Genomic DNA, 140,964 nt, shown 5'->3' on the forward strand with positions numbered 1-140,964 from the left:
CAAGGTTCGTGCACCCATCCAAAATGAGAGGAAATGCTATTTAAGAAACAGAATTTTAATATGTCAAGAAAAATTATTAGCCAGGATTAGTGGCTCATGCCTGTAATCCCAGCACCTTGAAAGCACAAGGCAGGAGGGTCATTTGAGTCCAGGAGTTTGAAGCTGCAGTGAGCTACGACTGTGCCACTGCATTCCAGCCTAGGCGACAGAGTGAGACCCTTTCTCAAAATATAAAAAGTAAAAAATCTTCTAGTTACTTTTTGGAACCTCATGTCTAATTTCATAATAAATTCTAAGGCCGGGCACGGTGGCTCACACCTGTAATCCCAGCACTTTGGGAGGCCGAGGTGGGCGGATTATGAGGGCAAGAGATCGAGACCATCCTGGCCAACATGGTGAAACCCTGTCTCTGCTAAAAATGCAAAAATTAGCTGGACATGGTGGCGCTTGCCTGTAGTCCCAGCTACTCAGGAGGCTGAGGCAGGAGAATCGCTTGAACCAGGGAGGTGGAGGTTGCAATGAGCCGAGATTGCGCCATTGCACTCCAGCCTGGCAACAGAGTGAGACTCCGTCTCAAATAAATAAATAAATAAATAAATAAAATAATAAATAAATAAATTCTAAATTCTACTGGTGGCTGGAAAAAAAAAAGAAGAGAGTTTGTTTACATTTCTGCAAAGATCCTGTAGCATGTGCTGTAACTTGCCCAGGATGTGGGAGGCTCTGTGAGACCCCAACTAATCCCAAAGGAGGGACCAAGTCCAGGACTTAGGGGACGAAGTTCTGGCCAGGTCCTACCATGACTCTCACAGTGCCTGTTTCTCACTCGTCATTCTAGGACCATGAGTCACCCAAGCCCAGCTCGGCCACATGCCTTCCTGGGAGAAGGAACCGGAGGCGCCCAGGAGAGTCAGAAGCCTCTTAGAGATAAACATTCGGCTAAGGCTTGCCCTGCCCTTCCTTTCTTGCACTAAGAAAGCCTCCTGACATCAGGTCAGGCAAGCCAGAGTTTGGCTGTGAGACCTGGGGTGAGTTTAACTTCTCTGAGCTTCCAGATGTCTTGTTTTTAAATCTGCAAAGTGGGGCCGGGCACGGTGGCTCACGCCTGTAATCCCAGCACTTTGGGAGACCAAGGCGGCCAGGTCATTTGAGGTCAGGAGTGCAAAACCAGCCTGGCCAACATAGTGAAACTTCATCTCTACTGGGAAAAAAAAAAGGGTCTGCAGAGCGGAACTGGGAAATGATCACCTGCTCAGGTGGCCGAGCTGTGTCTAAGAGTGCTGCAGTGTCTAGCAGCAGTGGGTCCCGCCTCCCCAGTCCTGCTGCGTCCCAGCCCTACCACCAGGGCAAGGACACTCTCTGAACCTCAGCATCCCCCTGGTGTTGTAGTTCTTTGGGACAGCACATTGGGTTACAGGTTGTTATGGGTTGCATTGTGTCTCTCCCAAAAGATGTGGAAATCCTATAACCACCAGGACCTGTGAATGTGACCTTATTTGGAAATAGGGTCTTTGCAGATGATAAAGTCGTAAGATGAGGTCATTAGGGTGGACGTTAATCCAGTATAACTGATATCCTTGTAAAAAGGGAAAATTTCAGCTGGGCATGGTGGCTCACACCTGTAATCCCAGCTCTCTGGGAGGCTGAAGAGGGAGGATGGCTTGAGCCCCAGAGTTTCAGGTTGCAGTGAGCTATGATTGTGCCACTGCATGCCAGCCTGGGTGCAGAGTGAGACCCTGTCTCTAAAATAAATAAATGAATAAATAAATACACATATATAAATTAATTTTAAAAAATTTTGAGATGGAGTTTCACTCTTGTTGCCCAGGCTAGAATGCAATGGTGCCATCTTGGCTCACCGCAACCTCAGTGTCCCAGGTTCAAGAGATTCTCCTGCCTCAGCCTCCCGAATAGGTGGGATTACAGGCATGTGCCACCATGCCCAGCTAATTTTGTATTTTTAGTAGAGATGGGTTTCTCCATGTTGGCCAGGCTGGTCTCGAATTCCCGATCTCAGGTGATCCGCCCGCCTCCGCCTCCCAAAGTGCTGGGATTACAGGCGTGAGCCACCATGCCCAGCCAATTAATTAAAATGTTTAAGTGGAGGAAATTTGGACAGTGACAAGCAGGGAGGGTGCCATGTTAAGATAAAGGCAGAAACTGGGGCGATGCTTCACAAGCCAAAGGGCACCAAACATTGTCAGCAAATCACCAGAAGTCAGGGGACAGCCTGGGACAGATTCTCCCTCACAGCCCCAGAAGGAGCCCACCCTGCTGATGCCCTGACCTGAGACTTCCAGCCTCCAGAACTGTGAGACAATAAATCCTTGTTGAAGCCCCCAAGCCTGGCAGCCCCAGTAAACTGATAATGAGGATTTCACAAGAGCACGTAGGGTAAGGACATCACACAGAACCCTGCCTACTAAATGTTCCGCAAGTGCAGACCCATCCTGAAGCTTCACTGGCCTGTTCTGGATGGCTGAGGGGCTGATGCCTTGGTCTGGCCCTGGGCCATGGGCAGCGGGTGAGTGAACAGCACCTTCCCCCGGGCAGCTGGACTTTCCTCGGCCACCAGTGGCCACCGTGCAGGGCTCTCCCTTGAGTCTCCTAAGGGCCAAGGCCAAGTTCTCCAAGAACGCTGCTCTTTCCATGCCAGAGGATGGACAGTCCCCCTCAGTGTCCATGGGCAGCAGGGTGTCGCTGGGCCCACTGCTTTGAGGTGACTAAAGCAGAGTGATTTCTTTGCTGGCACAGCCAGCAGCTCAGGCCCTACCCAAACCACTTTTAGGGAAAGAAATGTCACATGGCCTGCAAGCCAGGGTAGCGCAGGGTTAGAGACAAATACACTCAGGTGAGCTCCCAGCTCTGCTGCCAACTCCCGGGGGGGTCCCAAGACAAGCCTGTTGTGGGTTCAGCTGTGGTCCCCCCAAAATGATTATGCCCATGTTCTAACCCCTGGTACCTGCGACTGTGACTTGATTTTTATTCATTTATTTTATTTTATTTTTTTAAAGCAGGGTCTCGCTCTGTCACCCTGGCTGGAGTGCAGTGGTGCAATCACAGCTCACTGCTGCCTCAACCTCGTGGGCTCAAGTGATCCTCCCACCTCAGCCTCCTGAGTAGCTGGGACCACAGATGTGCACCACCATACGTGGCTAATTTTTTATATTTTTTGTAGAGATGGGGTTTCATTATGTTGCCCAGGCTGGTCTTGAACTCCAGGGCTCAAGCGATCCTCCCGCCCTGGCCTCCCAAAGTGAGAGGATTACAGGCGTGAGCCACTGGACCTGGCTGGCTTTATTTGAAAAAGGCGTCCTTGCAGATATAATCAAGTTAAAATGAGGTCATCCTGGATTAGAATGGGTCCTAATCCAACGCCTGGTGTCTTTATGAGAGAGAGATTCAGAGATACAGAGATAGGTGTGAAGGGGGAAGCAATTGGAGTGATGTAACAAGCCAAGGATGGCCGGTGGCCACCAGAAGCCAGGAGAGAGGCAAGGAAGGACCTCCTGGAGAGCCTCTGAAGGAACCCACCCTGCGGACGCCTTGATTTGGAACTTCTGGCCTCTGGAGCTGTGAAAGAATCAATCCCTATTGTTTCTGTTTTTGTTTTTAATGTTTAATTGTTGTGGGTATATGGTAGGCATGTAAATTCCTATTTGTTTTTAAAAATTATTATTATTATTTTTGAGACAGAGTCTCGCTCCCTCACCCAGGCTGGAGTGCAGTGGTGCAATCTCAGCTCACTGCGACCTCTGCCTCCTGGGTATAAGTGATCCTCCTGCCTCAGCCTCCCGAGTAGCTGGGACTACAGACGTGCACCACCACACCCAGCCACGTAATAATTTTTATATTTGTAGTAGAGACGGGGTTTCACCATGTTGGCCAGGCTGGTCTCGAACTCCTCGCATCAGGTGATCTGCCTGCCTCAGCCTCCCAAAGTGCTGGGATTGGAGGCGTGAGCCACCGCGCCCGGCCTGCTTTTATTTTTAATGTTTAATTGTTGTGGGCGCTTGGGCTTGGTGGGTGTGTAAATCCCGATTGTTTCTGTTTTTAGTTTTAGTGTTTAATTGTGTGGGAATCTACATGGTAGATGTGTGAATTTGTATTGTTTCTGTTTTTAATGTTTAATTGTGTGGGTGCATGGTGGGTGTGTAAATCCCGATTGTTTGAACACCCCAGTTTGTTGTCATTTGTTACTGCAGCTCGGGGACGCTTGTGTGAAGTCCTTTTCCTCTCTGTGCCTCAGTTTCCACTCAGCCGTTTAAACAACCAGAATTTCAGTCTTCCAGCACAGACACCTGGGGCTGCAATAAGGTGAATGCAAACACCATGACGCAGGCTAAAACTGGGAGTGCAGGCAGGAAGGCCTGGGGCTGGCCCACACCCACTCCTGGAAGTTTTGGGGACTTTGCTGCCGCTCATGCAAAGGTCTAAATGCCCAGCTCTGTGCCAGGGCCCTGAGACACCGTCAGGCATTTCCAGGAGGATGTGCCCAAACACCAGCATGGTCCTGACAGGGCTGCCAGGCTCATTTGCCTCTTCTGAAAGCAAAAAGAAGAGACATGAAATGAATTTCTATTAACTGGGACCATGACTTCTGCGAAGGAATGAAAATGCTTTTAATTCATAACCAAGAAATCCTACTTACATTTGAAAAACTTGTCAACCCATTGCTGAACATCTGGGAGAACACGGGGCAGGGGTGGGCTTCCTTAGTGCCCAGCCTGGAACCCCCCAATTGCCCCGAGGACCTCCCTGGCTCAAGTAGCTCCAGTCTCTCCCGGCTTGATACCAGGAACATCATGGCGCACAGCTCGCGTCCCAGGTCAGCCTTCGTCTTCTGTCTATAATTACACCACCCTCTTGAACGTCCCTGGACCAGACGTGTATAACAGCACATGCCCATGAGCCGACATCAAGAGGACCATGCTCTGCATACCATCCTGTGGCATGCCCTCCCCTCTGTGGGACCCCTCATGTTGTGCAGGGACCCCCAGTCCTCTCTCACAGCTGTGCAGTGTGCTGCTGTGGGAACTCACAGCTGTTTACAGCCCTTTCTCTGTCGTGGACATCTGCTTGGGAGGCTGAGGCAGGAGGATCGCTTAAGCCCAGCGGTCAAGGCTGCAGTGAGTGGAGACACTCAACGCCAGCTGCTGTGAAAGCAGCCAGGAGGGAGGTTGTACCCTGAAAAGCCACAGTGTCAGAGCTGCCCAAGACCATGGGAACCCATCTCTTGCATCTGCGTGGCCTGGATGTGAGAACTGGAGTCAAAAGAGATCGTTTTGGAACTTTAAAATTTGACTCCCCCTCTGGATTTTGGACTTGCATGGGCCCTGTAACCCCTTTGTTTTGGCCAGTCTCTCCCATTTGAAACAGCTGTATTTACCCAATACCTGTACCCCCATTGTATCTAGGAAGTAACGAGCTTGCTTTTGATTTTACAGCCTCATAGGCGGAAGGGACTTGCCTTGTCTCAGATGAGACTTTGGACTGTGGACTTTTGGGTTAATGCTGAAATGAGCTAAGACTTCGGGAGACTCCAGGGAAGGCATGATTGGTTTTGAAATGTGAGGACTTGAGATTTGGAGGTGTCAGGAGTGGAATGATATGGTTTGGCTGTGTCCCCACCCAAATCTCATCTTGAATTGTCCTCCTATAACTCCCACGTGTTGTGGGGGAGACCCGGTGGGAGATAATTTGAATCATGGGGGTGTTTTCCCCCATACTGTTCTCGTGGTAGTGAATAAGTCTCATGAGATCTGATGGTTTTATCAGGGGTTTCTGCTTTGGATCTTCCTTATTTTCTCTTGCTGCCACCATGTAAGAAGTGCCCCTTTCAGCCGCGACTGGAGCAGCTGGGACGAAGGGCACCAAGTCCCTAGGCTGCAAACAGCAGGGGGACCCTGGGACCAGCCCATAAAACCATTTTCTCCTAGGCCTCCAGGCCTGTGAAGACCTCTGACATGCCCTGGAGACATACCCCATTGTCTTGGGGATTAACATTCCGCTCTCCTTACTCATGCAAATTTCTGAAGCTGGCTTGAATTTCTCCTCAGAAAATGGGTTTTTCTTTTCTATCATATTGTCAGACTGCAAATTTTCCAAACTTTTACGCTCTGCTTCCCTTATAAAACTGAATGCCTTTAACAGTACCCAAGTCACCTCTCGAATGTTTTGCTGCTTAGAAATTTCTTCTGCCAGATACCCTAAGTCATCTCTGTCAAATTCAAAGTTCCACAAATCTCTAGGACAGGGGCAAAATGCTGCCGGTCTCTGCTAAAATATAACAAGAATCACCTTTGCTCCAGTTCCCAGCAAGTTCCTCATCTTCATCTGAGACCACCTCAGCCTGGACCTTATTGTCCATATTGCTCTTGGGCTTTTGGTCAAAGCCATTCAACAAGTCTCTAGGAGGTTCCAAATTTTCCCACATTTTCCTGTCTCCTTCTAAGCCCTCCAAACTGTTTCCGTCTCTGCCTGTTACCCAGTTCCAAAGTCACTTCCACATTTTTGGGTATCTTTTCAGCAATGCCCCACTCTACTGGTACCGATTTCTGTATTAGTCCATTTTCATGCTGCTGATAAAGACATACCCAAGACTGGGAAGAAAACGAGGTTTAATTGAACTCACAGTTCCACATGGCTGGGGAGGTCTCAGAATCATGGCGGGAAGCAAAAGGCTTTTTTTTTTTTTTTTTTTTTTTGAGATGGAGTTTCACTCTTGTTGCCCAGGCTGGAGTGCAGTGGCTCGATCTCCACTCACTGCAACCTCCCAAAAGGCACTTCTTACATGGCGGCGGCAAGAGAAAATGATGAGGTGTTAAAGCAGAAACCCCTGATAAAACTGTCAGATCTTGTGAGACTTATTCCTACCACAAGAACAGTACGGGGGAAACTGCCTCCATGATTCAAATTATCTCCCACTGGGTCCCTCTTACAACATGTGGGAATTATGAGAGTACAATTCAAGATGAGATTTGGGTAGGGACACAGCCAAATCATATCAGATGTTGAGCATTTTTTCATGTTTGTTGGCTGCTTGTATGTCCTCTTTTGAGAAATGTTTGTTCATGTATTTCGCCCACTTTTTTTTTTTTTGAGCTGGAGTCTTGCTCTGTCGCCAGGCTGGAGTGCAGTGGCGTGATCTCGGCTCACTGCAACCTCCGCCTCTGGGGTTCAAGCAATTCTCCCGCCTCAGCCTCCTGAGTAGCTGGGACTACAGGCACACACCACCATGCTTGGTTAATTTTACATTTTTAGTAGAGCTGGGGTTTCACCATGTTGGTCAGGATGGTCTCAACCTCTTGACCTCGTGATCCACCCACCTCAGCCTCTCAAAGTGCTAGGATTACAGGTGTGAACCACCACACCCGGCCTTTTGCCCACTTTTTAATGGGATTATTTGTGTGTTGCTTGTTGAATTGTTTAAGTTCCCTATGGAGTCTGGATATTAGACCTTGGTCGGACAGATAGTTTGCAAATACTTTTTCCCATTCTGTAGATTTTTTGTTTACTCTGCTGCTAGTTTCTTTTTCTGTGCAGAAGCTCTTTAGTCTAATTAGGTCCCACTTGTCAATTTTTGTTTTTGTTGCAATTGCCTTTGAGGACTTAGTCATAAATTCCTTCCCAAGACTAATGTCCAAAATGATGTTTCCTAGGTTTTCTTCTATCATTCTTATAGTTTGAGGTCTTACATTTAACTCTTTAATCCATCTTGAGTTAATTTTTGTATATAGTGAAAGACAAGGGTCCAATTTCATTCTTCTGCATATGGCTAGCCAGCTATCCCAGTACCGTTTATTGACTAGGGAATACTTTTCTCATTGCTTATTTTTGTTGACTTTGTAAAGATCAGATGGCTGTAGGTGTGTGGCTTTATTTCTGTTTGTTGGTCTATGTGTCTATTTTTGTACCAGTACCGTGCTGTTTTGATTACTGTAGCCATATAGTATAGTTTGAAGTCAGGTAATGTGATGCCTCTGGCTTTGTTCTTTTTGCTTAGGATTACTTTGGCAATTTGGGCTCCTTTTTGGTTACATATGAATTTTAGAAGTTTTTCTAGTTCTGTGAAAAATGATGTTGGTAATTTATTTTTTATTTTTTAATTTTTTTTATTTTTTTGAGACAGGGTCTCACTCTGTCACCTAGGCTTGAGTACAGTGGCATGATCACAGCTCACTGCAGCCTTGATCTCCCAGGCTCCAGTGATCCTCCCACCTCAGCCTCTTGAGTAGCTGGGATTACAGGTGCATGCCACCATACTGCGCTAATTTTTGTCTTTTTGGGAGAGATGGGGGTTTTTGCCATATTACCCAGGCTGGTCTCAAACTCCTAGGCTCAAGCAATCCATAGGCCTTGGCCTCCCAAAGTGCTGGGATTACAGTGTGAGTCATCACGCCCAACCAATGTTAGCAATTTGAGAGGAATAGTGTTGAATCTATAAATTGCTTTGGGCAGTATGGTCATTTTAATGATATTGAGGCTAGGGGCAGTGGCTCATGCCCGTAATCCCAGCACTTTGGGAGGCTGAGGCGGGTGGATCACCTGAGGTTGGGAGTTCAAGACCAGGCTGACAAACATGGAGAAACCCTGTCTCTACTAAAAATACAAAAATTAGCCGGGTGTGGTGGTGCATGCCTGTAATCCCAGCTACTCAGGAAGCTGAGGCAGGAGAATCACTTGAGCCTGGGAAGCGGAGGTTGCAGTAAGCAGAGATTGCACCATTGCACTCCAGCCTGGGCAACAAGAGTGAAACTCTGTCTCAAAACAAAACAAAACAAAATATATTGATTCTTCCTATCCATGAGCATGGAATGTTTTTCCATTTGTTTGTGTCATCCATGATTTCTTTCAGCAGTGTTTTGTAATTCTTCTTATAGAGATCTTTGACCTCATTGGTTAGATGTATTAGTAGGTTTTCTTTTTCTTTTCTTTTCTTTTTTTTTTTTCTGTGTGGCTATTTTAAATGGGACTGTTGGGACTGTGTTATTTCTTTCCTCCTTTCTTTCTTTTTCGAGATGGAATCTTGCTCTGTCACCCAGGCTGGAGTGCAGTGGCTCAATCTCAGCTCACTGCAATCTCCACCTCTCGGGTTCAAGTGATTCTCCTGCCTTAGCCTCCTGAGCAGCTGGAGGCACCCACCATCACGCCCAGCTGATTTTTGTTCAAGCGATTCTCCTGCCTCAGCCTCCTAAGTAGCTGGGATTACAGGCACCCGCCACCACGCCTGGGTAATTTTTGTATTTTTAGTAGAGACAGGGTTTCACCATGTTGGCCAGGCTGGTCTCAAACTCCTGAGCTCAGGTGATCTGCCCACCTCGGCCTCCCAAAGTGCTGGGATTACAGGTGTGAGCCACCATGCCCAGCCATGAGTCTTTAAGCCCGTAGGCATACACCATCATGATCAAAACAAAAACCCTGTCCAAACCAAACACAAGGATGGCTGGCAGTACAGTCCCCAGGTCAGGCCTGTGCAGGAGCAGGAGTTCGAGACCAGCCTGACCAACATAGAGAAACCCCGTCTCTACTAAAAATACAAAATTACCCGGACGTGGTGGCGGGTGCCTGTAATCCCAGCTACTGGGGAGGCTGAGGCAGGAGAATTGCTTGAACCCGGGAGGCGGAGCTTGCAGTGAGCCAAGATCATGCCACTGCACTCCAGCCTGGGGAACAAGAGCAAAACTCTATAAAGAAATTACCTATGCCGGGAGGGGTGGCTTTGCTTGTACTCCCAGCACTTTGGGAGGCTAAGGTGGACAGATCACTTGAGGCCAAGAGTTCAAGATCAGCTTGGCCAACATGGTGAAACTCCATCTCTATTAAAATATAAAAATCAGCTGGTGCTCACCTGTAACCCCAGCTACTCGGGAGGCTGAGGCACAAAAATCGCTTGAACTGGGGAGGCAGAGGTTGCAGTGAGCCGAGACTGCACCACTGCACTCCAGCCTGGGTGAGAGAGTGAGACAAAGAAAGAAAGAAGAGAGAGGGAGAGAGGGAGAGAGGGAGAGAGGGAGAGAGGGAGAGAGGGAGAGAGGGAGAGAGGGAGAGAGGGAGAGAGGGAGAGAGGGAGAGAGGGAGAGAGGGAGACCTGAGACTGGGTAGTTTATAAAGGAAAGAGGTTTAATTGACTCACAGTTCCACGTGGCTGGGGAGGCCTCAGGAAACTTACAATCATGGTGGAAGTGGAAGCAGGCACCTTCCTCACAAAGCACAGGAGAGAAAGCAGAGAGTGAAGGCGGAAGAGCCCCTTATAAAACCATCGGATCTCGTGAGAACTCACTCACTATCAGGAGAACAGCCTGAGGAAACTGCCCCCATGATCCAATCACCTCGCTCCCTCCACACTTGGAGATTACAGGTCCCTCCCTCAACATGTGGGGATTGCAATTTGAGATGAGATTTGGATGGGGACACAGAGTCAAACCATATCAAACGTAAACCATTAAATAAAAATAGAATTTGTTCAGTTCTTTTTTTTTTTTCTTTTGAGACGGCGTCTCACTCTATCTTCCAGGCTGGAGAGCAGGGGTGCGATCATGGCTTATCGCAACCTCAACCTCCCTGAGCTCAAGCCATCCTCCCAGGTCAGCCTCCCAAGTACCTGAAACTACAGACACATGCCACCATGCCCAGCTAATTTTTTCTGTATTTTGTAGAGACGGCATTTTGCCATGTTGTCCAGGCTGGTCATGAACTCCTGGAGTCCAGTGATCAGCCTGCAATGGCCTCCCAAAGCGCTGGGATTACAGGCCTGAGCCACCGCACCCAGCCAGAATCTATTCAGTTCTTCAGTGAAGGAGAATAAAAGTTGGAGAGGGAAATGAGAATACAGGAGGAAGGAAGAAAGCAAAAGTCAGGGAAGAAGCAAAAAATGAAAACATACAAACAAAAACCCCAAAGAGAAAATACATTATCAAAAGCACAAAATAAGATGTTAAAAATAAGTCTAAATATAATAGTAATCCAACACATATTAATAGGTTAAACTCATTTATTAATTATCAGGTCGAATTAGAAAGAAAAATGTAGTAATGTGGCATTTTTAAGAGCTACACCTAAAAAGGAAATAATACAGGAGGGTGGAAAATGAAAGGTTAGAAAACTAGACCCCAGATATATTATGCTAATGATAGCAGGAGTGGGTTATCAAAACAAGGTAACAGAATCCGACCTGGCGTGGTGGGTCATGCCTGTAATCTCAGCACTTTGGGAGGCCGAGGCTGGTGGATCATGAGGTCAGGAGTTCAAGACCAGCCTGGCCAACATGGTGAAACCCCGTCTCTACTAAAAATACAAAAATTAGCTGGGCATGGTGGCGCGTGCCTGTAATCCCAGCTACTCGGGAGGCTGAGGCATGAGAACCGCTTGAATCTGGGAGGTGGAGGGTGCAGGGAGCTGAGATTGTGCCACTGCACTCTAGCCTGGGCAACAGAGTGACTCTGTCTCAAAAAAAAAAAAAAAAGAAAAAGAAAAAATATGGTGGCACCTGTCATCACAGCCAGCAACAAGCACCATAAGTTCTCCAGCCAGCCTGTTATGCTGGTTTCTGTCTTGCTCCCAATTAGAGATACAACAGGACACAGAGGAAGAGTGTCAAACACACATCTGGAATCAAACGCTCCTGGCGCATGAAATCCATCACAGTCCGGCATCTGCAGTAAGCCCTGCAGCTGAGATACCAACACAGTTGGAGGCATGGAGGATTTTCTTCTGATGAGCTGGAAGCTCTCACTGCGCCCTCTTCAATATAATCAGTGCAGCCTGGGCTTTCAATTTCAGATGAGTTGATTTCCCCTGAACCTTGACAGCCTCTATGGCATATTCATTTGATGAATCCTGCCCCAGGAGCTCCAAAGAGTGACATCTGGAGCTCTCCAAATAGTGACACTGGCTACAGTGAATCTTGTTGAACATTTGAAATGCTGGTCAGGTGCTCTCCCTTCCACCTCCTGCAAAGTTGCAAACGGAGGCCAGGTGATGACTGTTGTAAAGTGCCCCCTGAACACCTGTGTAGGCACCTTTTTGGGCATCAGCTCAATTATTCCCTCAGGATTATGCTCACCCTGGACACACTGGGGTCTGGACTCTGTTTTTTTTCCCTCTGGGATAGTTGCTTTCTCTTCCTTGTTGATTTAAAATAGTTCTTAGCAAGAGGCTGGGAGCCATGGCTCACACCTGTAATCCCAGCACTTTGGGAGGCCAAGGCAGGAGGACCGCTTGAGGCCAGGAGTTTATGAGCCTGGGCAACATAGTCAGACTCCTGTCTCTAAAAAAAATGAGCTAGACATGGTGGTGTGTGTCTGTAGTCCCAGCTATTCTGGAGGCTGAGGCAGGAGGATTGCTTGAGCCTGGGAGGTTGAGGTTGCAGTGAGCTTTGATCAGACTATAGCACTCCAGCCCGGGTGGCAGAGTGAGACCTTGTCTCAAAAATAAATTAAAAAATAAACAGTTCTTAGTAAGATAGAGGGAGAATTCTGGAGGGGATTCCATTCTTGCCCCTGTGTGTGTGAAGGTGCTGGGGTGCAGGTGGAGGGCCTGCCCTGTGGTGAGCTGGAGCTGGTGGGAGGCAGACCCCTGGGTAGGCTGTCTCTGGGCAGGGCACCTGGCTGAGCACGTTTGCTTCGCGTGGGCCTGGGGTGCAGGAGGCAAGATAGGGGTCCCGGGCGGGGTGTCTGGAACAGCCTGCCCCGCCATCAAGATGCAGAAGGCTGTCACCCCCAGGGCTCACAATCTGAGCTCATGTTTGCCCCATGGTGTGTGGCCTCCACAGAGGGGCACTGGAGCCAGGCAGGGCCCCCCGCCCCATCCTCCAGGTGGTTCGGGGGGGTCTGGGGAGTCCTGGCTGTCTGAGGCGGACATGAGGCTCCTCAGAGGAGCTGGGGGGCAGGACCCCCTGCCTCTCCCTCCACCCCAGCCACAGCCCCTCCTCTCCTGGGGCCTTGGGGGTCGAGGTGGGGAGGTGCAGAGGGAGGTGGTGACCCGAGGCCCCTCGTGTCCCCCTCTCCTGGGTGCTGCCTGGCTGCCCTCCCTTTCATCACCCTTGTCTTCTGGTTGCTGTGAGGGGTGGGCTGCAGTCTCCCTCTGCTGTCACTTGAGGCCTGTGGTCAGGTGCCCCCACCCCTCCTTCAGGGGCACCCTGAGCAGGCCCACTCACTGGCCTTGGTGTCTGAGTACCAGGGGTGGTGGCCACAGTGGAACCGAAGCAAGGGGCAGCGGGCCAGGTGGTCCAGCCGGGGGGGGGTCCCCTTCAGTAACTGGCAGCATTGGCTTCAGGGGCTGTGCCAATGCCCCCCAGCAGCCTCTGAGGTGCCTGGAGTGCCTGTGGGCAGTGTCACTCTGTGTCCCCCACTGGCTCATTGGGTGATGGGACCCCAGCCTCCCAGCATTTGCTCCACAGGGCGGGCAGGCTGCCCATGGCTCCCTGTGAACTCTGCACCCTCCTCCCTCCCGGGCCCCTCCACCCAGCCCCACCCAGCTCCACGCTGGCCTTGAGTCTTCCTGGGAAGCCCTCCTCTTGTTTCCAGAAGTCCCGCAAGAAGAGAACACATATGTGTCTGTTTATTTCAAGGTGTGGAACACAGACACATCCCCAGATGGGGGAGGAGGGGAGACAAGGACATGGGTACAAAAACTGGAAACAAAACCATCCGCTACAGCTCAGACGGCACCGCCACAATGTAGTTTAAGGCTCTGTACATATATATATGTGTAGAGGCTCACACACACACACACGCACACGCAGAGCGGCACTGACACGGGGACTGAGGCCAGACGTGAAGGCTGACTGCAGCTCGCAGCCCACCTAAAATATTGCAATTATGTTTATTAAAAAAGTGTAAAATGGGAAGACTGTGCATCGGTCTGAGTAAAGTGGCGAACTAGAGCCTCCTCGGCCTGGGTGCGGGGCCAGCTAAGCCACACCCCTGCGCCCCCCACACCCCTGCACACACCTGCACCCACAACCACCTCCACCTGCGTGTGCCCCCACCAGAGCGAGCGTCCAGGTGTGGGGGTGGGGTGGTTCCAGGACCTGCCTCTGTGGGGCTCCCATCCAAACAGCACATCGTGGAATAAAAAACCAAAATGCCTTCCCCAGAGCGGCCCTAACCTGTCCCTGGCACCCACCAGTGGCCCCACCAGGGTGGTCCCGGCAATGTGGACAGGGTCTCCGGAAGGCAGGCCTATGCATCCGTGTGTGGGGGGACTCCTGGGCCACTCGGGGCTCCCTGGCTGCTCCTCCAAACCTGCCCACTCACTGCTGCTGGGGTGTGACTGTCCAGGGCCCCCGCAGGCCCTCCCACCCTAAATCCATCCATCCCCCATGGCAAGTGGAGGCTGGACAGGGGGTGACACGGCAAGATGGCCAGGAGTGCGTCGCACAGCAGAAGCTGCATTTGGCTTTAGCATTAAGGCCGGTGCTGGGCGGAAGGCCCTGCAGAGAGGCCAGTGCCCCCGAGAGGGGCCCAGCACACCTGGGCCCACAGCGCCCTTGTGGCCCCGGGTCCCTCCTGCACCTGGACTCCCCGTCACAGTGGCTGTGCTTGCCGGGCCTCTCTGCCTCCATGGAGCAGGCTTAAAGTGCTGGGTGCCTGGGAGGGAGGGCTCGGGGCTGGCCAGGAGCTCTGCCCCCAGGGCTCCTATTTGAGGATGTGGTTAATGAACAGCTGACACGCCAGGAACACGCAGAGCAGGAACCAGGATCGGGGGCTCTGCAGGAGGCCTGGGGTCGGTGCCTGTGCTGCCCGTGCCGTGGAGCTCAGCATGGCCGAGAGGTGCCTGCAAGGACAGGCGACAGATCGTGGGGGCTGTGCCAATGCCAGCAAGTCCCCCTCCCACAAGCCAGGACGGTGCCCTGGGTGCTTGACCAGGTGCTGGACACAGGGCCGAGGTGGAGACGGGATGGCCCTCCAGGGGCAACAGAGCGGGTGGGGGTGGAAAGCTTGTTAGTGGGAGGGCCCCACAGCACCATGGCTATACTGGGATTCCCTGGGCACATTCAGGGCAGAGGAGGGTCAGGGATTGGGGAGTCAGCCTTTTACATCCTCCCTCCCACCCCTGTGGTTATGGCTGAGTCATGCCTCTGCCACCTTCATATGTTGGAGTCCTAACCCCTTGCACCTTAGATAAGACTGTATTTGGAGATGGGGTCCTTAAAGAGGTATTTATTTAAATGGAGACCATTAGGGTGGGCCCTGGTCCCATGGGACAGGTGTCCTTATATGAAGAAGAGATGAAGACACAGACACAGCGAGAAGCTGGCGTCTGCCAGGCAGGAGAGAGGTCTCAGGATAAACCAGCCCTGTGGCACCGAGATCTTGGACTCCAGCCTCCGGGACCGCGAGGGAGTAGACGCTGCTGTCCGAGCCCCTTGCCGGCAGTACTCTGCTGTGGAGGCCCTGGCCCTGAGCTGGAGTACTTTGCCGTGGAGGACCTGGCCTCTGAGGCGGTATCCAGTTTGCTGCAGAAGCTTCTGGCTGAGTCCTGGCCACTTGCCTGACAGCTGACCTGCTTCTGGGGAGCCAGGCCTCCCTGCTTCTCTGCCCACACAGCCTCACCAGGGAGCACCTTCTGGAAATGCTTACACAGGGACAATGACAGTTCCCCAAGGCTCTTGAGCCTCACAGAGCCCGGGCCTGTGCCCTGGCTGCATTTCACCCTGGGGTACTGCTATCAAGCCCACTTTACAGAGTGAGCACCCTGGGGTACTGCTATCAAGCCCACTTTACAGAGTGAGCACCCTGGGGTACTGCTATCAAGCCCACTTTACAGAGTGAGCACCCTGGGGTACTGCTATCAAGCCCACTTTACAGAGTGAGCACCCTGGGGTACTGCTATCAAGCCCACTTTACAGAGGGGAGGCTGAGGTGTGACAGCCAAGGTCCCACAGCCAGTGAGACCCTCAGCCTGGCTCAGAGTCAGGAGCTTTGGACCCGAGAGGGACCCTGTGCTCTGCTCCTCATTGGTGGGATCTGCTGACAGGAAGGGGCCATGTGGCCCGGTGGCCTGCACCCGCCAGCTCTCGGCCACTCCCATTTGCTCCTTCCCCAGCCATTCCTGAGAAGCCACTGTGCGCAGGTACGGGGCCACCACAGTGAGCCCAGGCTGCCACCTCGCTCTGCACACCTCAAGGTCTCTCCTGGGGCTACCCCAGGCCATGCTGGGCTGGCACCTTCCTCTAGGCTTCAGGACATCTCCAGCTCAGTATCTGCCAGGCATGGCCAACTTGGCTGGTTGATCATCCCGCACCACCTGCCGCTCGCACACCCTCTCTCCTGCCCTCGGCGGTTGTCTTCCTTTCATCACCCTGCAGGTCTTGTGGGTTCCAGCTCCGATGACAACCCCGGCCGCGGCCTCCTGGCCTCCCCACCTCCCGCCCTAGCTCTACCAGGTCTCTCGCACTCTCTGACCCGGAGTCCGGATGGACACCCTGAGTGTGGCCCACCTGTGCAGCTCCTGCTGGGCCTCTTGGATGGAGAGGATGGCCTCGTGCAGGACCTGCAGCCGCCACGCCTCCTTCCTGCACCGAGGGCATGGGCTCTCACCGCCTGGGACGGCCCCGAGGGAGACACAGGAGGGGAGGGGAGAAGTGAGGATGAGCTGGAGGTCCGGTGGGGCTGGCACGTGGGTCACAGGGTCATATCCAGCTTGGGCCTCCGCCCCACCTCATGGGAAACCTGCAGGGCCAAGCTGAAGACACGGAGATGAGGGAGGGGCGCTGAGGATGTTTCTGGAGGGAACCCCCAGGCTGGACCAGCCACTAACAGGCCTGGGAGGCAGAAGTGGCCAAGGCAAGGCCCATCCATTACAGAGGCAGGGACAAAGTTGGGGAGACACAGCTCCTGGTGACAGGAAAGGAGCAGAGGGCTGGGGCAGGATGCCACTGGACCTGCCCCTCCCGCCGCTGGGGAGCCCCTGGCCTGGGCCCACTCCCTTTCTTCCCCACCCCCACCATTCCCCCCGTCGGCCCTTGGGCTGCCTCCCAGACTCTGAGAGGGCAGAGCCTGCTGGGGGGCCCCTCAGGGCAGCAGAGGAGCTTTTGCTGGGAGGTTGCCCTACATCTGGGCAGGTGCTTCTCTGGCCTCCCCTCCAGCCAGGTCAGCATCTGAGGCACCCCACCAGACACAGGCCTTGGGGCTGGGCCCAAGGGGGCTCACCAGGGACAAAGTCACCATCCTGCTCCTCGTCTGAGAGCTCTGGGCAGGACTCAGGCGTGGATCCGCTGCTCTCCGTGGCCTGGCTGTGGCCGGAGGGCTGGTCGCTGGCCTTGCGAAGCCGCTGGTCTGGGCCAGACCTCTGCAGAGAAATGGAGCTGCTGCAGCTGAAAGCCACCCACGCCCCCTGCCCAGGCCCCAGGGACATGGTGGCATGCTCATGCCAGGACAGTGCTAGAGGTGGCAGCCAGCAGGGAGGGCAGCTGCTGGGCTGTGGAGCTGGCTGGAGGGGTCTGTCTCAGCCCCGGCATGGCCTGGAGTAGCCATGGTCCCTTTGAGCCTGTTTCCTCGTGGGTGAGACAGAGCTACTGACCCCTCACAGTGAGCAAGGGCCTGCAAGGTGGTGCAGACACGCCTGCCCTGTGCTCACCATGGCGTTGCATCCAATAAATGCAGAGATGATGGCATGGGGGGCCGAGGGTGGTTCTGACCCCTGAGCCATGAGGACAGATGAAAGCCGAGGCCACTGTGGGAGCTGGCAGGTTCATAGGAACCCCAGATGGCTAGGGTTCCCCATGTCAAGGGGCATCTCCAGGGGGGAACCCCCACACTCAGCCGGCTGCTCACAACCCCAGGAGTGCAGGCAGGGCTCATCCATTCAGCCCTTACTTGAGCTCACAAGGAACCCAGGACAGGAACTGATGCTCAGGGGTGGGGAAAAAGCAGAACCTGGCTGTGGGACCACCATGTAACAACAGGCGTTTGGGGCCAGAGAGGTGCCAGGGACGCTCTGCATTGGGTGTGGTCAGCGACGGGGCAGGTGGGGTCAGAGCCAGGACAGGTGGGGTCAGAGGTGGGGCAGGTGGGTTTGGCCACAAGGTACTCCATGGGATGGTTTTTGAGGCATGGCAGGGCCCAGGCTGACTGAGCTCAGCAGGGGCTGCAGGGTGGGAGGCTGCAGAGGGCATTGGGGGTGGACATCTGCTGGAGATTGGTGGGGAGAGGCTGAGGAGTGGGACTGCGAGGGTCTGGGGCCAAGGGAAGGCAGGAGCTAGCAGTCTGGCCTGAGCCCGGGGGGATGGAAACTGTGCTGCAGACATAGGGGGTGCATCTGTCTGCCTTCCTGAGGCTTCTTCCCTAGTCCCTTGGCAGGCAGAGCATGGGACATGCAGCCAAGGAGATACCGCGGCCCCCAGCTTGCTGGAGAAGTTAGGGCCATCAGGCAAGCAAGGCCTCTCATCTGAGTCTGGCCCAGACGGCATCAGCTGGGGAACACGCCCCCATCCTGTCCGCTGCGGGTGAGCACCGGCCGCGCTCTGCACCCTCTGCACGCAGTAGGTGCACGGCTGGGGTGATGAAGCTCAGCACACCTGGAACGGGGGCGTGTGGGTTTGGCGCCACCTGGCAGCCGCCTGAGGCATGGCACCAAGACACACCCAAGGCAGCTTCCTCAGGTTACTCCCTGGAGCCTCCTGCTGTCCCGCTTCCCCTTTCCAGACACAAGATCTGTGCAAGTGCTGGCTCCTCCTCCTCCTACCTGGGAAGGGCCCCGGGCTGCCCTGACCTTCTGTTTCCTGATCAGTGGAATGGGATAATGTGGCTGCTAACTTGGCAGAGGGAGACTTTGGGGGCAGTGGACAGAGACAGTAGACACAGGGTCCCACACGCCAAGGTGCCCCTAGAACTGAGCATCCTGCAAATCCCGGTTTCCTGAGTCCCATGCTCGGCAGAGAAGGAAAGGGGACGAGGGGGCTGGGGGATGAGGGCGTGAGGGCCTGAGCTTGTGTCCCAGGTCCACTGGGAGAAAAGGGCTAAGACTTAACGGAGCGAGGGGAAGGGAGGAGTGAGGTGAGGAGCGAGGGGAAGGGAGGAGTGAGGTGAGGAGCGAGGGGAAGGGAGGAGTGAGGTGAGGAGCGAGGGGAAGGGAGGAGTGAGGTGAGGAGCGAGGGGAAGGGAGGAGTGAGGTGAGGAGCGAGGGGAAGGGAGGAGTGAGGTGAGGAGCGAGGGGTGGTGGTGGCCACACGTGCAGCTAAGACCAGCCCTGGGTGGGGCCTGTGGGGTGCTGACCTCGTGCCTGGGCCCTGGGCTGCCCAGGAAGGTGGTCTGGCGGGCCACGGCCTCCTGCTGCAAGGTCCGCAGGATCCCGTCTTGCTCAAACTGGGCGATGTCCTTCAGGGGGTCCCAGGGGCTGTGGCTGGAGGGTCCAGAGGGCGTTCATCAGCACAGGCAGTGGCCCTCAGGTGAGGGGGCTGTCCTGGCCCAGTCTTCCGCCCCCCAACAGTGGCCAGAGACCTCCAGGAGAATGACCACTGCCCACACCCCATGGGCAGGGCCTGCAGTAAGGACTGATGGTGGGGGGTGTCACTATCTGACCCTCCCCCACCGACTCCTCCAGGGGACAGGCTGAAGGTGAGAGGGAAGCCAGGAGGCCCTGGGCCCTTCTCAGCCCGTCTGCTAGGCCCAGCCCCACCCTGCGGCCCCCAGGGCTTTGCCGGCACTCACTCCTCGTATCGGTAGTGCCACTCCTGGGTGATGGGGTCCAGGTGGAACAGCTGCGGCTTCCAGGGCATGAGGCTCTCCTGCCGCTCACGGGCCCGCCGCCGCTGTGCCTCCTCCAGTGCAAACTTCTCCTGTGTGGCCCTGTGCTGGTCGCCCTTGCTGATGGCCCTGGTGACGTGCTGCCAGAGCCTGCGGGCCAGTGACCCATCCTGAGCCGGTGGCCCGGGCAGCCCGACCCCTAGGCAGCTAGGAATCAGGGCCCCTTGGCACCAGAAGGAAGGCACAGAGCAACCTCCGCGTGATTGCCTACAGTGACAGGGAGCTCACTACTTTGAAGGGAGCTTTTCTTTTGTCCGTGAGATGGGTTTTTCCAACACTGAGCTCCCATCTCCCGCCTGCAGGGACCTCCCTGTGCACCTGTTGGTCACTCGCCGGCAGTGATGCAGTGAGAGGTCACGGCAGCCGGCTCCTCTCCAGGCCACACCCCCTCCCTCCATCTGTCCTTTCCAGGACACGTGATCTGCCACCAGGGGTGCACCAGGCCTGCCCTCCCTGCCAGGGACATCCTGGGGCCATGCTCACAGCACTGCAGCCCTGCTGACCTGCCTGCTTGGCCATGTCAGGCTGTGGTCAGCAGGGTCCCTGGGCGCTGACAGGCCTCACCTCTCGGACTCCAGCTCCATCTGCTCCTCCAGCGGCACCGTGTGCTGCCTCAGCCTCTGTCTGCGGACCTCCCCGCTCGGGGTCCAGAAAAGCGCACTGCTTCCGCTCCCTTCCTCCTTGATAAACACGTCCCTGTCCTGCCCCAGATGGCCAGCGGGGTCAGAGGCTGGCCTGGCGATGACCGCCCGGCCGTGCCTGCCCTGAGGGACGGCCCCTTACCCAGTGGCCACTGAGGCTTGCCAGGACTTCCTCTCCCGACGTGATCTTTCCCGAGATCTGGTTGATGCTGGTGCTACCCCCGAAGAAGGGCTGTGGGGCCACACCCAGAACAGAGCCCAGTGAGCGGGGGCTGGGGCCTCCAGAATCACATCCTCATGGGGGCACGGAACAGTTATTCTCTTGGGGTGCCTGGGAGCCCAGGAGGGATGGACCCAACCCTCGCCAACGAGGCCTTCGGGACCCCCACGCCTCCACTCAAGGATGTAGTGTCCCTGCCACAGAGATAGGGCCTAGGCTGGCTCTGCTGTGTGGCTGCAGGCAGCAGCCTCCCTTCTCTGGGCCCTGTCTGTGTTCTGGGATGTCAACAGCTGCTCCCCTCATGTGCACTGCCTTGGGGAACCTTCCTTGGGGCCTGGGGAGAGTGTGAGGGGGATCCCCAAGGCTTCGTTCCTTCCCTGGCCTCGTCTCCCCCAGGCTGCAGCCAGCGCTACCTTGAGTTTGAATTCCAGCTGGGCCTGGAAGTTGTTCTTCGCACACTCGATGGTGACCTTCCCACCCAGCTCCAGGGTCATCGTGCCATACAGGATTCCTGAAATGCAGCCAGTGTCAGGGGCCAGGCGGCCCCAGCCCTGCTGAGCCCCAGGCCCTGCTGAGTACCGACCCAGCAGCACCGATCCCTGAGTGCCGACCCAGCAGCACCGATCCCTGGGAGGCCTGTGTCAGTCCCTGGGAGGGTGAGAAGGACAGGAGGCGCTGGGAGCAGAACCCCACAGGGAGAGGCTGGTGGGGGTGCGGAGCCTGGGAGGCGCGGAGCCTGGGAGGCACGCCTGGTCCCTCAGGGGCCGTCTCCCCCACTATGGGGGCTCTGTCCTCGCCAGGGCCTTTGCTCATGTCAGGTGTCGCCTCCTGTTCCAGCCTCCTGGGAGGCCACCAGCCCTGTGAGACATGCATCGTGCTTCACTTGACTCTGCAGTTCCCGCTCTGGCATCGGGCTCCTGAGGGCAGGCATCTTCTCGCTCACTGCTGCGTCCCAGGATGGCACCCAGAACACAGCGGGCACCAGCACCCGTGATGGCATCCCGTATGTTTAAAAAAATTAATACATCTTTTTTTGTTTTGTTTTTTTTCAATTAATGAAGGAAAGAACAACGCTTCCATGTCTGGCATACGGAGGAGGTAATCTAATTAAAGAAGCACCACCACCTCCACCATCAAAACCCAAACACTTGCACTCTAAAAACCACTTAGAAATGTGTGGCAGAATATGTCTCTTAAAAATGAAGAAAAGAAACAACAAGCTACTTGTTGCAACAAAGCCTTGAAACACCCCCAAATCCCTCCAGAGGGGGCTGTGTGAGTGCACCCTGGCCCATGAGCACGATGGAAAGCTATGCAGCCTAGAAAGACAAAGCGGCATCCCTGTGCAGCTCTGAGGGGGGAGGTCTCCAGGCTCCACGCAGAGGAAGAAGGCCCAGGAGGCGGAGGTTGTAGTGAGCCACGATCACACCACTGCACTCTAGCCTGGGCAACAGAGTGAGACTCTGTCTCAAAAAAAAAAAAAAAAAAAAAAAAAACAAAAGAAAGAAAAGCAAAGCAGGTCTGACCTCCAGATTGTGATCACTAAATATTATTTCCTAGTGAAAGGAACCTGGAGCTCCCGGGAGAAATGGTCGATTTGAGGTCTAGTGTAGGAAACGTCCAAGGTGCACACATGGTCAGGGCAGAAGGAAGAATGCCAGCAGAGGTACTGGGGTGTGCAGGGGGCCCCTGAGCCAACTATGGCCCCCATTGGCCAAAGATGGGGCAATTTCAATATCAATAAAGTTAATAACTGAAAGGTTCTGAAATCACCAAATACGTTCCTATCAAATAATACGTGGCAATAACGACCTTCGCCAGTCAACTTTGGAAGACAGCAGGGGGAAAAAAATCATTATTTTGAAAATATAAAAAACCTGGGATTTATCCTAAAACAAACCAATCCTGTTGAGTAACCACATAGTAGACAAGGGGAAGTTTCTCTTTTGAGAAGCCTTCCGGTGATTAAGTGAAAGAGGATGGAACGTCACCATCTAGCAATGCCTGATACATGAATGGATCCAGGAATTGAGAATCAATGTCCACTAATGTCACAAAGAACAACAGGCCCTGTGCACCCTGCTGTGGAAAGACACAAAACCCCCATTAAGCGTCGTGTTGAAAAAAACTGTGCTGAACGTGATCAGGCATCTCGAGATCAAATCAATTCGTGGTTTATAGGAAATCCCCAGGGCAGAGGAATGCAGCCAGGAAAATCCATGCTGGAGGGGACTAGGAGGAAATGACTAATACGCTGCAAGGGAAAAACAGGAGGGAGGGACATCAAGGAGATGTAAACATAGGGCATCCATGCACGGAGCATGGCCTGATGCAGAGACCCAGCCAAATGGCCAGCTGTCACGTGTGTGGGGGATCAAGACACAGGCACGTGGCAGCTGGGGATATGAACCAGATTGTAGACTCGATGACAACAAAGAGTTTGTTTGTTTGTTTTTCATCTGATGATAGTATTGTGGCTATGGTTAAGAAGGGAAATCCCGGCCTGGCGTGGGGGCTCACGCCTGTAATCCCAGCACTTTGGGAGGCCGAGGTAGGCTGATCACCTGAGGTCAGGAGTTTGTGACCAGCCTGGCCAACATGGTGAAACCCTATCTCTACTAAAAATACAAAAATTAGCTAGGTGTGGTGGCGCACGCATGTAATGCTAGCTACTCGGGAGGCTGAGGCAGGAGAATTGTTTGAACTCAGGAGGCGGAGGTTGCAGTGAGCTGAGATTGCACCATTGCACTCTAGCCTGGGCAACACAGCAAGACTCTGTGAAAAAAAAAAAAAAGACAGACAGAAAGAAAGAAAGAAAGAAGGGAAATCCTTAACTTTAGTGATATAAAATAAAATAAAATACACAAATGACATGACATGATATTTGGGATTTACTTCCAATTAATTCAGGGGAGAGCATGAAGGTGGGTGCCTTGCTGTGCTGTGGGTATATGGGGTGTACTGTACTTTGATATATGTTTGAACTTTGCCATAATAAAAAGTTGAAAAAATATATGAAGCATGGATGAGTCAATGAGCATGCAAGAAAAGATGGGAATTCCCCCACAAGAAAAAATAAAGGGGAGAAGACGGGAGGAGGAGAGGAAAGAGGGAGCAGATGGGAGGAGGAGAAGAGGAAAGAGGGGGAAGGTGGGAGGAGGAGAAGAGGAAAGAGGGGGAAGACGGGAGGGGGAGGAGAGGAAAGAGGGAAGATGGGAGAAGGAGAGGAAAGAAGGGGAAGATGGGAGGGGGAGGAGAGGAAGGAGGGGGAAGACTGGAGAAGGAGAGGAAAGAGGAGGAAGATGGGAGGAGGAGAAGAGGAAAGAGGGGGAAGGTGGGAGGAAGAGAAGAGGAAAGGGGGAAGACGGGAGGAGGAGAAGAGGAAAGAGGGAAGACGGGAGGAGGAGAAGAGGAAAGAGGGGGAAGACGGGAGGAGGAGGAGAGGAAAGAGGGGGAAGACGGGAGGAGGAGGAGAGGAAAGAGGGGGAAGATGGGAGGAGGAGAGGAAAGAGGGGGAAGGTGGGAGGAGGAGAAGAGGAAAGAGGGGGAAGACGGGAGGAGGAGAAGAGGAAAGGGGGAAGATGGGAGGAGGAGAAGAGGAAAGGGGGAAGATGGGAGGAGGAGAGAAAAGAGGGGGAAGACGGGAGGAGGAGAGGAAAGAGGGGGAAGACGGGAGGAGGAGGAGAGGAAAGAGGGGGAAGATGGGAGGAGGAGAGGAAAGAGGCGGAAGATGGGAGGAGGAGAGGAAAGGGGGGAAGACGGGAGGAGGAGGAGAGGAAAGAGGGGGAAGACGGGAGAAGGAGAGGAAAGAGGGGGAAGATGGGAGGAGGAGAGGAAAGGGGGGAAGATGGGAGAAGGAGAGGAAAGAGGGGGAAGACGGGAGGAGGAGGAGAGGAAAGAGGGGGAAGACGGGAGAAGGAGAGGAAAGAGGGTGAAGACGGGAGGAGGAGAGGAAAGAGGGGGAAGACGGGAGGAGGAGAGGAAAGAGGCGGAAGATGGGAGGAGGAGAGGAAAGGGGGGAAGACGGGAGGAGGAGGAGAGGAAAGAGGGGGAAGACGGGAGAAGGAGAGGAAAGAGGGTGAAGACGGGAGGAGGAGAGGAAAGAGGGGGAAGACGGGAGAAGGAGAGGAAAGAGGGGGAAGACGGGAGGAGGAGGAGAGGAAAGAGGGGGAAGACGGGAGGAGGAGAGGAAAGAGGGGGAAGACGGGAGAAGGAGAGGAAAGAGGGGGAAGACGGGAGGAGGAGGAGAGGAAAGAGGGGGAAGACGGGAGAAGGAGAGGAAAGAGGGTGAAGACGGGAGGAGGAGAGGAAAGAGGGGGAAGACGGGAGAAGGAGAGGAAAGAGGGGGAAGACGGGAGGAGGAGGAGAGGAAAGAGGGGGAAGACGGGAGAAGGAGAGGAAAGAGGGGGAAGACGGGAGGAGGAGGAGAGGAAAGAGGGGGAAGACGGGAGGAGGAGAGGAAAGAGGGGAAGACGGGAGAAGGAGAGGAAAGAGGGGGAAGATGGGAGGAGGAGAGGAAAGAGGGGGAAGACGGGAGAAGGAGAGGAAAGAGGGGGAAGATGGGAGGAGGAGAGGAAAGGGGGGAAGATGGGAGAAGGAGAGGAAAGAGGGGGAAGACGGGAGGAGGAGGAGAGGAAAGAGGGGGAAGACGGGAGAAGGAGAGGAAAGAGGGTGAAGACGGGAGGAGGAGAGGAAAGAGGGGGAAGACGGGAGAAGGAGAGGAAAGAGGGGGAAGACGGGAGGAGGAGGAGAGGAAAGAGGGGGAAGATGGGAGAAGGAGAGGAAAGAGGGGGAAGACGGGAGGAGGAGGAGAGGAAAGAGGGGGAAGACGGGAGGAGGAGAGGAAAGAGGGGAAGACGGGAGAAGGAGAGGAAAGAGGGGGAAGACGGGAGGAGGAGAGGAAAGGGGGGAAGACGGGAGAAGGAGAGGAAAGAGGGGGAAGACGGGAGAAGGAGAGGAAAGAGGGGGAAGATGGGAGGAGGAGAGGAAAGGGGGGAAGATGGGAGGAGGAGAGGAAAGGGGGGAAGATGGGAGAAGGAGAGGAAAGAGGGGGAAGACGGGAGGAGGAGGAGAGGAAAGAGGGGGAAGACGGGAGAAGGAGAGGAAAGAGGGGGAAGACGGGAGAAGGAGAGGAAAGAGGGGGAAGATGGGAGGAGGAGAGGAAAGGGGGGAAGATGGGAGAAGGAGAGGAAAGAGGGGGAAGACGGGAGGAGGAGGAGAGGAAAGAGGGGGAAGACGGGAGAAGGAGAGGAAAGAGGGTGAAGACGGGAGGAGGAGAGGAAAGAGGGGGAAGACGGGAGAAGGAGAGGAAAGAGGGGGAAGACGGGAGGAGGAGGAGAGGAAAGAGGGGGAAGACGGGAGAAGGAGAGGAAAGAGGGGGAAGACGGGAGGAGGAGGAGAGGAAAGAGGGGGAAGACGGGAGGAGGAGAGGAAAGAGGGGAAGACGGGAGAAGGAGAGGAAAGAGGGGGAAGACGGGAGGAGGAGAGGAAAGGGGGGAAGATGGGAGAAGGAGAGGAAAGAGGGGGAAGACGGGAGGAGGAGAGGAAAGAGGGTGAAGACGGGAGGAGGAGAGGAAAGAGGGGGAAGATGGGAGAAGGAGGAGAGGAAAGAGGGGGAAGACGGGAGAAGGAGAGGAAAGAGGGTGAAGACGGGAGGAGGAGAGGAAAGAGGGGGAAGACGGGAGAAGGAGAGGAAAGAGGGGGAAGACGGGAGGAGGAGGAGAGGAAAGAGGGGGAAGACGGGAGAAGGAGAGGAAAGAGGGTGAAGACGGGAGGAGGAGAGGAAAGAGGGGGAAGACGGGAGAAGGAGAGGAAAGAGGGGGAAGACGGGAGGAGGAGGAGAGGAAAGAGGGGGAAGACGGGAGAAGGAGAGGAAAGAGGGGGAAGACGGGAGGAGGAGAGGAAAGGGGGGAAGATGGGAGAAGGAGAGGAAAGAGGGGGAAGACGGGAGGAGGAGGAGAGGAAAGAGGGGGAAGACGGGAGAAGGAGAGGAAAGAGGGGGAAGACGGGAAGAGGAGGAGAGGAAAGGGGAAGATGGGAGGAGGAGAGGAAAGAGGGGGAAGACGGGTGGAGGAGCGGAAAGGGGGAAGACGGGAGAAGGAGAGGAAAGAGGGGAAGACGGGAGGAGGAGAGGAAAGGGGGAAGACGGGAGAAGGAGAGGAAAGAGGGGAATACGGGAGGAGGAGGAGAGGAAAGGGGAAGATGGGAGGAGGAGAGGAAAGAGGGGGAAGACGGGAGGAGGAGAGGAAAGGGGGAAGATGGGAGAAGGAGAGGAAAGAGGGGAAGACGGGAGGAGGAGAGGAAAGAGGGGGAAGATGGGAGGAGGAGGAGAGGAAAGGGGGGAAGATGGGAGGAGGAGGAGAGGAAAGGGGAAGATGGGAGGAGGAGAGGAAAGGGGGAAGACGGGAGGAGGAGGAGAGGAAAGGGGGGAAGATGGGAGGAGGAGGAGAGGAAAGGGGGGAAGATGGGAGGAGGAGGAGAGGAAAGGGGAAGATGGGAGGAGGAGAGGAAAGGGGGGAAGACGGGAGGAGGAGAGGAAAGAGGGGGAAGACGGGAGGAGGAGGAGAGGAAAGGGGGGGAAGAGAAAGAGGGGCATTTGTTGATCTGAGATCTTGGTTTCTGAGGTTGCGGTGGAAAGTGGTAGACAGGTCCTTGGGTCAGAGTAACCAGGAGAGATTTTTTCTGAGACATTTCCACTAAGCAGGCACTCTCACATGGCTACACCCTCAACAGAAGGAACAGTCGCAGAAAGGCCGTTCATTCCAGAGGGAGAGTCAAGGAAACATTTGTTTTGGGCCTGCACTCCAGGGGTTAAAAAGAAACCCCAGAACTCTCCATGAATGTGTAGGGTAAGTTTGGGATTCAAATCTATACTTCCTCTGTGTCCCAGAAACAACCTACTAAGAAAATGTGAGAGCCAACAAAACAATTTCAGCCAACAAAACGAAAACAAACAAACACAAAACTAGCAAATTAGAATCCCAAGGTTTTACTAAATATAGCCATTCTTTGAATAATTATTGAGCACCTTCAAGGGCAACACTATGGTCAGTGGGGACACAGCAGCAAACAAAACAGAATATGAGAATGACCAGATAGAGATGATAAAACAACTGTGTTTATTACAATGCTCAAAGATTTATAAGAAAGGATTGGAAACACGACCAAGGAACAATGTACGAGTATAAAAAGAACAGGCAAGGCCGAGCGCACTGGCTCACACCTGTAATCCCAGCACTTTGGGAGGCCGAGGCAGGCGGATCACCCGAGGTCAGGAGTTTGAGACCAACCTGGCCAACATGGTGAAACCCCATCTCTACTAAAAATACAAAAAATTTGCTGGGTGTGGTGGCGGGCACCTGTAGTCCCAGCTACTCAGGAGGCTGAGGCAGGAGAATTGCTTGAACCCAGGTGGTGGAGGTTGCAGTGAGCTGAGATCATGCCATTGCACTCCAGCCTGGGCAACAAGAGTGAAACCCCAACTTCGTCTCAAAACAAAAATAAAAACAAACAACAGAAAAAAAACCAGGCAGGTTTGAAATGAAACCAAGTAGAACTTCTTGGGAAACAATATATCAAAATGGAAAACTCAGTGGATGAGTTACACATCAAGTTAATTAGAGTTAAAGATACATCTACATAAGTTATCTAGAATGCAAAGAGATAAGAGATACGATGGAAACATTAAGAGAGACAAAGCAAAGGAGGAGATGGTTTAAATTCTGTCTCATTGGAGTTCTAGGAAAAATGGAGAAATCAGGAGTGAGGCACTTAAAACAAATGGCTAAAATTTTCTGGACTTCATCAAAGCCACGAAACCTCAGGTTCAAATAATTCAAACAAACAAAAACCTTCAATCAGCAAAAATTAAAAAGAAATCCAGAGCTATCAAGCCATAAAAAGACATGAAGGAATTTTTTTTTTTTTGGAGATGGAGTTTCGCTCTTGTTGCCCAGGCTGGAGTGCAATGACATGATCTCGGCTCACTGCATCCTTCAACTCCCGGGTTCAAGCGATTCTCCTGCCTCAGCCTCCTGAGTAGCTGGGATTACAGGCATGCATCACCATGTCTGGCTAATTTTGTATATTTATTAGAGATGGAGATTCTCCATGTTTGTCAGGCTGGTCTTAAACTCCTGACCTCAGGTGATCCATTTGCCTCAACCTCCCAAAGTGCTGGGATTACAGTTGTGAGCCACTGAGCCCAGCAAAGATTTTTTTTTTTTTTTTGAGATGGGATCTCACGCCAGCCCAGGCTGGCATGCACTGGTGCCACGATGGCTCCCCATAGCCTCTGCCCCCTGGGCTCAGGTTATTCTCCCACTTCAACCTCCCAAGGCTGGGACCACAGGTGCACCACCATGCCTGGCTAATTTTTTGGTACTTTTTGTAGAGACAGGGTTTCGCCATGTTGCCCAGGCTGGTCTTGAACTCTTGGGCTCAAGTGATTCCCCCACCTCTACCTCCGAAAGTGCAGGGATTTATAGGCATGAGCCACCATGCCTAGTGGAGGAATCTTTAAGTGCATATTGCCAAGTGAAAGACGCCAATCTGAAAACGCTCCACACCGTATGATTCCAACTACATGACATTCCAGAAAAAGCCAGGGCCTGGAGGGACTGAGGAATATGTGGCTCCATCTAGTCACTCTAATCATAAGGGATTTTTAGGGTAGTGCAACTATTCTGTGAGATGTGGTAATGGCAGATACATGTCCTTCTGTATTTAGCAAAACCCACAGAATGAGCAACACAAGGAGTGAAAGGGAAGGTGAACTGTGTAGTCAGTTAGTAACAATGTATCAGTATTGGCTCATCGATGATACCAAATGTAGCACCTCAGTGTGAGATGTTAATAACAGGGGAAACTGTGTAGGGGACACACAGGAACTCTCTGTACTTCCTGCTCAATTTTTCTGTAAACACAACACTACTGTAAGAAAGAAAGTCTGTTAATGAAAAAATAAAAAAGAAATCCAAACTTTGAAACACTGTAGCAAGACTACAGGGCACCAAGGCAAGGAAAATATCTTCAAAGCAGCTACAGGGAAAAGCAGATTAGGTAACAAATAGGCTGACAGCTGATCATCCTCAACAGCAATGGACGCCACAAGGCAAGCAAAACGCACATATTCAAAGGGCAGTAAAACAGCATCTACATGGAATTACCCACCTTCAAAAGTCATGGGCGAGGCTGGGCGCGGTGGCTCATGCCTGTAATCCCAGCACTTTGGGAGGCCGAGGCGGGCGGATCACCTGAGGTCGGGAGTTCAAGACCAGCCTGACCAACATGGTGAAACCCTGTCTCTACTAAAAATACAAAATTAGCCAGGCGTGGTGGCGCATGCCTGTAATCCCAGCTACTTGGAGCCAAGATCACGCCATTGCACTCCAGCCTGGGCAACAAGAGCGAAACTCCATCTCAAAAAAAAAAAAAAAAAAAAAAAAAAAGTCATGGGCAGATGAAGGCGAAGTAAAGATACCTTCAAGCAAATAACCAAAGGGTTTTAGCATCTAGCTGCTCTCACAGAGCCTGACTCTGCCCTCGGAGTGTGTGGCTGAGCCTCTCACCTTTGCAGTGGGCGTAGGGCATGGTAAGGGTGTAATCCTCGGCTCGGTTCAGGAAGGTGAGCGTGGCTTTGCCGTCCAGCAGCGCCGACAGCGAGTTCCCTGCAGAGACAAGAGACAGCAGGACCAGTGAGTGCGGACAGCCCCTTCACATCTGAGGCCACCCCTAAGTCACAGGGTCTGAGCTCCTTCCAACAGCTGAACACGCTCCTGGCACTTCCAGTGGTGTGACTGTGCGTGAGTCACTTAACCTCTCTGGGCCTCAGATTCTGTAAAATCCTTGTCCAGTGTGCACAGGACATCTGTGCTGAGAAGTTATTTCACCTTTGACTTGTTAGTGGTTTATTGCAGTTGCAAAACTGCAGATTCGCAGGGTAGAGGCTGCAAACTTTTTCAAACTCGACTGAGCCCTGCTCAGATTTTAAACATCCCTATGGAGGGGGTACGCCTCGCTTGGGGCCACGAGTCACAGGTACTGCTGGTGAGGAGAGGACAGAGTTGGGAAAGGTGGGCTGAACCTGAGGGTCGCACCTGGGACCCCCTCCCAGACTTCCGCACACCCAGCAGAGAGCCGAGCACACAGAGGCAACAGGCGCACACCTGCCCATGGATGAAACTGATGAAAAAGGTACAACGGATGGGATGAAATGTAAACGGACACTTTTCTGAGCACCCAAGTCTGCCAGGCCCCAGAGCAGCGCAGTCCAATGGGGCTGTCTCTGAAGACCAGAGCTTCCCTCCTGCCTGTCCCACTCCGGGGCCAACACTGAGCCTGTGTGATTTGGCAATAGAGGGACTGCAGTTTCAGTTTCATTTCTTTTTTTTTTTTTTTTTTTGAGACAGAGTCTCACCCTGTCATCCAGGCTGGAGTACAGTGGCAACATCTTGGCTCACTGCAACCTCCACCTCCCGGGTTCAAGCGATTCTCCTGCCTCAGCCTTCCCAGTAGCTGGGATGACAGGCACGTGCCACCATGCCCGGCTAACTTTTGTATTTTTAGTAGAGACAGGGTTTCACCATGTTGGACAGGCTGGTCTCAAACTCCTGATCTCAAGTGATCCACCCACCTCGGCCTCCCAAAGTGCTGGGATTACAGGCGTGAGCCACCATGCTTGACCTTAAGTTTCATTTCATTTTAGCCAATTCAAATAGTCATGCAGTGCTCTGGGGCTGCTCAGCTCCAGTCCGCACCTTTCCATGTAGGTGCCCTCTCTCAGTCCCCACAGCGTCCCTACAAAAGGTGCCCACTCTCAGCTCGGGGAGCTGCGGGCGCTCTGCCTCATGGCCGGGTCTGAGCACCTGACCACCACATGGTCTCTGACTAGGAGGGGTTGGGAGGGACAGGCACATGGCCCCCATCCAGATCTTGGTCCACTGGCTCCTGGAGTCCTCCCGACCATCGCATTTCCCTGAGGCCCCAGGGAGCGCCCGGGGTGACCCCCCTCACCATAAAACCTGGACTTGGCTGTGATGCTGCCACTGATGCAGAAGCCGTCCTTCCGGTTGCTGACGTGGAAGGCAGACACGGGCGGGTGGTGGGACACCTGCGTGCAGGGAGGCGGCTCTGTAAACAGCCCCGGAAACAGGTAATCCCAGGAAGCGAGAGCCCAGCTTCCCCCAAAAAACCTGTCCCTGTCCCTGACGCCACATCTCCTCCCCCGGTCCCAGGATTCGGGTAGGGGCCTTCCTGGCTCTCGCTTACGACGCCCAGGGCAGGTAGGCCTCAGCTGTGGGGCTTGCGGGCCCTGAGTTGCCCCAGAAGGCCCCATCGGGAGATGGGACACACTGTCCTCTCCCTAGGGAGACACTGTCTGCTGTCACAGTCATGGTGGTGTCTGCACCTTCTGCAAGAATCCCTGTTGGCAGCGGCTGGGTCCACAGCCCTTCCGGTGTGCAGGATGTGGAGTCCCCTGGAAGCCGGCCCTCGGGGTCACGCTTGCCCCTGCCTGCTGCCAGGGCCCCGCCCCCACAGAGCCCCGCCTCACAGAGCCCCGCCCCATAGAGCCCAGCGCCCAGGCCGGGTGCAGCGGAGGTGCTCTTGCCTGCTCTGCTATGTAGAACGTGCGGCTGTCAGTCTGCGGGTGGAACCAGCAGCAGCGGAAGGTCTCCCCCAGGATGGGGTTGTACGGCTTCTTGATTCCCTGCAGACAGCAGAGACTTGTGTGAGGAACCAGGTGGGTAAGAGGCCCGCTGTGCAGAGCAGGTGAGGGATGTGGACGGAGGGGCAGCGTGGGTGGGCTACCCGCTGCCTGCTGGCCTGGTTTGCTGCTAGCATCTGGGAACAACACCTCACTTCTGCTTTGCGGGGACTATGCTTTGCCTGTGGTTTACATTCTTGGGGGACAGCCTCAGGGGAATCCTGTCCACTTCTTAGCTCGGAGAAGGGACACGAGACCCTGACCTTGTCACACTCTCCTTGGACCTTGGGTGTAACCTGCACACAGCCTGCTGAAAGCCACGGAAGGCACCAGGCAGTCAGAAGTCCTGCCTCTACCCCAAACCTGCTGTATGACTCAGGCCATCCTTTCAACTCTCTGAGCCTCAGTTTCCCCATCTGCACAATAAAGAAGTGGAACCACGGTCGTGGTTTTCAAGCTTGCTTCCCATGGAACCCCAGGGCTCTGTGGTGGGGTCAGGGGAGCTGCGGGCCCTCTTGCTCACTACAACGAGAGCAGCCCTGCTGTCACTGGAGTCCTGGGTTTGGGGTTCTAAAAGGGGTTTCCATGGCTAAAAATTTATGAAAACCACAGATCTCAAAGGTACCTTGAGGTTTAAGGTTTAAAGCTCCTTTCTTTTGGCACCATCTGTAATACGGCCTGAGGCTGTTTTCTTGGGGGGTGGGGAAGGGGTCCAGCTTGGGGCCTTGAGGGATGAGACCACCCTTGGGGACCCGGCCTGAGCCATCCAGGGCCCCAACTATGGGAAGTGGGGCCCTGTCCCCCATCACCAAGGACCTGGGCCCTCTGTGGGGGTGACCAGGATCCTTCTAAGCCATGTGGGGTAGGGGGTGGCCCAGGGACTCAGGGAAGTGCCAAGGGACGAGGGCTGAGCAGACAGACTCCTGGGCCGGAGCCCCACCCTCCCTGGCTGGCAGGGGCTCACCTTGGGCTTCTTGTAGAAGCCAGACAGGTACCACCGCAGCACCAGCTTCATGCGGCTGTAGGCATCCTCCTCCACCGCAGCCCTGCCATGGGGCAGGAGAACGCTGACCCCAGCTCCGGGGGCCGTGGGCCACCCTCCCTTTCCCTGACCCTTCCCTCCTACCATCCCGACCTCCACCCACTCAGCTGGAAACAGGCCACTTGGCCCAGGCGCTCTGGTCACCCCCAAGCAGGATAATTTTCTCTGGGGAAGTGGGTTCTTCTAATCAGAAAGTGCCAGGGCTGCTCCCACGCTGGGGCAGAGAGGACACTGCTGACCTGGGCTGCCAGGGTGCCCCTGTCTCCAGGAAGCCTCCCTGCCCATGCTCTTGTTCCCACCTGCTCCCTCTGCCTGGCTCCTGAGCCTGCAGCCCCCTTCCTGCCTCTGTTGCCCCCTTCCAGTCTCTGCAGCCCCCTTCCAGCCTGCGTACCCCCTTCCAGGCTCTGCTGCCCCCCTTCCAGCCTCTGCAGCCCCCTTTCAGCCTCTGCAGCCCCTTCCTGCCTCTGCAGCCCTCTTCCAGCCTCTGCAATCCTCTTCCAGTCTATGCAGCCCCCTTCCAGCCTGCGCAGCCCCCTTCCAGCCTCTGCAACCCTCTTCCAGCTCTGCAGCCCCCTTCCAGCCTATGCAGTCCCTTCCTGCCTCTGCAGCCCTCTTCCAGCCTGTGCAACCCTCTTCCTGCCTGTGCAGCCCCCTTCCAGCCTCTGCAGCCCCTTTCCAGTCTGTGCAGCCCCCTTCCTGCCTCTGTAGCCCCCTTCCTGCCTCTGTAGCCCCTTCCTGCCTCTGCAGCCCCTTCCTGCCTCTGCAGCCCCTTCCTGCCTCTGCAGCCCTCTTCCAACCTATGCAGCCCTCTTCCAGCCTGTGCAGCCCTCTTCCAGCCTGTGCAGCCCTCTTCCAGCCTATGCAGCGCACTTCCAGCCTGTGCAGCCCTCTTCCTGCCTGTGCAGCCCCCTTCCAGCCTCTGCAGCCCCTTTCCAGTCTGCGCAGCTCCCTTCCAGCCTCTGCAGCCCCCTTTCAGCCTCTGCAGCCCCTTCCTGCCTCTGCAGCCCTCTTCCAGCCTCTGCAACCCTCTTCCAGCCTATGCAGCCCCCTTCCAGCCTGTGCAGCCCCCTTCCAGCCTGCGCAGCCCCCTTCCAGCCTCTGCAACCCTCTTCCAGCTCTGCAGCCCCCTTCCAGCCTATGCAGTCCCTTGCTGCCTCTGCAGCCCTCTTCCAGCCTGTGCAACCCTCTTCCTGCCTGTGCAGCCCCCTTCCAGCCTCTGCAGCCCCTTTCCAGTCTGCGCAGCCCCCTTCCTGCCTCTGTAGCCCCCTTCCTGCCTCTGTAGCCCCCTTCCTGCCTCTGCAGCCCCTTCCTGCCTCTGCAGCCCCTTCCTGCCTCTGCAGCCCTCTTCCAACCTATGCAGCCCTCTTCCAGCCTGTGCAGCCCCCTTCCAGCCTCTGCAGCCCCTTTCCAGTCTGCGCAGCCCCCTTCCTGCCTCTGTAGCCCCCTTCCTGCCTCTGTAGCCCCCTTCCTGCCTCTGTAGCCCCCTTCCTGCCTCTGCAGCCCCTTCCTGCCTCTGCAGCCCCTTCCTGCCTCTGCAGCCCCCTTCCAGCCTCTGCAGCCCCTTTCCAGTCTGTGCAGCCCCCTTCCTGCCTCTGTAGCCCCACTCCTGCCTCTGCAGCCCCCTTCCTGCCTCTGCAGCCCATCCCATCCAGCTCGAGGGTGCAGGGCTCAGGGTGCATGGCAAGTGCTTGGGACTGACCCCCCTCTCACCACGGATGGCTGGCTCCTCCCAGGCCCATCTTGGAGACAGGGCCCCCTGGGAGGCTACAGCTGCAGAAACAGTGGGCTGAGATCAGCCATGGGATTCTCTGGAAGCCCCCACAGGGCAGGTAGGGGCTGGGGGTGCTGCAGGGTCTCATGCAGATGCAGGACGAGGTGTGGGGTGCCCCTCCCAGCATGGTGCGCACCTGGAGAGCAGGTCTGCGTGGTAGTAGTAGTCGGAGAGCTTGTTCAGGAAGGAGCGCGGCTCCAGTACGAACGTGGGTAGCACCACGCGGGACAGGTCCATGCCTGGCCGTAGCTGCTTCAGCAGGGTCCACATCAGACTCTTGTTCTCCTCTGACACTGTCTCCACCTGGGACGCCTCGCCCAGCTGCAGCAGACAGGCTGCAGTCAGGCCCTGCCCGGAAGAGCCGGGAGGAAGGGGTGGCGGGACAGTGGCAGCTCTGGCTGGAGGAGGCTGTACCTGCCACCCCTTAGGGTGTAAACCCCTGACCTGGCCTCCATGGCCTCATGAGGCTGACTCAGCCCCATCAGATGTGAACTCTTCCCAATGCGTCTCCACCCCACCCCTGGAGCACCCGCAGCCCAGGTCCAGGCCCGCTCCTGTCTCTGCTCCTGGCCCAGGGACCCCATGCCCTGCCCTCCTCAAAGTCCAGGGTGCAGCCTCCCAACACCTGCTGTTGAAACCTGTCTGTGCATCATGGGGCCCTGGGCCCAGGGAACAGAGAGACTGCAGCCCACCCTGTCTTCACAGCTGCCTGGGGAGGCAGGGATTTGGCCTGCTCTTCCATTTTTTAAAAAAGATTATTGTAACATTTCTTTTCCTGTTTTTGAACCACTTTATTGAGGTCTGATTGATATACAGAAGCCTTCAGATATTGAATGTGGACAACTGGGTGAGTTTGGAGGTGAGCCTGCTCCTGCAAAACCGACACGGGCACGTGAACTCACCCCTCACTTCCGAAGCCTGTGTGCCCCTCACGAAGGCCCCCTCATCTCCTCCTTTTCTGAGACATCTAACCCTCACCACAGCTCCCGAATACATGACTTGGGGTGGCAGGGCTCCCCTTAATCACTCCAGACTTGCACCTCACCGCAGCCCCAGGGAACGGGGACCCTGGTCCTCCCCCTCCACAGAGGGGACAAGTGACTTGTCCAAGGTCACACAGCTGCTATGCGGCAGAGGTCAGATCTGAACTCAGGGCTCTCTGCATTTTTAGCCCGACGGCAGCTGCCCCAGGGAGCGGGCAAGATGGAGTATGGCCTGTGAGTCCTGCATCAGGATCTCATCCCCGCTGCTGGGACTCCTCAGGCAAATGGCTTCACCTCTCTGTGCACGCATGGCCACGGACAGATCCTGGTGGCACTGGCCCAGTGGACAGTGTGCGTGGACACCCAGGAGCCATGTCTGACCCCATGAGGGGTCATGGGGAGCCCAGTGCTGTAGCTTTGGGGCTTGGAAATCATGGGTAGCTTCGGCTGTCAGGAATCCTGCTCTGTCCATGTGCTCCCGTCCCGTCCTCCTTAACCCTCTCCACCAGGCTTCTGCCGTCTTCTCTACTGAGACTGTCTTGCCGTAGGTCCCCGCCACTCCTCACTGGTCCAGCAGCCATCCCTGCTTCTCATCCTGCCCCACCTCTCGGCCCAGCTGGCTCTGAGACACCTGGGCTCCTGGATCCTCCCACCTCCCTGCCCCACCTCTGTGAAGCCTTATCTGTGCTCGGCCTCTGAAGGTTGGGTGCCCGGGCCCCTTGGCTGCCCGCTCCATGCCCTCTGCCCGGAGCCCCAGGCTCGCACCTGCAGCAGCCCGCTCTGCCTGGCTCACAGCAGCGTCGCTCATCACCGTCTGGCTGAGATCTACCCAATCCAACTTCCGAAATACCCTGAGTCTGCCCACTTCTCCCTTCTCCATCACAGCTGGGTCCAGGGTGTCCTCAGCTTTCTCCTAACAATGGGTCTTCTCTACGGGTGGCCCAGTGTCCACCCCCGCCCCTCGGCTGTCCCGAGGCCCTTGCCTAACCCGCCGGTGGCTTCCCCAATACTCTCAGCCCGAGGCCCCCAGGGCCCTCGGTCCACTCCCCACAGGCCCATCCTAACCTTCCCATCCCCGCACAGGAGCCTGAGCTCTGTGGGAACAGCAGCCCGCAGGGAGGCCATGGTGTTCCACTGAACACAAGGATTTCACAGACCACGGATGAGCCCCCTCTGTCCCTGTGCAGAGCAAGATGCGAACACGACGCTGTCCAAACAACAGCAAGGAACGAATTCCCCTTTCCTGCTGAAACCGGGACTGCCCCTTGCCCTCAGTGACAGCCACGGCCTTGCTCTTGTCTCGCCTCCCAGGTGAGAATGACAAGATCCCAGATCACAGAGCCCCCCGTTCCTGACAGCCCCCACCCCAGAGCGAGCCCGGCTTCCTCAGCCTGCACCCGTCACCCAGCGGAAGCTTAGATCCTGTGATTCCTTCCGGACTCCCCTTCCTGAGGCGCCCCACGGTGCCCAGGGCCATGTGAGTTCTCTCCAGCTGCGGGGAGTCAGCTGCCCTGGCTGTTCATCTGCAGGCATGCTCTGGGGACACTGCTGCCCACCGCCTGCTGCCTCCCTTGAGCTCGTGCGCTGGTGGTCCTTCTTCTTGGAACGCCATCCTCCCTCCCGTCACTCACGTCTTCAGAAAGAGCCCATGGCCCGGCTTGCCTCCCTCACCTGCTCCCCAGCCTCCTCTTGTGTTTGTGGGTTTATCATCTTTGTTTCCTGCTGCCCATACACTGGGGGCCCAGAGCCCAGGTCTGTCTCATTCATGGCTCTCCCAGGGCCCCAGGAGAGCACCAGGTGTGCAGGTGCCTGTGAGCAGGGGACTCAGGTCCACACGCCCTCCTCTGTGCTCCTCCAGGAAGTGGGGCCGCCCAGCAGATGGGGTCAAGGGCCCCTCCTGAGCCTCCTGTTCTCGCATCAGCGCATTCCAGCCCAAGGAGGGAGTTGCCTGTTTGCAGCAAACCCCTGCACGATCCCCGCATCTGCATGCCAGCCAGCCAGCCAGCGGGGCAGCCTCTTTGGAAGAGGGGAGGAGCCTGTTTACCTAAAAGACAGCTCCTGGACTCACTGCCAAGTGATGGGGACAAAAGCCACCCCCTGGGCCCTGCGTGCTCCCCCCAGGATGAGGCATGGCTACCTCTGCTTCCGGAACAAGGGGCCGAGGCAGGGGAGACGCGTGGGGCTCCTGGCTGGGGGGCTCTCACCTCCCCCAGGTCCTCCTGGACCTGCTCCACATAGGTGGTCCCTCTCCGCGCCGAGGCCCCAGGGGTCTCTGACTGGTCGCTGCCACTCTCCGTCTTCCGGCTATGGTCCTGGGTCTCGGTGTCTGACTCCTCGGGGTTCTCTCTCTCCGACTTGTCTGAGAACGCGTCGTTCTCCAGGGAAGACCCGTTCAGTCTGGAAGGTGGATGGTGCCAGTGGGTCCCTGTCACAGGTGAGACCCCAGCACAGCCCTCTGGGCCGCCCACCCCTCGCTGCTCCGCACTTCACATACGTTCCTGCCTGTCGTCACCTCCACAACCCACATTTGACACGATCAGCCCCGTTTTATAGAGGAAGGAACCGAGGCTCCCAGGGCACACTGCAGCGAACAAGTCCCTGCCTGCAGCCTGCAGCCCACCAGAGCAGCGGCTGGGGCCGTCCTCTCCCCTCTTCCTCGCCTACAAGGAGACCCTGTGAATCAGCACCAGCCCCTGTGCCCTCGCCCCACTCACGGGAACAGGTCTTGGTCTGGGTGGACGGTGGCTGAGGCTGGCAGCCCACAGAGCAATGAGGGTGATGTGTCTGGCGAGGTCCCTGGCTCCCCGTCTCGGCCCGGCTTGCAGGTGCCCAGTCTTAGCAGGCTAGAGCAGCGCAGGGCCAGCTCCAGGGCGTCCAGCCAGCAGCGACCTGTGGGGCACACGGGATGAGCATGCCCCACCCCCACCTCTGTATATCCCGCATCCCCCAAGGGGCCACCAGGAGGCTCCCCCTCACTCTGACTCTTCAGGGACCCACCCCCTCCATCCCAGACCCACCCCTGGCCCTGCCCCAGCAGGGACATGCCCTCCCTTCCTGCCCCCACATCCAGCTGCAGATTGTGTGGGGGCAGACATCGGGAATCCCTGAGGATTGAGGACTTCCCAAGTAGGCAGACCCGGCCTGGGGACAGGTGTGCCAGGGGAGGCAGCCCTGCAGAGGCGCCTGGGGATGCTCACAGCACATCCCCACGCACCTCCACCACCCACATTGCTGACGAGGGGCTGGCATAAGTGACCCCTCCAGGTCACAAACCCAGAACACTCGGGACCAGCCTCCCACCCTGATGGCCACCCACAGGTTTCTGCAGGTGGAGTTAGGGAGGAGGGTCCTCCCTCACTGGGAAGCACTGGTCAGGGTGCCAGGGGCTCCTGCCGGCCTGGAGTCCAGGGAGGAGGGTGGGGAAGGCTGAGGAGGGGCTTGCACACCAGGGAGGAGACCTGCCTGAGGCCGCCCAGAGGCTCTGTGGGCAGCGGTGGAGCAGGGGCTGGTCGACAGCTGGGCGCCTCCAAGCCCCACTCTGGGCCCTGTGCCCTGCTGCCTTCCTAAGCAGGGTGACAGCACCACCCAAGGGTCCTCCTGTGGGGCACGTGTCCACCTGGGTGACACTGATGTCCTGGTGTGATAACAGCGGCCCCCGCACTCAGAAGAGCATCTCGTGGTGGCCTGTGACAGGTCACACTAATAATAAGGTTTTTGTTTGTTTGTTTTGAGATGGGGTTTTGCTCTTGTTGCCCAGGTTGGAGCACAATGGCACGATCTCAGCTCACCGCAACCTCTGCCTCCCGGGTTCAAGCGATTCTCCTGCCTCACCCTCCTGAGTAGCTGGGATTACAGGCATGCACCACCACACCCGGCTAATTTTGTATTTTTAGTAGAGACAGGGTTTCCTCATGTTGGTCAGGCTGGTCTCGAACTCCCGACCTCAGGTGATCTGCCTGCCTCGGCCTCCCAAAGTGCTGGGATTACAGGCGTGAGCCACCACACCGGGTCAATAAGTGTGTTTTTTGTTTTTGTTTTTTTGTTGTTTTGAGATGGAGTCTTGCTCTGTCACCCAGGCTGGAGTGCAGTGGGGTGATCTCAGCTCGCTGCAACCTCTGACTCCAGGGTTCAAGTGATTCTCCTGCCTCAACCTCCCAAGTAGCTGGGATTACAGGTGCCTGCCTGTAATTTTTTTGTATTTTTAGTAGAGATGGGGTTTCACCATGTTGGCCAGGCTGGTCTCAACCTCTGGGCCTCAAGTGATCTGCGTCGGCCTCCCAAAGTGCTGGGATTACAGGTGTGAGCCACTGTGCCTGGGCTGTTAGTAAGTGTTATTCAAAGAAAGCCTCCTGGGGTCACGTCAGGTGGGAGGATGGGGCTGAAGAGCATTGAAGGCGGTTCTGTGCCTCTCTGAGCCTCTGCCTTTTCGAGCTCCTGGAGACAGTGAGTTTCTCTCCCTCACTTTGAGATCCATGAAATCCTGCTCTTCGTGGGGCATCTCAGGGTCCAGTGTAGGGAGGGGCCTGCCTAGACAGTGGCTCCTGGGTCTCTAGAGCTGCCCTTCTCATTGGGTTGGGGGGATATCTGGGATCCTGCTGGTTCCACTGCAGGCTTGGTTGGTGCCAGAGCGGCCAAGCCTGGGCTGAACACCAGGGTTGGGGGAGGGATGGCAGTGGATGGTGGTGGGGAGCTGGAGGGGTCACAACTGCTGAGTTGGCCCCAGGGCCTGAACACGTGTGCTTTGTAGCTGCCACAAAGGACTAGACATCCTGAATATTATGCATCCTTTGAAGCTCATTCCGAGACCTCTTCCTCCTCTTCCTGGAAGCCCACCCTGATACCCACAGGGGCTGCAGACACCTCTCCTCCCGAATGGTGGCCCACACCCTATCAGGGGCTCAGCTCACACCTCAGCCCAACCTGCCTTATCTGATGGTTGGTTATCCACCTCACCCAGGAGCACAGAGGCTGTGGGCTGCCCTGTCCATCCCCGGGCCTGCATGGGACCTGGCACAGAGTGGGGGACTCAGGATGGCCCAGGAAGGAGCATGGATGTGGCATCTGAACACCAGGGGTGATGTGGCACCGAGACTCCAACCTGAGAGGCACCGGAGCCCCGTGGTCAAGGCCAGACTGCTTTAGGTCTGCACCACCGGCGGGATGGGAGCCCCTCACCCCACTGCTCTGGGAGGCATCATCCTGGGGTTAGAGGAGGTGGAGCAACCGCATTTACCCAGAGCAGCCACTGGAGGGCGAGGTGGGGTAGGGCCCCAGCCTCAGGTTAGAGGGAGGAACGGCCAAGAGGGAATCCCTCCAGGTGCAGGATCATCGCAGTCACAGCTGCCTGAGCGGCCACTCAGGGAACAGCAACAGCGTGCAATGCATTTGGGAGTCAGGGAAATTCGCATTCTAGCACTTTCTTGCTGGCAGTTTGCCTGTGCCTCAGTTTCCTGATCTGTCTAATGTGGATGATAACAGTAGAACCTGTTGTTTCAATGGTGCCTGGTGTGAAAGGAAAATCTTGGGCCCCTCAAATCACTAAGCTAAAGGGAAAAACGCAAGCTGGGAACTGCTTAGGGCCAACCTGCCTCCCATTCTATTCCAAGTCACCCCTCTTCTCACTGAGATAAACACATATCTCATTGTCTCCTTTGGAGAAGCTCATCATTAACTCAAAAAAATGCAACCATCTTTCTCTTATCTACCTATGACCTGGAAGCCCCTCCCCGCTTGAAGTTGTCCCGCCTTTCCAGACCAAACCAATGTTCATCTTACATATGTTGGTTAATGTCTCATGTCTCCCTAAAACCAAACTGTGCTCTGGCCACCCTGGGCACATCGTCAGGACCTCCTGAGGCTGTATCACAGGTAGGCGTCTTCAACCTTGGCAAAATAAACTTTCTAAATTAACTGAGACCTGTCTCGGATTTTCAGGGTTCAAACATTTTGGTAACCACTGAAGGATTCTGAGTGGAGATGCCCCTGACTTTTCACAAGTCTCCTATTGGTGCTTGGTACCAGCTTGAGCTAACTTTATGGCTCAAACCAATAAGACAATTTGCTGAGGCCTGGAAGCACCTCCCCCCGCGCCCCACCCCCACCCCCTGCCGCAGAGAATCCCTGATCTCTCAAAATTTGGTCGAGATCTAAAGTTTATTTTGCTTTACAACTTCTCTTTTTGGAGTTTTACTTGCTTCCGATACAAGGAAGGCAAGTTTTCTCTGCTTCCATGACGATGGAAGGCAGGTAACTCCTTTATGGAGTTCGAGCTTGCTTCCAACAGGGAAGATGAATTTTTTTTTTTCCTGCTCCCAGGATGGTGGAGATCTGAGTTTTCAGCCTGAGACCCATCCCTAGGGAAGTAACTGAATTGTGGTTTGTCTTAGCTAAAGTTAAGATTAACAACCAGCTGGTCTTAATTTCTCCTTACCATTAGATCACTCAGTGATCACGTAAGTTGTGCGATTGTTTGTTTCGCTTAACTGTTTTTTTGTTGTTGATTGTTTCTGTTTTTGTTGTTTTGGTCTTTTTCCCATTGACCTCTATCTGGCTTGATCAAATCTGAAGGAAGTTCCAAATTATGGGGAACAAGGCCTCTGAAGTGGCTGAATTCCCCTCCCCACCCCCACACACAATGGTGGCGTGATGGGGGGAGAAAAACGGCCAGCAAAAGGAAAAAAAAAAGAGGAAAGATTTTGATTTTGACTACTAAGGGGCTTTATTCATATAACAAGGCCACATTTTCACTAGCTAGGCCAAACTGAAAGAGTAATGACTGTACTTCTGTGTCCTCGTTGAAATTTGTCCTAGTTGAAATATGGAATGAGATTTAAAAAGATTTTTTCAAAGAAGCTCAATGGTTAAAAGTCAGTTTAATGAAAAGCTAACATTCCAAGCTGTGTGTGTGTGCATATCTGTGTGCGTGCATGTGTGTGCATATGTGTGTATATGTGTGCGCGCACATGTGTGTGCGTGTGTGTGCATGTGTGTGTGCATATGTGTGTATATGTGTGCACGCACATGTGTGTGCGTGTGCATGTGTGTGTGCATGTGTGTGTGCATGTGTGTGTGCATGTGTGTGTGTGCATATGTGTGTGTTTGTATTTAAGAGACCTTCATGTTTCTGTTTTTGTTTTTCTCCTAGGACCTTGTCTTTTTTTGAGCAAAAGGGTTTTTTCTTCTTAGTTGACCGAATTCTGTTTCTTGATTTACTTCTGCTGTCTCTCCTTTCTCTTGCACCTTCTGCCGCATGGGGGACCTAAAATAGTTTATAGTAGCCTGGGGTTCCTTAAAGAAAATGGAGAGGGTGCCAGACTCCCCTTGGGGGAGAAACTTGTTTTTTCTTATGAAACCCCAAGAATGTAAACAGACAAGTTTGTCTCAGCTCTTAAACTGCTTACTTTTGTATTGTGTAACCTGTTTTGTGTTTTCTTTTCTTTTTTTTTTTTTTTGACTAAAGTAGTTATTGCAACAGTGGTTACTCTTGGGCTTTTAAGGAAGAGTGTGGTTTAGACACTTAGAAATGTCTTTGTTTAAAAAAAATTTGTAAGTGCACTATAAAAGCATCACGTGGTCTAACCTCATGATAATTCTCCCTTTTTGGAGACCCAGGATTCAGTGTGGGCTCTTCCCAGAGCTCAGAGATCCAGTTAAATGATAGGTAGTCCCTACTAAATAAAACTGGTCTCCTTATGCAATCCTATGATAGATTTCTATAATTTTGTTTGATTTGGCATCCATCTTTAGTCTCCCTCTAGCACCACCAGACTTTTTCTCTCTGTACCTTATGCAAATTTTGCTATTTGATTTTCACCTGAGTTGTTTCCCTTAATATGCAAATTTAAGGCTATTTAGCTGACAATTGCCTAGGGTTGTGAAACAGGTTATCAAGAATCTGAAAGTCTAAGACAGGAAAAAAAAGTTTTTATAAACCTATGAGATGTACTTCTATTGGCATGCCTAATATGTCTATGTATTTATGTGTTGTGTACACAATGTTTCACTACTGAAAATATATAAAAGGGCTCTAATTGATTGGCTTAAGAAAGTAAATGCACTTGAATCAAATACTTGATCAGGAAACAAGACAAGTCAAATGCTTTTTCAAGTTTATGTAACTTAAATAAAATCTTTAATAAATAAGCTAGCTTTAAAATTATGGGTAAAGTAATATTAGAAATGTCTTAAGAATTGCCAGCATATATTTTTGTTTGCATTTATTAATCAAGCAATTTCATACTTATCTCTGCCAAATACCATAAGGTGTCAAAATTTGGCATAGGAGTTACGAAACTATAAACCCAGCCCAAGATAGAATGATCTTTGCTTGTGTAATCTTTAATAATGCCTGTAATCTCAGCACTTTGGGAGGCTGAAGTGGGTGGATCACAAAGTCAGGAGTTCAAGACCAGTCTGCAACATAGTGAAACCCCATCTCTACTAAAAATACAAAAATTAGCCAGGCGTGTTGGCAGGCACCTGTAATCCCAGCTACTCGTGAGGCTGAGGCAGGAGAATTGCTTGACCTGGGAGGCAGAGGTAACAGTGAGCCAAGATCGCACCACTGCACTCCAGCCTGGGAGACTAGAGCAAGGCTCCATCTCAAAAAAAAAAAAAAATTATATTGGTTTAATAAAAATAGCTACATCTTAAATTTAGTAAGATTACCATAACTTCTAATCTGGTGGCTTTAGGTAGTCTAGTCCACAGGCAGTAAGGTTTATTTTGAGAAAGACTGTTATAGTCTTTGTTTCAGGTAAACTATAAACTAAGTTCCTCCCAAAGTTAGTTTGACCTATGCCCAGGAATGAACAAGGATAGCTTGAAGGTTAGAAACAAGATGGAGTCGGTTAGGTCAAATCTCTTTCACTGTCTCAGTTATAATTTTGCAATGGTGTTTCCATAATTTAAATAATGACAATTGCAGTTTTTTATAAATAATCTAGGTAAATGATTAAAATAATTAGGTAAATGTAATAGGACAAATACTTGTAGACAAATTCATCATAATTTAGAATTTAAAGTTAGATTAAATAAGATATGTCACTATTTGGATATTTTCCAATAAAAATATATTTGTAGGAAAATATGCTTTCTAAAAGAAAGCATGTCCTTTTGAAAAAGGTGAACAATTTTTGCCTAATTCAAAGCTTATTTAAAGGTCATGTATAAAACAAGGTAAAAGGAACCAGGAAATAAAAGAGTAAAAGAGATGTAAAGAAAGTTATAAAAAAGTGTTTTTTGGTGGGGAGTAAGAAAGCTTAAAGAGAAATAATTTCATATGAGAAAGAATCTTGTATGGTAAATTTAGTCCTAGAGTAAAATGACTGGTTGTTTAAGAAAGAGGGATGTTCAGGACAAACCAGAAAGTCCAAGCGTGGCATGAATGGTCTATGGAAGGCACAATAAGAGGATCTATTAAAAAAAAACCCTTTTATATGATCAAGTTGTCTATGACTAAAGGGAAATTATAATGGTCTTTCTAGAGATTGGGTTTGATGTAAAAAAAACAGTTATAGACTAAAGAATTGGTTAGAGCAATGACTTTTTTTTTTTTAGACAGAGTCTCACTCTGTTGCCCAGGCTGGAGTGCAGTGGCGTGATCTCGGCTCACTGCAAACTCCACCTCCTGGGTTCACGCCATTCTCCTGCCCCAGCCTCCTGAGTAGCTGGGACTACAGGCGCCTGCCACCACGCCTGGCTAATTTTTTTTTGTATTTTTAGTAGAGATGGGGTTTTACCATGTTAGCCAGGATGGTCTTGATCTCCTGACTTCGTGATTCTCCTGCCTCGGCCTCCCAAAAGTGCTGGGATTACAGGCATGAGCCACCGCACCTGGCCGACATTTTCTTAAGAGGTTGATTTACTCTTAATCAATTATAAGATATTTTAATTTTTTAATTTTAACCCAAAGTTCAACTTTCATTGCATCTTGCCAGTTTCAGTTTTCTCTTCCCTCTTAAAAGGAACAAAATAGTAACACTTCCCTTCAACTCATTTTCAGCTCATATAAGTTTTGTTTTCCTCCTCAGGTTCTGTTTTTTTGTGTGTGTGTGGCCTGATGCTAACAATGTTTTCTTAAAGAAAATGTTTTCTTCTAACATAATATTCTATACACTGCAGAAGGTATTTGCTTTTGCCTTTTGGTAAGTGGCCTAACAGATTTTATGTTTTATCAAAATAATTCCTATGCCATTATTATTAAGTTTGGTTTGCTTAGGAAAAACAGATATTAAAATTTTTTTTAAATCAAGGTTATTCCGTCCTTATATCTTCTTGTATGTGCTTTTAAAGTCCTTGCGACATTGAGTTACAGGGATTTGACTCATGGGTCTAAAAAGAACACCAAGTCCTGCTAAATTTTAAACACTGACAGCAATTAAAGCTTCATCTTCAGGCCCAGTAGAAGATGCCAATCAAAATAAACCACATTCCTGAGACACAGAAATTAAAGCTGTTCAACTCCTCAAGGCCCAGAGACTATCCCAGAAGAGACAGACATGTGAGATTGTAAGGGCTGACTTTGAGAGATAAAGTAAGTTCAGTTTCTCTATAAATTAATCATTAATGTCAAAGGCACACTGATGCAAGACTAGCATATGGGCCCCTGTGTCAGATTAACAAGGTTTTCTTGAAACAATAACTGACTCCTTAATAAAGGTTATAAGGCTTATGGAAGTTATATCTTATGATCAAGATGAAAATTTTATAGATTGTAATTTTGGAAAACAATTTAATTGGCTTCATGATGTTATTAGGGCTTACTGTTTGGAAAACTAAGTCTCCTGTCTCAAAGAGTGAAGGCTTTTGCCTTTTTTTTTTTTAAATCCTTGAGGTATCACTTTGTTCAAATGAGTGAATTATTTTACAATGACTTGTAATCCTACTTTGTAATATCAAGTGTTTTAAACCTTTAAAATTTGACAAACTTTCCAAAATCAAATTATAAATTATGTCTTTTTCTAACCTAATCCTTGAAGATATTATTAATAGGTTCCCTAAAGTCCAAAAATGACATATTTGGCTTATTTGGTATAAAAAATTATACAGGAAGCAGTGTCAAATATAAAATGTTATTTGGTTTTCTTTGGGCTATATTTGTATAAATATGTTACTGGTATGTGTTCCAAAATTATAGGAAACTCCTATAATTCTGATATGACCTAATATACATTATCAGTAATAATTATAATTGTTATGTTAAATTATTTTGTGCCACAGAGGTAACAATTTCCTTGTCAATTGTGTCTTTGAGTATGGCTGCCCTAAAACTTTTTATCATCCACAAACAATCGTTGTCTTGTTTTGGTCCTCTTTAGAAGGTGGTTTTATAATCAGCTGTAAAACTCTAACAGGTGCTCTTGAATGCTGGTTTCTGATAACTTTAGAGACTGTGACATCAGAATAGAGGAAAAACTTTCAGGGTTCATGGAGAGCTGAAATGTTCATAAATTTGAAGCAGAACAGGAATTAACTGCATGGACTAAACTAATAGAAGTGTGAAGTAATTGCCAGGTGTGGTGGCTCACGCCTGTAATCCCAGCACTTTGGGAGGCCATGGTGGGTGGATCACTTGAGGTCAGGAGTTCGAGAACAGCCTGGCCAACATGGTGAAACCCCATCTCTACTAAAAGTACAAAAATTAGCTGGGTGTGGTGGCGGATGCCTGTAATTCCAGCTACTTGGGAGGCTGAGGCAGGAGAATCGCTTGAACCCAGGAGGTGGAGGTGGCAGTGAGCCGAGATGGCACCACTGCACTCCAGTCTGGGCAACAGAGTGAGACTCCATCACAAAAAAAAAAAAAAAAAGAAGTGTGAAGTAATCTTTTTGACTTTTTGCTTAAAACATTGTGGAGCCTTTCTTTTGTTTCTCAGAGACAAGAAAACTTTAAGCTATTTACAGCTTTTAACAATTGAGTATACTCCTATGAACAAAATTTGGAGCATATTTGTTTCTCTCTACCTAATTTTTACAGAATTTGAAAACTATCTGTGAGTATTCGTAACTTATGACAATACAGTTATTTGCATAAGTGCAGTAAGAATCTGTTTTCATTTGTAACAGGACACAATTGGAGAAATTGGTTATTTTACCAAGGCTTTGCCTGGAATTATGTGCTTTCCTTTAAGGACTCAAAACTTGACTTATGGAGCCAATGAAAGCCCCTTGGAAAAACTGGCCTCATACCTCATCTACACAGTCCCTGTACAGGGTTCCTGACCTGTGGTAAGTAAAGAATGTCACTTTCTGACAGGCCCAGGAGCTCCAAATTTATCTTGGAACCTCAAGAAGATAATAATTTGCCCAACTTATAGGCATTTAATGGTACAAGTCCATGACTGGGCTCAGCTTTAAGAAAGTCTTTTCTGAGATTCTTTCTATGGAACAAAGTTCCATCAAAGACAATTTAAAAGCCTATGTAAAAACTAATTACTCTTGCTGCACTGTATATAAATAATTAGTCCAAGTATAATAAAGCAAACCAGTCCTACCATAATTTGTCCTTAGTTAAAATGGAAAACTGGAGAGAAAAAATTATGTTTCAAAAACTATAGTACAGCTGTTGTTAGATTCTACTCTTCCCTAATGTTTTTCAATTTTTGTTATTTTCTACACTTTGGATGAAATTCTAATTTTTGTTGGCTACAGGTCTTCAAAATAATGTTTTCAATTTTTTTTCCTTCATTTTTTCCCATTTTTCCTAATTTGGAGTCGCTGAAGACTAAGCTGTCCTTTCTTAAAGCCCTGCAAACTGAAGCTAGACAACTTAAACTTCAGAAGAAAATAACAGCAACCTACTTACATACATAAGCCACTTTCTTGCCTGCCTACTGATGTATGGACTTCAGAGTAATGTGACCTATACCAATTTCCCAGGATTGTTCTTTTGTTTGTTGTTGTTTTTCTGCCTTCCTCCTAATATTTTCTCTTCATAGGACATGAGACTTCACAGCCTTCTGAAAATGAGCTTTCCTAATAACTTGGGACCTACCTGTGTAGGAATAAACCATCCTAGCCATGAGAGATCAGGTGGAACCTGAGACCAGAGACTCGTTTTCTTCTAAAATGCTTTCTCCAAAAGATTTTTAAAAAGGGGGGAAATGTGAAAGGAAAATATCTTGGGCTCCCAAAATCATGAAGCTAAAGGGAAAAGTCAAGCTGGGCACTGCTAGGGGCCAACCTGCCCCCCCCCCCATTCTATTCCAAGTCACCCCTCTGCTCACTGAGATAAATGCAGATCTGATTGTCTCCTTTGGAGAGGCTCATCAGAAACTCAAAGGAATGCAACCATTTGTCTCTAATCTACCTATGACCTGGAAGCCCCCTCCCGGCTTTGATTGTCCCGCCTTTCCAGACCGAACCAATGTTCATCTTGCATGTGTTGACTGATGTCTCATATCTCCCTAAAATGTATAAAACCAAACTGTGCTCGGACCACCTTGGGCACAAGTCATCAGGACCTCCTGAGGCTGTGTCACAGGCACGGCCTCAACCTTAGCAAAATAAACTTTTTTTTTTTTTTTTTTGAGATGGAGTCTCCCTCTGTCACCCAGGCTGGAGTGCAGTGGTGTGATCTTGGCTCACTGCAAACTCTGCCTCCTGGGTTCAAGGGATTCTCTTGCCTCAGCCTCCCGAGTAGTTGGGATCATGGGCACCCACCACCATGCCCAGCTAATTTTGTATTTTTAGTAGAGACAGGGTTTCGCCATGTTGATCAGGCTGGTCAAACTCCTGACCTCAGGTGATCCACCTGCCTCAGCCTCCCAAAGTGCTGGGATTACAGGTGTGAGCCACTGCACCCGGCCTGGCAAAATAAACTTTCTAAATTAACTGAGACCTGTCTCAGATGTTTGGGGTTCACACTGGCATGTGGTTGGAGCTCAGTAATTGTTATATGGGTGCTTTTATAAGGTCACTGGGTTCTCATAACATTGGGGTGACAGGTGGTTTTTTTTTTTCTTTAAGACGGACTTTTGCTCTTGTCGCCCAGGCTGGAGTGCAATGGCACCATCTTGGATTGCTGCAACTTCCATCTCCCGGGTTCAAGCAATCCTCCTGTCTCAGTCTCTCGAGTAGCTGGGATTACAGGCGCCTGCCACCACGCCTGGCTAATTTTTGTATTTTTTAGGAGAGTCGGGGTTTCACCATGTTGGCCAGGCTGGTCCTGAACTCCTGACCTCAAGTAATCTACCCGCCTTGGCTTCCCAAAGTGCTGGGATTACAGGTGTGAGCCACCACGCCTGGCCTTTGACAGGTGGTATTTTAATGTCACATTTTACTCATGGGAAAACTGAGGCTAGGCATGGGGGCTGTGTGAGTGTAGGCCTGACTCCGAGCCGGGCTCATCCTGGCCAGACTTCAGGCTGCCCCCAGACAGTAGAAGGGACTGAACTGGGGCCACCTGTACCCGGGCTACAACCTTAAAAGGGGGCCCACTTCAGGTGGGGGCACTGGGGAGATGCGCAAGCTGGCAGGGACTCACCATCTGACTCGGAGGCGGCCCTGAAGATCAGGTAGCTGCTGGGCAGGGGCTGTGTGATGGAGCCCACGCTCTCACCTTTGGGGCCCTGGAGAGAGAGAGATCTGGGTGTCACCCGAGGCAACACCCAGGGCCAGCTGCACAGACAAGTCAGGCAGAACCATGCAGATCCACACCTGGGACCACCTGGACACGCCCAGGGCCACAGGGCCACCAGGTGGAGCCAGGCACCTGGCCAGGTAGACACTTGGCTGCAGAGAGGCGGGTAGGTGGGGGAGCTCTGTCCCCTTTCTTAGCTGGCAGCTCTGCCCTTAGCTTTCCAGCTCTGAGCCTCCCGACTTGGGCTGTCCAGAATCAGCAAAGGCACATCCAGGATGCCCAGTGATGTTCGAATCCCAGAGAAACCATGAGTAGCTTTTTGGTGTAAGTATTTCCCATACATGACTGGGGTCATACTAGTATGAAAGAACCCTGATGTTTCTCTGAAATCCAAAGGTAACCAGGTGTTCAGGGTTTCTCTGGTTTCCCACCCGTTAGAGCTGGCAGGGCAGCCCCGCGTTAGGAGGGGTGAGGGCTGGGCGCTGTTCCTCGGCCACCCCTGGGGAGCAGCCAGTGTTGTCCCTCCTGGACAGCAGCTGGGTGAGGGGCTGGGGTGACCTTGATGCCACCTCCTTGCAGCCTACTGTGTGCTTTACATGGAGCACCAGTGGCCATATCTGATCCCGTGGCCGCATGTGGGGCTCAGAGAAGGTGAGAGACCTGCCCAAGGCCGCAAGGGGGCCATTCAGCTGGTTGGCTCTACCCTCCACCAGGGCCCTAGGGATGAGCCCCTTGGCCCTACGGGGCCTCTGTCTTCAACCCCACCCCTCCGCAGCACCTTCACGGCCCAGACGGACTGATCCAGCGGGTGGAAGAGCTTGAAGCAGAAGCCGTCCTTCTTGGAGGGCCGCTCGATGAGCTCGCAGCAGTGTAGCAGCACCGTGCCCACCCACTGGCCCACCTTGGGCGTCTTGTAGATGAGCAGCACCCCCGGCTTCAGCACGCACCACAGCTTGGTCCAGCTCTTCAGGGTGCCGCGGATCTGCAGGGAGGATGCTGGCGTCAATGCCCACCCTCTGGGGCTGCCACCCCTGGGGCATCTTGATGGCTTGGCGGGGAGCCAGGCACAGACCAGGGTGGGCTGCCGAGGGGCCCTTCCCCTCCCTCACTCCCCCACACCAGTTCGGAATTCACCCCTTCCTCACCCTCACTCCCTGGGGTGATGTCCTGTGTCTATCGTGTGCCCGAGCAGGGGCCAAGCCACGGCAAGCAGTGCCCCAGGACTCAGAGTGGAACTCAGGGCAGGGTCCTTGTTCAGTTTTTAAAAGGAGCCCATATGTTATGGTGAATGCAAAGAAATACGTGGCAGCAGGGACAGATTTACTTGTGAGGGTCACGTGGGTCAAGTTCAAGGTCAAGGGCCTCAGGGAGGAACCAGCAATGAGTGGTGTGACTATTGTAACTGGCAGCTTTGTAGATTCTTTTTTTTTTTTTTTTTGAGACAGAGTCTCTGTTTCCCAGGCTGGAGGTGCAGTGGTGCTATCTTGGCTCACTGCAACCTCCGCCTCCCAGGTTCAAGCGATTCTCCTGCCTCAGCCGCCTGAGTAGCTGGGATTACAGGCGCCCGCCACCATGCCTGGCTAATTTCTGTATTTTTAGTAGAGACAGGGTTTTGCCATTTTGGACAGGCTGGTCTCAAACTCCTGACCTCAGGTGATCCACCCACCTTAGCCTCCCAAAGTGTTGGGATTACAGGTGTGAGCCACTGCACCCGGCCTGGCAGCTCTGTAAATTCTGAAAGTAGTTGTCTTCTTTTCTCATTCTAAATACTCACTTTTGCACCTAACTTTTGATTCATCATTTTGGTATGCGGGTAGAAGCAGCCTACGTGGGCCTGGGCTCTGCAGACACCAGGGCTGGGCACACTTATCTGGTATGCATTGCCCAGCAGCCTCGGAGTTGGGCAGTTTTACCTCCACTGTACACAAGGGGTAACAGAGGCTCAGAGGCGAGTGAATGGCCACGGTCTCCGTGAGGTCTGAACACAGGACACCTGGCCCTGATGTGGGGTCCTCTCCCAGAAACCAGAGCAATGTCTCCCTCCCCAGCGCCCTCTGCCCACTGGCCAGGCCCCACCTTATTCGGAAATGGGGTCTTTGCAGACATAATCAGGTGAAGATGGGGCTACACTGGAGTAAGGTGGCCCTAATTCCTACCACCGGTGTCCTTATAAAAAGGGGGAGAGACAGGTGGGTAAGGAAAGGCCTCATGAGGAAGGAGCAGAGGCTGCAGTGATAACGGCTGGATGCAGGGAAGTGAATTTCCATCGTTTCAGGCCACCTGGTTTGTGGTCCTTTGTTATGGCAGCAGCACGCTGACCCGTGTCCTGGGTGGCCGGAGGCCAGGCATCACCTACCTTCAGGCTGTCAGCCATGATGACCACGCTGGGGTCTGTCAGAGCGCTGAGCAGCTGCCGTGTGGCGCGCTTCTTCTCCTGCCGGTAGTTCTCCTTCTGCGCCTGGGCCCAGGGCACCCGCGGTGGGTCATGGGAGAAGGCACCGAGCTGCCCCAGCTCCTCCCACCGTCCAGCCCAGGGATGGGTCCAGGGGCAGGGGCAGGAGAGGAAGTAGGGAGTGTGGAGGCGACCAGGTGCGGTTTGTCCCCTCCTTTTGACAGGTGGGGAGGGTGACCTCCCTGGCTCAGGTGGCCGTCGGTCTGACAATGACACTGCTGCACCCTCCCCGGGCCCGGGCTCACCTTGAGAGTCTCCTTCTTGGTGACCCTGGCAGTGGGGGACACACATTCCTTGTCTGACCCATTGCACAGCCTGTACTCTGCCTGAAAGAGAGAGGTGGGTATGCAGGACAGGGCACAGGGGCCGGCCCAGGGCTAGGAGCCCAGGTTGGCCTGATGCCAAGGATATGAGGGCAGAAGTCAGAGAAGGGCGCTCCACTCGTTTCCCGCCTGGCACCCTCCATCCCCCCCAGCAGCACTTCCGGGGCTGCCATGGGGGGATGGAAGAACAAGGGTGGCTGACGAGAGACCCTCCATGGGCACACGCCAGTGACAGGAGGGGACCCATCCTCCCCGGGGCACATGCTGGGATGGGGCAGGGTGGTCAGGAAGGAGGGAAATGTGGGGACATCAGGGTTCAGGGCTGACTTCCTACAGGTCTGACTGAGCCCTGAGGGACAGCCGTCTTTGAGGGGACACCTGGGAGGCCGCTGAGGAAAGCAGTCAGGGTGCCAGAGGGTGGAGTTCGCAGAAGAGGAGCTCGGCGGCGGCCATGAGATGGTGGCAACAAGCACTCAGGCTGGGTCTCTGGGGACCAGCCCTGCATCCACCCAAAAGAACAGCTTCCCTGCCTTGTCTTCCCCCCAGGGTACCTGGCATGGCTGCTCCTTAGCCACTGCATGTGCCCAGCTCTGGGCAGGGCCAACGTACTGGTGGGGGGCGTGCAGTGGGGGTGCCCACCCCATCCCCTGGGAGCCGTGGGCAGAGGTCACTGTCCAGGCCCGAACCTGACCCCAGCACGTGGCTGACTGCATGGGCCCAGGGCGGCAGTCTCAATATGTTGGAGGCAGAAGGGGGCCACGGTTCTTCTACAGATGGGGAACCTGAGGCAGGGTAGGGGGCGAGTTGGGACACAGAACCAGGTCTAAAGCCTGCAGGCTGGGGACAGCAAGCTACGACCCGAATCCTGCCTGCTGCCTCCTTCCGCGTGGTCTGCAAGCTAAGAACAGCTTCCACAGTTTTAATCAGTTGAAAAAAAATCACAAGAATAATTTGTGAGATGTGAAAATTATATGAAATTCAAATGAGGAGTCCATAAATAAGGTTTTCTTGGCACACGTCCAGGCAATCCGGCAGGCGTTGTCTGTGGCTGTTCTCGTGCTTGGATGGCTGTGCTGAGTACCTGGAACGGAGCCTGCGCTGCGGCGGGGCCTAAATGCCGTCTGGCCTTTTCCAGAGAAAGCATGCCCGCCCTGCCCTGCTGTGGCTGGGCGTCTGCGGGTGCTCAGCACTTTCCAGCGGAGCCTCTAAGGCGAGGAAAGCCTCCCTCAGGCCTTCTCCTGGCTAGAAGCCCTGGGCGCTGGGGACTGCCCCCACCCCAATCATGATGGTGCTAAGTACAGAGCTAAAGCCTTGTCTGCTGGGGCACCAGGTCCTGTTCGGGTGCTGCCTGTATTCATCCCCCTCATTCTCCAGCCATGCATAAGGTGGGGCCGGTTATTGTCCCTATTTTATTTCTGTGCCTGGGAAATCAAGGCACAGAGAGGTGGAGGGCTAGCAAGGGGCAGGGCATGGAACCGTTCCACGGACCGGCGGTCCTGGCAGCACTGGGCACCAGGCTTGGCCTTAGGCACTGAGGTTAGAAAGTAAAGATGCCAGTGTCCTGCTCTTTCAGGGAGAGGCAGACCAGCCACCAGCATGCAGAGGCGGGAGGAGCCAGGGGTCAGGTGAGCGCTGCGGTTCTGCAGTTCTGTGCATGGATGTAAGCACGTTAGATCCCACAGCTCAGATCATCGTTGTTATTCTCAGCATTGTACAGAGGAAGAGCCTACGCACAGAGAGGTTCAGAAACCTGCCCAAGGTCACACAGCTAATAAGGAGCTGAGCTGGGACTGAACCCAGGCAGTGTTGCTCCATTGTGGCACTTTCTTAGCCAAGTAAGAACATTCAGGATCACAAGAAGAAAAGGGCACAAGATGGGGTGCCTGGGGGGCTCTGACTTGGAAGCAGTCTTTGGGCTGACGATGAGTGATAAGGAGGAGGCAGATCTGAGTGACGAGGCATATGCTGGACCCTGGCCAGTTGACAGGCCTCCAGGGACCCAGGCTGGCAGAGAAGGTGTCCTAAGTTGCCCTCCTGGGAGTCCCCTGAGCCAGGATCTTGTTCATGATGCCCTTAGTTACCTTGGCACATGGTGTTCCCAGCCTGGAATGCTTTTCCCTGTGGCTGGGTAGCCCCTGCTCCTTTCTTTCTCAGGCTCCCTGAGCTGCTTCCCCAGAAGCAGGACAGCTCATATCCCTGCTGGCACAGGTCCTGGTGACACACACCACCCTTGGCCCACCCAGGACTTTTGCAATACAACCACGCAGCCGTTTCTGTGGTGAACTGATGATTGTCTGTGGCTTCCACCAGGGGAGGGTTCTACCCTACTGCCCATTCACACCGGCAGCTGGGGGCTTAGCAAGCATCTCGAATGAATGAATGGACGGATGGATGGATGGATTGATGGACGCATGAACCTGCTGCCAATACCCCTCTGCCCAGCTTCCCACTAGATGCAGCTGAATGGGGCTGTGCGTATTTGAGGCAACAGGGGAAGAGAGAGGCAAGACCGCGTGGCATGGGATGGAGCACTTGCAACCCCTGCTCCCTAACTGGGCAGGACCCTTGGGTCTGGTCACTGCAGCCCCTGCAGCCCCAGCACTGCAGAGAGTGCCTGCCCACTCCTCCCTCCTGCAGGCCAGGTGGGTACCCCGTCCAGGCATGCCAGGTCCTCTGCTCACTCCTCAGTGCTACTGTGCATCAGGGCACAGTGCCACAAGGAGGCACCTGAGAGATGAGAAGTGCTGCTCAGAACTGTGAACTTCAGGCTGACCAGAACTTTGCAACCTATGAAAATTCCTTAAAAATATAATTTAGAACCACCTACGGAATGGGAGGAAGTAGTTGCAAATCATGTATCGGATAAGGACCTGGTATCCAAAATGCATAAAGAACTCTTGCAGCTCAGCAACAAAAAGGCAAACAACCCATTCCAAAAATGGACAAATAACTGGAATAGACATTTCTCCAAACAGGACATACAAATGGCTAATGGGTGCACGAAGATGTTCAATGTTATCCGTCATTAGAGATGCAAACTGAAGCCGCAGTGAGATGCTACTTCATACCCGCTAGGATAGCTATAAAAATAACACAAAAAAGAACAAATCACGCCTGTAATCCCAGCACTTTGGGAGGCCGAGGCGGGTGGATCATGAGGTCAGGAGATCAAGGCCATCCTGGCTAACATGGTGAAACCCGTCTCTACTAAAAATACAAAAAAATTGGCTGGGCGTGGTAGCGGGCGCCTGTAGTCCCAGCTACTTGGGAGGCTGAGGCAGGGGCATGGTGTGAACCCGGGAGGCGGAGCTTGCAGTGAGCCGAGATCGTGCCACTGCACTCCAGCCTGGGCGACAGAGCGAGACTCCGTCTCAAAAAACAAAAAAAACAAAAAACAAAAAACAAAAAATTGGCCGGGCGTGGTGGCGGGCACCTGTAGTCCCAGCTCCTCGGGAGGCTGAGGCAGAATGGCGTGAACTTGGGAGGCGGAGCTTGCAGTGAGCTGAGATTGTGCTACTGCACTCCAGCCTGGGTGACAGAGGGAGACTCCATTTCAAAGAAAAAGGAAAAAAGAAAACAACAAATCAGAAAATAGCAAGCGTTGGTGAGGATGTGAGGAACTGGAGCCTTTGTGCACTGTGGGTGGCCATGTAAGATGGTGCAGCCGCTGGGAAAGGAGTTTGGCAGTTCCTCCAAAAGTTAAACAGAGAATTTTGAGAGTTCTATATTATCCTGGAATTACCATGTGACCTAGCAATTCCAATTACTCTAGGTTTATACCTGAGAGAACTGAAAACTGATAGTCAAATACACGTGCACACATGTTCACGGAAGCATTTTTCATGACAGCTATATGGTGAAAACAGCCCAAATATCCACCAGCAGCCCTCCCGGAGCAGCACAGTCTAGGATTGGGAGCTGTTTCCCCGGAACAGGCTGGAATGGCAGGCTCAGCTGGACGCCCTGCTGTCCTTTTCCCCAGCCGTTTCCTGCTGTCCCTAGAGCCAGGCTCTGGCTCATGGATCCTCCCATACCCAGGCTCTTACCGGTGGCACCTTCGTGGCAGAGCTTGGGGTCGGGGGCCCTTCATCCCTGGGCAGCGACGGGCCGTTGGGCTCCATGTCCTTCCCTGCAAGAGAGCAGTGGGAGTGAGGACCCAGGCATGGTGGGCGTGGCCGGGCTTCTCAGGCCGCTGCCTGGTGTGAGGTAGGCGAAGGGTGGGTGCGGATGACCTGGGAGGGGCAGGAAGTCAGCCGGAGGTGGTGGCAGGCACAGGACACTGCCTGAGAGGTGTAATAAACGCCAGCAAGCGTCACTGTGGGAGGAGTGTGCCAGGAGAACTGGCAGGGCCTCCAGGACCTACAGGGAGGAAGCTGGGACAGGAGCTGGTAGGAACCGGCATCCTGGGCCTGCTGTAGTGTGCAATTTGGGGTCTGTGAAGGCCAGAGTCCCCAGTTTTCAGAAAAAGAATGTGACATCCAGTCTCAAAGACACACGGCAGGTTTGGGGCCCCTGGACTGTGCATCCCCCTGGCTGGATGCTGCCAGCCCCTGCGTGCTGGGCTCTTGCTGGGAGGTGGTCAGCCCTGTCTGCCATCCCACCCTGGCAGGCTGGGTAAGGAGGGAGAGGCGAAGGAGGGAGACCTGAGGTGTCTGCGTTTGCTCCTGGGGGAAATGGCCTCCCCTTCCCCGGCTCTGTTTGCTTTGGTGCCAGTTTCCCAAGGTACGATTTCTGGACAGGAGGAAGGAGGGGATGGCTGCAGGGGAAGCCTGAGGTCTGCCCAGCAGGGCCGCTCCCGCTGCTTCCTGTGGCTGGTGGGCGAGGGTTGACTGCCCCGGTCCCTGGCACTGAGACTCAGAGGGGCTGGGGGCTGGAGTGAACCCCATCCTGCCAAGGCCACAGGCGACAGGCCAGCAACAGGCTGGGTGCGTGGACGGACGCCACAGACCAGCTGGAAGGCCTGGGGTCTATAGCCGTCCTTCCCTGACAGCCCTGGGCAGGGACTGGATGGGGACGAAGAATGGAAAAGCCAGGACGGTGGCCTGAGGAAGTGGTTCTGTCCAAAGGTCCTGGACCGTGGCCACTCACAGTCACAGAACATCGCTGCCCCCGGCCGGCAGTGGCTGCTCCCCCACCTGGGAGCCTCTGCTTCCCCATCTGCAGAGTGCTACGCCCGACCCGGAGTGCTGGGGGGAGGCCAGCAGGAGCGCTCTTCCCTGTGGCACTTTCTCATATGGTTCTAGGGGCTTGGCCTGTGGCCGCCAGCAAACTACTTTCCATGTGGATGCTGCCTCCTGGCCGGGAGGACTCAAAGGCTGGGGCCCTTGGACCACTCAAAGGGATAGGGTGCAGGTGCCCTGGGCACGGGGAGGTCAGCACTGGTCCTTCTCCTCACAGCCTGTCCACACCCACCCTACTCCCTTGGCCTGGGACCTGCCGCCTCTGTTCCTCGGAAAAGGCCCTTCCCAGCACGTGTTCTGCACCGCCTGGGCCAGTTGCTCGTTGGTCCGAGTCCCTCTGAAACTGACCAGCAGCTGGGACCCGGCCCTTCCCCTCCCCACCCCTGACTCTGCAAGTGCTTCTAAGCCTCCGGCCAGGGTGAACGTGACAGCAGAGAATAAAAGGTCTAGGATTTACCTTGCCGGGTGTCGAGTGCCCCTGCCTGCCATAGCACCTTCAGCAAGGCCACCTCTACACTGGGACTCCGTTTTTCCATCTATTGGATGGGACTTTGGCTGCGACCATCCACACGCCCCTCGAGCCTGGGTGGTGGATCCGCCCAATGCTCTCCCACTCCCCCCAGGGCAGGTGAGATGACCATGGCCAGGCAGGGCTGGGGCTCCCACTTCCTCAGCCCCAAAGCAGGCAGTGGGAGGAGGGGGGGCAGAGCTGGGGAGAGGCCCCCCAGGCAGGTGTCTGCCCCTACCTCCTACTCTCAGGGGAACAGGGGAGGAAGGGCTGGGTTTTCTGGGGGAACAGTAGTCACAGCTCAGCCTTGGCTGGGGCAGGGGTTGTGCATAGTTAGGTGCCAGGGAGGGGCCTGAAGAGTGGCAGCATTGGCGGGCAGAGGTTCTGAGTCTGTGCGCTGGGTGCTTTATCTACAATTGCACGAAGGCAGGCCTGGTTCCAGCTGTCCCCTCTCAGAGCCCAGGACCCATGTATAGCTGGGAGTAGGTACTAATATTGTCCCATTTTATAGATCAGTCAACTGAGGCCTAGAAAGGTCAAGTAGCTGGCCTGGGGTTACCCTGCGAGGACTGGGGCTCAGGCCACCTGTCCCTGGAGCCTGCACTCCATAACTCCCAAAGCCTGGGCTGACTTTGGGATGACTGCACTCCATAACTCCCAAAGCCTGGGCTGTGGGAACCCCCTCCTCAACCAGATGGGCTTCACCTGGCCCCGCAGGTCAAGCCAAGAAGCCTATTACCTGGCGCTCTACCAAGCTACAAACCGTTTGATCATGAAACCCACACAGTCCCCAGCATGGAAGCTGCGGACCTCAAGGGGCACAGAGGGGTTGGGCTGCCCGGGGTCACCCCACCAGGCCCAAGCTGAGGGCCAGGTTGCCCTGCCCACGGCCGGCACTTACCTGGGCTGAGTGGGTAGAGCTCATTGTCTCCGCCGAGGGGCAAGTTCCGGGTGAGCTTCCGGGGGTCGACTTTCTGAGGGGTGGAGGAAGGTGGACACAGGGAGAAGCGGCGCCGGAGGAAGGCCTCCTCCTTCATGCTGTGGGCGCTCGGGGGCTTCTGGAAGGAAGGAAGGAGGGGCAGCAGGAGGTCACCGCCCCGGAAGGGGCTTCAGAGCCACGTGGTGGGGGTGCCCCTGGCTGAGAAGTCCCCCTCTCAGGGGACTTCTGAGGCAGGGTGAGGAGGGCCTGGGCCCTGGGAGCTTGGTGGTGGGTGGTCAGCCAGGACAGCCCAGCTCAGGCGAATGGCTTTTGCTGGTGCCAGCCCTTTCCACGCCTGGCAGTAGGGCTGGACGGAGCCCTGGTCAGAGAGGCTCATCACCACCCTCGGAAGATGTCCTTCTCAGAACCCCCACCCCAGGTTCTGTGAGACCCCGGCCGCAGCCAAGCAGACCCACTTGGAGACACAGGTTTTCCCTCCCGCATTTCCCTCCCATGTGACAGCACTTTGTGGTGGGGAGGCGTCTAGAGCTTCCATGGAGAAGATGCACGGGGGTGAGACCAGGTGGCCCCTGAGCACCAGGGAGTGGCTGGCACGGTGTTGGGCAGTGCGGGAGCCTGGCCTGCCATCCACCTAAGGGTCCCAGGAGTGCTTCACCTCTGGTTAAGCCCACCTGAAGCTTGAGTGCCCCAACGGTTTCAGTTGCACCCACATGCACCCCAGCAAGAGAGGGAGCTCTGGGCGCTCACAGCCAGGCACACCTGCGTCCACGCCCAGCCCAAGACGTTGCATTCCCAGTGGGAGCTTCCTTGCTGCTTCACAAAAGAGGGAGACCCCACAGCCAGGCCCTGACACCCACCTGCCTCGCTCTCCCAGCCCCGCCCACTGGCAGACCTGCCTTTCCCCTGTGGGTTCAGAAGCGGGTTTCTTGTTTCCTCCCCTGGAAGGAGAGAGGACAACAGGCGGTCCCCTCTGTCCTGCTCCCCACCAGCCCTACCCCTAGTAGTGCTGGGCCAAGCAGAGGATAACTGATTGCAGTCACGCCTTTGCAGGCACTTGAAGTTGACAGCGCCAGATCCACCGAGGTCTCAGCCCATTTTACAGATGAGAAAATCATGGCTCAGGGAGTGGAAGGCCTCACCCTGTAATCGTGACCTGACAAGGGTTGGCAGAGCCTCCCCTCCAGCTTCTCATCTTGTGTCCACTTCCCAAGGGTGAGCTCCTTAAAAACTACTGGTCAATTTTCCTCCTTTCCCAATTTTCTGGGGCTGCTTCCTGCTGCCTCTGGGCAGGCCAGTGGCATCCTGCCAAGCCCGGGACAAAGGCCTCGATTTCTCCCATGGTCCTGGGCTTTGCTGGGGGGGCCTCAGACACACAGAGCCTTTCCTGCTGTGGCTTCAGGAGTGGGCTGGGGGCCCAGGGTGTCTGTGGTCCTGGGGGCTTCTGTCCACCACCCCAGAGCCCCCTCTGTGCCCCCAGTCCTGAAGTCAGAGTGGGGAGGGGCTCCAAGGCTGCAGCCAGGCTGGGCCAGCCCCTCCCTCACCCGGCCCCTGGCTCAGCTCATGACCTTGGCCATCTTACACACAGGGCAGCTGGCTTCAGAGAGGCTGGCGTTTTGGCCCAGGTCACAGAGCTAACAATCAGCAATGCCCGTCCTTGAGCCAGGTGGAACTGATCCTAAAACCCAGCCGCTGAGCGTCTGCCCACTCAGTGTCTCAGCTTGGCTCAGCCAACCCGCCGCAGGGAAGCAGGCAGATGGGAAGTCCTGCCCCTACTTGTCAATCACAACAAACACGTCCTACTTGCCCAGGTGCAGCTCAGGATGGGAACCAGCAGCTGAGTGGAGGCCGGGCTTACTCAGACAGCTGAGATTTTCTGAGCACCCAGGCTGGGCTGGGCACCAGGCAGCCAATGTAAGTGAGCAGCGATCCTGCTCTCAGGACCCACAGAGAGCCCCGGAATGTCGCAGGCAGTGTGGTGACAGCGATTCCCAGGTAGGTCTCCCTCACTCGGAACCTCCTAGGGCAGGGAGAGGGGCTCAAAACCTAGTCTCAGCTGCCCTGTCTGGCTGACTGCTCCAGTTCCACCTGGGCCAAGGTAGAAAGGGCATAGGGGATCTTGGTACCTTTCTGCTCAGATACCCCACATGCCTTCTCCCAGCACCAATGACAGCCAGTGGGACTTCTTAGTCTGTGAGTGCCACCATCCACTCATCTATACACCACAGTCTCCCGCTCCCTTGTGTCCCTCCATCTATACATACATACATCTCCCTTCCAGGCATCCATCCATCCATCCATCCATCCACCCACCCACCCATCCATCCATCCATCCATCCACCCACCCACCCACCCATTCATCCATCCATCCATCCATCCATCCATCTACTGTCATCCCATCTATCCATCAATCCATCCATCCATCCATCCATCCATCCACCCATCCATCCATCCATCCATCTCCCATCTATCCATCCATCCACCCATTCATCCATCCATCCACCCACCCACCCACCCACTCATTCATCCATCCATCCATCCACCCATTCATCCATCTGTCTATTCATCCACCCGTCTATTCATCCGTCTATTCATCCATCCATCTACTGTCCTCCCATCCATCCATCCACCCACCCACCCACCCATTCATCCATCCATCCATCCATCCATCTACTGTCATCCCATCTATCCATCAATCCATCCATCCATCCATCCATCCATTCATCCATCCATCCATCCATCCATCTACCATCCTCCCATCTATCCATCCATCCACCCATCCATCCATCCATCCATCTACTGTCATCCCATCTATCCATCAATCCATCCATCCATCCATCCATCCATCCATCCATCCATTCATCCATCCATCCATCCACCATCCTCCCATCTATCTATCCATCCACCCATTCATCCATCTGTCTATTCATCCACCCGTCTATTCATCCATCTATTCATCCATCCATCTACTGTCATCCCATCTATCCATCAATCCATCCATCCATCCATCCACCCACCCACCCACCCACCCATTCATCCATCCATCCATCCATCCATCCATCTACTGTCATCCCATCTATCCATCAATCCATCCATCCATCCATCCATCTACCATCCTCCCATCTATCCATCCATCCACCCATTCATCCATCCATCCACCCACCCATTCATTCATCCATCCATCCATCCACCCATTCATCCATCTGTCTATTCATCCACCCGTCTATTCATCCATCTATTCATCCATTCATCTACTGTCCTCCCATCCATCCATCCATCCACCCACCCACCCATTCATCTATCCATCCATCCATCCTCCCATCCATCCATCCATCCATCCTCCCAGGCATCCATCCATCCATCCACCTACCCATTCATTCATCCATCCATCCATCCATCTACCCACTCATCCATCCATCCACCCACCAAACCATCCATCCATCCTCCTGTCCATCCATCCATCCATCCATCCACCCATCCACCCATCCACCCACCCACCCTCCCTCCCTTTCAGGCATCCATCCATCCTCCTGTCCATCCATCCATCCACCCATCCACCCACCTGCCACCCCTCTATCCCTCCATGAAGCTCTCCAGCCAGTCAGCTGACCTGCCTGATTCCACCTTCCTTCCCATTCACCTCACACTCAGACACATCTGAGGTGGTATTCAAATAATGTCTGAAACACTGATATGGAACAGACACTCACCAATCCAAATGCAATACAGGTGTGTACCAGGGACTATCACTCTGTGTGCCAACAACCCCAGACCAGTGTCCAGTGCCCCGGGCCCTGCAGACCACCTCTGACCCACTCAGACAGGGTGGGCGGCAGCTCTCATCACAAGGCATCCTGGTCTGTGGAGCCCTTCTGGAGCCCCCCATCCCTTGGACTTCCTGATGCCCTACAGCTGAGAGGTGCCTGCTGAGTGCCCCCAAATGGTCACCTGGTGGGGAGGTGTTTTGTTCATTTTAAAGGCCACATCTCCCCAGTGGCTCCATATGGCATTTAGAACAAATCCAGTCTCATCCCGTCCCTGTTCCCCAAGCCCTCCCGCCACCCCATTCCCCAGCCCACTCTGTCGCCCACTCTGCTCCAGCCACACTGGCCCCTTTATGTTCCCATTCCTGCTGAATGCGCCTGCCCACCATCTCCACATGGCCCGGTCCTCCTCAAATTCCACTCTCAGCTTCAATGTCACTTCCCGGAGGCTTGGCCACTCTGGGAGTCGATTCAGATTCTCCACGTAGCACTGGGAGTCCTTGGAGGGCTCCACATTGCACTTCTTTGTTCTTCGCACACTCTTCTCCCACTAGATGCAGCATAGGTGAGGGGTGCTGGGGTCTGATCATGGCTCTGTCCCCGCAGCCAAGGCAGGGACACGCGGCAGGTGCTTCCCATGTGTTTGGATTCACACAGGCTGCCTGTCATGTGTCGCATGGCTCCAGGGTGGAGACCCTGGGTGGTTGTGCAGGAGGCACTCCCCATTGGAGGTGCCTGGGGTGCCTGCCTGCCTCCCCACTGTTCCTGAGGTCTCCAGGACAGGGCAGGGTCCTCAGAGAGGTGAGCAGGGTTAGTTTTAGGGCTGATTTCCACTGGAACCCTAGTGAGGTTCCCATCCCCCGGCCATCTGCCACGCCAGGCGTTGCCTAAGGAATAACGGAAAGTTGGCATCTGCAGGGTGTGAGCTGCTGAGGAATGAGGCCCTCTTGGCGCTGGTAGGATTTTCATCTACTGCAGTGAAAGCTGAAGGCTGGGAGCCCCAGGGAGCACAGCCCCTGATGGGAACCCCCCATGAGGGGAAGGAGAGAAGGAAAGAAGGATGGGTCGACAAGGAAACAGACACGCTGGCTGAGGCAGCAGCGACCTGGGATCCCACTCAAACTGGGAAACGCAAAAGGCCTGTTATCGCCACTGGCCTGCACTGCCTGCGGGGAAGCCCCGGGCCAGGCTCCAGCCACCAAGGACTCCAGGTGGACCCTCTAGGCCCAGCCCTCAGGATTCTGCCTGCCTGAGGCCACCCAAGGTTGATGTGGCAGTCACTCTCAGCGGCCTCCATGCCCTGGGGGGCTGGCCTGTCCCTGACACCAGCAGCACCTTCACCCCCAGAGCCCCCAGTGACTCTCTGCTCATCTGTACACAGCTGGGCCTCAGCCTGCAGTTGCCAAACCCTTTTCCGCCACTGTGCATGGTGCTGCGTCCATCTCCAGCTGTGATCTCATCCTGCCCCCACAGTCCTGAAGTCCAAGTGCAGGAGGGGACGCTGTGGGGCTTGGGAGGAAGGAGCCCCAGAGTGCCCCTCCCGCGGTGAGACTGTCCCTGGGGCCAAAGAGGAAGTGTGGGCAATTCCAGTCTGAAAGGTCACGTTTCTGCCTGGTGGGGCCCCAGCCCCGAGACCCCAAGGTCCCCTAAGGAGGCTCATTCTGGAGGCCAGGCCAGGAGGCCAGGGAAGAGGGAGTGGCTGGGGAAGAAGGTGGGGCTTGGTGGGTGGGGGGGTCACTAGATGTATGTAGTCCCCAGTGCCCAGCTCTGCCCAAGCCTCGGAGGAGGGAAGGGTGCAGGCCTGGAGCTCAGAAACAGGCAGGCGACAGGTGGGCCCGGAAGCCACCACCTGACCCCAAGTCCAAATCAGCCACAACCCTCTTCTGCAGCTTCCATTCCTGGGGGGCCTAAGGAAATGTCCTCTTCCAACGTCACATCAGATGCTGGGTCGCCTCGTGGGCCTCCTGCTGTCACCAGACAGGACAGGAAGGGCCTCCTGCTCTCCTCCAGGGGCCCTGTGTTTGCCACTGTAGCCATCCACTGGCCACCCAGCAGGCACGACTTCCATTGTTGGGGGTTGCCTGTGTCCCCAGGAACCAATTCTCCAAGTGCCCCTTGACTGGGGGAGTGCCAGGTTTTGTTCAGCTGTTGGGCAGACCTAGTGACTAGGGTGGGGGCCACTCTTCCTAGTCCAGAGTGAGCCAGGCCCACTCCCCAGCCTGTGAAGGCTCAAGGTGAGCAGGGCTGGCCCCCCAGCCCCTCCTCCTGCTGGTCCCTAGCCCATCCCAGGTGGGTGCCCTGCCCAGCCGCTCTTCTCAGTCATGACTTTGTGCTTCTTTGGGCCTTTTGGAAAGGAGGGAGGGAGGCACCAAAAGGGAACACTTTGGACTTGGGTTGGGGTGGAGACCCGCTGTCCACCGAAAGAATGGGCTCTGCCATGTGGCGGGATGGGCCGGGGAGCCCACAGGGGCTGGGCTTCAGCTGCGTGAGTGGGTCTCCTCAGAGGTCTGCTGGGACTTGGGGGTGGGGTGGGGGTGATCCTGTGACCCAGAGAGGGGCTGAGGCTGAGGGTGGGGGAGGGGCAAGTGTGGGTGCCGGGTGCAGGCCCGTGGGCAGGGCCAACCACCAGCCTGGGAGAGCTGACAATCCCACTTGTGGTCCCACTAGGCTGGAAAGGGGACGCGGGAGAAGCTCGGCCCATGGAAGGCCCCCCTTTCTCTGCACCCCAGCCCCTGAGCTGGGCTTTTGCTTCTGCCTGGCCCTCTGCAGGAGGCTCCTCCTTCTTCCTCGGAAACCCAGCCCCTTCCCCAGCTGTCAGTCCTCAGCAGCAGCTGACCGCCCCCGTGCGTCTCTTTGGACCTGAAGTGCGCCCCGGCGGTGCTTCGCTTTGGCCTGGGTGGGTTCCCCTGAACTGAGCTGTGCTGGGCTGGCCAGGGCCGTGCTTCCGCTAAGGGGACACTGGCCCAGCTGACTTCCTTGACTACTCAAGCACCTCTGGACCCAGTTGGGCGGGGCACACACAGGGGCCAACACTGCATCTCTAGAATGAATTCGCTCACGGCTGGAAGGGGGCTTGAGAGACGCTGGAGCTGCTAAGGGCCGGGGAACGTTCTGGAGGGCCAGAGAGTAAGTGGGACAGAGAGCCAGAACCGTGGCAGCCAGGCAGAGGCCACTCCTGAGGCCCTCTCTGGGCGAGGAGGTGGATGCCCAGGCAGGCAGGGATGGGTGCCCCTTCCAGGTCCTCTCCTGAGACCCCAGCACCCTCCTCCAGGCTGGCCCCAGACTCCCACCCCTGCCTGTGCCCAAGGCTGCAGAATGCCCAGGCCAGATGGACATGTGGGGCTCTCGGGGACTGCAGGTGGCTGTGATGGTGTCGTGCAGCTGCTGCACTCCTGAGACCACAGCTAAGACACCGCCCCGTGGTGGCAGCGCCTGGGGGCCGCCCTGCCTGTGGCAGGGTCCCACCCACACCCAGAGCCACTGCTTGACCCCCCTTCCTGTTAACCACAGGCACCTCCTGGTCCCCTCCTCATGGCTCCCACTTCCTCCTGCCCTGCTGAGTTTCCTGGGCCACCTAGGAGTTGCGGAGGGGACAGAGGCGAGGGCACAGGAAGGGAGTGAGCTCTGACTCTGGGCTGACCACCCCTCCCCAACCCCCACTGCATAGGCTGGAGCAGGCTCTTCCTTCCATTTCTCATGTGGGGCATGAAAGACCCCTTCCACCATTGGGAGACAAGAGGTCCCATGTGGTGCCAGCCCAGAGCAGATAGGGAGGGACAGGTCAGGTTCTGCCTCTGCCTGGCCAGCCCTGTGTCCCCGAGGATGCTTGCCTCTGGACACCCGGGGAGGGGCCATGCTCTCTGACCCCACACCAAGGCCAGCTGTTTGGCAGCATGGGGCCCAGGCCCCATGGGGGCCCCACCCAGAGCCAGTGCACATGGCCCCCCTGCCTCCGCCAGCTGCCTTCCCAGCAGTAATCCAGCCTCCAAAGTGCTCCTTACCCCCTGCCTCCCAGACGCTCGCCTTCAGGCTGGGATAAAGGGATTCTTGTAAAGAAAGGTCACTGGCGCCTCCTCAGGCCACATAGAGCCGTCAGCTGGGGCCACACTTAGCTGAACCTTGGCCAGGGGCAGACACTGCCTCAGCTCTGGGAAAGGCTGAAGCTCTGAGAAGGAATCCAGCTAAGTCCTGGACTCACTCTGCATCCTTCCTGTGCCCAATTCCTCCTCTGTCCTCCTGCAGAGGCCTGGGGACCGCAGAGCTGGGGAAAAGGGCCCAGCCATGACTCCAGTGGTTGTGTGGCCTCAGCTGGCCACCTTCATCTCTCAGGCCCTGTTTGTAAATCAGGACTTGCTCTGAGCCAGGGAGATGATGTCCCAGGCCCACAGGAGGCCCTGGGGAAGGCACCTGCAGAGGTGAGTGTGAGCCCAGACCCAGCCCCCTCCACGCCTATGTGGCTTCCTCACCCACAGCCCAGAGTGACAGGGCTGGGCCGCGCTGCATGGGGGCAGAGAGGAGGCTCTGGCCACTGGGGTGCTCCATCAATTGGCAGGGGCCAGAAAAGCAGGAACTCCGCAGCCAGCCTTCAGCAGTAACATCCGGCACAGATACTTCTGCCTAAACCAGATAGATTCTCGTTCAAGACTGTGGAGGGGAAATGCTCTAAAATCACAAGGATAAAGGAACATAAGCCCAAATGCTTGGCTCTTCGCACATGGGATGGAGAGGTCAGTGGGTCCCAAGGAAGGACAGCAGCCATCAGTTAAAGGACAGCAGCCATCATGTCAACACCATATGTTTGCATTCCAGAAACTTGCTAAGGTCCCAATGCAAGTGACCATGAAGATCCTGCTGTGAGGAAACCACACAGGCCTCCTGAGTCACCCCAGGGAGACCACCACAGCAACAGATGCACTCCCTGAGAGCAGACAGCAGCACAAGAGACCAGGCTGCTGTGTCTGGGTGGACCGAATGCCTAGTGCTAATGTGGGCAGCCTGACCACCCCTGCAGGAGAAGCAGCCTCTTCAGAGAGCCGTGGCATGCACTTCAGCTGTGGCAGCTGGGCCCTGGGGGGCTTGGGACATGGGCTTTCCCAGGACATCTGCTGCACTGATGGACCTTAAAGCCCCCAGGTCCTCCTGGATGTTCTGTCCCATCTGATATGATTCTCGGAATGCTCGCAAGGTGCGGGGAGCAGGGGAGCCGGGGAGCAGGGGTCATCATCACATTTTAAAGATGCAGTGGGCCGGGTGTACTGCACCTGGGATTACAAGCCTGTAATCCCAACACTTTGGGAGGCTGAGGCGGGTGGATCGCTTGAGCCTAGGAGATCGATATCAGCCTGGGCAACATAGCGAGACCCTGTCTCTACAAAAATAAAAACAGCCGGTTGTGGTGGCACATGCCTGTGGTCCCAGTTACTCGGGAGGCTGAGGTGGGAGGATTGCTTGAGCCTGGGAGGTCGAGGCTGCTATGAGCCATGGTCATGCCACTGCACTCAGCCTGGGTGACAAAGTGACACCCTCATCACACACAAACACACTGGGACCCCAAGAGGGGAAACGGCCCATCTAAGGTCTCGTGGGCCAGGCTGCGCCTGGGATCCCCTCAAAGGAGCACAGCTGAAGCCCCAAATCCCCTTTGCACTTTGGAGATAGCTGTGGAGCTGAGGGGGAGGGCAGGCCTCCCTCTGGGGAGACATTTATCAGAGGCAGCTGTGGAGTGGTTGAACCTCAAGAGGGGCACAGGAAGTGGCCTGCACCGCTAAGGACGCAGCGTCGAGCCATGCCTGCGTGTTCTCCGGGCTGCCTCAGCCAAGTCCTGTGCCTGTGGGCCCGGCCAGGCCAGCCCGTCCCCGGCCCTGTCCACCTGTCCTCCTGATGGACACCAGGCCCACTGAAGGCTCAGAGCAGCTACTGGGTCAGCTGGCCTTGGTACCCCGACCCCACACCCCTGTAGCTGATCACTCCACCAGCCCTAAGAAGCCCTGGCATGGGGGCGGGCTGGGCATGGTCCCTGAGGCAGGCCTGGCCCCACCACCTCCCAGCTAGACCCACCACCTCCCAGCTAGACCCAGCCCACCTGTCCCAACTGAAAGGAGACTCCGATTTTCAGATGCTAGCTGCAGCCAGGTGGCAGCAGGGGTCAGCCGGAGAGGGAGGGGTAAGGGAGTGGGGGCCGTCACTTGGAGGCAGTGCAGCTGGAGGCAGGGGCCTGCTGGGATTGTAGACGCAATCTCAAACCCGCCACGCTGAGCCTCAGCATTCACACTGGAAATAAGACATGAACCTGGGCCCCCAGTGGAGCCTGGACACTCACTTCCAGAAAAGACGCTCGCCTGCCGTGCTGTGGGGCTGGCCTCTGTCCTGAATGCCCTCAGGCACACCTGGGGCCTCTTCTGGGTGGTGCCAGTGCCCCCTTGCCTGGCCCTCCTGGTGAGGCTCCTGGGCTTGGTGTGCCACCCCCAGTGGACTGCCCTGCCGGCTGCTGCCTACCCAGGTGGGGGGACCAAGGGAGAAGCAGCTGGGCTGTGGCCGCCTAGGGACACGCGGCTGAGAAGCTGAGCACATGGCTGTGTCTCCTCATCTGGCCCCAGCCTGCTCATCCTCCTAATTCCAGGGCAGCCTGGAGCCAGGCGTGTGGGCAAAAACTCCAACAAGAAGACCAGAGCAAAACAAAGAGGACGCGGCTGCTGTGGGCTAAGACTGAGACCTGTCTCCGCCCTCCAGGGGCACCTGAGCTCCAAGGGCAGGGACTGGGTGATGGGTCTTCGCTGACACCGAGTGGGGATCCTGGGGTGCGAGCAGGCCCACACTCACCCCCAAAACCCTCCAGCCTCAGTCTCCCCCACTGCCCACCCACACACCACCTCCATGGGGACCTTCCACAGCTGTTCCTGTTCAGGGGACCCTGGGGTGACCATGAGGCAGTGGGCCTGAGAGCCAGGGAGGTGGAAGCTTCCAGCCCTGGAGGAGCAGGTGGACACCGGCCAGCTGAGTGAGCAGAGACCAGGAGGCTGTGCGGGACGGGTGACCCCAGGGCCTGGGGCCGTGGCCAAGCCTGCTGGGGTCTGCCAGGGGCATCAGCTCTGAAGGTGCTGGCTGTGCTGTTGCCAGTGCTCTGTGGGGCCACGAGCAACCTGCCAGGATGATGAGGGAAGGAAGAGCCACCAGGCTGGGACAGAGGTGGAGACAGACCCCAGTGATGGAGTTGAGCCCATTCTGGGAAAGGCAGGGAGGAGTGGCCTCCAGTGAGCTGGGGAAAGCCAGTGAGCAGGGGGCTTTAATCACCAGCCCAGGCACCCAGCCCTGCCCACAGGAGTAGGGGGGCAGGATGGGGGTGGCAGGCCTTCCCCTGGCCTCTGGACAAGCCCCCGCCCCAGGGAGGCCTTGCTGCCTTGCTCTATGGGGAGGAGTCACTTCCAGAGGGCACATGCCGCCTCCCCTCCTCTCTCTCTGTCCCTCGGCTTCCCTCTCTGGGCTCCTGGACCCTGGGTCCAAGTGCTGCTTCCCCCGGCCTCTCTTCCTTCAGGCAGCCAGTCTTCCCTGCTGGAGTCCCCAAGGCCCAGCCACGCGCCCTGAAGGAGCACAAGCTCCTAGGGTGTGTTCACTCGCAGAGGCTGAAGGTGGTGGAGGGGTGGGGCGCTCACAGCCTGGCCTGTGGTTGGCCAAGGACACCAACAGGAGCTCTTCCCTGCAGCTCCTGGCAGGCCTGCAGAGGTGCCCCCCCTGCTCTGAGAAGCCAGCCTCACAGGATCATTCATCGCAAGCTCTGGGCCCACCGCTCGGCTGTGCAGCCTGGGAGGGGGGTCTGCAGTGGTCTGCCAAGCAGCACCTCTGCCAAGGAGCTCCCTCTGCAGAGGAGAACCCGGCCAAGGTCCCCCAAATTGCAGCCACCATCTCGGGCTGTATTAACAGAGGTTGAGTCCTCAGAAGGAGGGAGGGGATAATTGCAGTGGAGTCTCCCTGGCCAGGCTGCTGAGTTCAGCTCTGGAAGGGGCAGCCCACAGCAATGCTCTCTGTGAAGGGCCAGCATGGTGCCACCCAGGAGTGACACACACAGCCAAGCTCTCCCCTGTGTCCCTCAGGTGCTGGACAGGGAGGGTAGGGCTCACAGCCAAGCCAGGACACCCTTCCCAGGGCCAAGGCAGCCCAGGAAAAGCCAGCACAGCGTGTCCTCCTGAGAGGCCTGTGTGGACACTCAGGGGTCCCAGTCTGAGGGGGAACACAAGGCCTTGACCTGGTAGCCCACTTTCAACACTCCGTGAGCACACAGGGCCTCCCCCAGCAGAGAGGGGCACCGAGGGAAGCCAGGACCCCAGGCAGTGCCCTCTGTCCACCCAGGTACATGCTACCCCACCAGTGGACAGGCATCGTCGTCCGGGCTCCCCTCTGTCCCCCAGCTCACATTACTCAGGACTGGCTGTATGAGCCTTGTTTCCAAGACCAGAGAGGTCATAAGGTCACCTGCTACCTACAGGTCCCATCCTAGTCCTCCTTGGGGTATGTGGGTACCTGGGGCGGCCCCTCATGTCCAGGAGCTGAGGCCGCCCCTGGGTGTATCAAGGTGAGGTGCCTACCCCACCCCTACCCGCCCATGCAGAGCTGCAGCTGGTGCTCTGGTCAGCCCATGGGTGTGACAGCCCAGGGGGCCCTGGGGCCAGGTGGCCACCTCAGAGCCACTCCTTCCCCGATGCCATGTGTCAAGGGTCAGGGGTCACACAGTGCAGAGAAGAAGACACAAAGCCTGGCAGGTAGGACCCTGGGGGCACCAACTTGGGTGGGGGTCAGCCCAATGCCTTGTACGGAGAGGCCCCCAAAACAGGAATAAAAACCACCTAACAACAGAAACAACAACGTCAACCCATAAAGCCTCATTCCAGGCAGTTTCGAGCGCTTTGATGCTGATAGCCACCCAGGCTTCCCCCCGCCCAGCAGACAGTATCGTCATCATGTGTGATGCAGGGAGGGCACAGGAGATGCCACCGAGTCGTGATTGCTCCTGGACAATGCACATTGTCCTTTGACCAAGCGCCTCCCGCTCACCTGGGAACACACCCTCGGGTCCAGCATCCTCCCTGTGATTCTGCACAGTGGGAAGGACGTGGATTCTAGAAACCCCTCCTGCCCCAGCAGGCAGGTCCAGCTCCGAGGCCTCCTTGGTTCCCCTCAGAACAGAGCTTCCAGAAGGGCCCCCAATCTGTCTCTCACAGGAAATGGGGGGGTCTCAAACAGAAGGACCCCCAATCTGTCTTCCGCTGTGGTGGAGAGCTTGCCAAGGTGTTCAGGAAATGGGATTAATGGGGTCCATTATGGCCCAAGTTGTGCAGAGAGGACAGGGAGGGGCTGGATTTTGCTGACCTCCAAGGGGAACCCTTCTATGAACGGAAAGCTCGCACCTCGCTCAATGCGTTGCCAAGTTGCGATTCCCATGCATCCCAGTGCTTTGCCGAGGTGCCTACGCCACCCTTGCATGTGTGTCCTCCCCTGGGCACAGGATGCTAAATGGGGTGACAGTAGGAACACCCACCCCCCACCCAGTGCAGGGACTGGGAGGACTCTACGCCCTGGAAGGAAAAAGACCTCAAGAGTACAAATGCGCCATTTTCCCACTTTCTCTCCATGTTACAGTTGCAGTTTCTTTTCTTTCTTTTTCTTTTTTTTGAGACGGAGTCTCGCTCTGTTGCCCAGACTGGAGTACAATGGCACAATCTTGGCTCACTGCAACCTCTGCCTCCCGGGTTCAAGCAATTATCCTGCCTCGGCCTCCCACGTTGCTGGGACTACAGGCGCCTGCCACGATGACCGGCTAAAATTTTTTTGTATTTTTTCAGTAGAGACATGGTTTCACCATGTTGGCCAGGCTGGTCTCCAACTCCCGACCTCAAGTGATCTGCCCGCCTCGGCCTCCCAGAGTGCTGGGATTACAGGCGTGAGCCACCGTGCCCGGACGACAGATGGTTTCTGAGGCCAAGAGAAGAAGCTGACTCGCCCAGGGCCACAAGGCAGGTTGGTGCAGGAGGTGCTGGGCCCTGGTGCCACCCCAAAGTCCACGGGGCTGCCCACAGCTGGGGGAGTGCAATGCCCGGATGGTCCAAGAGAACACTTTCTGGGCTGCTGGTTTGTACAACTGGGAAGCCCCTACCTCTCCACCACGACCCCTCCATGCCCTGCTGCCACAAGGGCCCAGGATCCCTCCCCACTTGCCGCTCCGTGTCCCAGGAGGTCAGATTTCACCCGGATGCTTAGCTCCCCTCCCTTTTTACAGATGAGGAAACTGAGAATGAAACAGGAAAATGAAATGAATGATTCCATCCTACAGGCCTGAGAGTCACCGTCTCGCGGGTGGAGAGCCTGGGTAGTGCGTTTATCAACAGGACCGCTGGTTTCATGTCTCTGTCTCTCCTCATAGACCCACTCAGGTGGAGACCTGTCCCTCTGTCTCCGTGTCCCCGGGACCCGGCAGGAAGTCGTGTGCAGGGGTGGAGGCTGGAAGACCAGCAGGTCTCCCTTCACCCAGGGATCCCCGAGCCCCATGCAGCCTTGCGGGTGGAAGGGCAGTGACTGCCCACTCCTTGCACACAAGGAATCAGTGAGACCAGAGGAAAAGGACAAAACCAGTGACCCAGGACAGCGGACGGTACACGGGGTGGAGGTGTGTGAGCAGAGACCCTTGGGACCCTGCATCTGGGTCTGGACGGTCCTGGAGCCTGCAGAGGGGGGCAGAGGAGGCAGGTGCAGGGGGGGCAGAGGAGGCAGGTGCAGGGGGGTGCAGAGGAGGCAGGTGCAGAGCGGGGCAGAGGAGGCGGGTGCAGAGGGGGGCAGAGGAGGCAGGTGCAGGGGGGCAGAGGAGGCAGGTGCAGAGGGGGGCAGAGGAGGCGGGTGCAGAGCGGGGCAGAGGAGGCAGGTGCAGAGCAGGGCAGAGGAGGCAGGTGCAGAGCGGGGCAGAGGAGGCAGGTGCAGAGCGGGCAGAGGAGGCAGGTGCAGAGCGGGACAGAGGAGGCAGGTGCAGGGGGGGCAGAGGAGGCAGGTGCAGGGGGGGGCAGAGGAGGCAGGTGCAGAGGGGGGCAGAGGAGGCAGGTGCAGAGCGGGGCAGAGGAGGCGGGTGCAGAGGGGGGCAGAGGAGGCAGGTGCAGGGGGGCAGAGGAGGCAGGTGCAGGGGGGGCAGAGGAGGCAGGTGCAGAGCAGGGCAGAGGAGGCGGGTGCGGAGGGGGGCAGAGGAGGCAGGTGCAGGGGGGGCAGAGGAGGCAGGTGCAGAGGGGGGCAGAGGAGGCAGATGCAGGGGGGGCAGAGGAGGCAGGTGCAGAGGGGGGCAGAGGAGGCAGATGCAGAGGGGGCGGAGGAGGCAGGTGCAGAGCGGGGCAGAGGAGGCGGGTGCAGCCCAGTGCGTGGACCAGTGACTGGCTCCAGGGGCCCATGGGGGGCTGCACTGTGGGCGAAAACGCACGGACGCGACACACCCAAGAGAAACAAGCACACGCACCCAGGTGGTCCGCGCACGCACGCTCCCAGCAGCACAGCTCAGGGCCATCAGAGAGCGGACACAGCCAGACGTCCACACGGGTGAATGGATAAACATGGATCACATCTGTGCGACAGACGGAAGAACATTCGGCTTTCAGGAGGCAGGAAGCACAGCACTCACACATGCGATGACACGGATGAGCCGCAGAGATGTGCCAAGTGAAAGAAGCCAGATACCAAAGGCCACATCTTGTCCGCTTCCACGCCCACACAGTGTCCAGGACAGGCAGGTCCAGACACGGAACGCAGACTCGTGCTTGCCAGGGCCCAGCCCGGTTCAGTCCCAGTTTCCTGGGGCTCTTTGGGGAAAGAGCACGGGCTTTGGAGTCCACTATGACTGGAGGGTGACCAGATGATCCTGGAGCCCTGGGCCCTTGGTTTGTTTTACTGCAGCCTGGGGGGGTCCTCCTAGCTCCTGGCCGTGGTCAGAGCTGAGCAGGGCCCAAGGAAGGCACCGGGGCTGCAGTGCACAGCAGATGCTGTGGAATCGGCAGCTCTTGGGATCATCCTGTGTGGTGGGAGCTCTGGGGTGGACACTGGGTTTGGGTAGCAGGACCGAGGGTCGATGGCCTCAAGTCACACTGAGTCGGGCCTGGCGGGGGCCAGCTGCTCCAGCACCCACTGAGCCCGGCAAACCTCGATGGCTCCTCCCATCCTCAGAGGGTCCCACAGCCCTGAGACCAAACACGGGTTTATTGTTTGTGAGGTGGTTCAAGCAGGCTGCATCAGGACAGAAACACACAAAAAACCCAACGCGGGTGGAAGTGACAGGCAGGTGGGGACAGAACGTGCCCCCTCCTCTGCAGCTCACACTCTGGGGGATACAATGAAACCGCTGACAATGAGAGCCCCAGGGAAGTGGGGTGCCATGGTGCCAAGGAGCAGTGTGAGGTGCCCTCGACATGGTAAAGCCCTGTGACGGGGAGCTGGAGTGTGCAGAAACGCTGGCGGCGGCGGACTATGGGTGACCAATGCTGTTTCTTTAAAAAACAAAGTGGAATTTCCATAACTCTTCACATTCCCATCAATGCATTGATCATGATCACAGCCAGCAGCAAACCCGCCAGGCTCCGTGGCCGGGACCAGCTGACCTCTGCAGGGGATTGCGGGCTGGGCCTGGCCTGACCCCGTTCCACCGACACTGAGACAGCAGACACCGGCCCCAAATTCCACCACCTGTGACTGGCTGAGCAGCCACACACGCGGGTGGTCTGACTTTGGGGACACCCCATGTTATGCTGCCTCTTGGGGAACATTTTTATAATGGGAAAAACACGTCCTCCTTACAAATCCTGCAAGTCCGGGGTCTGCTGGAGCCAACCCCCAGTCCCCCAAGGCATCCCCACGCTCAGGCAGCCACCCTGGCGGGAGGTCAGGCCTGGGGCCAGGCTGCAGCTCATTCCCCAGGACCTGCGAGACCCACCCCCCGGCACCCGGATCCTCCAGGATGGTCTCATACCAAGATCTTCAGTAACATCTGTACAGACCCAGATTCCAAGCAAGGCCACATCCACAAGTACCTGGGGTTAGGACCTGGACACATTTTTGGGGGACACTGTTCAGCCCATTACAGGCAGCTTCTGTAGCATCTAGCCCAGCGGAGGCCTTTGGGGGGCAGCCTGGCTCTTTGCGACTCCCCACGGAAGGGGCACTGCGCTCCCCTCAGCCACAGGAGCCCATCCCTCCCCGCTGTGCCTGGCCCTCACGCTCTCTGAGTGCACCTGTGCTGGCCCCGTGCCCACCTGGATTAGACGAAGCCCATCAACTTGCCCCACTGCCTCCCATCGCCTGTGGCAGAGCCACCTTTTCAACCCCATAAGCCCCTTGATGAACATCCCCCAGGGCTCCAGCCTCCAGATGAAGCCTGGGGCCCTGCCCCTCCCTCCACCACCAGCTGTGCCACCTCAGCAGGGCCCACAATTCTGTCACACTGGCAGCCCCTGCAACCAGTCCCACAGGCCAGGCCGCTTCACGAGCCCCATTCCCTTGGTCACATCCCCTCCTCCCGGGCCAGCACTGTCTCCCACTGCCCCACAGCCTCCACTGAACCTTCTGGAAGCCACCCCTGCCCAGCGAGTTGGCACTCACTTGCCTGCTGTCCTGGCCATGATGTTCTTGGGGTGGGGGTTTGGCCTCTTGAGGGCTGGGAGACATCGGACCCGGCTGCAGTCCCAGTGCCAGCTGAGACCCACACACAAGAGCGGGGGTCTGCGCTGGGGGCTGCTTCCTGGAGGACATTCACAGACTCGCACCCTCAGACCCCAGACCAGCAGGGCCAACGAGGCATTTACAGCCCCTGTGCAGTTTACAGATGAGAAGAGGGAGGCCCTGGTGGGAAGTGGGGCCTGGCCGAACAAGTCCGGACCAGAACCCCGGCCTGTCGCCCTCAGTGGTTGGCAATGGGCACCTGGCAGCCCAGCCTGCGTTCACTTAACTTTGTTACCTGGAGGAAAGTCACAACTCCACGACACTCCTAGATGACTCTGGGTGGGCTGAGGGTTACAGGGACACTGGTACATGCTCCCGGGGTCACAATCGGCACATGTGCTCTGAACACCACCCTCAGCTGCCGTTCCACTTGCGGATGGGAGGATTCACCTGGTGGCCCCTCCGCCCTGCCGGGAGCAAGCCAGACCCAGTGGCCTTGGCCCCAGGAGCCCACAGAAGCTGAGTGTCGTTTCTATTCCAGGCCCTTCCATCTCACCAGATGCTAGGGGTACAAAGAGAAAAATAAGCCAGGGTCCCGTGGCCCCGTTGGAGCTCTCAGACCAGGGTGGGCAGACCAGCGAGACGGACACACTGCCCTTATGAGCCGCGCCCCCCTCCCCACACCCACCTCTGGGGAAGTCTGTTCTTTCCTGCGGGAAACCCCCAGGGCCTGTGGGACTCTTTGAGGAGACAGAGCTCACTCCGGGGGAGGTGAGGGCAGACGAGGAGGGGAACTCACGGGAAGGTAGGAAAGGGGTCTCGTTTGTGGATTCCTCTACAGGATTTGGGGGGACCTCTGAGAGTGGGGGACGGAGAGAATGCAGGTGGAGATTCTGGCCTGAGGAGAGGCTGGGTGGGACGTGGTGGTCAGAAGCCCCCTGCCTGTGGGCACGGCTGTTGGACCCTGTCACGGCATGGCTGGGACGAGGCACCCGGTGTCTTTCTGGCACCCGGTTTCCATCGCACCCAGTTTCGGGCACTCCGTCGCTTGCCTTCTGCAGAGCTGCTAAGACGCTGGGCACACAGCCGCGCCTGAGTGCAGGGGGAGAGGCCGGCTCCAGGCTGCAGGCTTCTCTCTGGGGAGGGGGACAATCCTGGGGCCCCTCTGGGGTTTGGGAGATGACTGAGTTGGCCTTTGTACAGCCTGTCCCGAAGCGGCCTGGCACGGGGCAGCAGACTGCAGGGTCCCTGGCAACCAGAGCCCCTTCGCCGTGGCTGGAGCTGGCGTTTCTATTTATGATTCACCTCTCATGCCCCTTCCCAGCACACCCAGCTCTGGTCTTCACGAGGGGCTGGGATTTTAGAGGTGGCTCAGCTGAGGGCATGGGGGTCTTGGCAGCTGTCACAACCCTCCTGAGCTACACGCACAGCCCGCACCTTGTTAGCTCTGGGCGGGCCGAGGCCCCAGCTCTGTCCTGGGATCCTTCCCAGTCACCCTCACGTCCTGGGCTTCACTTCTCCCCAAGGCAGAACCACAGCCGTGTGACTCACCCCGTCTCAAGGGGACCAGGCGGGTGGGAGGGCTGCAAGGCCTCTGTGAGGCCTGAGTGCTGGACTTGGGACTCCTGCTCCAGAGTCAGGGGCTAGGGCTGGGCCGGGCCCACCCAGCAGGATGCTGGCAGAGGCCCTGGGAGGAGGGGGAGTGGGCGCCAGCTCCAGGACTGGATGTGTCTGACAGTCTGTGTCCCACAGGGCTTGCCATGGGCCTGGGCACGGCTCCTGCCTCTGCTGGCCGACCTGGCTTGACCTCAAGCGGCCTGGGTCGGGACAGCCGCAGCCGAGGCCAGCCCATGGTGACAAGGCCTGCTTCCAGCCTCTCCCTCGTGCCCCAGGCTGTGGGTCAGCCCAGTCAGCCCTGCTATGGGCACATAGCCCCGTGCAGGCCCAGCCGGGACGGAGCAACGCAGGCAGAGCTGCACCGACCTCTCCGGAGCGCTGTTTGTGAACTCGAATCGAGGCTGGGACGGAGCAACGCAGGCAGAGCTGCACCGACCTCTCCGGAGCGCCGTTTGTGAACTCGAATCGAGGCTGGGACGGAGCAACGCAGGCAGAGCTGCACCGACCTCTCCGGAGCGCCGTTTGTGAACTCGAATCGAGGCTGGGACGGAGCAACGCAGGCAGAGCTGCACCGACCTCTCCGGAGGGCCGTTTGTGAACTCGAATCGAGGCTGGGATGGAGCAACGCAGGCAGAGCTGCACTGACCTCTCCGGAGGGCCGTTTGTGAACTTGAATCGAGGCGCCAAGTGCTCGCGTGTCCTTTAAGCCAGGGATGGACTTCCAGAAATTTACCCTTGGGACTAAAACCCCCTGTAATCAATATCTGCTGGAAGAGAGGCGGACGGCTGGCAGCGGCATTTATGGGAGTGAGCGTGTCCAGGGACGCACGGGTGCGTCGGGGCAGGGAAGGCCAGGCGTGGCCCTAGACAGGGCACAGGGGCATGAAAGGCGCTGGGGAGGAACAGGACCAGCCTCGGCAAGTGGGAGTTGATGCGCGTGACCCGGGCCCTTCCGTCTTGTCTGGGTCTCCACCACCAGGAGCCTGTTCTTGCGACTGAACGCCCACCATGGCCCTGGCCTCACCGAGCTGCCCTCGGTTCCCAGGACCTCTGGGGCCACTAGCTGGGCTCCTGCCTGGTCACTCTCCTGTTCCTCATCCTCCGCACGCCCCCAGCACCCAGACTTGGCACACTGGCTGCAAAGGCTCCCATTGCATGGTGCAGACAGCTCTCCCTGCACCCCCAGTGCCCGAGCATGGAGTAGGTGCCAATGAATGCCTCCTGGGGGAGTCTGACCACGATGTGTATACAGTACAGCCGGGACTCCCCGGGGAGCAGGTCGGAAACCACACCTGCTGACTTTCTTAGTTGTCTTTTGGGAAGGTGGGCTGGACCCCACTACATACTCCCCAAGGTCATGAGGGGCATCGGGGTGGGATCTTCCAGAACCTTCCCTACTCCTTCAACTATCCAACGCTGACATGTGGGCCCCCACCCCTGACCTGGGGAGGCAAGGGCCAAGGAATCAGGGAGGGTGGAGAGGAAGTGCCCCTCCCATGACACGTACTTTGCCCCCAACACCTTCCTGCTGGCAGCCCTGAAGGCGGGTAACAAGATGGAAGAACAGAGGTCACAGAACAGAGAGGAACGGAGGTGAGTGCGGAGTCTCTTTCCAGTGGCTGTCCAGGTGGAGGAGACGGGGCGCTGTCTGGAATCGGCTTCCATGACGGCAGGGCGGGGGCACCGTCCTCTGCACTTTTGTACATCTTTGACATTTTCTATCATACGAAGCCAAATAGGAGAGGACACAGATTTCTCTTGAAGGCACAAACTGAAGGGAAATCCACTACCCAGATGGAGTTTTAAGAGGAGAATTTTGGAAGAGCCTCAAAGCAGGAGAGGAAATTGGCATGATAGCAGCATTGCATCTCCCAGAGGGAGGCTAAGGGTTTTTAAGAAGGCAAAGGTGACAACCAGCTAGATAAAAGGCTCAAACAGGTGAAAAATCAAGTAACCGGCACAAGATAAAAGAGGTTATTAAGATAAGGGGATTAAGACTCAGGATGAGCTGGAGAATTCGCAGAGGAGCTGAGTAGCCTCTGCTGTGGGTTGGCAGGGGCCGGCCAGGTCTCCTCTGTGGGCTGCAGCCTCCAGAGAGCATGGACCCCCAGAGGCTCAGAACCTGCCCCAGCCCTGACCTCCCCACTGGGCCCACCACAGAGCCACCTTTACATATCAGCTGCCAAAGCCACCTCCCGGCCACTCCAGCCCTGTGTCTTAGCAATAGCCCTTTCCAGAGGCTTCCAGCCTTATCAGCTTCCAGCCTTATCAGAATGGCTATCCCACTGTCCAGGGCCCCCCGAGCATCCACACCACCACGCTGGAAGCCCCCAAGGCCAGAATGCAGCAGAGGCCCGAGTCAGGCCCCCCAGAGCTGTCTTCTGTTCCCACAGACGTGGGCTGGGGGGGCAGTCGCCCTTTGGGAGACCTCCCAGCACCCCTACCCTATCTGGTGGCCGGGAAAGGAGCAAGATCTTGCAGTGTACTGGGCTCTGGTGAGGGAGGCAGTGGGTGCTGTGACTGTGGCTGACCCTCTTGCCAGCATCCTCCCTGTCCCCATCAACAGGACCAGAGTGCTTGCCGCTCCATGAGCTTCCCCTGCTCATGTGTGCCTGTGGCAGGGGTACCGCCCGCGCAGGCCGTGGGGACAGTTTATGCGTCAGGCAGCAGCAGCAGGTGCCCGCTGCAGCCTTGCCCAGGCTCCTTTGATCTGATTTGGTCCTCACAGTCGTCCTGGGAGGCAGGTCCTATCAGGACGTGTGGTTTCCAGCACACAGCAGTGCTCCCCGAGGCCCCTGCGCCCTGTCCCTTCTTCCTCTTTGATCATCAAACGACCCCCCCGTCACTGACCAGTCAACGGGTGGTCACTGCCCTGGCAGGCACCACATAGCCCGGGGCACAAGGGCCAGCTGTGGCTGCTGCTGAGTGTTCCCTGTGTGCCAGGTGCTGACATGCAAGAGTGTGATGGTGGCCTTGCATTCCTCTTTCATCCTGACTGCTCACTACCCCCTTCCCAGGCACACACACACGGATGCATGGACACACACAACCACATGCACGGCACACACACATACACATGTGCACAGATGCATGCATGCACACACATGCATAAGCAGACAGATATGCATGCACACACACACAGACACACACATACACACACACAGCAAATCAGGATGCTGAAGCCAACCAGCAGCTGTTTCCCCTGTTGGCATGGCTGCCGCTTCCCAAGAGGGCAGTGTTGCCCTCCTGCCCCAGGCAGGAGGCTCTCGGCGAAGGACCGCATGCCTGAGTCTGAGCCAGTACAAAAAGGCAAGTTGCCCTCGGGAGCCACGGTCCCAAGTCCCCGGGGGGAGCAGACGGTGCTTTTCTCCCCCTCACTTTTTAAAGACAGCTTTTTTCAAAAAAAAGTTTTTTGGTTCCCAGGTAAACATGTCTGATGCAACCACAGGCCTGTCCCAGGTTGTCTTCCGGGCACCTGGGACCAGGATGCAGCCTTGGGGAGGAACCCAGCAGCTCCTCCTCCTTAGGGAGGAGCCCAGCAGCCCCTAGGTGGGCATGTCCCGCCCATCCAAGCTGGGCTGCCATGTCAGCAGCGTGCAGAAACCATCTCAGGGGCAAGACAGGGGTCAGGAGGCCAGGGGATCAAGGTGTCCTGCCCCACAGACACAGAGGCCAGCGGCCTGTGGTGTCTTGAGAGCTCACTGGAGAAACATGCCTCTGGGGGGAGCAGAACTCTTCCCTTCCCTGGGGTCTCCCCAGTGGCCACACCCAACTTTCATTCCCAGCTCACTGCTGACAGCCTGGGTGTCCCAGGCAGCTCCTGGTTTCTTGGAAAGGCTCACTATTCTCATCTGTGAAATGAAAAACCCCCTGCTCCCTAGAACTAAACACGACTGTGATCACGCACGCCTGCATCTGTGATGTCATCCCCATGCCCCAGAATGCCACCCCTGGTCTTTCTACAGGTTCCAATCCTAGTCCGTCTTCCCAGGAGTCACGGTGGGCTGCCCGCTGTGGCCACCCTCTCCCGGCAGTGGAGGGTTGAATTGTGTCTTCATGAAAGGTGTGTCCAAGTCCTACCTCAGTACCTGTGACCCTGACCTTGGAAAGAGGGTCACTGTATGGGGTCCTCATCCAATGCCTGGGGTCCACGTGTGAAAAGACAGGGGAGGAGACACAGACAGGAGAGAATGTGCCGTGAAGACAGAGGTGGAGATCGGAGTGATGCCGCCACGAGCCAAGGAACACCTGGAGCCCCTGGGAGCTGGAAGAGGCAGCAAGAATCCTCCCCTGGAGCCTTCGGAGGGAGCGCAGCCGTGCCGGCACTGGGATTTCAGACTTCTGGGCTCCATCACTGTGAATGACTGTGTGTTGTTCTAAGCTACCTAGTTTGTGGTCATTTGTTATGGCAGCCCCAGAGCACTCATGCCCTGGGTACAGAGCTGGGAGCAGGGAAGGGCCTGGCCAAAGGTGTGAACGCCTCTTCCTCAGCCCCTCTGCCACCGGCATGAAGAAACTGCAGAAACGTCCCCACTTCACACAGCAGGTGACCAGACAGACCCGGCATCAGCCTGACCTGGCCGCTTCCTGCCAGCACAGCTGTCTTCCCCACTCCCCATGTGCTGGGGGTGCATCCAAACCGACCCCTGCCCTTTTTCCCATGATAAGCCAAGGGGTTGAAGATGAAGCCTCGTGTACCTTTATTTTCCCCACGGCACAAAAAAACGGTTCTTACACCCCTCTGGGATCCCCGCTGAACACACTGTCCTGGCATTAATCCAAAAAGAAAACCGGTGACTCCTCGGAGAATGGTCCATGACTCGGCAGATGCCAGTCTGCCCCGTGGGAAGGGGTCTCCAGGCAACACAGCCACACTGTGCTGGGAACCTGGATGGGCCCCGTCACTGGGGTCACCTTCTCCTGCCTCTCTGGGGCGGGCTTTGCAGCCCCGACAGCTGCCTGTTCCTCCGGCTGCTCCTGGAGAGGGGCCCGTTCTCAAATCCCCTGGAATTGGCCACTGAAGGCCCCCCTCTGCCTCTCGAGCCAGCTCAGAAGTGTGCACGTCACCGAGGCTTCTGGTGACACCAGCAGTACAGGCGGCCTTCACCATTAGGTCACAGTGAGAAAGCGAGGCCTTCTGCATTCTCTTCCCAGCCTCCCGATTACATCAAGGGACAAGAGTATGGGTCTTTATGGTGGCTCTGCCCCTGCTCATCTCTCTATTTAAGGGAGGCAGGGTGGCCCTGGGCGCAAAGCTCACAGCAAACAATGTGAGTCCATGTGGCCAGGGCACACAAAAGCTAACACGTAGTCAGTGGTTCGTGTTCATGGTGCGTGTTTTCATAGTTACCTGCAGTTTATCACAGGTGACGTTGATTTTTTAACTGCAGCAATGATTAACATGTCTTCTAGGTATAAAGGTACTTCAAAAAGAAGTGAGTTGATTTATTAAAGATCTAGGTCTTAAATAACAGTATAGGTGACACTGGATTGCCAAGGTGGTCTGCGCACACTGAAAGCTGTTCTAAAAATGCCAGAAGCTGCTCAAAATGTGGGGCCCCTTCCTGACCGAGAGGCTCCTGTGTTCCCTTCTCCTGCGGGCAGGGACCAGGCCTTGGTTTTCACCAGGTCCCCTTCCAGGGATCCCATGTGGAACAGCAGCGGGGGCCTGCAGGATTATCGGGAGCGGCCTGCGAGGCGCGATGGGCTCGGGCTCAGGCGAGGCACGCAGCGCCCCTAAGCCTGGTTCTATCCTGAAAGGGCGCCTAAGCGTGAACAGAGCCGGTGCCTGCAAAACCTCCAGGAAGAGCTGGGTGCGAGTGGGCGTTTGATACACGCTGCTGGCTGTCAATACCGTGTGATCCACACTGGATGTTGAGCGAGAAACAGAAGAATGAAGAACACAGAAAAGTAAAGAGCCCTCTAAACAGCCCAATCAAGCATCATGGAATACCACGTGCCAGGTCTCATTCATGCCTCGCTGGCACTTCCTGGGTCCTCCTGCCGCGTCCGTCCGCTCCCGGTTTGCTCACTTTTCTAACAATCTTACTCATCTGGTTTCCTAGACAGCAGTGGGCGGGAATGAGCATTGACAGCCCCTCCAACAAGGAGAAGAGGAGGAGTCTGGGGCCATTGAGTACAGGGAGCAACAGCCCACAGAGTGCAACATCCCCTAGGCGCCAGGGGGTCCCGGCTACGAGGTGAGCTGCTTCCAATCCCAGTCTTGTCATGTAGTGGTGGGTGACTCTGGGCAGGTTTCCTCACCTCTCCGAGCCCCAGTGTCCCCACCTGTAAAATGGGGACAATAATAGAACTTATGGCATAGGGTTGTTTCAAGGGTTAAAGGAGATAAGTCATTCCAAAAGCCTCCATAAAATACATGTTAATCATTATCAAAATTAGCTGTTATAATGACACAAGTCAGCAGGAAGAGGGTTCCAGTGTTTCTGATGTAGACCTCAAGGTTGCATGTAATGCATTTTGGGATATGCACGGAACAGGGCAAATGTGTTTAAAGATCTGAGCCTCCATGGGATAAGCTGCTCTTGTGTGGGAAAGCCCCCTCTAGCCTGAAGATGTGGCTGCCTGAGGTCACAAATTCCTGGGGCTATTCCTGCTCTGGCAAGCTGCGGGGGCTGATGACGCCAGCACCCTCGCTAGGGCTGAGGCCCAGGAATAATGAATGGCCACAGCCAGGAACAGGCGCCCACCAGAGACAAACAGCATGTTCCTTGCACATTCAAAGCAGACACAGTTTAAAAATAATGAACAGGGCGGGAGGACAGTTATTTGCCTGAGGTCATTCGTTAAACCTCAGTTTCAAAACTGACCACAGGCTCAAGCTGCCGGGAAGCACAGCCCCAAGTTGGCACGACTCCCGAGCGGCCCACCAGGCCCGGCTGCGGGTGACGGGTGGGTGTCCACTACGGCTGCTCAGGAGAAGTCTTTTGTTTTCATTTTCTTTTTTGCTACATTTGGAGTTCTTGTCAGAGCCCTGGATAGCAGAGGCTCCGTATGAATGCAGCCCAGATAAGGTGGCTGCAGCTGGGAGCCCCGGGGTTACCAGCTCCCCAACAGTGCCGTCAGCCCCGCACGCACAGCAGGGAGCCCCAGGGCAGGCCCGCAGCCCCCAAGGAAGGTCTGTGCCCGGGAAACACATGGCATTCAAACCGCCGCTGGTGTGTGGCCCCTTATCCACTCTCCCTGGGAGGAAAGGCCCTGTGTGGCGTCCAGAGGGCTGCTGTAGGAGGTGTTTGCTAGACTGGGCCAGAGGGCAAAGGTGAAGGGGCGGCTGACACACTCCAGCCCACAGATCCTGGCCCAGGATGCTGGGACCTGGAGAGCACGGCCTTGCGTGCAGCACCTGCCAGTAGGTAGCAGGATGTGTCGTAGAGGGCTTGCTGACCCCAAACATGCCGAGTCACCCACATCCCGGCCTCCCCGCCCACTTTGCCGGTGGGACAGAGTGGCTGACGGCGTGTGGCACAGGCGGGGTGAGCCCGGAAGGGTGAGCATGTGCCTGCTGACGCTTCGTTCACCAAGCGGGGGTCTCTACAGCTCGCCCAGGTTCCAGCTGAGCCAGGCCTCTTGGGAAGGCATAAAACAGTCAAGATTCAAGCAGGTGAAATCGGAGAACACTGCACACACTCATGGGTGCGGAAGGCTCTGATCACATCAAAATCTTACTCCCGGCAAATGCTGGGCCCTCACAGGGGATAAAAACAGAACCCACTGACGAGACGCCTGGCAGTGCGGGGGCCCCAGGGTTAGTCTGACTGCTCCACTACCCATGGTTATGGGCTAAATGTGTCCCCTCAATCCATGTGTTGATGTCTCAGCCCCTAGGACCTGAGAAAGTGGCTGTACTTGGAGATGGGGTCTTTAAAGAGCTCCCTATATACCTAATGTAAATGACGAGTTAATGGGTGCGGCACACCAACATGGCACATGTATACATATGTAACAAACCTGCACGTTGTGCACATGTACCCTAGAACTTAAAGTATAATAATAATAATAATAAAAAGAGCCCATTAAATTAAAACAGGTCATTAGGGTGGGCCCTAGTCCAATCTCACTGGTGTCCTTATAAAAAGAGGAGATGAGGACACAGGCACACAGAGGGATGACCCTGCAAGGACACAGGGAGAAAGAAGGTGGTTATCTGCATGACAAGGAGCGAGACCTCAGGAGAAACCAGCCCTGAAAGGCCTTGATCTTGGACTCCAGCCTCCAGAACTGAGAGAGAATCAACGTCTGGGCTGCTTAGTGGTGGAAACTCCAGCAAACTCACACACCAGCCCAGGAGGGCCTTCCTAGGACAGATGGGCTACAGCACCAGCTTCCTTGGGAAAAAGGGATTTCTCCCTTGACACATCTGGAGGTGCTACAGGGACCCTCTCCAGGAATAATGTCCGGCACAGCCTGGCAGACTTCGGCTCAAATCTGCCTGGGCCACTTCCCAGCTGGTGACCTGGGGTGATCCCAAGCACCGAGGGGGGATGGGTGCCCCAGCTCTGCCACTCACCCCAGCTCTGCCACTCACCCTAGCTCTGCCACTCACTCCCCCCAGCTCTGCCACTCCCCCCAGCTCTGCCACTCACCCCAGGTCTGCCACTCACTCACCCCAGCTCTGTCACTCACCCCAGCTCTGCCACTCACTCCCCCCAGCTTTGCCACTCACCCCAGGTCTGCCACTCACTCACCCCAGCTCTGCCACTCACTCACCCGAGCTCTGCCACTCACTCACCCCAGCTCTGCCACTCACCCCAGCTTTGCCACTCATGTCCGAAGCGGCCGGATGGCCAGGGCAGCAGCCACTACGCCGACAGTTCACTTCCATTTAACCCAGCTTTGTGGAGATGCCGCGGGTCTGGGGCTTGGCTGGTATTCCCAAGCCCCGTCTCCCCGTCTTTGGCAAGGCCACACACGTGTGGTTTCAGCAAGGGGTTGCTGTGCTGGAACCGGCTGTGAGCAGACCTGCAGAACCTCAGCCGGACCCCACCCTGCCCAGGCCCTCAGTCTCAGGCTCAAGCCTGTGTTTCTGGTTTTAATTAACAAAATGTGTTGGTCACTGAGAGGCCCTGGCAAACATCTTTGTATGGTGTGTCCCCTGGGGGCCAGGATTCCTCCCACAGCCCCATGCTGAGGCAGAGTAAGGGTGGGGGTAGGGATGATTCCCTCTGGGACAAGGGGGAAGGGAAGGGAAGTCAGCACTGAGCACAGGAGGGACCAGGCCACACCTCGCTGGGCTGCTGACCCCACCCCAGGTCAGTCCCCCGGGAGAGTGCCCTCGGCCATGCCCAAGGAAACCGGAACGCTTGCTCCAGGGATGGAATGGAACTACCAGAATGTCCTTCCGAAGGATGGAAATCCGTGTGATTTATGTACATAAAGCAAGGAAAATGGACAAGGAATACAGAACCACACAGACAAGAAGAGGTTGCAGAGGGCGGTCAACTACTGTTTTTGCGACTTCTCTGCGACTCTTAACACGATCAGAAAGAAGGATGTGAGCGGAAGTCAGTGGTCACGTGACATCTGTCTGCGTGTGTTTATGGATCCATCCATATATAGTAAAGCCCAAAGCCCGCCTGGGAGTGTGAGCCTGGAAACCCAGGATGGCGGCTCTGGGGAAAGAATCGAGCTCTGGGGCCCTCCCTACACGCAGCTTGTAGATGCTGAAAGACGCCTAAAGCAAATACAGCCAGGTGCCAGGACCTTGACGATGCTGGGGTTGGTTCTGTTATTCTGCATGGTTCCCGTGTTTAGATCTTTCACAATCATTCATTATGCATAAACGTTTTCATTAACGATATAGGCGTGATAGGAGGTGGCCCCTCCCTGCTCTGAGAGCCCATGCCACTTCCACACAGGCCGAGGGCCGGCACCCACGGTGAGCTGGCTCATGCTCCCACCACGTCCCGAGGCACCTCCAGGAGACTGGCCCTGCAATGGCCCATTTCACAGATGAGGAAACTAAGGCCTGAGGCTTTAGGACTTGCCCATGGCCCCACACAGGGTGGGGATTCCCACCTGCTTTGCCAACCGCTAAGCCCACACTCCAAGCACTGCACCCTGTCCACAAGGTCAGACGGGCCACTCCTCAGGGCCCCCAAGGGCAGCAAGCTCCCAGCTCGCACAGGTCAGAACGTGAAGGACGCCTTTGCAGGGCGGTGCTTACGGCCCAGGGCACCTGGCTTCATGCACTAATGATCAGAGAGCCGCGTGCCTCCTGCAAAACACCCAGGCCAAACACATGGGAGCAGACTCAAGGCCCACGAGGGAGGAAAGCAAGCGGTGCTTCCCAAGCACGTGGGAAAAAGTGGGCCTTGCGGGGCCCAGATCTAAGGGAGTCAGGGCCTGGCAGCAGAGAGACCCTGACCCGTAAAATGATGGAAAGGGGCAGATAAGGAAGGAGGCTGGACTTACGAGAGGTCACCCTGATGAGACAGGGTTCCAGGAGAAGGTGACGTCTCCAGGAGACCCGGGGAGGCCAAGATGGGGCCTGGGCACCAAGCTAGGTAGCCTAGATGTCTGGTGTCCCACTGGTACTGAGGCAGCGCCCTGATGGAGGCAGGCTTTGCAGGCCTGGGAAGGGCCTGTGCCAACACAGAGAGGGGCAGGAGAGCCCCAGCCAGCTTGACTGGGGTGGCTCCACAGGCCAGCCCTGTGCTCAGCAGGTGGGCGCCACAAGGCCACTTCCTGCCACCCACATCACTTTAGAGTGTGAGCACCCAGCAGCCCACGGAGCAGAGATAAAGGTGGCCCCGCCCTCGGCCGGCTGGGGACTGAGTAACTCGTTCTCCTCTGCTCACAACAATCAGATGAGCGAGAAACTGGCCCAGCCTGCTGGGCTTGCAGCAGCCGGAAGGTTCTTCTGGCCGTTGGTGGGCACCTGCCAGCAGGGAGGGTCTGGGCAGGAAAGAGCCACATAGCTGCACTCGGTGCAGGGACGAGGGTGGGGATTCCTGACAGCCTCGACCACGGCAGCAGTGTGTGTTCAGCAGCACACTGGGGCCAAGCACCCTTGGGTGCCAGTCACCAACAGAGAGCACCTCTGTCCCCCTCTCTCTGTGAGCCTTCGTGGGAGCCTGGCTGCCGGGCTGGGGAAGATGACCCACTGTGGCACTGTAATGGGACAAACAACCAGGCCCTGTCCCGAAGCGGCCTCAGCCTCAGGTTTCCAGAGGGGGCCCACATCCTGACGTTTCTAGGTGTTCTTCATGCTCCAAACTCTCCCAGCCTCCTGTGGCGAAGCAGCCTGCCCCGGCCTGCCCCTTGGGGACAGCTGTGCCGTTCCGAGGCAGAATCTAGGTCTCGGAGCGAGAGAAATCTGTGCTCTCCTGTAGGAGCTGGGCCCAAAGTAGAAACCCAGCATGGGCGCTGGAGTGGGCGAGGGTTCCCTTCAAAGCTGGCTGCTCTTTTCCTCTGCCCCAAGGAGATCAGAGGGTGCCACGTGGGAGCACGCGCTCCTACAAAGCACAAACGGCTCTTGGTGCCCACACTGGCACCTGCTTTTCCGACCTGCAGAGCGCTCTTCCTGTCCTGGCCCCAGGATGTGCAAGACAGCAGGGTGGAGCTTTGTGGGAAAGTGGGGCGTCCTCGGCAGCATCAGGCCAGTCCACCGCCCCAGGACCAGCCACGGGGACACCCCACGTGCAGAAGCTAGACTCATGGAGCATCAGTGACACATGAGGCCTCTTCTGGGCTGCACACACTGGTGCAGGAGAGAGGGAGGGAGGAAGGACGAGAAAGATTTCCAATCACTCAGTCTCAAACCTTTGAAAACTAGTGGATGCTTCTTTCTGCATAAAACCTGGGGTGCATCCTCAAGACATAAAACAGCTCACGGAGCAGGAGCAGATGGACAGAAGCCCCTGGAGAAGCCAGGGCCTCGGGAGTGAAGAGGGAGCTCTGGATGTCCAAGTTCCCTTCTCGGTTCCTGCCGGGCTGTTGCCCGTGTGCAGGAGCCTTAGCCCAGCAGGTGTGGGGGTTGCGGGCAAATGTCAGGGATGGGGGTGCCTTAAAGATGGAGAAACTGAAGCCCAGCGAGGAGCAGCACCACGACCCTGCCATTCTTGGGGCCCCATTTCCTCCGTCTCAGAGGGGAGCCTGTCAGATGCTGTGAGCCCTTGGGCCAGCCACCCTCTGAACACAAGGGACAGCAGGGTGAGGGCACAGGCGAGAGTGTGCACGCACCCTGAGGCCACAGAGAATGAAACATGAGGGTTGGTTTTTGCCCAGGAGACAGGTATGTTCTTGAGGCGGGCGCAGGGAAGAGGTAGAACTCTCAGGTGTCCCTGGGGCTGGGGGATCTCACTACCTCTGTAGCTCGTCTTTGAGCATTAATGCTAAGTCCCAGCACCCCGTCCACAGCACCCCAGCCTCAGGGTAACGAGGCCTGGTACCTAACCCACAAAGTGCTCGCTGGTAGGGCGTGTGCAGGCCAGACACTAAGGCATTCCAGTTCTCCCTGGCCCTGTGCCAGGCCACTAACTGGATCCGCTGCACTCAGGGACACCATGGACTATGGTCCCTGCTCTACAGGTGAGGACAGCAGCCTCAAAGAGCCCAGGCCAACTGCTTCCCATGGACTCGCTGCCCCTTCACAGGTCAGGAGTCCCCTGAGACAGCTCAGGGCAGCCTGGGACCAATGCCAAGTTCAGGAGCAGAGGAGAGGGCTAGAGAGGTGGAGGGTCTGCCGGCAGAGACAGGGTGCACCTGGAGAGGGCCAGGGCCACGGCTGGGTGGGGTGGCCCAGGACTATCTGAGCCAGGGAGATGGTGGCTGGAGGGTGAAAACCTTTGACTGGCAGCCCATAGGGGTGGGGTAGGAGGTCATGCCAGTCACCCACACAATGGCTGATGTTCACCCAGCGCTTATGTACAAAGACCATCTCGGGCCAGCCATGAGCCTCACTTCACAGACGGGGTAACCAAGGTTTAGGAGGCAAATAAACTCTGCTGACCCTGGCACCTGGGGTGAAGAATTTCGGCTGCATCTTCCTCGGCTAGGCCTTCTGATCAGATCCGAGGCGGTGCCTGCCACCATCACCACCATCAATCTCTTAGGCCCAGCCCCCTCCCTGCCCTGGCCCCACCAGCCCTCCAGAACAGGGTCACATGCCCCACCCTGGTGCCTGCTGGCTCTGGCTTGAATTTTGCTAAATTTGGGTGACTTCCTAAGGCAGCAGGGGGTGGGGTGGGGGTGAGGTTCATCCTGTAAGGAGGGCATCTAGCGTTCCTGCCCCACGGGCCAGCGTCGGGGCTCCTCTCCCTCTGGCCAATGTGGGGAGCCTCCCTAAAGTGCTCCCCTCCCGCCCAGGACCAGGAGCTGCCCCAAAGCAGCACAGTCCAGCAAGCAGGACGCCTGGACCCTTTAAGCAACCCGACTGCTGCGCCGTATTCACCGCAATAGGCGGGCAGGAGCGGGACGTACTGCTGCCAGAGTCCCGGCCCTTTAAGCGACCCACACTCCCCGCGTCGCATTCACCCTAATAGGCGGGCATACAAATGCCGTTGCCTGGAGCCGCAGCCCAGCGAATGGGACCCACAGCGGCGCGCCCTTTAGTTGACTCTGTCTTATTCGCCGCAATAGCTGATCGTGAGAAATCCCGCTGGCTGCCAGGAAAGGGGCGCGGAGATGCGGATGCTCCGCCCCAACACCACGCCTTCCTCTGCTGACCATCCCCAAAGTCCCCTTTAAATGACAACCCCCCCACCCCACCCCACCCCCACACCGAGCGCCGTTTTCACCCCAATAGCACATCAATCCCTCCGCAACGCCGGGATACTGAGCTCTCCCTCCCCTGGCCGAGGAAGGCCCTTCCCCGCGAGGAAGCAGCTGAGAATGGGCCAGCGAGAGAAGGGACAAAGGCACGGGCGACAGAACGCCCTCTGTGCTGTCCCTGAGCGCCTGGAGGCCCGTTCCCTCCTTGCTCAGAAGCACAGGGCACTTCCCAAGGGGCCATCCGTGACCAGCAGTCAGGGGCATGCTGTCTCCAAGCTGGGGTGGTGCTTCTGCTCTGCCAGGTACGGCAGGGCTTACTGAAGGTTTGCCATCTCCCCTGGCCTTGGATGAAGGGAAGGCGACCCCAGGCTGGTCACAACAGGCAGCCTGACCAGCTGCCTGCCGAGGTGGGGTATCCCTCAAATCTCCTCCCTATTTTCCACTTAAACTCCCTAAGAATGTACATATTTAGAAGGAATACTGTTCAGTTGTTGAGCCTCAACTTTCCCCTTCATCCTTGTCTTCGTGTCAGCAGGCTGAGAGGGGATCCATCGACCAGTTAAGTCCATCTGCATTAACCAAACACACTATTAGGCATCCCGAGGAGGTGAGACACCCTAAGGGCTCCATTCCTAAATCAGAGATGATGGGACTCTGGGAAGAGTCATGCACTCTTGTCCTTCCCATCCTAGAGCATGGAGGAAATGAGCTGGTCACGTCCCACACCAGCCGATGCTGGTGAAACCAGGACATGGTGGGTGGGACTTGCTAGATAGGGGCAGCCAGTCTCAATCTACTGACCTCCCTGGGATGAGACAGTATGATGGCTTTCCACATGTGCCTCACTTAACCGTAGAGCACCTACTGTGTGCCAGCCCCTGGGAAGAGAGCCCGGAGCAGACTTGCAGGCAACTGTGCATGGAGACAGACGCCGCGCACCAGCGGCACCCACCGGGGACAGATGCCATGCACCAGCGGCACCCACCATGAACCGGCTTGGCCCAATCCCTTTCTCCATAGGAAGCCATTCAATTAAACAAACGTGATCATTTCAGTATAAATAAAGAGAAAACAAAACACAGAGCTGAGAGCTGCTTTGGAATGGGTAACGGGCCAGGAACAGAGACTCTCTCAGAGAGGCAGCATCCGAGCTGGGACCTGAATTAGATGGAGCCCACCAAACGCAGATCCAAGGAGGGGCTGAAAGTAGAGGCACAGCCAGTGCAAAGGCCCTGGAAAGAAGCCGGGGCCGAGGCCAGACCCCTGTGAGCAAGGAGGGGAGAGGGAGAGGAGGGGAGGGGGAGAGGAGAACAGGGGAAGGGAGGCAGAGTGGAGGGGCATCTAGGGCCTGTGGGGTCTGGAAAGGGGTCAGGACTTACTGAGACCTATGGCAAATCTCAAAGGGCTCTAAGTGGGCAAATTACATGAAGTGGTTTATCTTTTTAAACACCATGCTGGCTGATGGCTGGAGAAGGGCTAGGAAGGCCACGAAAGGGGAGCCTACTAGGTAGCTGATGCGGAGCTCCAGGCAAGAGCTGGTAGGGCCAGGAGGGGAGTGGAGGCCAGCCCTGGAGGGAGTAGCCGGATGTGAGGTGGGCTGGGAGGCCGAGCAAAGCATTTGCTCTCAGCCTGGGTGGCTCTGAGATTTGCAACAAAGGCCCTCTAGGAATTCTGGATCCCTCTAAGCCAGCCAAGAAGGCTCATGTCCCACCCCCTCCCCATCTCCCACCTCAAGCCCTGGTCCTGAGGACATAGCTGGTGCCCACTCCGCTTAGTGTAGATGCCAGCACAAGGCAACCTCACACCCTCGTGGACATGATCCCAGAGGCCCTGGCTCAGAACAACTGTGATGCTAAGAGAACAACGCGGTCCTTAGTCCAAGTCCTTTGTACTCGACTGCCAACCCTACCACTCTCCGGAGCAGCTTCACTAGCTGCCCATACATCTCCACGGGAAAGGTTACCCAGCCGTGGCCAAGACCCAGCCACCAAGGCCCCAAAACCTTTAAAAATCTTGACCAGCCCAGGAGCCCCATCCTTAGGCTGTCAGTTGCCTCCTCAAGCTGCAGGCTCGGTAAGTCATCAAGCAAAGCTGGCATCGAGAACAATATTATTTTCCTTTGTGCCGGTCACAAGCAGCATGAGGACATCCAGGGCAGCATGCCTGTCCCTGTCGGGAGGCCAGTGGCCCTCACTTGCACCCCCCAACATCTACCCCCCAGCACACTGGTGCACTCCTTGGGCTCCCCTGCCAACCCTGCAAGTGGCGGGCACTTCTACCCACCTGGCCCTTGGACTCCACAAGGGGAGCTGCACCTAACGGCTCCCTCCCCGACAGCTCCCTTCCTATCAAAATGACCGGGATCCTTTTGGCACTGTGCACCCCTGGGCCTCGGCCCCTCTACAACCCCCTGTACCGGAGGTCAGAGCTTCCAGCTCCCCAGGCCTCTCCGGGAGAACCCTGAGCTGGGTCCACAACATTTCTCAGCTGCGGTCACAGGCTGATTCACCTGTCCCTTGAACAATAAATGGGAATGGGGGCGGGATGTACCATCTGTCATCTTGGGTAAGTTTTCCACCTGCACACTGAGCCTGTATGTGTGCAAACGTGTGCAGGCTTAACCACAGAATCAGCAGAGAGCGCCAGTCCCCAAAACACAGCTGGCAGAGACACACACAGCCCTTCCACCCGCCGGCTTGTCACAGAGTGTTTCTCCCTCCCCCAAGCGTTACATGTCAGATTACTATCAGCGTTCAGAGCGAGGCCAGGATTTCAGGAGAGAAACTGATACCAGGCATTCTCAGCATAGTAAATACAATCCTGGGTAGGGGCGGGGCCGGCGGGGGGGTCTTGCGTTGGTATTCTGTAAAGAGCTGAAAGCAGTCCTTGGAAGAACATGGCCTATTCATGGCCCAATCTGGACCCAGAAAGGAGCCTCCACTGGACATGCAGGATGGCTGCCCAGGGTTCGACATCTGCAGGGCAGCCTCTCTGAGACCAGGCCCAGGACTGCAGGTCAGAGGCTCCTCATCCGGCCCATCTGCTGTGTCACCTTTCCTAAACACAGCCTGGCAAGACAGACACACGCGGTGCCTGCCTCCTGGCACCCCAGGCCAGCCCCACACGCGTGCAGGCAGACAATAGGATCTGCAGTTCTGGAGCTTGAGACCTGAAGGCAGCAGCTGGGCACATGATGCCACCCCAGGTTGCCCCAAACCTGCCCGATGCCTGCAAAGCCCCCACTCACCTGGCAGGTTCAAGGAACAGCAAGGCCCTGTGCACCAAGGAGGTGGGATAAAAACGTGCAGAGGGGCCTTACTCCTGGGGGTGGGGAGCAGGGTTTCTGTTCAGTCTGGGATCTGGATCAGCCCTGGTGCAGGCAGACCCAAGAGCATCTATCTAGGATCCCAAAGGCTGGCCCACTTCTCCAGGCTTTGGGAGGCTGTATCAGGTGGGGTGGGACCCTTACAGAAGTCTTCCTGTAAAAGGCACCTTGAAGAGACTGGGGCAGACACACAGAGGGGAGCAAGTTGCGAAACGGCAAGAGAGGAAATCCACCCAGCCGCTTCGGCGGGGCAGACCCGCTCAGCCCAAGGATGAGGGAGAGGCTGGGCTCAGCCCAGGGACGAGGGAGGGGCAGGTAAGCCCACCCTGTGACCCCTCCATACCCCCAGGAGTCACCCCAAACCCTAACTCCAGTTGGCTTCTGACAGGAGGCAGCCCAGCGGTCTGGGTGGGGGTTGGGGGCGGTGCCTGGGAAGCCTAGGACCGGCCTGTTGCCCGGGGGGCTGCAGACTCCGGCCTCCTTCCTGCCTGCCCCACCCTCCTGCACCCCACTCCCCGGGAGGAATCTTCAAGTGCACAAGACCCTCTTGAGGACTCAGGCACCTCAACAATCCCTAAGGCTCCATATCTTCAGGGGGTCAGTGCCCCAGAGATGGGGGCTGTGGGCAAGGTCCTTCCCTAGCCTGTAATCCAGGCAGCCCCCTGACTCTGCGGACTCAGACACAGCAGTCCTCCCAAGCCCGCAGCTGGGACGCCAGACTCAGATCCCAGATCCCCTGCAGACCCATCAAGACCTGACTCCTTGGAGCCCGCGTCGGCCGAGCTGGGGACACAGACCCCCTGATTGGCCAGGGTTTGTGGTGGTCAGACCCAGCCACCTTCCCTGGCGGTCCCGGCTCCTTTAAGCCCCACCAAGTGGGGAGCCGAGCTGGGCGCGCCGCTTCCCACTCGCGGGCCCCACCCGCCCCAACCCGCCAGGCGCCGACCCGCCCTGGCCCGGGGCGCCCCCAGGCTCCCCCGCTCCCCCGCGCGCGACCGGCCCCGCGGCGTGGCTCCCCGCACTGGCTACTGCCAGGGTCCGCGGGGCTGCGGCGCGAGCTCCTGGATCCCTTCGGCCGGCCCCCCGCGGCCCTCGGTTCGCTCCGGCCCTGCCCGGCGGGGCCCTCCGGATCCTTCCCAGCCCGCCATCCCCCCGCCGCCCCCCGGGCCGCCGCGCTCCTACCTCCTACCGTGCCGCGAGCTCTCGGTGCTCCGGGCCGGCCGGGCGCGCGGGGGCTCCACTGGCGGCGCGGGCCTGGCTGCAGGAAATGCCAGCAGATGGTCCCCCCGCGCGAGGCGGAGCGAGGGCGCGGCGGAGGGAGGAGGCCCAGGGAGCCCGGAGGCGGGAGGAGGAGACGCGGCGGCCGCAAAACCCGGGCCGAATCGCCGCGCGGAGCGGGCGCCCAGGGGGCCCCCCCACCGGCTGCCGCTTCTCCTCATCCCCCAACCCCCCGCGCGCGCTCCGGGGCTCACACTCACCCGGGCGGCCAGAGGTCGGGACACTCCGCTGAAAATGGCCAGGAGGCTTGGCGGGGTGGGCAGCGGTGAGTGGGGTCAGCTTCGTGGGGTTCTCCAACTTAGGGGTGCAGGCCCCCAGCCCACCCTAGCCAGGGTGCGAGGCGCCTCCTCTCCCTTCCTGAACCCAGGAAACTGTCGCCGTTTCTCCCCGTCTCAGGAGCCCCAGACATCTGAGCCCGTTGTCCCTGCCCCTTATGTGCTAAGAAGGACCCTCAGTCACACTGTTTCTAACTGTACGTCTTTCTCAGGACCCTTTTGACAAGAACCTCCCCTCATGTGCATTTCTTCCTGTGTTTTCTCCTCACCTTCTTCTACCCCCCAGAGACCTTTTTAGACCCCTCAGTTCTCTTGTATATAAAAGACATTCTAATTCCCCTAAACAGCATCCCCATGGGAGCTGAGAAGTCCTCCCCTGGCCCCTGGCTCCCTGCCTGTAGACCCTAAATTGGGTGTGAGCCCAGGGTTGGCCCCAGGGCGTTTGCATCCGTAGTGTCCAAGCCTGAGGTGCACTGCAGGTCCTTCCTATGGTATGTCCCCAAATGACCAGAAAAACTGGGAGCTGGGCTCTGGCATCCCCAGATGTAGGTAGACCCCAAGAGGGCGTGGAGTCTTTTCCACGCAGAACCTTAACAGGGACAGAACTGACCCTCTGCAGAGAGCCCCGGGCTCCTCCCCAGGCAGAACTGCCACTGACACGTGTGTTTCTACGGTTTCACGCTGCAGGTGCATTTGGGAGGCCGTAAGCCTGGCTATCATGGGCGTCTGCAAGACCTCCCAGCAGGGCTGCGGAGGGCGAGCGGCCCAGGAAGGCTCCTTCCAGCACCTGAAGGGGGAACGGCACAGCATGCAGGTGCTCTGCCCACAACAAGCCAGACCCCTTCCCGTCTCAGCCCTGGCCTTGCCCACCCCGTTAGACAAGTTGGTGGGTATCCTCCCGGGGATAGCAGCACCAGCCGCTTGTGTGCGGATCACAGGAACCCACGGCTTATGGAGGCGAGTGGGCTGATCCGACTTGCCCTAAGCTTACCCCCAGGGCTAGCATTGCCATTCCATAGTCACCTTGTGAGGCCTTGGGATGCAGAACTGCTCAGTCAAGATGCTCAGGGCCATGGTGGGACCCTGCTCCGCGTGGCCTGTGGCAGGCGGCCTCTGCCTCTGCAGGAGAGGGTCTGTGCAGCTGGGATCCACATACAACTGCTGGGTCTGCTCTTTGAAGACTCCGCCCAAAGCTAAGGTGCTGCTGCCTGGTAACTTGCTGGTTGCTGGAGCCAATCCAAAGGGAATTAGGGAAGAAAACAAGCCCCTATCCCTAGGGCGGAGGTCTCAGGGGCGGCAGTAGGGAAGGTTGCCAGTTGCTTCCTGCTGGCTGTCCAGGGCTTGGGTTTCATGAAATGACACTGCTGAGGGCAGAGGTCAAAAGTCAAAGAGGCACCTGACAGGGTGGGGGAAGGGGCCATAGATGACAGCAGGGTGGGGCTGGGGTGGAGCAGGACGAGGGTTGAGCCTCTCACTGGGTAGTGTCTGACAGCCAGATGGCCATGCAAGAAATGAAGAACACGCCACCTGCCAGGCTCAGTGACAGGTGTCAGTTGTCTGCCCCACTTCCCAGCAGGCTCTGCATTTTTCCAGAAAGCCCCATTTCCAGCCTCTTGCCTGGTTTTGGAGAGGCAGTGAGCCGAAGAGGTTGCCCCCAGCAAGAGGTAGGTCCGAATCCTGCTGCTGCCAGAAAGAAGCTCTGTCACCAGGCAGTGGCTTGTTCCTCCTGGGACCCCGCTTCCTCTCCTGTCAGATGGACACAGCATCTGTGCCTGGTGGCCAACACAGGAAATGAAGGCGTGAGAGGTCTCAGAGATGGGCAGAGCCAGGTGCCAATGGCACCAGCTTTAGGGGGGCACGCCCAGTAGGCCCCACCATCCAGGAGCCCTTGAGCAAGTTTGTGCAACTGGCGGTGCCTCCGTTTCCTCATCTGTAAATGGCGATGACCAGAGCAGTTTCCGCTGCATGAGCTGCCATAAGTCCCCAGTGGGCCAACAGACTTTGCAAGCGCTGGCTGTTGGTGGGCACCGGGGACCATGAGTGGACTATGGGAAGGAATGGCTTGCAGCGCCCAGCTGGTTAGTTTGGAATTTATGGTAATTCAGAAAAATATGTCTGTGATAAGTAAGAACTTAAAAAATGCTTTGCAAGCACAGTGCAATTTAAAATCAGGGCAGTTCCAATCCAAGTCTCCAGAATGGCAGTTGTCTGCTAGGGGCGGTTTTGCCTCCGGTTTCCAGGTGGCATTTGGCACTGCCTGGAGAGAGTTCTGGCCGTCGTCATTGGAGGTTGCTACTGGTGTCTAGTGGGTAGAGGCCGAGGATGCTGCCAAACACGTTGTCATGCACGGGACAGCCGCCACCACAAAGAGTGACCCGGCCCCAAATGCTGGTCATGCTGAGGTCAAGAATCCCTGCCCCAGAAGTGAATACGTGTCCACCTGCTGGCATCACTCCTTGGTTTCGGGTGGTTGGTCTAAGCCCCCAAGGCCTCCTGCTGATGGAGCCCCTACCCTGTCCCAGGTTCTTTGCATCTCATCTACTCCTCCTGACCCCGACTGAGGGGTGAATAAGACGGCTGTGGGCACCTTTCTCGTGTCAGACCCTTTTCTGAGGGCTTTAGACACTTGGTGCATTTAATCTGCCTCACAACCTTATGAGCTGGTTCTGTCGTGATTGGCTCCATTTTACAGATGGGGAAGCTGAGGCACAGCAGGCGAGGCAGTCACCAACCTCTCTGGCTCCAGAACTGTATTCTGATCTGCTGTGCTCTGCCACCTGGTTCATGACGAAGACCCACCAGCTCAGAGGAAACCCCCCCCCCCAACAAAAGCCCCTGCCCCTTCTGCTACATCTGGCTGCCTCCCTGGGAAGGGCTGAGGTGGCCAGGACATGTGGGAACAGCGCTGGGCCCAATCCAGAGAAGGTGCCACCAACCGGGGAAGCCTCGCTCAGGGCTTCAGCCACTACAGGAGCCAGCAGGGCTGGGTGTGGCTCCTAGGGAGAGACCTTAAGCAGGTTAGGCCTGGCAAACTGTCATCGGTTATCTCCTTTGGTCCTTTACAGCCTGCTTTTTTTTTTTTTTTTTTTTTTTTTTGAGACGGCGTCTCACTCTGTCGCTCAGGCTGGAGTGCAGTGGCACGACCTCGGCTCACTGCAACCTCCGCCCTCCAAGTTCAAGCGATTCTCCTGCCTCAGGCTCCTGAGTAGCTGAGATTACAGGTGCCCGCCACCACACCCGGCTAATTTTTGTATTTTTTGTAGAGATGGGGTTTCACCATCTTGGCCAGGCTGGTCTTGAACTCCTGACCTTGTGATCGACCCTCCTCGGCCTCCCAAAGTGCTGGGATTACGGGCATGAGCCACCGCGCCCGGCCCTTTTCAGTCTTCTGAGGTAGCAATAACCACTTCTCTCCATTAGACAGATGAGGAAACCGAGGCCCCAGTAGTAAGGGGTGCACCTGGACTTTGGTGGGTCTCCGACTCCTAGTGGGACACCTGCCCGGTTTCCCTGGGCTGCAGTGGGGAGACCCAGGGGTGAGCCTGGGCTCTGCTGCCCTCCCTGCTGCCCTGAAGGCACATCCACCGCCAGGTGTGGTCTCTCGTGGGAGCCCGTTCTGTTTCCTTCCCTGTGCAGGGGGAGGAGATTCCATCTCCCGTAGGCGGTGGGGCGTCAGTGAAACTCAAAGCGTCCAGATAGTCTCCACGGCACAAAGCTAATCATGAAAACATCGCAGCACGTATGGACCGTTTGCCGTGCGCCTGGCACTATGTCCTCAACTTCATGTGACCGGATTGCATCCCCCGCACTGCCGGCAAGCCTGTGGTTATCAGTATCCCCAGCTTACAGACGCCAAAGTGGAAAGTCAAGGAGGTGAAGCCACCAGCTCCAGGCTGGCCACTGGGGAGTGTCCCAGGCAGGACTGGAAGCCAAGCTAGCGTTCAGGTTACAGGAGGCAGGCTCTCCCCGCTGTTCCCTCCTTCGGGGCTGGACACGGCTGCCACTTTGGGCCACCAGCCATGGGAGGGAGCCAAGTCCTTTCCTCTCCTGGATCCCACAGGGGTGCAGGGGCTGGGGGCCTGAGGAGGAGCAGGGACGTACTGGGTCCCCACATGCGTTCCTCCTCCTCTTCCTAGGGAGACTGTGGTCGCATCTCCCGGGCTGAGTCACAAAGCCAGCTGTGGGGAGCGGGGCGGAGCAGTGGCTGTTTTCTGTTCTTTTGGTTTCTTCCTGGGGCAGCCTGCAGGACTCCCTTCCCAGCTCTGGGCCCGCACTGCCCACAGTGTGTCCTGAGCAGGCCTGCTGCCTGAAGGCTCGCTCCGGCTCTCTGGCTCTGTCTGCCTGTCTCTCTCTGACTCTCTTACTCCGTGTCTCTGTCTGTCTCTCTCTCTCTGATGCACACATGTGCATGCACACACACACACATGCACACCCACACACACCCCTGTCTTCCAGAAAGCCACATCTAAACTTGTGATTCAGGCATTGTAACATGATCGTAATAAAAATGGAGTTTCCCACCTCTCTTGGTGACAGTATTTGGACTCCTGCCTGAAAGGACAAGAAGGTGCTATTTATAGGGTCAAAACCTCCGCAGGACTCGGCAGGACGCTGAGGTGGCTCCAGGGGTCTGTGGGTGCTGCTGAACGGCATTGGATATATGGGATAAGCCCGTGCTCAGACGTCCCCACGAGTGTGGAGCCAGTCCTCAGAGGTGACTCCCAGGGTGGCGGGCTCTGCCTGCGGCCCTGCTATGTGCAGCCAGCCCTATGTCATCCTTCACCACACCTGGCCAGGAGGAGGAGCAGGGCCTCATGGGCACTGCAGTGAGGTTGGTGATACACCCCAGAAATCTCACGGGGTAAAGAAAGAAATGCCCAGAGGTCCCCAAAGCTGGCCGGTGCCCAGGCTGAGTGGAGGCAGCTGCTCCGGAGAAGCTGCTGGCTGGGGGCGCTGCCTTGGGCTCCAGCTGGGCCTCTTCTCAGGGGTCAGGGGCACGCCCAGCTCAGAACCTGGGTTTAAGAGCTCCTTACCTGTCACCCTTGGCCATGGGCTGCATCTGCCACAGTCTTGGGCGTCTGCCTGCCCCACGGTGGTGCTGGAGGCAAGGAGGGAGGTTGGGAGGAGGCAGTTCACAAGCGGCCCAGGCTCCTGCTTGGGGCTCGGGGGGAAGCTCCTGTCCCCGCTCTGAGGAGGGAGGCAGTGATCCTCCCTGCCCAAGGAGCAGGCACAGCATGTTGGGCAGCTGTGGGTATGGAGAGAACCCTGGGCAAGGCTGCAGGGACCTCGGGGTGAGGTCTCCTCGGTGCTGGTACCTGAAGGAGCAGATGAAGGGGCACCTGGAACAGACACATCTCAAAGGGAGGCACATCGTGTCTGAGTTCTCACCCAGGAAGCCCGGTGTGTCCGCTTGGGAGGCTGCAGACCCCGCAGGTGGAGGGGCAGCCTCCCGGAGCCTGCTTACTCAGGCGATGCTCCCTGGCAGTGACTCCTGAGATCAGAGCTGGGTCCTGAACCTCCACGTTGGCTTGGGGCTGAGGACTTGCTGCAGGAAAGCAGGGCCCTCCTGGGACACAGACAAGGTGGAGAGGGCTGAAGCAAAGCTGAGGCCTGCCCTCTGCATCCTGGGTGCGTGTGCCCCTCAGGAAGAACTAACAGCACCTGCTGTAAGCCAGAAGTACACAGGGTCACCTCATCCAGATCTGGCTCTAAGTTAATGAGACCTTGAGCCTTCCTAGTAAGTTGCTGACAGCCCGTGAGGACGACCCCATCCCTGACTTCAGAATGCTGGTGCTCAAAGACACGCAGTGGCCCTGGAGGATGTGATGACCACATGAAACCCCGCTGTTTCTCCTCAACCAACAGACCAACTGTAAACAGGTGTGTTCGTTTCCTGGAACCGCCAGAACAAAAAGCTACCACACGCCGGGGGGCTTGAAACAACAGGAATTGGTTCCCCCACAGTTCTGGGGGCTGGAAGCCTGAAATCAAGGTCTCAGCAGCTGGGTTCCTTCTGGAGGCTCTGGGGGAGGGTCCTTCCCTGCTTCTCCCCGGTTTCTGGTGGCCAGCAATCCTTGGCACTCCTTGGCTTGGAGATGAGTCCCTCCAATCTCTGCCTCCATCCTCAGCCACGGCGTTCTTCCCTTTCTGTGTCTGTGTCTCAAATCTCCATCTCCTTTATTTTATAAGGGCACCAGTCATAGGATTTAGGGCCCACTAGGGTAATCCAGGATAATTTCATCTGAAAATCTTGCATTTGATTACATCTGCAAAGACCCTATTTCCAATAGTGTACATTCACAGGTACTGGGGGTTTGACCTCCCACAAGGAACCCTTGGCAGTGTTGTACTGATTTTCCCGTTGAATGCCATTGGTTTTGGTGAGCCGGTGGAACTTCTTTCCTGTCCTAAATGCTTGTGTTCTGGGTCTCTGTTGAGTGCACAGCCTCAGGGCCTGGAAGCCTCGATGGAGCAGATCCTGGCTCTGTGCGTCAAGCTGGAGGCGGTTCCTGGCCCCTACTAATGGAGAGGGTTGAATGGGGTGGTCAGCACCTCCCGGGAGCAGTGGAGGGTCTACACTTTTGCTAGAAGCTGCCCTTTCGGCTTGGGATTTCCAGCCAGGAACAACTGGATACCCCGAGGGGCAGGATTTTGGCAAATGCACATTGGGGTGGAAGGCTGGCTTCCCTCCAGGGATCTTCAAACTGCCCTTGGGAGGATCATGGGGAATCTGGCACGTCTGTCTTCCACCTGTTGGGGAGGGCCTGGGGCTGCTTCCTGGTAACACACAGTGAGTGGGTGCGGAAAGGAAACGAATGTCCCAAGGCAGGATCTGACCGAGGGAATCTGCAGGCTTAGTGGCCAGCCTGTGATGCCCAGGAGAGATGCCACCTTTTCCTCTCGGGATACAGAAACCCAAGACTGCAGAATCGCATGGCCAGGTCTGTGGGGTGGGAGGGGAGTCCCAGATGCTGCAGACGCTGCTTCTACTCACAGGGCCACCACTGAGAAGTCACTTTCTTATGGAACTGGGGTTGATTGGCAGGTGTAACTTGCACACTGAGAGGCAGATGGAAAGGCCCTAAAGATGACCAAGACCCGGAGGGAGAGTCACCCAGGACTCAGGACAAGCCAGTATTGGGGCATGCATAACCTGGGGCTCTCCTGTCACCCCTGCAGGAACAACGAAACAGCCCACAGCTGGAGATGGCTACTCATTTTTTTTTTTTTTTTTTTTTGAGACAGAGTCTCTCTCTGTCACCCAGACTGGAGTGCAGTGGCGTGATCTCGGCTCACTGCAACCTCCGCCTCCCGGGTTCAAGCGATTCTCCTGCCTCAGCCTCCCGAGTACCTGGGACTACAGGCGCCCGCCACCACGCCCAGCTAATTTTTTGTATTTTTAGTAGAGACAGGGTTTCACCATGTTGGCCAGGCTGGTCTCAAACTCCTGACCTCAGGTGATCTGCCCACCTCGGCCTCCCAAAGTGCTGGGATTACAGGCGTGAGTCACCACGCCCGGCTGACGGCTACTCATTTAAGAGGAGCTAGAGCAGTGATTCTGAGTGTGTGCCTGGAGTCTCCCAAGTGGACAGACAGCCTCTGGGGGTCCTTGAGACCCTTTCAGGAGTCCAAGAGGTCAACGTTATTTTCATTGTAATACTAGGATGCTATTTGCCCTTTCCACCCTTATTCTCTTACAACTTACAGTGGCGTTTTCTGGAGGCTGCCTTTGTGTGATATTGCGATGGAGAGAATACAGAAGCAGATGCAAAGACTCAGCTAGCATCTGTTAAGCCAGGCGTCAAGGAGACTCACAAAAATGTACAACAATGCCACTCTTTTCACAAAATATTTTTGTTTTGTAGAATATGGTTGGTTCTCATAAATAATGTGTTATTTACATTAACAATGCAATGGGTTTATAATAGTTACTTTTTAAATGAATAATTAAATGCAGATTTTAAAACATTTGGTGAATACTTATAGACATAACCTGTAGAAACAAATGTTCTTTGTGGTTCTCAGTAATTTTTCAAGACTACAAAGGAACCTAAGACCAAAAGGCTTGCAAACCATGGATGCAGAGGATGCTGGAAGGCAGACTAGGGATTCCAGTATGGTGTGCTGAAGAGGTGTTGGGCTTTGGGGTCAGAGCTGGGTGTGAATCTAGTCTTTGCCATCCTCACCTATTCCTCTACTGCCATTGTCACCTCAACCACCACCATCATTATCACCACCACCACCATCATTACCATCATCAACCATCATAGCTTTCATCATCATAATCACTGTCACCACCACCACCATCATCATCATCACAATCTGCACCATCACCATCATCACCACCATCATCAACCATCATTGCTTTCATCACCATCACCATCATGATCACCATCACCACCTTCATCATCATCACCATCATCACCATCACCATCATAATCACCATCACCATCATCATCATCATCAACCATCATTGCTTTATCACCATTATAATCACCATCACCACCACCATCATCATCATCATCACTATCCTCACCATCACCATCGTCATCACCACCACCACCATCATCACCATCAACCATCATTGCTTTATCACCATCATAATCACCATCACCACCACCATCATCATCATCATCACTATCCTCACCATCACCATCATCATCACCATCATCAACCATCATTGCTTTCATCACCATCATAAGCACCATCACCACCTTCATCATCATCATCATCATCACCATCATCATCACATCACCATCATCACCATCATCACCACCACCATCATCATCAACCATCATTGTTTTTATCACCATCACCATCATAATCGCCATCACCGTCATCATCACTATCATCACCATCATCATCACCATCATCAACCATCATTGCTTTCATCACCATCATAAGCACCATCACCACCTTCATCATCATCATCATCACCATCATCATCACATCACCATCATCACCATCATCACCACCACCATCATCATCAACCATCATTGTTTTTATCACCATCACCATCATAATCGCCATCACCGTCATCATCACTATCATCACCATCATCATCATAATCATCTCTATCATCACCATCATCACGTCCTTCATCAGCATTACCATCACCATCACCAGCACTACCACAATGCCACCACCATTTCCATCATTGCCACCACCATTATCATGACTATTCTCACAATTACTGTCTCCCTTTGGCTGAGCATGGGCTGTGTGCCAGACACTGTGTCAGGTCTTTATAAGTCATTTTCTCTAATCACCATAGAACTCTACCAGGCAGGTAGTATTGTCCATTTTTACAGGTAAGGAGACTGAAGCTTATAAAAGTTAAATTGCTTGGTGGAGCAGTCTCTGAATACCAATCTGTTTGTCTCTGTTCTCTCTAATCCTGGGATGTTACTCAAGCTTGGTTTGCTTCTATTTGTTACTTGCTAGTTGGGAATATTGCTAATGCTAATAGTTTGCTATTACTGAATATCTACTAAGGACCAGGCACTGGCTATGTGCATGTCAACATTATCCTAATCCTCTTGATCATGTGAAACAGGCATTAAAATTAAACCCATCTTGGGGTGGGAGAGTCCCAGGTGAAAAGCATCATTCCCCCAGGCCTGGCACACTGTGGCACTGGGTGAATGCTCACCCCTGTTGTCACAGTGGCCCCAGCTGTAAGACTTGCATGGGGGAGGTGGCCAGGCCTGTGGAAGACAGCAGAGGGGGGTGTGGCAGGGTGGAGTGCAGGCTAGTGACAGTGAGGCCTCCTCCCACCTCTCAGCTCTGCTCTGTTCCTTGGGCTGGGGATGCTTGCAGCAGGCCCATGATGCTCACTCTCCCTAATCACATATTTTTGGAGTACCTATTGGGTGCTAGATAGTGTCTAGGCAAGGGAACATGGCTGTGAAGGGGACAAACAGGAGTCCTGCCTGCATGTTGCTCACAAACTTTTATGAGAAAGACAGAAAATGAGTGCATGAACACAGCCCCAGCGATGTTATGAAGGAAAGCCAATCCAGGGCAGGAGGTAGGAGGAGGCATGGAGTGTTGAGTGGGCTTGGAGAGGGGACCAGGGAGGACTTTTTCTGGGGAGAGGACATTTGGGCAGAAACCCTCATGAAGCAAGGGAGTGGGTGAGCCACAGCACCTCGGGGTTCAGTGTGTCCCAGGCAGAGGAAATAGCAGGCACCCAGGCACCAGGAAGCCAGGAGTTTGGTATGTTCACATAGTGGCCAGAGGCCAGTGTGGCCAGGGGGAGGGAGAAGGGCAGGAAGTAGGTCAGGGAGGCTGCAGGGGTCATCACACCTGGCTTCCTGTGCCCCATGTGGAGTTTGATTTTATTTTGATTGTGATGGAAGCCATTTAGGGGGTTCTGAGGAGGGAATGTGATGGTCTTTATTTTTGCTATACAGACAGAATGGAGACAGGAAGTCTTGTAATCAGAGTCAGTGTTGTTCAGGGTTGTTTTGGGGTGCTTGAATGGGAGGTCAGGAGAAGTGGACATATTCAGGTACGTCTTGAAGTAACCAAAGCTGACCCAAGCATGTGACCTTAGGGATGGAGAGAGAAGGTTTCCAGTCAAAGGCAGTGAAGGCAGCAGGGCCTGGGAGAGCAGTTAGGGTTCTGGCTGGCTCTGCCACTAGCTAGATGGTTTTAATCTCTTGATGCCTCAGTTTCCCCCTTATGCCTAGATGGTAATATGCCTCCCAGCTCTAAAGGGAGTACTGAAACTCCAGTGAGGTAACAGATGGGAATCACACTTTCTATTTTGAAAAACATCTTCTTTTGCAATGTGGTCAGATACAAGCTCCTTGAGGTCAGAATGTACATTCTTCTCCCCAGTGGGTCTCCCTTGTGCCTTGTTCAGGGTAGGTGCTGCAAAAGCGAATGTGGAACTATAGACCATGAACCCTCATGAACACAGATGCAAAAATCTTCAATGAACTATTTGCAAATCAAATCCAGCAATATATTAAAAGGATAATATATCATGAACAAGTGGGATTTATCACAGGAATGCAAGGCTGGTTCAACATTTGGAAATCAAACAATGTATTTACCATAGCAACAGACCAAAAAAGAAAAAACATATAATCATCTTGATAGTTGCAGGAAAAACATCTGACAAAATTTAATCCATCCAAAATTTATCCATCCATGATAATAGCTATTGGAAAATTAGTATTAGACAATAACTTCCTCTTCATAATAAAAGGCATCTATGAAAAACCTACGGCTAACATCGTACTTAGTCATGAAACATGAAATACTTTCCCCCTTAAACTGGAAACAAAGCAAGATGTCCACTCTCAGCATTTCTATTCAACAGAATACTGGAACTCCTAGATAGTTCAATAGGGCAAGAAATGGACATAAAAGATATACAGATTGGGAAGGTAGACATAAAATGGTCTTTGTTTGCAAACAACATAATTATCTATGTAAAACATCCTAAAGAACAAATGAAAAAGCTACTAGAACTAGTAAGTGAGTTGAAAAAGGTCTTAGGATACAAGGTCAATGTACAAAGATCAATTGGAGGCCAATTTCTATGGACTAGCTTGGAGCTATAGAGCTATATAACATGCATGAGTTGGCATGCTCAGTGGCTGGAGTATAATAAGTGCCACGTATTGGTGAGGATGTGGAGCCTCAAAGACTGCTGGTGAGAATTCAAGATGGTACGGCCACTGTGGGAGACAGTTCAGCAGTTTTTGGTAAAGGAGAGCAGACACTGACCATGGACCTAGCCATTCTGCTCCTGGGCATTTTAAGTTAAATGAAAATATATTTCCATAAAAAATGCATGTAAATGTTCATGGTGGCTTAATTCATAAGTGCCCAAGACTGAAACAAGCGAAACACCTTTCAACGTGAGTGGATAAACAAAATGTGGTTCAATGAAAAACTATTTCGCAATCAGAGGAACCAACTACGCATAACAGCATGGATGAATCTCAAACACATCCTGCTAAATGAAAGAAGCCAGACAAATGTCTGCATACCATAGGTCTCATAAGACATTCCAGAAGAGGCAAAAATGTAGGGATAGAAAACAGATCGGTTGTTTTACCAGGAGCTGGAGGTGGTAGGGGGAGGTGGGTTGACCACAAAGAAACACCCAGATAGTCTTTGGAGTGCTGGAAATGTTCTGCCTCTTGATTGTGGTGGCGGTTACATAACTGGATGCATTTGTTGAAACTGACACAGCTATACATGAAGGAGAGTGAATTTTACAGAATATAATTGGGTTTGGGCCACTACCCCTAAAGACACAATCCCAAACACTGTAACTCCGAGTGTTGGAATCCTGAAAGATCAAAATTCCCAAAATATAATTCAGGAAAAAATAATTAAAAAATATATTTTAAATACATATGTTTACATTTGTTTGGTTGGTGTTTGTTTTTTGACACACAGTCCCACTCTGTCGCCCAGGCCGGAGTGTAGTGGCACGATCTCGGCTCACCACAACCTCTGCCTCCTGGGTTCAAGTGATTCTCGTGCCTCAGCCTCCTGAATAGCTGAGATTACAGCTGTGAACAACCACACCTGGATAATTTTTGTATTTTTAGTAGTGACAGGGTTTCATCATATTGGCCAGGCTGGGCTCGAGCTCCTGACCTCAAGTGATCCACCCGCCCAAAGTGCTGGGATTACAGGTGTGAGCCACCACTTCTGGCCTATATTTACATTTTTAAAGGGAATTTATTTGAGAAACATAAAAACACATCAGAACTTTCATAGGCCACTTTGCACAATAAAATAGGGAATAGTAACATGCATATTTTTGCAAATATAAACCCTCAGATGTACTAATAACAACAGTTTAAGCAGACAAACCATATTCATAAAGAAATATGTCAAAGGCCGGGATTGGTGACTCACGCCTGTAATTCCAGCACTTTGGGCGGCCAAGGTGGGCAGATCACCCAAGGTCAGGAGTTCAAGACCAGACGAGCCACCATGGTGAAACCCCGTCTCTACTAAAAATACAAAAAAAATTAGCCGGGTATGTTGGCATGCACCAGTAGTCCCAGTTACTTGGGAGGCTGAGGTGGGAGAATCACTTGAGCCAGGAAGGCAGAGGTTGCAGTGAGCTGAGATTGTGCCACTGCACTCCAGCCTGGGTGACAGAGTGAGACCCTGTTTCTTAAAAAGAAAGGTATGTCAAAAAGGGAAACGTATAATTGCATAGCACTATGGTTGGTAATTATGTACAGCTTCACACCTGCAGCCATCTGAAATACCATGAGAGACACCCTAAGTCTTTTGAAGGGATCAGTTGGAAGCTGAGAAAGGTCAACACTGTATAGGCAGTTGCCCAAAATGTTGAGATCTTTGGAAATTTTATCTTTCACAAGTGCAGATATTTAAAAAATGACATCTCTTCATTCAGTGAGGAAGTCTGAATGTTTTTACGCATACGCACAATGCTTACACACAAAGTCAACAGTGCGATAATGCACTTTCATGGAGCCAAATTTACAAAAAAATGCATAAAATAAATTAGAAGGTTCTAACAGTCTGTATTAGTTCTTTTTCACTGCTGATAAAAACATACCTGAGACTGGGAAGAAAAAGAGGTTTAATTGGACTTACAGTTCCACATGGCTGGGGAGGCCACAGAGTCATGGTGGGAGGCAAAAGGCACTTCTTACATGGCAGCGGCAAGAGAAAAAATGAGGAGGAAGCAAAAGTGGAAACCCCTGATAAACCCATCAGATCTTGTGAGACTTATTCACTATCATGAGAATAGCACCGGAAAGACCGGTCCTCATGATTCAGTTACCTCCCCCTGAGTCCCTCCCACAACACGAGGGAATTCTGGGAGATACAATTCAAGGTGAGATTTGGGTGGGGACACAGCCAAACCATATCACACCTTAACATAATTTATGCCTCCAGTGTTGGAAATGATATGAAGATGAAATACAGCATAACAAATTGGCACTACGTGTGAAGGGGCGGAAATTGTACATGATTGAATACTTTGGTGGAAGAGACTTCCTAAATTTTTCACCTGCATTTTCACTTCTTCTGTGATCTTTGAAACACTTGTTGCACTTGGAGAGTGGTTGTGGTCTACAAACTGTGTCTTTGCTGTTCATTTGCAAGTCTGGTTATTGATCAGCAGCTGCACTTAAGCAATTTCTGCTTTCACAGCCTTAATAATAATTAGCTTTAAATCTTATATCTTCCACCATTAAGTAGCCTTGTACACTTAACTTATCACAGCCTTTTTGCAAGGGATCACTTTCACAGCCCTGTTCCATTATGTTGTGAGAAACACAGTAAGAAGGAATATTTGACTTCCCCAATACCAGATCTATATTAGGCTTTTCCGGTGAGACAGAACTGATAAGATGTGTATACAGATATAAGAGCAGGGATTTCCCTGGAGAATGGGCTCACGTGATTATGGTGGTTGGGAAGTCCCATGACAGGCAAGCTGGAGATCCCACAATGCCAGGGGCAAGGCTCAGTCCAAGTCCAAAAGCCTCAGAACCAGAGACGCCAGTGGTCCAGTGGTCTCTAACTCTGAGTCCACAAAAGCCTCAGGACCCAAGGGGGCTGCTGATGTATGTCCTGGGGTCCAAAGGCTGGCAACCCTGGATTTCTCACGTCCAAGGCAGCAGAAGAAGAGTCTGTCCTAGCTCTCAGAGAAAGACTGGTTTGCTTTCTGCTTCTGTATTTATTCTTTCTAGGCCCTGGTTGATTGGATGGTGCTTGCCAACACCGAGGGCTGATCTTCCCCCGAGTCCACTCAGGCTCACACATGAGTGAGAGAAGTATTATCAACTCTAAAATAAGGATGATATCTAATAACAGGATGGAAACACGCTTGTATGATGCCAGCACAAAAGATTTGTCAGGGCAGACGTTCATTCCTGCTATTCTCAAGTTTTGTGATTAAGCAAGTGCATTTTAGATGCTGCTTAGCTGAGAATGTTTCCATCTCCTCTGGAAACACCCTCACAGATACAACTAAACTACTGTTTTACCAGGTTTCTGGGTACCTCTCAGCCCAGTCAAGTTGATACCTGAAATTAGGTCCACACAGGTCTACCTCTTGTCACTTGGCACCCACACTCATCTCTTTAGATCATACTTAACTTCCAAATAAAGACTTAACAAGGTCGTAGTTCTGCCCAACACGGTGCAACTGTCACAGACAGGCACCACAGACAGACAGACAGGCACCAATCCTTTCCCCAGGACTCAGCTTTCAGGATTTCGGCATTCAGGATTTTAATCTGACGTGAGGGATTTTAGATTTAGGGATTTCGGCATTGTGGATTATGCAGTTCAGGATTGTGTCTTTGAGGATTATGATTGACACCAAATACAACTATACCTCAAAAAAGGCATATGAATGGAATGCTGAAAAAAGGATCCAGGCCCCCTCAAAAAAGGCATATGAATGGAATGGCGAAAAAAGGATCCAGGCCCGAGCGCGGCTCATGCTCAAATCCTGTCTAATGCACAAACCACATTTCTTGCTTTCGAATCGTTGCTTATTACTTATATGTGGGGGGGAAAAAAAGCAGCAGGCATTGAAAACACTCCAGAGGTTCCAGAGGTGGCTGTTTCCAGAGACACTTCTGGTCCTGACATGCTGGGGTCTGGTCACCAGGGCTGTGCTGGGGGCCCCAAGCTCTCTGAAGGTGTGCTTTCTGGGTCATGAGGTGGGGGCCCCACAGATATTGGTCATCTGTGGAGGGTAGCAGAGCAGCCCCAGGGCACCATCGATGCTGGCAGGGGAGGACTGCCCGAGGGCCTCTACAGGCCAGGCCAGGGTGCAGCCACTTCAAAATCCCTGAAAGCAAATGTGGAACCTTGAGTGAGTGTCCGGTTGGAAAATGACCACAGCCTTGTCCTGAGCTGGGTGAGGGTGGGTCTGTCACCGCAGGGCTAAGAGGCACCTCTGTGTGCTCCTTGCCAGAGGAGCTTGGCAGCAAGTGTGGGGTGGCCCTCCTAGACAGCAGCAGCTCTGCCTTGGGGTCTGGCCCATTCCCAGACACAAGTGCATGCAGACAAAGGCCAGGGGTCAGGTCCTGCCCAGCCATTGGTCTCCTGAGCTGTTGGGTGCCGGGTGTGTCCTGTGATAGGACAGCAGCAGAGCCCAGCTGCTGTACCTCATACTCTGGCCAAAGATGAAGGGGCACACAGTGGCCCTGCAGGGCTGTGGAGCAGTGCTACAAGCCTTGGCTGTGGCGGGGCAGGGGACAGTCACCCTCTGTCATAGTCCTTTCTGTGTTGCTATTACAGAATACCTTAGGCTGGGTAATTTATAGAGAAAAGAGGTTGGCTCATGGTTCTGGTGGCTGGGATGATCAAGATTGGGCAACTGTGCCTGGTGAGGGCCTCAGCAGCTTCCACTCATGGTGCAAAATGGAAAGGGGCAGGCATGGGCAAGGAGACCACGTGGTGAGAGAAAGCAAGAGTGCCAGACTCCCTCTCTTTTTTTTTAACTTTTAAATTATTATTTTTAGAAATATGGTCTCACTCTGTTGCCCAGGTGGGAGTACAGTAGCACTGTCATAGCTCACTGCAGCTTTGACTTCCTGGGCTCAAGTGGTCCTCCTGCCTCAGCCTCCTCAGTCATTGGGACTACAGGTGTGGCCACCACACCTGGCTTATTTAAAAAAAGTGTTTTTTTTTTTTTTGAGATGGAGTCTTGCTGTGTTGCTTACACTGGTCTGGAACTCCCGGCCTCAAGTGATCCTCCCACCTCAGCCTCCTGAAATCCTGGGATTACAACTAGACTCTTTAAGACCCTACTCTCCAGGGAATGAATCATTTCCTGAAGAACTCATTCTCTCCAGTGGGAGGGGTTAATCCATTCACGAGGGGTCTGCCCCCATGTCCCAAACGCTTTCCACTAGGCCCTTCTCCTATCACTGCCACACTGGGGACCCAATTTCAAGACGAGTTTTGGTGGAGACAGACCACATCCAAACCACCCTCTCTGACCCTCTCCTGGTGCCAAGCTCTCTCTCTCTGGCCAGGGAGTAAAGGGGCCCTCACTCTTGCACTTGCCAAGGGTGGAGACAAGGGTAGGCTGGCAAGAGCAGTTTAGCGAGGACAGAGTGAGGGAAGGGGTAATTATTTCCTACCTTGGAAACTCTGTGTCCCACCCCAGCTGCACCACGGCCGGGCCAGGCCGGGCCTGCAGCTTCTGGTCCTTGCCTTGACCTCCTCAGGATGGGAGGTGGACTCCAGAGAAGGCCTTGCCCAGTGCCCATCCCCGTCCTTCTTCCTTCCTAGTGGACACCACGTCCTCTTCAAAGTCCCCACCCTCTGTGGGACAGAATTGTAACTCCACCTCCCAACAACTCACCATGGTTCTCTTCATTTCTATTCAAGGACCTATTTTGTGGAAAATCTTAGCCCATTCAGAACTTGTAAACATTTGGGATTACTTTTCCAATTCTGGCCTCTTGCAACCCAAACAAGGTCAAGAACGGCTCCAACCAACAGAACTTTCTGAAGCGATGACAGTGTCCCTCAAGCTGCCTGGCTCGCTGTAGGAGGAACCAGCTGCACACAGCTCTTTAGCTCTTAAAATGGGGCTGGTGCCACCAAGGAACCGAGTTTTAATTAATGTTGTCAGTTTAAGTAGCCCTGTGTGGCCAGTGGCTACACTATGGACAGTGCAGATCTAGACTCTTAAAAGTGGTTTATCTGGCCAGGTATGGTGGCTCACGCCTGTTATCCCAGCACTTTGGGAGGCCGAGGTGGGTGAATTGCTTGAGGCCGGGAGTTTGAGACCAGCCTGGTCAACATGGTGAAACCCTGTCTCTAGTAAAAATACAAAAATTAGTTGGGCAAGGTGGTGCATGCTTGTAATCCCAGCTACTCAGGAGGCTGAGGCTTGAGAATTGCTTGAACCTGGGAGGCAGAGGTTGCAGTGAGCCAAGATTGCACCACTGCACTCCAGCCTGGGCGACAGAGGAAGACTCCATCTCAGAAAAAAAAAAAAGTGGTTTATCTGGGGTTGGGATTGGTGGCTCACACCTGTAGTCCCTACAACTAGAGACCAACCTGGGCAACATAGTGAGACCTCATCTGTACAATAAAATAAAAAAAAATTAGCTGGATGTACTGGTGCATGCCTCTAGTCCCAGCTACTTTGGAGGCAGAGACAGGAGGATTGCTTTAGTCCAGGAATTTGAGGCTGCAGTAAGCTATGATTGCACCAGTGCACTCCAGCCTGGGTGACAGAGGGAGACCTATTTCTTAGATTTAAAATAAAGTGGTTGATCTGCTTTTTTTTGAGTGACTTAAACAACAAGTATTTGTCTTTCACAATTCTGGAGGCTGGAAAGTCCAAGATTAAGGTGTGTACTCGTCTGTTCTCACATTGCTATGAAGAACTACCTGAGACTGGGTAATTTATAAAAGAAAAGAGGTTTGATTGACTCACCGTTCCGCAGGCTGTACAGGAAGCATGGCTGGGAGGCCTCAGGAAACTTACAATCGTGGCGGAAGGCGAAGGGGAAGGAGGCAAGTCTTACATGGCTGGAGCAGGAGGAAGAGAGGCCAGGGGGAGGAGCTACACACTTTTAAACAACCAGGTCTCATGAGTACTCCTCACTATCACGAGAACAGCAAGCGGGAAGTCCACCCCCGCGGTCCAATCACCTCCCCCCAGCCTCCTCCTCCTCCAACATTGGGGATTACAGTTCCACATGAGATTTGGGCAGGGCCACAAATCCGAACCATGTCAAGGTACAAGCAGGTTTGGTGTCTGATGAGAGCGTGGTTGCTGGTCTGCAGATGGTCACCATTTTGCTGTATCCTCACCTGGCAGAGGTAGAGAAAAAGCTGGCTCTCTGGTGTCCCTTCTCATAAGGACACTTATGGGGGAGGACCCCTCCCTCACGGCTTCACCTAGATGTAATTCACTCCCATAGGCCTCGCTTCCAAATAGCATCACGTTCCGGGGGAGGCTTCCAACCTACAAATGTTGCAGGGACACACATTCTACCCATAGCAGTAATGATGCTGTATCAAATGGGGAGCTGACGGTAAACTAGCCCAAAGTGATTCTCCAGTCTGTCCCTTCCCCTACCATAGTGACAGAGAAGGCCTCATGATCTAAATAACATGGCTAGAAGTTGGTTGGTAGAACCTTCCTCAACATGGCCTCTGAGTGACTAGCAGAGTCTTCCAAAAACCTCGATAGACATGCAGTGTGAGTTAGAAATACACTTTTGGGTTCAATCACTGAGATTTGGGGATAGTCGTTCTCTTTTCCTTTCTTTCATTTTTTTTTTAATACTTCCAACTGTATTTATTGTGAAAAAGAGGGTTCTTATTTTTTGGGAAACACATTCTGATTTTATTTTATTTTATTTTTATTTTACTTTAAGTTCTGGGATACATGTGCTGAACGTGCAGGTTTGTTATATATGTATACAGTGCCATGGTGGTTTGCTGCACCTATCAACCCATCATCTAGGCTTTAAGCCCCTGCATGCATTAGGTATTTGTCCTAATGCTCTCCCCACCCTCTTTCCCTTTTCCCCCAACCCCCTTTCCTTGTCTTTTTAAAACAAGTTTCCATTTTTTCTTTTAGATTTAAGGAGAACATGTGCAGGTTTGTTACAAGGGAATATTGTGTGGTGCTGAGGTTTTGGTAAGTGAACTTGACAGGAGCCTCTGGCAGGTTCCTGCCCCAAGAAATCACGGCTTCCGAGACACCACCAGCAGGACACCTGGCAGAGCCTCCAGGACCCCTGGCAGAACCCCTGACAGTTACATCTCTTTCCCGAGAGAGGGCACCTCTGTGTGCTCCTTGCCAGAGGAGCTTGGCAGCAAGTGTGGGGTGGCCCTCTTGACAGCAGCAGCTCTGGCTTGGGGTCTGGCCCATTCCCAGACACAAGTGCATGCAGACAAAGGCCAGGGGTCAGGTGGATGACTGATCCCGTCACCCAGGTAGTGAACATAGCACCCAACAGGAACTTTTTCAGCCCTTGCCCCCTCCCACCCTCCCTCCTTTTGGAGTCACCAGTGTCTGTTGTTCCCATATTTATGTCCATGTGAACCCAAGATTTAGCTCCCATGGATAAGTGAGAACGTGTGATATTTGGCTTTCTGTTTCCGTATTAGTTTGCTTAGGATAATGGCCTCCAGCTGCATCCATGTTGCTGCAACAGACGTGATTTCATTTTTTGTGGCTGCATAGTATTCCATGGTGTATGTGTACCATGTTTTCTTTGCATCCACCCTGATGGGCACCTGGGTTGCTTCCACGTCTTTGCTCTCGTGAACAGTTGCTGTGACGGGTATGCAGGTGCAGGTGTGTTTTTGGTAGAATGTTTATTTTTCTTTGGATATGTGCCCAGTGATGAGTGGGATTGCTGGGTTGAATGGTCATTCTGTTTTAAGTTCTTAGAGAAATCTCCAAACTGCTTTCCACAGTGGCTGAACGAACTTACACTCCCACCAATAGTGCATAACATAAGCATTCCCTTTTCTCTGCAGCCTTGCCAGCATCTGTTGTTTTTTTGACTTTTTAATAATAGTTTATCTGCTTTTCTGCTGAGACCTCTCTCCCTTTAGACATGCATGGGTGATTAGCAGGTGGAAAGGGTCTGGGGTAAAAAGAAATTGCCCATTAAGATGTTGAGACAACCCTAACTGATCTACAGGTTCAATGCAATTCCTATCAAAGTCCAGATGATTTTTTTTTTTTTTTTTTTTTGCAGAAATAGAAAAGCCTATCCTAGAATTTGTATGGAATCTCATGGGACCTAAATAGCCAAAACAATCTTGAAAAAGGACAAAGCTGGAGGACTCACAGGCCCTGATTTCAAAAGCTTGTGCAAAGCTACAGTCGTCAACACACTGGGACTGGCATAAATACAGACACCGAGACCAACCACATAGAACAGGAGCCCAGAAAGAAACCTTTGCATACGCGGGCAAATGATTTTTAATAAGGGTGCCGAGACCATTCAATGTGGAAATAACAGTCTTTTCAACAAACAGTGCGGGAAAAACTGAAAATCCACATGGAAAAGCACCAAGCTGGACCCTTATCCTACACTGCATACAAAAATTAACTCAAAATGGATCCGAGTCCTAAACATAAGAGCTGAAAACACAAAACTTTTAGAAGAAAACATAGGGGAAAAGCTTCGTGACATTGGATTTGGCAATGATTTCTTGGATATGACACCAACGCACAGGCAACAAAAGAAAAAACAGACAAATTGGACATCATCAGAATTAAAAACTTTTGTGTATCAAAAGTCACTTATCGAGAGTGAAAAGACAACCCGCGGAATGGAGAAAATGTCTGCAGATCACATATCTGAGAAGGGGTCAGTGTGAGAAGATGTCAAGAACTCCTACAATTCAGCCACCACCCAACAGAAACCAAACAGATTTGAAAGCGGGCAAAGGACCAGAATAGAGATTTCTCCAAAGATGATAAACAAATGGACAACCAACACGAAAAGGTGCCGGACATTGCTAATCATTAGGAAAATGCAAATCAAAGCAAATCAAAGCCCCACTGAGAGGCCACCTCTTCCTGTCAGGATGGCTGCGCTCAAAACACAGCACCTCACTGCAGCTCACGGAGTCCCCCATGGGCGTCTCCAGGGTGCAGGAATGCATTTAACTGTTGTTGCCACATCTTGACGCTCATGTATCCATCCATGCATCAGTGCTTGTGCTCGTCATTCCAGGTACATGGGAGGAGACCCAGCTTGGGCCCCAAGGTGCTCTTTGCCCGGGGCAACTGGGGAGGAAAAACCTCTCACAAGGCTGGGCACGGTGGCTCACACCTGTAATCCCAGCACCTTGGGAGGCCGAGGTGGGTGGTTCACTTGAGGTCAGGAGTTGGAAATCAGCCTGGCCAACATGGTGAAACCCCGTCTCTACTAAAAATACAAAAATTAGCCAGGCGTGTACTCGCCTGTAATCCCAGCTACTCGGGAGGCTGAGGCAGGAGAATCGCTTGAACCCGGGAGGCGAAGGTTGCAGTGAGCCGACATCGAGCCACTGCACTCCTGCCTGGGCCACAGAGCGAGACTCCATCTCAAAAAAAAAAAATCTCTCACAAAAGCTCATAACAGAGTGAGAGTATGAATGCGTGGGAGGGGGGCTGGCAGGGTGCTGGCTGGTTTGTGCGTTGCTGAGAAGGAACGTGGAAAGGCATCTGAGGAGGTGGCATTTGGGCCGAGTGTGGTCACCCAAAGCAATTTTCTCTGTGCTTGGCTCTCAGTCAGCCCTAGGAGGAGAGGTTTGGCAGGGGTGGTCCTTGGCAAGGTCCTTCAGGGAGCTGCAGGGGACCCTGAGTCTGGTTAGCCAATCACATGCCTCCCAGCTGCTGGACCTGATAGGTAGAGAAGGCTGCCGCAGTGTCCCTCGAAGGGCTGTGGCCTTCTTTGTGTGTTTTTATTTATTTCAGTCAGGGTCTCACTCTGTCACCCAGGCTGGAGTCCAGTGGCATGATCACGGCTCACTGCAGCCTTAACCTCCTGGGCTTAGGCAATCCTCCCACCTCAGCCTTCCAGGTAGCTGAAATGATTTACAGGCATGTGTCACCACACCCAGGGAATTTTTTGTATTTTTTTTTCTTGTAGAGATGGGGTTTCGCCATGTTGCCCAGGAGGGCCTCAACTCCTGGGCTCAAGTGATCCGCTCCCCACACACCACCGCCTCGGCCTCCCAAAGTGCTGGGATGACAGGTAGGAGCCACTGTGCCAGCCTCCTTTGTTATCTCTAGTCTTATTGCTACTTTTTCTCGGCAGGGGGTAAGTGACTTGCGGTGTTGTCATTGGACAAGTGCTGGCCAGGCAGCGCCATTTGTCTTGGTGAGGGTGGGGAGGGCTTTGAAACTCCATTTAAATGCTAACAAACTCTGGCCCAGGGAGGCGGGTGGGGGGTGGGGGCGGTGGAGGTGGGGGAGCGGCTGCACAGCCTAGAAATCCCCACCAACTCAGTCCTGAGAGCCAGCACACAAGCAGCCCAGCGCTTTTCTTTCTCAGGAGCCTCTCTTTCCACCAGCGGAGGAGGAGACAGATGCCTTCCAGCTGCTGGCTGGTCCCCAGGACCCCACTGCCACTGAGAGCTGACGAGTGGTCGAGTGCACGTGAGTGATATGGCCTGGGAGGCAGGAAGAATAACCCTGCTGGGGCTGTCATGTGGTCTTCAGCACAGCCCACGCCATTGCTCCCTTACAGGCAAGTATGTGCAGCTCGGAGAGGTGCAGTGACGTGCCTGAGGTCTACGGCCCCAAATGGCAGAAGAGGGGCTCAATTCCAGGCTTGTCTGTGGGGTGCCCTCCCTGGACACAGGGGCTGCCAACCCTGTGTGAATGTGAGCCTCATGAAGGAGACAGGTGAGAAGCCTGAGCGCTGGTGGCTGTGAGCTGCTAAACTGTAAATACAGATAATGTCCAAAGCACTGGTGGCTGTGAGCTCCTCAACTGTAAATACAAATAACGTCCAAAGGTGAGTCTCATTAAATGGTGATTGGGGCGTGGGGTGCAGATGTGTGCGCACATGTGCACGTGTGTGTGTGTACACACATATATAAAATTTCACTCTTTGGTCACATTAACAGAGATATAGCGTGCATATCATAGGAGGTGATAATCCCAATGTATTGTAAACTGATCAAATCACACCTGAGCTTGTGGATCAGCAATGGGTACAAAGACACAAATAAATAGGGGTGAACCTAGAATAGGGCAGGCTGGCTGATGACGGACCACTTCATCGGGTTTTGTGGGGGAATATGAAGGAAACGGAGAGCTTGCTGCCCCGTTTTGAGGGCTCCGTGGAGCAGAACTGGGCCTGGAGTGTTCTCTTGAGGATTCAGAGATTACAACTAGGCTCAGTGAGAAAGATTCCACCGTTGGCTCTTGGAGTCTGTGTGGGTGAACCAAGGCATCTCTGGGCCACATCCACTCAGGGAGACCACAGTTGGGTGGGAAGCCAGGGGGTGACTTCTGCATCCTTCCAACTCTAAGATTTGATTAGGAAGGTGTATAGGGGGAGTGTTTTAGTCCATTTTGTGCTGCTCTAACAGAATATCTGAGACTGGGTAATTTATAGACAGAAATGTATTTTCTTGCAGTTCTGGAGGCTGGGATGTCCAAGATGAAGGCTCCAGCAGGTTTGCTGTCTGGTGAGGGCCCCCATCTTTGCTTCCAAAATGGTGCCTTGCTGCTGTGACCTCTGAGGTGCAGGAGTGCTGTGTCCTCACGGGGTGGAAGGGAGGGGAGGGCAGAAGAGGGACAAACCCTTTGCAGTGGCATTAACCTATTCATGGGGCAGAGCCCAGGAGCTAAACACCTCTCAAGAGGCCCCGACTCCCAGCACTGTCGCACTGGGGATTATGCTTCCAACACATGAGCTTTGGGGCCACATTCAGTCCGCAGCACGAAGTTTCTCCTTTGAAGATTTTTTTATGAGTGAAAATAAACTTGGCTGAAAATGGATTCATAGACTTTAAAGCCGTCAGATTGGGATGTTTGTAAGATGCAGCTGACCTAGAAGTAAATGGTAGCATTAAGTAGGGGGAAAATTGTAGCGAAATGCAACTTTCTGAGTAGATGATGATTTTATAAAATCACAGGCAAATCCCACAGAAGATTAGCTCCCCCGCCACATCAGTGGTCACCAACTGTGACTGTAGTGGTGAAAAGATAGAGAGAGGGCGGGGCTGGATGAATGCGCAGGTTTGGGGTCTCCTCCCCTGTTTTCAGCTCCATATTCACAGTAGTGGTGCTTTGGTGAATTTTCACAGGATGGCCAAGGCCAATTCCTGCCCTAGGGAAAGCGTGAAGAGGCCTGGGCTCTATTAAAATATAAAATATTTGTATTCAGGCTGGGCGCGGTGGCTCAAGCCTGTAATCCCAGCACTTTGGGAGGCTGAGGTGGGCGGATCACAAAGTCAGGAGATCGAGACCATCCTGGCTAACACGGTGAAACCCCGTCTCTACTAAAAATACAAAAAATTTTAGCCAGGCTTGGTGGCGTGCGCCTGTAGTCCCAGCTACTCGGGAGGCTGAGGCAGGATAATTGCTTGAACCTGGGAGGCAGAGGGTGCAGTGAGCTGAGATAGCACCACTGCACTCCAGCCTGGGTGACAGAGGGAGACGCCGTCTCGAAAAAAAACGTACGTAGTGGTGGGGTGGTGCCTTTGGTCAGTAGCCCTCAGGACATACTTGTGAGATGGCAGAGGGTGTGATCTGGTGCCAGATATGCTCTAACGGGGGTTCCGGTGACAAGGATCCAAGGGCCCACAGCACAGAGCCAGTGAAGGCAGACTCCAGGGTCCCAGTGGAGACTCCCCAGTGTCTGGAGGGGACCAGGGAATTAGCATTTTCAACAAAGGTTCACTTGAGTCTTAGCTTATTCAAACAAAAAACCGTAGTGATATGGTCTGCATCTGTGTCCCCACCCAAATCTCATGTAGAATTGTAATCCCCAATGCTGGAGGTGAAGCCTGGTGGAAGGTGATTGGATCATGGGGGTGGATTCCCCACTTCGGTGCTGTTCTTGGGATAGTGAGTTCTCCCCCGACCCCGTTGTTAAAAAGTGTGCAGCACTGCCCCCCCGCCACCTTTCTTCTTCTCCGGCCACATACAGCGCTGGCTGCCCCTTTGCCTTCCGCCACGATTGTAAGTTTCCTGAGGCCTCCCCAGAAGCCGAGCAGATGCTGGCAGCATGCTTCATGTATAGCCTGCAGAACCGTCAGCCAATTCAATCTCTTCTTTTTATAAATTACCCAGTCTCAGGCATTTCTTTATAGCAATGCAAGAAGGGCCTAATACGTGTAGCTCCAGAGGGCAGCCCACCTGAGAATGGAAGGTTCCGGAAGGGTCCTCAGCAGGAGTGGCTCTAACAGAGGAGGGGAACGGGCCTCATAAATGGGGGCAGCTACTTGGGAATCGGTGGTTTCTACAATGAAGCGGAGGGATGTGGATGTGGGAGCTACACATGAGGACGTGATGGCTCGAAAGCCAAGGATATTCAGAGAGAAAGCATAAAACAGTGGACAGGCACCACCGCCAGCCAAGTGTGTTTCTGGCGGCCTCCACAGAAACCCATCTGCTTCTTCTCTACTGCTTGTAAGCCTACTCCTCCTTCAGCTCTGGGATCTGTCCTCACCTCCTCCTGGAAGCCCTCCCAGATCTCCTCCTAGTTCAGCTCACCTCCCTGAAGCCTCGGGGTGGGAATTGGGGGTGACTGTGGCCATAAGCCCTGGGAGATAGACCCCAGTCTGGGTTTGTCTGCCAGGGTCTGAAGAAGGTGGGGTTGCTTAGCAGGACTCCATGCCCAGCTGAGACCAGAGGACTTGGGGGGGTGACGTGGTTAGAAGGGACCCGGATGCCCTTGTTCTTGGGACTTGTTATCCTCCTTTTCTCCCAGCTGGGGTGCTTTTGCTTGGTGGAGCATCCACGTGCAATGTGTAAACAGGACCGCATTCACTGCAGGTGGGGCCTGGCTCCAGTAATCATCCATACATGCAGGGAGCATGCGGGTGGAGACTTGTGAGTTTCAGGTGGCAGCGTCCTTTCCCGAGAGCACCTCCCTTCTCCTCCCAGCCCCTGCCTCCCCCTGGTCTCTTCCCTCCCACAGGGACCCGGCTAAGGCCTGTGGCTCAGCAGCCAGAGCTGAAGCGAGTGGGTGTGGGCAGGTCTGCCCTGGCAGAGAGGAGGGCAGGGTGGGCCTCGGTGGGGTGACCCAACTGCTCCCCAGACAGCCTCTCCTGGGGCCACTGCTGCCTCCTCCTCCCTCCATGCCCGGTCATTCAGGCTCTGGTGCTTCTGTGAGCACCACCTCCTTTCCACAGAGCCCCTCGAATCTAGCAGCCCCCTTCCCTGTACAACGCCAGCCGCAGGCTCCCAGGAGGCACCCAGAGAGGGTCTCCCTCCCAGGTCTGGGATTCCTACTTTATTGGTGGTGGCACTTGCAGGGTCCAGGCCTCAGGGGTTCTACCAGCTCCCCAGTGGTGTGGAAGCGTAGTCAGGGTGAAACCTGGAAGGAATGGGTTCCCTTGGGGTTGCCAGAAACCCCCGAACTGGACAGGGAGGCCATGGACAACTCAGCTCATTTTCTGAGTCAGGGCTCAGCAGGCCCCAGGGAACTGAGCCCCCGACACTCAGAGGGGACAGGGGTCAAGGGAAGATCCCTCCAACTTCTGAAGGGCTATGCGATATAAGGAGCAGGAGTGGGGGGCGGCTCAGCCCCTCCAGGGCCACAGGCGGCTGGAATCGGCCACCGTCCTTTCTCAGAAGCAGAAAGTCCAGGGGATGTGGGCACACTGGCTCCCCAGCCCCCGACGCATGCACAGAAACCTCTCTACGGTGTGAATAAGTCACCTGGCACAAAATGCTGCGAGTGTGTACCCACTGGGACTTCAGCTCCAGGCATGAGGGGGGATTTGAGGGCAGAGGCAGCGTAAGGGGACCCGCCTGTGTCTGCCACCCCAGGAAGTCGCTGCCCTGGAATCTCAGGGAGTCTCCCTTCCCCTTGCTTTAATGATTTTCAGCCTGGAGCTCTACCCGGGAACCTAGATGCGACTCGCATCCCAGAGAGGAGGAAGCGGCTGGAGGGTGTGTTTGGGGTGAGATAGGAGGCCTGGACTGAGGGACCAATGGTGGTCTGGGAACACAGCCCCCACTTCTCCCTTCTCCAGGGACACGTCCCCCAACACTGCATGGGCAGAGGGGCTTGGCCGGGCCAACCAGAAGGGAGGGCACCTCCAGGCCTGTGGCCCCCTCCACCTTTTCCCACTTGGTCTCTTTGCTCTTTCCAGATCTTTCTGGCATTTTCCGGCATTTTCTGGCCAGAGTAGAACTGTAGAGGTCCTTGATGGATGAGATCCTTCCTGGAACCCTCATCCCCTGCTGAATTTAGGCCTCCACCTTCCTGATCAAAGGGAGGTGCAGCAAGAAGGGGACCCTCCCACTGGGGCAGCTCCACCCCAGCCCCGGGTCCAGGGCCTCTGGGGAGGGATGTGGCCTCCCTGCATCACCTCCCCTGCCCTCCCTACCCCCCTTCCCTCCTTCCATGTCGGCCCCAGGACCAGGCCCCTTCTGAGACAGGGGTGTGGGGGATGCTGAGGACAGAGGGTGTCTTAGGAACCGGGAAACTGTCTCTGCAGGCCTGCCGCGCACCCCTGGTCCCAGGATGTGGGTCGGGGAGAGTGGATGTTCCTTCTCCTTTGGGGCCGGCTCTGCTCCTGCTGCCTCTTAGGCTATCTTGCAGGGTGCACCCCCTACATAGAGACCCCCTCGAAATCCAGGAAGATGCCCACTGCTCTGCCTGGTCGTCTGCTGTGAACTACTCAGGCAGCGTTCCCTAATTCACGCTGGGGTGTGAGTGATTGCCACTCGCTTATCTTGAGTCTTTGAGAGGCTTTTACATTCTTACTGAGAAACAAACCTTCATCCCCTTGACCCAAAAGGAGCGCGTGGTGATCGTCTCCTCCCCTGAAGAACAGCTGCTGAGGGCTGGGAAGGAGAAGGATAGGGACACCCTATCGGGGGTCTCTCCAAAACCTCAGCCTAGCAGACAGCGCAGCAGGCCGTTTAAACTTCCTGGGCCTCAGCCTTCCCATCTGTAAAATGGAGATCTTCATAGCACCTTCTCAGCAAGGTTTTGTAGGACTGAATGTGAGAGCGCCCACAAACATCAGGGCCCCATGCCCAGCATGCAGCTGGCACTCCATTAATGCTCCACTAATCCCAGTGGTGGGGACCAGTGAGTACCAGCGCTGGGAAGGGTCCAGGCCCACGGGGTCAATCATTATGGACAGGGTGGGCTTCCGGCTCCAGTCTCGTGCAGCTCACGTGCGGCTTCTCCCACCTGCTCTTCCCAGCAATGGCCTTGGCCAAACCCTCCCACACTGACCCTGCTGGGAAGAGAGGAAGCTGCCCTGGGAAAAATGGGGAAGTGGGAAAAACTCATCGCACCTCGACTGAGACAAGAGCAGGCTGGAAGGCCGGCAGGCTCCCTGGCACCACCGAGGCCTAAGCCTGGCCGGCTGGGAGACTTCTCCCACGGTCCTAGCCTTCCGGGACTATTGTAAGCTGCCACAAGTCTCCCCGTCACCGTGCAGGGCTGGGTGTGGCAGACGAGCCACCTCGTGTAGCCCCTGCGGCTCAGCTCACCTGCAGGAAGCAGTCGGCCCAGGACGCTTCTGCCTTGGGCCCTGGACCTGCCCCGGGACTCTGATTGAGCGGGGAGCAGAGGAGGCAGGTTGCAGGTCTTTGCTGCAGACCTTGGTTCCTCCCTAGCAAGTGGGATGGGCTTGGGGCCCCACCTAGGTGGCCCTGGGGCCAACCCTGGGCAGTCAGAGGCAGCCTGGGGCTCGAAGGCCTCCTTCTGGTGGCAGCTCCCCTGCCTGTGGCCTCTGGCTAGGGCCCCATGAGCTGTCCCCGAGGCTAGGAACCAATTCTGCCTCACAGTCTCAGTAGGAACTGGCCTTGCCCACATCTTGACCTCAGACTTCTGGAGCTGTGAGACAGTAAACTCCTGTTGCCTGGATCATCCAGGCTATGGACTTGGTCAGGACCACCCCGGGTCACTAGTGCACAGCCGGGTTATATGGACTGATTGAAGGTGGAAGCACCAAGGCTGTGATGAGGGTCTCAGGATGTGTGAGCCAGGACAGGGAGAGAGCAGGCGGGTGTGGGTCACTGACGTAACTCTGGCTTTCGCCCACAGGGCCTGTGACTGGGCCAAACCAAGTCTGCACAAGAGAAAGTGGGAGGGGATCTCACATGCAGGAGAGAAAGGGGCCGGGCCAAAGGATCTGGCTCTGGCTCTGCGGCTCTGTGTGGGGACCCCCTCTCCTCCTCTCTGGAGGGGCCCAAGCCCTCCCTACCACCCCCGCAGTGAAGGCACAGCAGCCAGGTGGGTGAGCTGGCATATGAGCAGCTGGACGGGCCCGTCTGTGCCAGGAGGCCTGCACGACCTTGCTTCTCCTTCACAGCCCTGACAAGGACGGCTCAGATGAGGCCTGTGATGACTGCAGGCTGCAGTGTGCCAGTGACGGGGCGGGTCCCTGGGCCCGGGCAGGGGGAGGGCTCCAAGCCCTGCAGAGCTGTGGCTCCCACTGTCCCTGGGTGTGGGGGACTGTCAGAGCTCAGGCCCAGGACAGGCTGACCTGTGTGGGCCTGGCCTGTAGGATGGCTTTCCTCTGCCTGCATGGGGTCCTGGGAGCCCCATCTGCTCTCCAGGTGGGCTAGTGGGCAGCAGCCCCGTGGTCGCTCAGTGCCCAGGTGTGGCTACGAGGCTGCCTGGGACCAGGCACTGTGTGCCCTGGGAACCCTGCCCAGTGGTGAGTAAAGCAGAGACTGTCCCACCTGCTGGGGCTGCCACAGGCAGCTCGGGCTGAGCTCAGGCAGCTCAGGGGCAAGGTTAAGCCGGCCTGGAGACCGCGCTCAGCTGCCCCTCCCTGCTGGTTCCCGACAGCAGTGGCAGCTTTGCTCACCACCTGGAGTGGCACAGGGAGGTTCCAGCCCAGCCAGTCCCTGGATGGTAGGGCAGGGCCCCCACAGGCCTGGAGATGGAGCTGAGAAGATGCTGGAGCTTGGGAGGCCCGAGGAGCGGTAGGGGAGGTGTCAGGACATGAGCTGGGGGGCTGTGGGATCCTGGAGTGAGCAGGGGTCTGGGGAGATGGGCACTCATGTGACAAGGATGAACTATAGGCCAGCCAAGGACAGTCGTCCTGAAACACAGGCTCCTGACGCAGCCGCCAGCCAAGACGAAATGTTTGCCAGCTGGAAATGAAGGCCCAGGAGGACCCAGGTTGTGTCCCAAGTCCCAGGGTCACCCTGGGTTGGTGCCGTGCAGGCACGAGTGGCTGGCAGAGTCTGGGTGTCCTTTCCCCGCCCCAGCCTCACCCTGGGGGGTGTAAGCAGGAGGCAGGTGGGCAAGGTGGGTGCAGTCTTGTCCAACCCACGGAGTGTGTGTCAGGGGGCCACGAGGCAGCCAGGGTCTGGCTGGAGGTGCTGCAGTGTCTTGGGGGAGGACCCCCCAGGGCTGAGGGAAGAGGCATGAGTTTGAGTATTCCACTGGGTTGTCCCAGCTCAGGGATCCCTGTGGGGCCTGTGGGGGCCCCTTGGGCAGGAGCCCAGGCTGGATGTGTGGTTTGGGGCTGCTCAGGTCTCTTCTAAATCCTCCCCCCATAAGCCCTGCTCCTCCCTGGCCGGCACTAGCCCAGTTGCAACCCTCAAAGTCCCCCCATAGTCACCACCTTCCTCTGGCTCCTGCCAGCTCCCAGACCCACCTCTGCCCATCAGCATGGGGTTCCAAGCAGGAGAAGAGTCTGGACTTGACCTCAGCAGCCAGTGGCTTCAACTAAAGGCAATTCCAGCTCTGCACGTCCCTTGCAGGAGAGACCCACTGAGGCAGGGCAGCATCTGGGGATGCCTTGGGGAAGCTGGCAGGGGGTACCCAGGGAGGCCTGCCTGCCTTCTGCCTTCTCCCTCAGGGCCACTAGGCTGTCTTGCATCCCCTGCAGCTCGCCCTCCCCTTCCTTGGCCGCAGGAGAAGTGCTGGAGGGCCCGGCATCCGCTCAGCCCCATTGCTATGCCTTTCCTCACCTCCTCCTCTCCTGCCAGGTGGGAACCCCGGGCAAAGGAGATGCTGAAGAACTGTGCCCAGCGGTTCAGCCTCCTGGGACCAGCAGACAGCATCCCCTGGGAGGATGTGGGCCCAGCCCAGGGGTCCTCTGGGGAGATGGGGAGGTGAGCAGAACTGGTGTCCCCTTTCTGTATGGGCTGGGAAGCTTCTTGGGGGAGGTCTGGGTGCCGCCTCTGCCAGCCTCTGGGGTGTCCTGCCATCGTGGCTGGGTCCCCTGACTCCTAGCTGCCAGGGTTTGAGGCTCAGGCCCCGGACTGACCACTGCAGAGCCCAGTGGATCCCACCCCCTGGGGGCGGCTGCTCCTGGGGGCAGAGCCTGGAGCAACCCCTGATCCCTGCATTTATGGAGCATGTTGCTGTGGGCCACAGCCCCGGAGCACAGGGACTTTTTACTACCTGGCCTCCAGTACCTTGGGCCTACACGAATTTTGGTAACTACCAAAATAGCGGAGACGTGAAGCCATGGCTCCCAGTAATGAGTAGAAAATGCAACATCAAAATTAATTCTCTAGCAACAGCAGCCACCCACATAAAGCGTCAGATTATGTGCCAGGCACCACACACAAGGCAGCTCATTTAATTCTCAGGGAGACAGTGAGGGGAGATTATTAGTATCATTTCCCACTTCACAGATGGGAAAACTGAGGCAGAGAAAGACCACAGGTGCTTGCCCAGGGACACACGGCTGGGAAGTACCGGGACTGGGATTTGAACTCAGATCCTGTGAGCACAACCTTCACCCTGCTGTGCCTCACTGCAAGGCTCTGTTCAGTCAATTAGCGGAGTCTAGCTTGGCTCTTATGTCCCCCATAGACGTAGTTATCATTTGAGGGCTGCGTCCAGGGCTGATGACAGGCGGCAGGGCTCAGCACAGCGCCCCAGGGCTCCAGCTCAGACTCCTGATCGCCCCAGCCTCCATCTCCCCCTGAGCAGTCCCCACACCTCAGTTCTCTGAGAGCCAGCGTGGGTCTGCCTTGGGAACAGAGCTTCAGCCCTGAGGGTTTGCCAAGGGTCCTAAGCTGCAGTTGTTCCGGGGCATCTGGCCCGCTCAGGTCACTGGGAGTCCGCAATGGTTTGACAGGTCTCAAGAAGCACTGGTACCTGGGACCCCAGAAAACCTGCTGCTCAGAGGACACTAGGTGCAGGATACACGGTGCAGGTTGGGGCCCAAGGGGCCGGAGAGCCTTCAAGTGGATGGCAGAGGGCACCGGCGGCAGAATCACAGGACCACAGACTGCAGTGTGGGGTCCAGGGCGGGGTCCTGCTTTCTTGTCGCCCCAAGGCTCTGGCCCTGCCTTGCTGCCTGGGGCCTCCCCACAGCTCCGTGGAGAGGCAGAGAGGCTGGGCCCTGCGCAAGGAGGCAGCTGAGCTGGGCTCAGCTGGGCTCAGCTGCTCCATTGCAGCCTGTTTGCACTCCATCCCCAATTCCTCGGTTGTCTCCAGAATGCAGCGGGCAGTGACGGGCACTGGATTTCAGGGCTTTTTGCTGTCCAGGTGGGGAATACAGCAAGGAGAGCCCAGGGCTGAAAGCCCAGGAACAGATTTCTCTGCCCTGGGGGCTAGAGAGGGTTACGGGTCAGAGAACAAGGGGAAAGAAAGCAGCAGGGGTGCTGAGTGGAACAGGGCTGCCTGGCATGACCAAGGTCCCTGAGCAGGATCATGGGAGTCCTGCTCGGCCCCCTCTGCTCCTCGCCTCCCGCCTTCCCCACACCTTGGGAGCCCCCAGGATGCAGCCTGAGGACCTTCTAGAACCTACATTGTCCACATTGTCCCCTGGCTTGGAACCCTCCCGTCTCTGCTGTTCTTAGGACCGACTCTAAGCTCACGAGCCTGGAGTCTGATGCTCTCTGTGATCTGGCCAATGCTGGCCCCTCTGGCCTAGTCCTGATCATCCCAGGCACACACCCTCCTTGGTGCCCAGCAGAGCTCCCTCAGAGCAGAATGAAGAGGGGAAGGAGCGTCCACACCACCATGCTTTGAACGTGGAGCCCCTTGGCCTGGAATAGCTTCCTGATACTCTGAGTCCCTGGGCAGTTCCAACTCCCTGGAGAGTCTGGGTGAGCCTTACCTCCTGCAGGAAGCCCCCTGACTCTCCACCACCTCCTCCAGGAAGCCCCCCCGCCCGACTCTTCACCATCTCCTCCAGGAAGCCCCCTGACTCTCCACCACCTCCTCCAGGAAGCCCCCTGACTCTCCACCACCTCCTCCAGGAAGTCCCCCTGACTCTCCACCACCTCCTCCAGGAAGCCCCCCGACTCTCCAGGCAGAGTTGTGCCTCCTTGAGGGTAGGGCAGGGCTGAGCTTTTCTCATGGGTTGGAGCCACCAAGTCACAGAGGAGACAATGTCAGGCAAGGAACCTGGTAGAGGCAGGAACCAGGCTCAGCACAGCCCGGGCCCCCTGCAGGGAAGGGCTCTGGGGGTCTCCTAAGCTGAGGCGGTCAGAGGAGTGAGATTTGACTGAGCCCCTTGCTACCTGGCCCTCATGGACTGGGCTCAGCCCTGCTGGGAAGGGAGGAATGAGCCAGTGGCCTGCTTGGAAGGCCCTTGGGGCACCTGGGGCGGACACATGGAAGCTGTGAGGTCCTTGGCTCTTCTGAGGCCCCTCTGGCTGTGCGGGGCTGGGAGTCTTAGTTCTGGGGCAGGACCTGCCTCTAGGATCAACCTCCACCCAGAACAAAACCCCATCAGCTCCCATGCTGGGGAGGTGAAGACCCGCACAGCCCCTGGCCTCCTATTCCTCTCCCCTCCCCCCACTGCCACCTTCCAACCTCAGGACACCTCTGCTGCCTTGCAGGCTTCCAGAGAGTTCTGAAGGAGAGTCCGGGGCAGGCTTGGGGCTGCAGCAGGGGCTTGCTGGTGTGGGAGAGAGGAACGCTGGCCAGAGGAGAGCTGCAGAGTGAAGGCATGGAGGAGCCTCCTGGCGGAGCAGAGGATGGCAGGGGGTTGCTGCCGCTCTGTGCTCTCCACCATAGACTCCCAGAGCCTGAGAAACTGGGGGTCCTAGTGACAACCTCATCCAACCCGCTCAGTTCAACCATTTTCTCATGGCGGCAGCTGGGTCCTGGGTCTCGTGTCCCAGCCCTGGACCACATCACGTGAACCGACCGGTAGTCCCAGCCACGATGCACAGCTGCCTAGTGGTCCTGGTTAACTTTATGTCACTAACTTGCAAAGCGCCATGCTCAGAGCCTTAGGTACCACCTCTTCCTCTCCTCACAGCCTCCTGAGGGTTCTACGACAGGGCCTGTTCTCCCTCTCCACAGAAGAAGAGACCGAGGTCAGAGAGGCTCAATGCCCCGCCTGAGCCTACACTGCTAGGACTCACGCCCAGGTCCTGGGCCCCCATAGTGTGTCCTCCGCTTTGAAGCAAGTTGGTCAGAGAAGCACACCCCTGGCAGTGGACTGCCCGGCAGAGGCATCAGCTGCTCTGCTGGGACCCTGTGAGGGCTCCTCTAGGGAGGCCACCTGCTGACCACGCTCCTGTAAGTGCCGGAGCACGGTGGTCTCCATCAGGCGTTGGGACCCCCCACTGGCTCTTGGGACTTGCAGCTGAGCAGATGCAACATGGCACGTGAGAGCAGAGTGGCTTCTGAGTGGCGGCTGGAAACCCAGCAGATTCAACCTGTAGGGCATGCTGTGCAAATGTGGGCGGACAGCGTGCAGCAGTTGCCATCGGCGTCCCTCCCGGCCTCTGGCCATCGTGAGGCCAAGGCTCTGACCTCTTCCAGCACCCTGAGCATGAGGCCTCGAGAAGGCACCATCACAACCAGGGTCCTGTTTGTCATGACTACCTGGATTGCTCAAATTCCCATTTGACACAGGAAGACATGGCATCTCTGGAAATTGAGGCTGAGCTGGCAGGAGGGAGCTGGGATTCCCACCTGCACCTGCCCCTTCCGTGGGGATTTGCTGGTAGGACCTACAGGGACAGGTGGGGGGCTTGGTCCAGCATCGCCGCTCCTCATGCACCCCTCAGGAAAATGTCTAGAGCCATGGGGAGCTGACCATCATTTCTTAGGAGCCTTTAGGCCAAAGGACAAAAAGGTGACACTGCCCCACCCCCACGACGCCAGGGACCCTGGACCTCAGGCCGAGGGTCAGCATCCCCATGATCTCAGGCCTGAGGCTGGCTTCCCTTGAGGGGTGTCGGCCTGGCAGTGTGTCCCAGACAGCTCAGCTATCTCCAAAGGCCCTGGGAAGCTGGGCTCTGCTGACCCCACACTCTGCTCTCAGGACCCCCTGTCTGTTCCCAAGGCTCCAGCCAAGTCCCCTGCCAGCTCAGGGTGTGTAGGAGACCCCTCCCTCACCACCCCGATCTCTCAGCATAAACTCCATTCTGCCAACGCAATATTAAGTCGAATTGACAAATGCCCCCTTTCAAGTCTGTTTCTTAAAAAAAAAAATTGTGAGCAAAAGAAGTCAAAAGTCAAAGGCACAGGTGGTGAACAGATGCTTCAGAAGTGCCCTTGCAAGTCCTAATCTCTCATGTACCACATCCTGCCTGGTGGGCGTCCCGCCCCTGGAGGGAGGTTGGGCAGTCCCCTCCCCACCACGGCGGGCAGTGCTGCCCTGGAGGAGGGAGCAAGGCACCGGGATGTGGGTGCAATGCAGCATCCCAGACCTGGGGGCACCTCGCGATGCTGCCCTGGAGCCCGCTGCCTGCCCTGCCCGCCCGAGGGGCTCCAACCAGGCTGAACAGTGTTGGGGGTCCGCGGGCGAGCGAGGTGTCCAGAGCTAATGCCCTGCTGGCCGAGGTGCCAGCCCCGGGGAACTTTGAAGAAGTCAGCAGAAAACTGGCTGGGGCAGGGTTGGGGGGCCCTGCACTCCCCGGCAGAAGCTGCTCCCAGCCCCCTCCCCACCACACGATTCCAGACCCTTGAATGCTTCCTCCACAGCGTCTCCCCTCCGACACCACCGGCAGTGTGGCCGGTGGAGAAAGGAAGCCCCCTCCACAGATGGCGCGAGGCTCCCAGGCGGTGGGCTGGGGGCTGCCCGGAGGCGGCACTCACCGTGCAGCAGGGCATGGGGGCGAGGCTGGGGTCCCTCCTCCGGCCGGTCCTGTGCCTGCTCTGCTCTGCTGCCTGTCCAGGTGCCAGAGGCACGACCGCTCCCCTCCCAGGCCGACGGGCTGCTCCAGACGGAGTATCCAAGACTTTCTGGGCACGGGCGGGTGTTTTGGGAGAGCAGGCCAGGCTGGGGGTGGGGGTGGGGGTCACTGCAGGCGACAGCGGCTCTCAGGGCGTGCCCAGGAGACGCGCATCCCAGCTGCACCTACAACTGCCCCTGCGTGCGCTCGCCTGGGGCTGCCAGCTGTCCCTCCCGCAGGACCTGCTGCTGCAGCCGCCTTCTGGGCGCTAGGCGGACCTGGCTGCAGCCGCTGCAGTCCAGGAGCTGTGCACGCTGCTGTTACCTAACACCTCGGAACACTCCGTCTCCGCGGCGGGCTCGCTTAGGGATTGCAGTAGGAAGCAAACGCTGCATGGAGAAACACCAGGAAGACCCCCTGACAGGGCATGGCACTGCAGGACCACCCATGGCCTCTCACCTCAAGGAGGGGTGCGGCAGAGCACAGAGACGGTGGGCGACAGCTGGGGTCACACAGCGAGTTAGCTGCCTCCCCAATTCAGGCTTTCTGTATTCTGGAATTATTCCCCATCGCCTGGGCACTCAGCTCCCTCCCTGCCCAGCCCCCCCTCTGCCCCCAAGGACAGTCCCCATGTTCACCTTTCCCCAGGGAATGCCTGTAGCTTCTAGGAAGTGTCTTTTGGGAGGCAAGAGCACTGACCCCAGGCCCAGGGAGCTGCAGGCACTCAGGCACCCAACACACAGGTGATCCCGGAGGCTGCAGGCACCCAGGCACCCAACACACAGGTGATCCTGAAGGCTGCAGGCACCCAGGCACCCAACACACAGGTGATCCCGGAGGCTGCAGGCGCCCAGGCACCCAACACACAGGTGATCCCGGAGGCTGCCCGTGGGTGGGGGTGCGGGAGGGCAGGTGGACAGGCCATCTCAGAGCCCTCTCCCTTGCACCTGGAATGTGTCAGCTGAGCCATCCCTGGCCTCTGCTGTGGGGATCTCTGCCTCCTGTGTGCCAGTGTGGGGCAGGGCCGGCCTCTCCTTAGCACAGCTAGATCCCCTGCTGGCCCAGATGCTGGGTGACCACCTCAGCGTGCTGTGGGAAGTGGCCACAGCTGCGGGAGCCAGGGCTGCAGGGGGTTCCGAGAGGGGTGCCTAGCCCGGCCCCCACCCCCTCTGCCAGGCACCATCCTGAGAAATTGTGTGAACAAGGTGCTCAGACCACTCCCACACACATCAAGAAGGGAGCAAAAGGCCTTGGAGGCCACGGCCTGGGTTTTGCCACCGGCTGGCAGGGCCACTCAGCGGCCCTGTGCTGACCTCATGAGGATCAGGGGAGGTGATTTCTGTAAGGAAGTGTAGCCCAGTTCATGGTGTGTAGTCAGGCTCAGCAAGCTCAGTGACACTGTGACACGGTTTCTCTCATTCAGTCTCACCAGAACACTGCCTGCCATCCACCCGGTTCCCCATTTGACAGATGTGGACACCAAGTCTCCATATGGCTCACTGACTGGTCCCAGGTCCCTGAGGGAGGGTGGCTCGGGGGATGGCAAGCTTCACAACCCATGTGCACCTGAGCTGGGGCAGCTAAGGCAGAAGGAGGCTGCTCTGCGGGGCTGGCCGTGGGGAGGAGGCCGCTCTGCGGGGCTGGCCGTGGGGAGGAGGCCGCTCTGCGGGGCTGGCCGTGGGGAGGAGGCCGCTCTGCGGGGCTGGCCGTGGGGAGGAGGCCGCTCTGCGGGGCTGGCCGTGGGGAGGAGGCCGCTCTGCGGGGCTGGCCGTGGGGAGGAGGCCGCTCTGCGGGGCTGGCCGTGGGGAGGAGGCCGCTCTGCGGGGCTGGCCGTGGGGAGGAGGCCGCTCTGTGGGGCTGGCCGTGGGGAGGAGGCTGCTCTGTGGGGCTGGCTGTGGGGAGGAGGATGGAGTGCAGGTGAGGGGCTTGTACATGTCATCATCTGTCCTTTCTGTTTTCATCTTGTCCATCTTGGGGAATCGTGGCATTCTAGGACATTCTGCACTCACTGGCCAGGGCCAGGGGCTCCCCGCATCAGCCACCGAGAGTGCCTACGTCCCTGCACAGACTCTCCCCCATCTGGCCTCAGCAGAGAACCCTGACAGGACAGACGTCCTGTGCACTAATAGAAGTCAGAGGGGCCAGCTGGAACCTTCCAGATGCCACCAACTTTACCAAGCGGAGAGTGGGTCATCGCCAGCGTCCTGCCCACTGATAAGGAGACAAGGTGGTCGGGGGCACCACCCAGTGGTAACGAGGGGCGGGGAATGCAGTCTGGGCAGGTCTGAGGGACAGGGGCTTGGACCACCACACACACAGCACAGCTGCCACATCCTGCGCCTTTTCACACCCACTGCAACCATGCAAACTCCGTGGCAGGTCCTGGGGCTGGGAGCTGCTTGCAGTGTGGCTTTCTCTAGGGCTTGCTGGCCCTGAGCTCCAGAGTTCGAAGTTCTTGCAATGGACTTTGGCCACAGTGTCCTCCGTGATTCGATGGACACAGAGGATGCGTTTAGTTTATGGAGGAAGAGAGAAAACCTGCCAGTCTCAAGAACAGGGGATAACAGGGAGATTCACTGTGATTTTGGTTTCCTTTTATTCAGCTGAGCAGACATTTTATTCTCTCTGTGGGAGAGAATGAAACCACCCTCAGAGAGCCACAGGGTTTGTGAGTGGCCCTTAGTCAGGCTGCGTGTGGCTTGGGAAGTTTTCACTTTCCAGGGAATTCATGAGTCTGAGCCAAGAGCGAATATTTGGCTATTCTTCAGGCACCTTGTCCCCTCCCTTTCTCCCCTCCCCTCCTTTCTCCTTGGCTTCCACACTCCTCCCTTCCTTCCTTTCTGCCCCCTCCCTTTCTCTGTGATTCTCTTCTCTCCTCCCTCCCACTTCCTTCCCCATCCCCCCTCCCCCGCTTCCCTTTTCATTTCCCTGGCTCCATCCCCTGCCTCCTCTCACCTCCCTCTCATCCCCTCCCTTCTCCCTCCCCCACTTGTGTTGGGCAGTGGCTGAACCCCTGGCAGGCCTGCACCCAGTCCTGGGAGCCCCAAGGTAGAAACATGGCCCCTGACTCCAGGTGTACCTGAGCTTGGATACAAGTGAGTATACCTGCCAGGGAGGCTGCTCTCAGGGCAGGATGTAGAGACTGATGGCGTCAAAGCAGGGGAATTTGGAGACCTGCCCAGTGGAGGAGGTTGCTCGGGTGTAAGGAGTGTGAACCGAGGTGCATGGAGGGTGGTGTAGGGCTGGCTGTGGGCCGAGGCGTGGAGTGTGGAGGAGGTACAGGTGGCTTGTTTTCTCCCTCATCCCTTTTTCCTTGGCAGAGAGTTGGGAATACTTTGAGGAGGATGTGGAGAAGGAGGAGGAGTGACAATGATGATGATGGTTACGGTGATGGTGGTGATAATGGTGATGGTGCTGATGATGGTGATGATGATAATGGTGGTGATGGTGATAATGGTGATGATGGTAATGATGATGGTGATGACGGTGGTGGTGGTGATGGTGATAATGATGATGATGGTGGTGATGGTGATGATGGTGGTGGTGATGATGGTGATAATGGTGATGATGATAATGCTGGTGATGGTGATAATGGTGATGATGATAATGGTGATGATGGTGATAATGGTGATGATGGTAATGGTGATGGTGATGACGGTGGTGGTGGTGATGGTGATAATGATGATGATGGTGGTGATGGTGATAGTGGTGGTGGTGGTGATGGTGGTGATAACGGTGGTGGTGGTGATGATGGTGATGATGATGGTGGTGATGGTGATGATGGTGATGATGATGGCAGTGGTGGTGATGATGGTGATGGTGATGACGGTGATGGTGAGAATGGTAGTAATGATGATGGTGATGGAAATGATGATGATGGTGGTGGTGATGATGATGGTGATGGTGATGATGGTGATGTTGAGGATGGTGATGGTGAGGATGTTGATGGTGAAGTTAAGATGATAAGAGAAATGGGTGCTATGTCAAGCACCTGGTGTGAGGTGGCATCACTGGCATTGGGCTTTCCTGGAGGTCTAGTTGGTCCCCCACTACCTCTCAGCACAGCAGCTGGGGTGACATTTTGAAAACCTGCTCTTCCTACTTCATGGTTTCTTGCCAGCCCTGGTCCCAGCCCATGTGTGGAACCTGCCATTTAGCTCTCCAATTTGGTAACTCCGTCTATCTCACCTTACCCCCAAAGTGTGATGTTAATGGTGAAATTTCAGATCTTATGAAGGACAGTGGAGGCGATATTTTGGGGATGGGGATAGCCCTATCTGCAAATCAGCTCCAAAAGGCCACACTGTGCAGGGGTTTGGCTCCTCTCCCTGTGCATATGCTGAGCAGCCTCGTGATGACATGCTGAAAAGGAGGAAAGCTTGCACGGCCAGGCTGGCTGGCTTCAGAGAGGACAGCTCCATCTGTCTGCTCCGGGTTCCTGGCCTCTTTGGCGAGACTGGGACTGGCTCCCTACAGGACACTGTCAAGTATTCTTATTCTGTGTCTCTGCAGCCGCCTCCCTCCTCCTGCAGGCAGCCTTTTCCAGGCCATTAGCCCAGCCACAGGCCATCTGCCACCCTTGCTGAAGCCCCACAAGTTTGTCTGGGGGACAGGGCTGGGACAGCATATCTCTAGAAGGCCTGAGCCCACTAGACTCCTCAGGCCCTGGGAGACTGAAACAAAGTCCTCGTCAGAGTCCTGGGGTGTGTGGCTCTGAGAATTACAGATGTCCTCACATACCTGTCAGAGGAGGCTGTGGGTGACACCTAGGTCCCCAGGCACCGCTGCTGAGCTGCTGTTTGACCTTGGGCCGGTCTCACCCTGCCTGGGCCTCAGTTTCTCCATTGCAGAAGGATGGGGTCCAGACCAAGGGGGATGAATTCTTACCCTGGCAGGGGAATTCAGTGCCAGACACATCTTGTTACCTACTCATTATATCCACAAAGAAATAGGCCAGCTCCAATTTTTTCCTGAAACAAGAGGCTTCTGGATCTGTTTTTCCCCATTCTCACAAAAAATGGTGGCAAAAAACCCACTCAATTATATCTTCAATCTAGAAATGAACAGTGCGGTGCTGTGATGGGTGACCTGGGACTCAGGGTGACAGTAGAGAAGGGCTCACAGGGGTGGAGGGCATGCCTGCCTGAAGCCCCAGACTCTCTCCAACTCCTCCTTTGTGGCCAGGTGGCATTGAGGGCCAGGTCTGCCAGCTGCTGATATTCAGGAGGGCTAGAAAGCTGGATTTTAATGTAAAATCTTCTTATTGTTCAGTGCTGGCAACTAATGCCAAAAGACTTTAATTACTGAATGCCAGCCAAGCGTATCTGCAGGCTCCACTGGTTTGGTCTGTAGGTCAACAGTTGCTGACCTCTGGCCCAAGGGGATGGGCCGTGAGGGCCTGCCCTTTGCTGTGATGCATGTGGTGAGCTCTCTGGCCAAGCAGGGTCTCTATGATGCTCACTAGGGATGCCAGGTGGTCTCAAGGTATGAAACGTCTTCTGGCAGCAGCTCCACACAATTTGGAGGAGTTGGGTCTTTACTCAGGGCCCCTGCTGTGGGGCCTGTAGCTGTTGGAGGGGAATCCAGTGCAGACAGATGGGTCTCTCGGAAGCTCTGGCTGGCTAAGGTCAGCCAGTAGGTGGGATGCCAGGACGCAGTGCAGGTGGAATGACACAGGGCCTCCCTGGACCTTAGAACAGCTTCCCTCCAGATCCAGCATCTATTTATTCTGCAGACCCTCAGCTCCTGCCTGGGACTGTGCTTACATACAGGTGTCCACAGAAGGAAGAAACTGACTTGGCAGTGTGGCTGCCTGGAGGAGGAGGCAGTGACAGACAAGGAGAAGGGAATGGGAGGATGTCCCAGGAACAGCCTGTACAAGGCACCCCTAAACCCAGCCTGTCATTAAGTCCTGTGAATGCACCTACAAATTGTAGGCCTGGATGACTCCCTTTTATTCTTCTGACCATAACCAACATGCCTGAAGGCTCAGTTCATGCCAGCTTCCTGTAAACCACCTGTGCAGTGAATTCTCTCATTTAATCCTCACACATCCTATGAGATAGGTACAGATCTGCAAACCCTTGGGGACCCATGTGCTTTGGAAGTCAAGAATATCCTTTTCATTTTAGAAAGGGTAACATGAGTTCTGTTTCTGGTAATGGTAGGGTAGCTGACATCAGAGCAGTCCTGCTGTTATTAAATAACTGTCAACTCTGGGAAGAATCAAAAGCAACTGTTTGAAGATACAGGAGAGCAAATAAAAGAAGGCAGAAGCTGGAAAGGACATGGTCTGTATGAATTTCCTGTTGCTGATGTCACAAATGACCACAAACTCAGTGGCTTAAAACAATATGCCTTTATCATCTAACAGTCCTGGAGGTCAGCAGTCTGAAACCAGTCTCACCAGGTTAAAACCAGGGTGTCCATGGGGCTGCACTCCCTCTGGAAGCTCTAGGGAAGAGTCTCTTCTTTGCTTTTTCCAGCTTCCAGAGG

At 55.4% G+C, this 140,964-nt stretch overlaps 1 protein-coding gene across 4 annotated transcripts; it reads right to left on the reverse strand.

Moving 5' to 3' along the window:
- Positions 1-13,538: 13,538 nt before the first annotated feature.
- On the reverse strand, positions 13,539-97,584 carry OSBPL5 (oxysterol binding protein like 5). Of its 4 annotated transcripts, none has more exons than XM_055093985.2 (22): positions 97,381-97,530; positions 60,055-60,211; positions 57,512-57,594; positions 53,388-53,468; positions 53,047-53,148; positions 51,469-51,672; positions 50,595-50,679; positions 38,827-39,001; positions 38,317-38,509; positions 35,266-35,450; positions 33,281-33,362; positions 32,221-32,319; positions 31,626-31,722; positions 30,182-30,280; positions 21,026-21,123; positions 20,535-20,624; positions 20,316-20,452; positions 19,656-19,841; positions 19,221-19,347; positions 17,157-17,295; positions 16,445-16,547; positions 13,539-14,778 (listed from the first exon to the last, which is right to left on the reverse strand). In XM_055093985.2, the coding sequence occupies exons 2-22, from the start codon at positions 60,188-60,190 to the stop codon at positions 14,640-14,642; spliced, it is 2,640 nt and encodes an 879-aa protein (XP_054949960.1). In that variant the 5' UTR covers positions 60,191-60,211; positions 97,381-97,530; the 3' UTR covers positions 13,539-14,639. The 4 variants fall into 4 exon arrangements, with proteins under 4 accessions (XP_054949960.1, XP_063464128.1, XP_054949958.1 ...); XM_063608058.1 differs by having other exon boundaries at positions 97,388-97,521; XM_055093983.2 differs by lacking the exon at positions 13,539-14,778 and adding an exon at positions 15,150-15,384 and having other exon boundaries at positions 97,381-97,584.
- Between the last annotated feature and the right edge of the window lie 43,380 nt (positions 97,585-140,964).

This window comes from Pan paniscus, chromosome 9, assembly GCF_029289425.2.
Source record: "Pan paniscus chromosome 9, NHGRI_mPanPan1-v2.0_pri, whole genome shotgun sequence".
In the NCBI taxonomy this organism is placed as follows: domain Eukaryota; kingdom Metazoa; phylum Chordata; class Mammalia; order Primates; family Hominidae; genus Pan; species Pan paniscus.

Excerpts from the sequence above, each read along its gene's own strand:
- OSBPL5 (XM_055093983.2), bottom strand. The coding sequence starts at position 60,190 with ATGAAGGAGGAGGCCTTCCTCCGGCGCCGCTTCTCCCTGTGTCCACCT. Across the intron at positions 51,673-53,046 it reads TCATGGCTGACAGCCTGAAG|ATCCGCGGCACCCTGAAGAG; the intron begins GTAGGTGATGCC and ends TCCTCCCTGCAG. Across the intron at positions 31,723-32,220 it reads CGTTCTACATAGCAGAGCAG|GTGTCCCACCACCCGCCCGT; the intron begins GCAAGAGCACCT and ends CCCTGCACGCAG.